This window comes from Emys orbicularis, chromosome 2 (assembly GCF_028017835.1).
Source record: "Emys orbicularis isolate rEmyOrb1 chromosome 2, rEmyOrb1.hap1, whole genome shotgun sequence".
Lineage (NCBI taxonomy): Eukaryota > Metazoa > Chordata > Testudines > Emydidae > Emys > Emys orbicularis.
In genome coordinates, this window is record NC_088684.1 from 130,014,853 (window position 1) to 130,159,031 (window position 144,179).

The 144,179-nt window shown below is 45.4% G+C and overlaps 1 protein-coding gene across 1 annotated transcript; it reads left to right on the forward strand.

The window, feature by feature from the left end:
- The first annotated feature begins 9,615 nt into the window (after positions 1 to 9,615).
- Positions 9,616 to 85,825, forward strand: ZMAT4 (zinc finger matrin-type 4). The gene is made up of 4 exons (XM_065400057.1): positions 9,616 to 9,717; positions 37,728 to 37,817; positions 69,362 to 69,518; positions 85,581 to 85,825. The coding sequence occupies exons 1-4, from the start codon at positions 9,616 to 9,618 to the stop codon at positions 85,823 to 85,825; spliced, it is 594 nt and encodes a 197-aa protein (XP_065256129.1).
- Positions 85,826 to 144,179: the final 58,354 nt, after the last annotated feature.

Genomic DNA, 144,179 nt, shown 5'->3' on the forward strand with positions numbered 1-144,179 from the left:
GAACAGGAAGAGGAGAACTTGAATCTAGTTTTCCTTAAAGATCAAAGTTCTGTTTAATAGCAAAGCTTCAGTATTCCTCTGTGTAGCTTTTGCACCCAGACAAATGATTCAGAATGCGAAGTTGTCAGATGGAGAAGTGTTCTGGGATTCATGGGTGGCCCTCCACAGGGAGCACCCAGCGCTGGCTGATGTGTCGTTCATTCTATTGCTTTTCTTATCACCCTGTGAAATACTAAATCCTGATTAATTTGAGCTGAAATAAATGCCCTGAGTGTGATTATGGGGTCTCACCTGTTTTATATCAATCTATTGACTTAAGTGAAGTTACTCCTGATTTACACAGGTGTAAGTGAAAGGAGAATCAGGCCTTTTATGTAATTTGTGTGTGTGTGTGTGTTTAGGAGAGGATCTGAAAGTGAATCCAGCTTGGAGTAGGAGTGATGACAGATCTTCCTGAGTACACATCCATCTATCATCTAATCCTATGATCTTATATGCATGCCCAGCACAGCACCTGCTAATAGGACCATTCTGGACCCGAGTCCAGTCCCTTATACTCCAAAGTGCAGCATGCACTGGTTACAGGATCTTGCTGGTCTGCTTGGGAAGCACAGGGACCAGTCTGTTATGGGTTTGTAAAGGGGAATATCTAGGACAGGTAGAGTGACGCTTTGATGCCGGATAGAAGCCACATTCTTGCTTGGGGGTGGGTGTGCGGACTGGTTCGGGTGGAAATAGGAGCCATCGTCACACTAGTCTCTCAAGTTAGACTCACCCCAGATGTTTATTGTGGTTCCCCAAAAAGTCAGTTTTTTAATTCTTTGGCTACTGAGCTACTTGTGCCACCCTTGTGTCACCCAGAAACAGAAATATCTGACCTGCCACTGCGGAGACAGCTTGGGAGGTGTTCTCAGCCCATTCAGAATGAGGATGTGGTCCTGTGAAGGAGTTTCTCTTGCATGATTCAGAGCCCATAAAGGGACAGCATTCACCCAGGCTTGGGGAAATCCTTACTGACGTTTCAGGAACAATAGATTATCTTGTCCAGGAGAGAGACATCCTGGATAATCTGATTGATTGTCTTCCCTCTCCCCTCCCTCATATTCTCCCTTCCCTATTCTAACAACCTGTATTTCTAGTACTATCTGCTTGGGTCTGTATGCTGTTGCTGAACAGGTGAGTGGGTGTCTTGTGTATTGTAGTATGCAAAAGAAAGCTCAATCAAAATACTGCCTTAGCACCAAGTGAAGTTTGCATTTATGCCATAGTTTGTTGCTGAGGAGAAATCCAGTTGAAAATGAATGTTTATTTCTGCTGTCATTCGGCAAAGTACAACAGGAATAAAGTGATACTATGTCTGCAGCTGTTGCTCTAGGTACAGTACCTTTTAGCTATTGACCATTTTTTTGCAAGATTTATGTGGGATAGGTAAAGGACTCTGTTTTCTCCTTGTCAGTGCTCGATACTTGAATTTAAATCTGTCCTCAATCTGTCTGGCTTCATAGTGGTGTTTTTGTGAGGATGATTTATATAAATGGGTACAGGTAATGCAGTGTTTTCTATGGAAATCTTCCTTTAATGGAGGTAGCTCACATTCTAATATACAAGATCCCTTTGCTGAGATGACTATTTTTTTCTCAGACGCTTTGTAATAAATTGCACCCTAAACAGTTATTGTTGCCAAAAGCTTCCTAATTTTTTTTAATTGCACAGGCTTTACGTATGATTGAGTCTTCTGCATGCTCTAATACAAAGACTTCAAGAGATGGCATAAGGGAGGCTTTGGTTCCATTTATTCTCCTCTACCCTCTAATCTCTCTGTCCCTCACTCTTCTTCCTCTTTGACATTGTGTCTCTATTAAAAAGCAATAAAGCCCTTTAAAATGCAAAGGCAGTCAGCGAGCCCTCGGGGCAGCATTCTTAGTGTGATTCGGGCACTGGGTTCTCTCTGCTCCCTGTCGTTGTGTAAACTCAGTAACCGGCCTTGGGAGCCTGCACTCGGCTTTGCCTGCCAGTGCACAGAGAAGCTGTGGGCTCCCCTCCCCGGTGGGAGCCTTCGCTGTGGATAGTGTTTTCATGTGACTGCATCTACCGCTTCCCAGCATTAGAGAGACTCGACTGAACCAAGGTGAAATGCTGAGCCCTGAATTGCGCCTGGGGAGAGGGACAATGGCAGGCCCCATCCATGCTACTGAAAGAGGTCTGTGCAATTTGGTGTCCCTCTGCTCTGCTGTTGAAAGCTGAGAGTGGGTAAGTCCTTAGAAGCTACCTGCTGGGAGGCTGGAAGCATGGAGGCTTGGGCAAAGTGCACTGTGATTCCTTCAGGAGGGGAAGCCAGGACAAGAATTATCTGGATTAAATGTTCCCCAGGAGTGTGGGGGGAGGCTGGTCCTGTGAGCAATTGGAGCAGGAAAATGTACCGAATGCAACTGTGCTTCCAAGGGGCTTGCTGTGCAAGGGAGTAGGGCGACCACGTGTCCTGATTTTATAGGGACAGTCCTGATATTTGGGGCTTCATCTTATATAGATGCCCATCACCCCCCACCCCGTCCTGCTTTTCACACTGGCTATCTGGTCACCCTCCGTGAGAGAAGTGGCATCAGTAAGCGACAGGTGTTCAGTTTTTCAGTAATGAATTGTGGCTAATCAGTAAAAGAGATATGAAGCCTCTTATAATACTCCCCACAGATTTAACGTCTTCAGCTCAGCCACATCCAGCTGGCAGGCAGGAGCTCTCCCACGCAGAGTGAGGCTGGGCTGAGTCAGTGTGTGCAGGGGAGCGCTCTAGGGAAAATCCAGGGTCTTGCAGGTGTGCTGCGTGCTGCAGTGGGTGGCACTCGTGCCCCTGAGTCAGTGCTGAGTCAGCGCCCAGGCGGGAGAGCTCAGCAAAGCTGTGTTGCTCAAGGTCCTGGCCTTTGCACACCCAAGGTCAATAAGGATCCCATGGCACGCCTGACCAGAGCAGGGGTGTTAACTCGGGTGGTCTAACGTAGGGAGGCAAAATATAATGACTTAAATCCCTGTGGCATTTTAATTGGAGAAGTTATTGTTTGTTTTGGGACCAGTGGTCCTTGGGGTGTCACAGGACTGGGCCTTTCCTGCCCTGACCTGTTAACATAGCATTCCTGTGTGATGTTAAACAATTGCCATATTTCACTCCAGAAGAGGCTGCACCTCCGTGGCTGATGAAGTGGTTCCTGTATAGAAAATGCACCTTTTCGGTTAGTTTGCATGGCATTTCGGGATCCGCTGGTACCAAAGGTGTTACAAAAACACACAACATAGACTCATAGACTTAAGGTCAGAAGGGACCATTATGATCATCTAGTCTGACCTCCTGCACAACGCAGGCCACAGAATCTCACCCACCCACTCCTGTAACAAAACCCCTAACCTATGTCTGAGTTATTGAGGTCCTCAAATCGTGGTTTAAAGACCTCAAGGTGCAGAGAATCCTCCAGCAAGTGACCCATGCCCCATGCTGCAGAGGAAGGCGAAAAACCTCCAGGGCCTCTGCCAATCTGCCCTGGAGGAAAATTCCTTCCCGACCCCAAATATGGCGGTCAGTTAAACCCTGAGCATGTGGGCAAGACTCACCAGCCAGCACCCAGGAAAGAATTCTCTGTAGCAACTCAGATCCCACCCCATCTAACATCCCATCACAGGCCATTGGGCCTAATTACCTGCTAATAATCAAAGATCAATTAATTGCCAATTGTTGGGAATGCTTTGGTTGTGCATGGTCTGTAACTACGTCCCTGATGTATTTTAGCACACGTTATGAGAAGTGGCCCTATTAGTTAGTTTGAACAGGACCACACATGAATTTTTCCATAATGCTTGTAATATGTAACATTCTGCTTACATATTGCCAGCATAATAACTGGACCCACCACTGAGATGTATTAGATCAATGTGCAATAACAGTAGCACATGAAATGTAGCTAACGGATGATATTGACCTGTAACAATCTTACTCTCAGCTCTTCACGTCTCAGGCCTGCAGAGTCAATACACAGAGAGCCACTGCATATATGGAAAACATTAGGTTCTCGTCCTTTAATGGGAATCATACAGGTTTATCCATAAAGGACTGAGGTTGTGCACATACAACAGAGGGAAAATAGGCTTAGGATCTGTTTTTCATAATGTAAAGGGCTGAGCTAATGCTGTGGCTCCACCTCATGTGCCCTACAGTGGTTAGCTGTTGCAGGGTTCCTATGATGTTAGAGTACGTACCACTTGCAAGCAAAGTAGAATTAACACCCTTAGGCACTTGATTTCTGGCTTGAGATCCTTAAATTTGATGCAAAACTAATCTGTTAGATTTAAGTGAGACTGTTTTCCTGCATTTTCAGTCTGTGCTTGACAGGATTTCACAATGAAATTTTTGGGTACCTGAAATACCTGCTGGAATATTGGGAATAGTTTCCCAATACATCATTTTCCAGAGAATACAAATGGAGGTTAAACCTAGAGCAGGTAGCAAAAGTGAGTGAGCATACCGTCAAACCCAGTAATTAGCTATCAGAAACAGAGCTTTCTGCACATGGTAATTTTTCTGCCTACACTGTTCTGTAGCCTTTTATTTTCCACATTATTTATTTTCCATCACAATCAATTGACTCAGATCAGTGCTAAAGAAGCTGTATTGTTTACCACCTTAGACTGCACATGGGGTTGTTGTGACTGATGTACAAATAGAAAATGGGTCTTGATCAGGACACAGATTTGTATATGCTGCTTCTAAAGCTATTTCTGCTGCTCAGTTGCTTTCCTACCAGCCTTGCTCTTCCTGACTTGTACCTTGGATATCTTTTCATAACGTTTGATTTCTGCAGTCACTTGCATAATGAGGAAGGAGTGTGCAGTGGATTTAGAGATTCCTATTAGCCAGGTCACTCATTTAATCTATTTTTGTGAATTTCCTTATAGTAAATTGCAGGGAATACAAAAATATTTAAATAGCTCTCTGAGAACAGCAAAACCTAGTAAATCACCAGGGCTGTTTCCCTTGGGGTCTGGAATACTGCTGCAAAACACTATCATGTCAAACTGCATGTCCATCACATTTTATAATAAAATTACATGTTTAGATAATCATTAACTGTTTATAAACTAACAGGTGTTATAAGCATGTTTCAGGTATGAGTAATACATATTATAAATGGTTATGCACAGCAGTATTTATATATTTGGAGGATAATTAAGATGGAAAACAGTTTGCAATCTTAATTCATACACTTAAAATAGTAAAACAGCTGTGAGGAGGTAGTCTGCTACTGAGGGCAATAGTGCCTAATGGGCAGCCCGCCCCGGTGCCTGGCTTAGACTTTTAAGGGTTTGGAAGGTCCCATAAATACATACGGAGACCTAAGGGTCCGGGGAAGGAATGGTGATTGGGGAAGGAATCTGAGACTGGAAGCAGAGAAGGCAGGGCAAGACTTCTCTGTCACACAACCAATTGGGAAAATGTTAGGAGAAAGGGAGCAGCATAGAAGCTGGTGCTGCCTCCTCCCTCCCAGCAGACAGATACTGACCGGAGAAGGCTGGGCTGCTGACCCCTTCAGATTGGAAGGCTAATTGGGGAGGGTGCTCAGCTGAAGAGAGCTGGCTAAAGCCTTGCAACTGAGTAAGCTAAGGCAAAGTGGCAGGGAATGAATACAAACCCGGTCCCAGAGAGAGGGCTGAGGGGGAGCACCTGTTTAAAGGAGAGAGATACTGACTTGCAGTACAAGGGGCAGAGAGCTGCTGGCAGTACAATCCAGCTGCTACAGGGAAGAGCTGAGACTGGCTTTTAGGAAATGCTTGTGTAGCTGGTCCCAGAAGAAGCTGAGGAACCACCAATTCAAGGCAGGGGCTGCAGATCGTGTGAAGATGCTGATGACTGAGGTACAGGTAGGAGCAGCCCAGAGAACATTGGGGAAGGATGGAAGGAATGGTCCTTAGCTGCCTAACCAGGGTCCCTGGGCTGGAACCCAGGGGATAGAGGGCTGGGCGTGGGTCCCTCTACCTCTTCCCCCAGGAAGAGCTGGTGCTAGGCATAAGCGTACTTAGGGCTTGTCTACACTGGCACTTTATAGCGCTGCAACTTTCTCACTCAAGGGTGTGAAAAAACATCCCTCTGAGTGCTGCAAGTTTCAGCTCCGTAAAGCACCAGTATAGACAGTGCACCAGCGTTGGGAGCTATGCCCCTCATGGAGGTGGGTTTCCTAGCGCTGTGCTGCGACTACACAAGCCATGTTAAAGCACTTTAGCATTGCTAGTGAAGACATGCCCTAAGCAATTGCTTAGGGCCCCAAGCAGCTCAAGGGGGTCCCCTATTAATTATTAGTATGTGGTGTGTGTGTGTGTGTGTGTGTGGGGGGGGGGGTGACTGGTTCCCCACAGGGTGCCACCTGGAACTGGGGTACCACTGAGCTCTCTCACCCACCAGCCCAGGCTCCCTCTCACACTGTGCTGCTCACAAGCTGCATTTCCGCTCCTGGTCCTATACTTCCCCCTGCATTCACACAGGTAGGGGCACACCCAGCTGCAGTTACATGCAGGCTCTCTGACCATCCACTGCATGAACCAACCATAGAAAGGCTGCAGCCAAGGTAACTCTCAGCTCCCCAGGCACGCATTCCCTCTGGATCATAAACCCAAAATTATACCGTCTTGCACTGCACAGGGATTTGTACAGTGTTAGCTCATAGAGTTTACCCCGCTACGATTTCCCATGCATGTCACTGGTTTAGATAAAGCAAAAATAAGTTTATTAACTACAAAAGATCCCTTTTAAGTTATTATAAGGGATAGCAAACAGATCAAAGCAGATTGCCTAGCAAATAAACAAAAATGCAAACTAAGCTTAAGACACTAGTTAGATTGCCTATGAATTAGCAGTTCTTCGAGTGCTTGCTCACGTCCAGTCCATATTTGGTGTGCGTGCTCGCCACATGCACTGGTGCCGGAAGTTTTTCCCTCAGCAGTATCTGTAGGCGACTGGCTCTGGTGCCCTCTGGAGTGGAGTGCACGTGCCACAGTATATGGGGCACTGCCAGCTCCCCCCACCCTCAGTTCCTTCTTGCCACCAGTGACGGTGCTGGAACATCGGCTGCTTCGGCTAGCGTTGGTTTTGTTCTCCGTTCTTGCGAACATTATAAAACCTGTAATACAGTTGTATATATTTAGTAGTCGACTTAGTTACCCTTAGTAGTAGTTCTTAAAGTCTTCATTCGTCCTGAACGGGACTCAGCTGGGGGATGGGGCATGCCCCAGTCCCCAGGATTTAAGCCTTGCAATCATTGCAAACAGCCTGTGCCCATCAGAGATCCACATAGTAGCTGCCTGAGGTGCTTGGGCGAAGGGTACATAAGCAACAAGTGTCGTATTTGTAAGTCCTTCAAACCCAGGCTGAAAAAGGAGCGTGACAACTGCCTGAAAGCGCCCCGATGGAGTTGGCGCGCACTCCAGCACTGGAGCAATGGTCTGACTCCGCACTGAGCACCACGGCGTCGGTGCACAGTGTTCCACCAGCGCCATCCACGAGCCGGTACCAATCCCCCTCCACGGCTCCAGCCAAGATGCCGAAGAAGACAGTGAGGGGAAGATCTCCTACTTCCTGCAAGGGAAAGGAGAAGGCGAGTCAAGACCGGTATCGGGCAGCTCAGTGCCCCCTTCGGGAAGTCGGGCCCCAGCTTAGGTCGAGCCGTGCGGTGCAGCCCATCCCATACCTTGCCTGTGACTCCGGATAGCGGTGCAGGCCTCTGTCAGCTTCAGGTGCCGTCGATGCCCGAAGCCCTACAGGCAGCTCAGGCAATCCTGACCCTTTGTCCCAAACCCTCAGTTGTGGCAAAACACTGACCTCCCAAGATGGAGTTCAGAGTCAGGTGGTCTGGTCACAGGCCCTTGCATACCTTGCTGAGTCATAGCAGCCATTACTTACAAGTGTCTGGAGTGTTCTCAGGAAGGCTCACCAGGTGCGGGATAATCTTCTCCTAAGGCCTATTGTTCCCCCTAATGGCCCATTACCCCGAATAGGCCCTTCCCCACCCACAACCTAGACTGAAAGCATCTTGCCTAGTGAGCATCACCCAGGTGCAATTACATGTGAAATACAGATGTATAGCCAATATTCATAACTTCAGACTCAAAAATGATACATGCACACAAACAAGCTAACTGTATTCAGCAAATCATAACTTTTCCAATGACATCTTACATGACCCACCTTGCATAAAATCCATCATAATTATTCCATAATCATATCACATATAATAATATCACTGAAGAATATGGGGTGCAGTGTCATGGGGGGGGAATATTCCAGCGTAGGGCTCCCAATGGGGTAGCGTCGGCCCTGCCCCAGGCCAAGAAGAGAGAGACTGGGGTCAAGAAGAAAAGACGTGAAGAACAGAAAGGGCCAGATAGAGGCTGGGAGATGGGCTTGATAGGAGGGATGGGCTGAATGGGAGCTGGCCGGAGGGAGAGGCCGCCCACATCAGGAGACTTTTGTGGTACTAGGATAATTGCAGGTGGTGCTGTGCTGAGAAAATCCCTGTAATGTTGTACCTGGCCACTAGGAGGCACTCTGGAGGCGAGAGGCATGATGACACATGGTAAAAATCCATATATCTAAAATGGGAGGTGCAGTGGGTCAATACCCTGTCTTGTCCTGACTTTGGAGACAAATGTTCAGGTCCTGCTCACACCCCAAGTCAGAGGGACTTTGGATCACTTAAATGATCCATCAGTCCTAAGTAGTGATCCGTAGGTCTTGAACACATGCCTCCTGTGTTGTTGTGTCTCTAAGTGTTTCTTAGAAATGTTTTCACAGCACTTCTGGTCATCAGATTGAAACATGTCACCATACACTGCAGCAAGCAGAGCAAGGTGTGTGTGGTTGGGGGGTGGGTCTTTTGTAATTAATTCCATGTCTGGCTTTTCATTGTGGAAATCCGGAAATAATACCAGCAATAATGAATTATGTTTATTAAAAAGGTAAATGTTTTTAGGTCTGGATTTTCTTTTACAGGCTGAGAACATTTTATTTGCTTTCTGCTGTTTCCTTTGAGTCCTTTATTATTATTATTTTATTTATTACATTGTAATGGAAACCAGAAGGCCAAGCCCATAATGGGACCCTATTGTATTACAGGGTATCATGGTTCTTGTCCTAAAGTTTATTTATGATCCAATTTAAGAAAGACACAGCAAGTAAATGTAACAGACAGTAAGGCGGAGAAAGGAGGGTATCAGCAATAAGAACGTGTATTTACATAGGCTAGTTGTGTGCATAACTTGATGGTTCCAAATCATTCAAGAATAGAATTAAATACATTATCCGCAGTCCCTACTGGATGCACAACTCCCCATTTATTTGAGAATTGCATACAATGGTATCTAGCTGGGGTTGCCTACTTTCTCCATACTTACAGAATTTAAGATGCTACAGCTTCGTTCGCTTGTAATGACATTTTGGAGAACATCCAACTTCCTCGGAATGTTGGCTTGCTCCACTCTTCATAGATCATTGTGAAATTTAACTGTTCTATATTGTCCGTGGTATGTGCTAGTACTGAAAATAATCATTCGTTCTGTTCTATTGTCTGTTTGTATCACTGTAAGCAGATGAAGTCGTCTGATATTGACCAGGAATTATTCACTGAAAGCTATTGCAAAGTGTGCAGTGCTCAGCTAATATCAGAATCTCAGCGGGTGGCACATTATGAGGTAAGATCTTCTTTGTTACTCAGAGCCTAAATTTGTTAGAATGAAGTTTTGCAATGGCTATAATATATTGCTGAAAACTGCAGAATTCATGTGCTATGGTGGAATCACTTTTTGGGCTATCATTGAATATTGATACAGAAATGTAGAGACTATTCTTTAAAATTTCCATGCTTAGAGAACAGTAAAGTCCCTGCGCTACATCCACTCAATATATGGCCTCGACTTGATTTTCTAAGTTTTTTCTTTGGCACTTAGGAATGTCTGGTAATGCTACCCCAATGTATGGAACATTTGTTGTTCTGCTTGGTCTCATTACATTAATACCTTGTGGATAAAACTTATCTTTTATAAGATTATTGAACCAATCCATTATAGAAAGGAAATGCATGAAAAGAAGAAACCTTTGCAGCTGATTTTGTAACTGGTCAAGTAGTATTTAAAATGGGACAATGCAATCAAAAATGTAAATGCAGAACAACGCTGTTTAAATTAAAAGTAATTTTATTGCTGGTTATATTGTTCTCTAATTGTGTATCCAATGTTTAAATAAAGCCATTGTAACATTGCCTGCTGCATCTCTTCTTGTTGCTGTCTAAACTTGCAAAGTTAGTTCTGCAATTTGAAGACTATATTGAAAACCTAGGTTTCAAAAAGAATGTAGTTAGTGAGCTCAATTAAGAGTTCAGCAATTTGAACTCAAGTTTTCATATTAAATGTGCTGTGCTATCCATTGCTGAGAATAAATTTCTAATTTTGCAGCGAATAGATTAGTATTTGAATGTATTTAAGCACTTAAGAGGTAGGCAAGCTATAAACAATTAGGAAGGATATATTATTAGAGATGTTAGAACAGCAATTAACAGCACTGCACATCATCAAAACAAAATTAAATAAATTCCCATTAAACAGGGAGGGAATCGCAGAAGGATATCTCATTGTATAATGCTAGTAAGAGGAAAATAATACAGTACATACCCCGCCTTGACATCAGAGACCAGAGTATACACTCTTTGGGCTGTAGGGAATATGCTGCATGGAATTCCGGAGGAAAGAGGTGTAAATGATTGTAAATGTGAGGCTGGCTTGGTGTCAGTCAGATATATGGGAGTCAGAAATGAATACTGTACGCAGATTGCTGGTTTGGCTACTGTGTGGGGCTGTGCTGGGATAAATGGAAGGTGAACGCATTAGCACTAGAGGACAGGCTGTGGAGTATTAATCACAAATGGACTTCAGTCATACTCTCTCATATCCACCCCGGCTGTGCTGTTAGTAATCAGTGACAGGAGTGAGTCTGAAATGGGACCCGTCTTTCCCAAACTAGAACACTGGAAAGCTCTAGGGGGAAGGGAATTTTTACAGGCAGCTTGAGGGTGGGGGCTCTTTTGTGCAAGGGTTTTAATGACTTAGTGAACATGAAACTCAACGCAAAACTCAGCTGATGCCATCAAGGTTTGCATTGTTTTCAACAAAATGACAATTCTGTCAGTCCTCAGGACGCATCGGAACAGATTGGTTTGCCCAAACCTCAGCTCTGGTTTACATGAATGTTTTGCCATGGGTGTAAATTTGGCAGAGAATTTGTCCCACTGTTGGCAGTGGAAACGGACAAGAGCCTTGATTGGTGCATGGTAGACGAGGAAATGTCGTTAATAAATAAGGACAATAATAACAGCACTTATTTATTTATAAGGAACTTTCAAAACAGCCTAGCCCTGTATATACTACCCTGGCTTCCCTAGAGATTGAAATGGACATTCCCAGCAGCTACTGCCAACTCTAAGGCAGCTACCTTCCAGCTCTTGATAATGCTGAAAGAGGAAGCCAAATTTCAGTCCACAGGAGACGGAGGCACTAGTGCAGAAAATAGGAACTGCTACCTGTGAGCAATGGGGTATGCTAGCAGCCTCGTTTCATCTGTCCGTGTAATTGCTGGTGTAAGCTGAGTTGTTAATTCACAGCAGATGTTTTGGAAATGGGGAAAACAACCTGGTTTTATGTCATATATTTCTGGAGCGATGTGTCAGGCTAGTTTGTCATACCTGAGCAATCCCAGCAGACACTGCTGACATCAGGTGCAGCAGCTCTAGTATGTAACCATGCCTACCAGGCTCTGTGACGCAATGCGTGCAGTGAGCTGGAAATCTGAGGGGACAAGCCAAACATGCCCGTCCACCTCAAGAAATTGGAGTGGCAAAGACCCAAACCGGAGCTTCCTTCTGATACAGCAAAGATGTTGAGCTGCTTGCGAGAAGCAGGTGCTGTGCTAATGGCACCAATAGCTGGGGGAGCAAGCTGAAGATCTCTCCTAGCGTATTGGAGCCAGCAGACTCCCCTCCATCCATCTCAGTATTTGTTCCTCTTCCAGCAGACGCAGCAGTGTCTGTTCTCCTGGCAGCCCAGACCCCTTCTGTCTTTGTTTCTTTGCGCTCCAGAGTGGAATGTTCCCTTCTGACACAGCCCGTATAAAACACAATGCCTCCCAGGTATTTGGGGGCTTTTGAATATGGGAGAGACCATGACTGCTCCATAGACTGTTCTATTCCCTGGATTAACCTACCGCTGAATGCAGGAGGGAGGACATAAGCCCTATAGTGTAGCTCTTGGTGATACCTCCAGTAAGATTGAGACACAATCTTTTAGAACAAGCAATGGCTTCTTGGGAATGTTGCTACGGGGAATGGAAGCGGCAGGGGGAAGAGGCATAGCTGTGCAATTGATTTCGTTTTATTTGATTTTTACCTTCTGGTTGTATCTTGCATTTGTCTTTGATTTTTTAAGTGTTTTATTTTTTTTAAATAAATCTCTTGGATTTTGTATGCTGTGAAGTGTGGCACACCTACCCTTTGGCCACGTTGTATCTGCTGTGGTCTCCGCTGCCATTGCAGGAGATGGATTCTTTGATGCAAAATTTCGGAAGGAATTTTCTGGGACAGATTTTAGTTTTTCTCCTACATTTGTAGCTATTGAACTAACACCATTTATGTCCCAATTTAGAAGAAACTCCCAAAACAGCCTTTGCTCCAAGAGCATACTCCCAGCAGAGCTGGTATTTTTAAAGAAAAACCCTCTTTTCCTGTGGAAATAGCTGGCTGTTTGTCACTAAAGTCTCATGTTTCAGCCCCATAAGAAAAGATTAATTGTGCAAAAATGGGTTATGACCTTCCCAGGGCTCATCCCTGTTCCCTTTAAGACACCATATGTGGCGCCAGTGAGCCAGATTTTCATAAGTTCTCAACACCCAGCAGCCAGGGGCGGCTCCAGGCACCAGAGCAGCAAGTGCGTACCTGGGGCAGGAAGCCGCGGGGGGCGGCCTGCCGGTCCCTGTGAGGACGGCAGTCGGGCTGCCTTCGGCGGCATGCCTGCGGGAGGTCTGCCGGTCCCGCAGATTCGCCGGCAATTCGGCGGCGGGTACGCCAAAGCTGCGGGACCGGCGGACTTCCCGCAGAAACACGGCCGAATTGGTATGACCAGCGGACCACCCGCAGGCGCACCGCTGAAAGCCGCTTGACTGCCGTGCTTGGGGCAGCAAAACACATAGAGCCGCCCCTGCCAGCAGCTCCCACAATGGGAGCTGAGCCCATTTGGAAATCAAGCCCCAACTCTGGAGGCTGGGCACGTCTGACAATCTGGCGACGAGTCTTGTACTGCAGCGTGTCCAGGATAAAACTTGCGCGTGTTCTTGGGCTTTGGAGATTGGATAGTTTGCTAACTCTCTCGCTGAGTATTTTTCTCTCTGTATTGTAGACTCGTCTTGTAACTCTTAGACTGACTCATAGGCGAGTTCATCATTGATCTTTGCAGCGTTAACTTGCTTTCTGTGGAGTGTGATTCTTTGGAAAACAGATGCAATGGAGAACTGCTTCTATCCCAGACGTCAATAGGAAATCTTCATACATCTGTCTCCTTCTCTTTCCCAATATACAATGGATGTGGTTTAATGAAACCTGAGCAAATAATTTGTAGTGAATAATTTATTGGATGAACTTAGCTTCTTTTTTCTGTTCTGAGATGGAGCGAGCAGTGTGTGACTTACCCAGAGAGATCAGTCATTCAGAATGATTGAACACCTCATTTCTGTGAATAATTCTGAGAGTTGAGCTGGGATGGTTTGTTTTAATTGGACGCTGGAGTCACAAGGTGTTTGTTCCCTGGCTGGATGAACAAATCAGGTTTCCAGTGAGAATATTTGCCTTTTACAAGTTCAAAATTCGCTTTCCACGAATATTCTCTAGTATGTTCATTCAGCAGCTAGCACAATGGAGCCCTATCCTGACTGAACCCTAGATGCTGCTGTAAAATAAATGATAAATAATGACATTTAAAGTTCGCGGTCTCCTACAACCAATAAATGTATGGTCAAATACATGCCAATAAATATAGGATCAAATATTGTTTGGTCAGAACTGAAACTTTTCACAGAAAAATGTCAATTCAGACCAAAAAAAATTCCTGCAGGAAATGTTGAAACTAAAATTTTTGTTTCATTTCAACTTCAAATGATGCTTTGTTTTTGATTTTTAAGAAGCTGAAACAAAATGACATTTTGATACGACATCTTTCTAAAGCATTATTCAAAATGAAATGGAAATGACCGTTTTACTTTGAATTGTCCATTTGAAATAACTGTTCATTTCAAATTGGTCTGAAACTTCCTACAGGAAAACTGAGATTTTTCAACTGATTTCAATTTCTATGATTCTCTCCCTTCCATCCCCCCCCAAAAAAACTTCTCCCAGGGGAAAAAAAAATCTATTTTTCTAACCAGTTCTAGTAATAAATTTGTTCACTAAAATGTCCAGAGAAAACACACATGGGGGTTTCTTAGATTATAATCAATTTAGGTGGGGGATCAAATCTTCCCCTAGCATAGTGGGGCCCTGATTCTGATTGGGCTCTTTTGGATCTGACTGCAGCACAAATAAACAGAAACAGCTGGGGTCTGAACACAGCCATCGCACACTCTAATGGTCAATGGAGTGAATATTTGCAGGGTTTTCTGAGGCGTGCACCAAGCTCAGGTTTTCAGTGGAAATACCCAGAAAGGGCCTTAAATGGACACAACAATGAATTTTCTGTGCCCAAACTACATTTCATTGGTCTGTCTGTGTGTCAGGACTTATAGGAACAGGGTCCCTGCACAACCATGAGACAAGGCTGTTTATAACCATATGCACTTCTCTGCATGGGATAATAATGTCTAGGCATGGATGCCAATATGCAGAAAAGAGATTTGGACCAAAGCTACATCTGGTTCCCTGGAGAGCTATGCAGGGTTAGCGGCAGCCTGCAGTCTCCTCTAGCTCTGTAATAGGATTAGGACCCTGATGGGCCTTGGGCTGTCCTGAAGCACTGGCACATAGAATGGTCTTGTGCTGCTCTGTCCTTCATTTTTTTTTTTTTTTTTTGAGGCTCCCAGTGTGTGGGTCAGCTGCTGTTGCAATGCAGTGTGGGTGTGGCTGCAGTGGCCAAAGGCGGTGGTTTGTTTTGGAAGATGGGGTGATTGCAGGGGAAGGTAGAACAGACTGGGGCAGGCTGCATTTTACAGCTGGCTCCCATTGCTGTTCTGTAACGTTCAAATAAAAATAATCCAATTGTTCATTTCACAAGCTGTCTGTGCCTTAATAATCACAACCCCACACCCACCACTTGGAAGCATGGCAGGATGACTTCACAGCTCCTGATATTTGGGGGCTTGATCCTTCTCCAGCCATTGTCTTCAATAGTGCAAGCTCAGGTTCTGGGCATATAATTCTGCATATACCACACCCCCAAGATAGATCCATGCATCTGATGGCTTGGTTTATAGCCACTAACACGTTACAATTTATTTTGAGTAGCCTCTTCCATGCAAAGATCTAGATTATATGTAGAGAGAGAGAGACGGAGAAACCTTGAAACTACCACCGTATGATCTATCCTTGAGCGCTGACGTTAGTGCAGTGGGAATAGTCTGCACCTCTAGGCCATGGAGTGAAATCTCAGCTGCACTCTGCATATAAAATTAGACATTTCTCTGTGAGAAAATGGGGGAGGGAGGGGAAGGCATATGAAATGAGGAGGTTTTAATCTTGTCAAACAGGAATAGTCAGTTTCACTTAGTTTCTCTTCTCCATCACTGAGACATCAGGAATAACTCCTTTATTTCTTGCTTTCTTTGGCACTATTTTGCCAGGGAATAACCCCCCCCCCCCCCCAACAATTTGTTGACAATTCTGCAGATACTGAGCGATATTATTTCCAAGGGCAAGAGTAGTAGGGAAAATGACAAAAGAATCTGAATGTTTGCAGCATATCTTCACTTGCAACTAGACATGCAACAAAAAACTGCGCTCATTTTGTCCATTACAACTCTCTCTCCTCTGCTGCTCTGTGTCTCCCATATACAGCTACTGCACCTCCGCTCTCCTCTGCATTAAAATCCACAAATACCATCCCCTTTCTCTAACACTGCTTTTAATCCAGGATGCGGCTCACGAGCGCACTGAAGTGTGTAGCTGGAGTTGGGATATTTGCTTGCAATGAAGCTGCATTTATCCAAATGCAGAAAATAGGCTAGCAAGGTCCATTCGCATTGTGGTGTTGAGCGGCACAGGATGTTGCTTTAGAGATGTCAATTAGTTTACAAATGGAGATAAGTAGGTGATGAGTAGGGTGACCAGATGTCCCGATTTTATATGGACAGTCCTGATATTCAGGGCTTGGACTTATATAGGTGCCTATTACCCCTGACCCCCGTCCCGATTTTTCACACTTGCTATCTGTGATGAGTGATCTGAATACCACTTACCAAAACTGAGGAAGACCAAGCATTTGAATTACAACTAGAACTGTAACCCCAAGATGATAGTTTTAGGGACACTTGTGTGAACTCTTTCCATTACAATACGTTATCAGAGAAATCTGGTCTCTTCCATTTTCTGTCATTGTTACTGTTTGTGCCACTGCAATGAATTATCCAAATCTGGATGCCTGATAAATTCACTGCTAGGTAACAGCATGCTGCACTGCTTTGATCTGACAAGCATTCTGCATTGTGGTTGGCTCACCTGTTTTTCTCTCTGTGGGAGAATCAAGGAAGAAACAGAATGACTGGATGAGCAGATGAAAAAACACTAAATAGGACAAAGTAGTACAGTGCACGCCAGGTGTTTTCAGGCTGTCTGCAGCATGTAGTGACAAAGAAGCCCATGCACATTGGAAAATAGAAAGCAAAGTTCCTGGAGAAAGGGGGTGGGAGTAAAAGGATACAAACCTCACATTCACTAAAATCATTATGCATATGGGGTGTAATCTGGGTTGGTTTTGGATAAAACCAGTCTGGCTTACATACATGATAGCATTTGACCTGCATGGGGTTCAGCCCCTTCTCCTCCTAACTACTTCTAGGTATTAGGAGTTTCTTGCACCTTCCTCTGAAGCATCGGGTGCTGGACAATATTGGAGACAGGGCACTGGGCCTAGACGGGCCATGAATCTGCTCCTGTGTAACTCTGATGTGAAGTACGAGTGCTGAGCACCCACCCAGTGCAGAGCTCCTACTCTGCATGGCATTTAGGTAATGGAATGTCAGAGAGACTTGGAAAGTCTTTTAACACGCAGTGGGTTTTCAATGGCGTGTTCTAAGGGCCCCTTTCTTCACTGGGCTTGTTTCTCGGCTGGACGTAAAGCCAAGCGACTTCTAAAGGCAGGTGACCTTTTCATCCAGCTCTGACTGCACTGAATACTCAGTGTCCTTCAAGCACAATTTGAAATGGTGGGATTGATTTATATATATAAAATCTGTGGGTGGGGAAAAATGCAGAAGTAGATGGCCTGAGTAGGTAACCCTGAGCACTGTGCCCTTTGCAAGGCCTGGCTCTGCCCCGTGGAGAGCCTGGGGATTCAGATCAGAAGAACTGTGCTACATGAACAATGTGCTAATCGTGTTCCCAAGGCTTTTGTCAACAAAGCTTCACTATTAAAATGTATTTCTCCCTTCAAAGGTGCAATTGCTTTTCCGTCTGTGCCAGAAACCACTTTGCAGGGAAATCCTTGTGAAACTCTTTTGTAAACGAAGCCCATTGCAGCTATGGGGTCACTTGATATCTAGTGAGGGGTGAATACAAAACACACACCACGCTGGAAGGGAGGCTGAGGGGAGGGGAGCGGAGGCAGGAAGAGAGGTTTTTACCCCTAGCTTGGAGAATGACGCTGGAAGGATGTGGGGATAGCGGTTGGAGATGGTTGTCTTGTAGCTGAGCTCCCTGAACAAATGTGGCACTGGGGTCCGGGTGAAACCTCTACATGCAGAGTAGTCATGGCCCACCCATGGAGAGATACTGTGGGGATGACGGCCACGTAAGTACCTAGATTTATGCATTGTTCAGCTGAACATGGCTATTGGGGCTTGGAGGAAGCAAGAAGTAATCAAAGCTGATGCAAGGGTCAGAAAAGCTTGTTTTTTATTTTTCTTTTGTGTGCTTCTGCTGCTCAGCTGTGCTACTTACACGACAAGCTTGACAAGCAGCATCCCTGTTGTATGTCTGTACAGCACATGCCATCACAGGGCTCTGGGCGCTACAGCAAGACAAATAGTAATAATAATCCTGGGTGAAATCTCCTTGTGCGCTCCTGAGTCAGACCCATCTTGAAGCCAGAGGAACTGGAAATCTCAGAGAAACTCTCCTCATGTGATTTCCAGACCAAAGAGTTTGGGATAAATGCAGATGAACGCTGGTTTACCTGAATGAATCTCTTGGAGTTTTCTCCTCCAATGTCATTTACATCCATATTTAGAGCAGGTGCTCGATCTCTGGTTCTATGTCTCACCTTCCCTCTGAGTAACGAGCCCATTTGCTCTTAGATAGCTGCTAGCTGTCACAGCTCACATCTGTAATGCCGCTCCTCCTTCCAGCTGTCTCCATGCAGAGAGCTGCAGCAGTTCCTTTGGGGGATTTACACTGTAAATTAAATATCGGCTTTCTCGGGAAGTCCTGGTGAGTTTTCAGCTCCATACAGAAGCACTTGCAGCCGTTTGAAAGACATTCACATTTATTTGCAAGTTTCTCCTTGAAAATCCCGCAGTAAAATTACTGAATATGCAGTCGCCTTCAGATTTCGCCTTGAGCTGCATATTCATTACCGCATTTGCTCTTGAAGCAGCCATAACACTTTCCTTCAGTGTAAACTTTATGGCTTCAGGTGCTTGAACAATATTTTATTTTTTGATTTAAAATAAAGAAATATGTTGGGTTTTTAAGAGAAGCCCAGGAAGGTGCAGTTGGAATGTGGTGTTATTGGCTCCCCTCATAAACAAGGCAATGAATAACCAAATGTTTGCTATGGAGACCGAAATGTGGGGAATAGCAGAGACAAGCTGATTAAAATCCTGATGTTGAGAAAACTAAGGGAAAGAAAGAACCATGTCCTTTGGCTTGGTCTCTAGGAACTGAGGGCTCTTTGGAATCTCTTGTCTTGTCATAGGCAAGTGATTCTCATGAATGGTATTGACAGCCTCATCAATATTCTTTTTCCTTGAATAGATTGAATGCTCCTGATGTTAATCTGCTGCCGCTCAGGCTGTCCAGATGTAGGGAATTTTGTGCCAAATGTCTCCTGTCTGAAGGAATAATAGGCATTGTTTACTATCAGTACAGTAAAAGACCACAATGTGTTTGCCCAGAAAAGCAATCCTGTATCTGAAATATTAATGTGGAGGAAGAGCACACATGCCATTCAGTAAATGCTAGGACCAAAGGTGCTAGGATAGGCTTTGAGCATCTGAAGAGAGCTCCTATATGTGATGCTACAGGCTAGAACGTATACCTGCAAAATCATTTTTCTCCCTCCTACTGCCTGTTCCTCGACTTCCAATCCATAGCAGGGAAGGCATCCATTAAATGCCCTGTGCTTCTGATTTTCTCCGTGGGCTTATTTTCCTTTGACATATCGTCGAGCGTCTCTATCTCAAAAGCAGTTTTTCACTGACGGATTAAGTTTTTGCTACGGTTACTGCGCTAGGCATGCTTATTGCTAACGGCTCCAAGTGGGTCTTTAGCTTCCATTCCTAAGGAGCGAATATATGGCAACACAGCAGAGATTTGGAAAATTTATGGCAATAAAACAGTCATCTTGAAAGATTGTGCAACATGAGGGACAAATTACTGATCAAGCTGTGGAGCAGAATGGGCACAGTTGAGCAGGAAATATTGACTGCAGAATAATCTGAAATGACTGTGTCATACAGATCCAGATACTGTATATTCACAGACCTCCTCATCATCTCAAGAGGCTGAAGGCCCCTGAGTAGTTGTGCTGTACTGACTACAAGTCATTTTCAGTGGCAGAACCATACCTCATGCATTGACCTTACTACCCCAATGTCCCACAGGTGCAGACCCCTGCAGCCAGGACTTAGCGTGGGAGGCAAAATTCAACACTTCTGAATATTTTGAATATTTTTGTGTTAATGTTACAAGGAGCAGTAAAGAAAAATAAACTGATGTGCATGAGAATGTGTGCATGGTCCTGCATTAGCCTTTGTGTACACATGTGTGTATCATGCTCAGATACCACAACAAAACAGCCAATTTCTAAAGTACAGTTTAATAGCAGAAGTGAACATTGGTCTAGGTAAATATAGCCTTGTATGTTGTACTAAAGAAACACATTGACAGATATTTTATGATGAGATGGTTACTACCTACCTTTTCCCCATTTTCTGCATACAGTAAGTAGAGTCACCAGGATAGCATTAACCACTAGATCACATTGCTCTCTATAAAACCAATTTAGATTAAACTGGTTCTTTACAAGGCTACTTATTAGCACGTTGTTGTCAACATTAATGGCCAAACATAATTTCTAATGCACTCCTAGTGCCAAAATCTATTGTTGAGGAGAAGTAGCAGCAACAGCAGAATAGATAGAGCCTGATATAATTTGACTTCATTCCAGGGCTCCTTTCAAACAACATCACATTTCTGGATGAAAATAGTTTAAGCTATAGAGGCTTCTTTCAGAAAACCAGAGAAATACACCAAGGGTGAGACCCTGAAGTTCATGTTCCGCTGACGTTAACAGTGATTGAAAGTCAGTAGGGATGCCGGCATTGTTACCAGCAATACATGTATATTGCTCTTGAAATAATAGTGAGCATAATTAAGATAATAAATCAGTTAGTCAGGACAGATCCAGTGAGGCGTGAGGGGACATTCGTTTCTTTCAAAGTCTTCAATGTTGCTTTTCACTAAGGTTTTTAAGCTTGCAACTTTCACTTTTGATTTAGATTTCAGGTATTCGTGAGATGAAGGATTAGCTGTCTCCATGCATTCTGACAAAATCCACCCACACTTTGTGCACTGGGGCCCTACTGAAACTGTCACACTGACATACTTTTACAACAATTTGGTTCAAATACATGATACTAAAATAAAACCAACACAGCAAAATAATGTGTGTGTGTGTGTGTGTGTGTGTGTGTGTGTATATATATATATAAAATATATGATTCTATATAAAAACAGAATCATAGAATAGGGTTGGAAGGGACCTCAGGAGGTCATCTAGTCCAACCCCCTCCTCAAAGCAGGACCAATCCCCAACTAAATCATCCTAGCCAGGGCTTTGTCAAGCCTGACCTTGAAAACCTCTAAGGAAGGAGATTCCACCACCTCCCTAGGTAACCCATTCCAGTGCTTTTCCAATTTGGTATTGCAATTCCAGTATCAGTAGTTAAGTTAATACACACCTTGAAAGTCTACAGTCATCCTGTTAACTGACTCTGGGCTCAGACGCACCAGCTGTATCTGCTCAAAATACTTGTTTGTGATATCTCAGTGGGCTTTTCTTTTAAAAGGAACAGGTAGGAAGATCTGTAGGTTACACAAATCCAAAGTTGAAGCAAAACTTCCATCAAGGTGGCAATTAGCAATGTGAAGTGTGTGCTGATGCAGGTTTGCCTGCACTATCTCTTCATGCTCCCTGGGTTGGCCTGCCATTGCACACAGGGCTAGTGATGTAGCATTGTGCCTGACAAGGAACAAATAGCATATGTTTACTAATACACTTTCCCTCTGTCACACCTTGCTGAAATTTGCAGCCAAGGTAGAATGGCCCACAGGGAGGAGCTCTCCTTTCCCTCCTAGGAGCATTCCCTGCCTGCTCTGGATGAGGCATGTTGTCAGCAGGTGGCATAGGGAAGCTTGTGCAATGCTGACCTGTTCTGTGGCTAGACAGAAGACTTCAGTATGTAGGGCGGGTCTGTCAATGGGGCACCTTTGATGAGCACTACAGAGGGGAGAGATCAAATGAGTAGAATTGTTAAAGAAAGCCACATTGGCTTTTTAAGGGAAGAAATATTTAAAAGGGCAGGGTACACAGAATGTGATATGCATGGAAGCAGTGCAGGATTGCTCCTCTCTTGGGTGACGACAGCAGCAGCTGCCGTGAGGCTAAAACTTGTAATTCAAAAAAAAAAAAAAAAAATAGAACTACTGTAGGTCTGCAGGCTTAAAGAATTTAAAATGCCACTGAGACGTTGATAAAGGGCTTGGGTGCAATCAAAAAGTTTGTGGCTGACAAACAACAAATATAAAAGTTGCAGTGAGAAACAGATATTCCACAGAGACTCTTCCCCTGCTCTAAGTGATTTTCTCCCTGTGCTTGGAGCTGCACGGAAAATCGTCCTGAAATACAGATTGAAGAGCAAACTCTCCATTTTTAATATCAACCCATGTGCAAGATTTGCCTGGAGCAAAAGACCAAAGAAGGTCTGAAGGGGAAAGAGGGCTTTAAATGTACTCAGTCTCATAGCCAAAAAGTCCTCTGGTCTGCTCTGCTAGCATATAGCACCAGTCACAGCGCTCAGTCTCTCTGGTAATACAACTGTGTTCAAGCATCATGGAGTGTAGAGTGAAACATTTCCCTCCTTGCAGGATATGTTCAGTTTGTGGTGTTAGATAGGAGATACTTTGACTGCAGGTATCACTAAGGTTAAAGATTTCATCTTAGAATGTGTGACTCCTAAAACAGAAAGTTCATACCTTGGGGTTCCAAATTTTCTAACCTGTAAATCAATACACAGAGCATGATGGGCCAAAGCTGCTCCCTTTTAACTCCAATGGGCGTTTTGCCATTGGCTTCAGTGGGACCAGGATTTGGACCATAGGGTATGTCTACACTACGAAATTAGGTCGAATTTATAGAAGCCGGTTTTATACAGTCGATTGTGTGCGTCCCCAATAAAATGCTCTAAGTGCATTAAGTCGGCGGACCGCGTCCACAGTACCGAGGCTAGCGTCGACTTCTGGAGCGTTGGACTGTGGGTAGCTATCCCACAGTTCCCGCAGTCTCCGCCGCCCATTGGAATTCTGGGTTGAGATCCCAATGCCTGATGAGGCAAAAACAGTGTCACGGGGGGGTTCTGGGTACATGTCGTCAGGCCCCTCCCCCTCCGTCAGAGCAACGGCAGACAATCGATTCGCGCCTTTTTACCTGGGTTACCTGTGCAGATAACATACCACGGCAAGCATGGAGCCCGCTCAGCTCAGGTCAGCTCACCGTCACCATATGTCATCTGGGTGCCAGCAGACGTGATACTGCATTGCTACACAGCAGCAGCTAATTGCCTTTTGGCAGTAGATGGTGCAGTATGACTGGTAGCCGTCATCGGCTATCTGGGTGCTGGCAGACGTGGGGCTGCATTGCTATACAGCAGCAGCTCCTTGCCTTTTGGCAGTAGATGGTGTATTACGACTGGTATCCATCGTCGTCGTATTCCTCAGGGAGTTCGGTCAGAAGCACCTGGGCAGACATGTTTTGTCTCCTGGAGACTCAGTCCTGCCGGCAGTCCTATTGAACCGTCTTGACGATGATGGCTAGCAGTCGTAGTACAGCATCTTCTGCCAAGCACCCAGAAGATGCCAATGGCTATCAGTCATGCTGCACCGTCTGCTGCCAGTTTAAGATGTAAAAAATAGATGGACCAGATTTGTTCTGTATTCATTTGCTTCCCTCTCCCTCCGTGAAATCAACGGCCTGCTAAACCCAGGGTTTTGAGTTCAATCTTTGGGGGGGCCATTCTGTGTGACAGTTTGTGTTTCTCCCTGATGCACAGCCACCTTGGTTAATTTTAATTCCCCGTACCTGTAAGCCATGTCGTCACTCGCCCCTTCCTTCCTCCCTCCCTCCGTCAGACAATAGTTTCGCGCCTTTTTTCAGCCCAGACGCCATAGCACTGGGATCATGGAGCCCGCTCAGATCACCGCGGCAATTATGAGCACTATGAACACCACGCGCATTGTCCTGGAGTATATGCAGAGCCAGAACCTGCCAAAGCAAAACCAGGCGAGGAGGCGATTGCAGCGTGGCGACGAGAGTGATGAGGAAATTGACATGGACATAGACCTCTCACAAAGTACAGGCCCCAGCAATGTGCAAATCATGGTGTTACTGGGGCAGGTTCATGCCGTGGAACGCCGATTCTGGGCCCGGGAAACAAGCACAGACTGGTGGGACCGCATCGTGTTGCAGGTGTGGGACGATTCCCAGTGGCTGCGAAACTTTCGCATGCGTAAGGGCACTTTCATGGAACTTTGTGACTTGCTTTCCCCTGCCCTGAAGCGCCAGAATACCAGGATGAGAGCAGCCCTCACAGTTGAGAAGCGAGTGGCGATAGCCCTGTGGAAGCTTGCAACGCCAGACAGCTACCGGTCAGTCGGGAATCAATTTGGAGTGGGCAAATCTACTGTGGGGGCTGCTGTGATCCAAGTAGCCAACGCAATCAAAGACTGGCTGATATCAAGGGTAGTGACTCTGGGGAAACGTGCAGGTCATAGTGGATGGCTTTGCTGCAGTGGGATTCCCAAACTGTGGTGGGGCGATAGACGGAACCCATATCCCTATCTTGTCACCGGAGCACCAAGCCACCGAGTACATAAACCGCAAGGGGTACTTTTCAATGCTGCTGCAAGCCCTGGTGGATCACAAGGGACGTTTCACTAACATCAACGTGGGATGGCCGGGAAAGGTACATGATGCTCACGTCTTCGGGAACTCTGGTCTGTTTCAAAAGTTGGAGGAAGGGACTTTCTTCCCGGACCAGAAAATAACCGTTGGGGATGTTGAAATGCCTATCATTATCCTTGGGGACCCAGCCTACCCCTTAATGCCATGGCTCATGAAGCCGTACACAGGCAGCCTGGACAGTAGTCAGGACCTGTTCAACTATAGGCTGAGCAAGTGCTGAATGGTGGTGGAATGTGCATTTGGACGTTTAAAAGCGCGCTGGCGCAGTTTACTGACTAGGATAGACCTTAGCGAAGCCAATATCCCCATTGTTATTGCTGCTTGCTGTGCGCTCCACAATATCTGTGAGAGTAAGGGGGAGACATTTATGGCGGGGTGGGAGGTTGAGGCAAATCGCCTGGCCGCTGATTACGCGCAGCCAGACACCAGGGCGGTTAGAAGAGTACAGCAGGGCGCGGTGCGCATCAGAGAAGCTTTGAAAACGAGTTTTGTGACTGGCCAGGCTACGGTGTGAAACTTCTGTTTGTTTCTCCTTGATGAACCCTCCGCCCCCCCCCCGGTTCACTCTACTTCCCTGTAAACTAACCACCCTCCTCTCCCCCCTTCGAGCACTGCTTGCAGAGGCAATAAAGTCATTGTTACTTCACATTCATGCATTCTTTATTAATTCATCACACAACTAGGGGGATAACTGCCAAGGTAGCCCGGGATGGGTGGGGGAGGAGGGAAGGAAAAGGACACACTGCAGTTTAAAACTTTAAAACTTTAACACTTATTGAAGGCCAGCCTTCTGATGCTCGGGCAATCATCTGGGGTGGAGTGACTGGGTGGCCGGAGGCCCCCCCACCGCGTTCTTGGACAGCTGGGTGAGGAGGCTGCGGAACTTGGGGAGGAGGGCTGTTGGTTACACAGGGGCTGTAGTGGCGGTCTCTGCTCCTGCTGCCTTTCCTGCAGCTCAACCATACGCTGGAGCATATCAGTTTGATGCTCCAGCAGCCGGAGCATCGACTCTTGCCTTCTGTCAGCAAGCTGACGCCACCTATCCTCTTCAGCCCGCCACTTGCTCTCTTCAGCCCGTGATTCAGCCCGCCACCTCTCCTCTCATTCATATTGTGCTTTTTTGCACTCTGACAGTGACTGCCTCCACGCATTCTGCTGTGCTCTGTCAGCGTGGGAGGACATCTGGAGCTCCGAGAACATATCATCCCCGAGTCCACCATTTTCTCCTTCTAATCTTCACTAGCCTCTGTGAAGGAGAAACATTTGCAGCTGGTGGAGGAGAAGGGAGAGGTGGTTAAAAAAGACACATTTTAGAGAACAATGGGTACACTCTTTCACGTTACATTTTGCTGTTCACATTACACAGCACATGTGCTTTCGTTACAAGGTCGCATTTTTCCTCTTATATTGAGGGCCTGCCGGTTTGGTGTGAGAGATCACTCACGCAGTGCCAGGCAACAGATTTCGGCTTGCAGGCAGCCATGGTAAGCCACAGTCTTTTGGCTTTTTTAACCTTCTTAACATGTGGGAAAGGTTTCAAACAGTAGCGCCCTCATTTCCCATACCAAGCACCCGTTGGGTTGGCCATTTAAAATGGGTTTGCAATGTAAAAGGAGGGGCTGTGGTTTCCGGGTTAACATGCAGCACAAACCCAACTACCCCACACACCCAATTCTCTGGGATGATCACTTCACCCCTCCCCCCCACCACGTGGCTAACAGCGGGGAACATTTCTGTTCAGCTGAGCAGGAACGGGCACCTCTGAATGTCCCCTTAATAAAATCACCCCATTTCAACCAGGTGACCGTGAATGATATCACTCTCCTGAGGATAACAAAGAGAGATAAGGAATGGATGTTGTCTGCATGCCAGCAAACACCGGGACCATTCGCTGCCATGCTTTGTTATGCAATGATTCCAGACTACGTGCTACTGGCCTGGCGTGGTAAAGTGTCCTACCATGGCGGATGGGATAAGGCAGCCCTCCCCAGAAACCTTTTGCCAAGGCTTTGGGAGTACATGAAGAAGAGCTTTCTGGAGATGTCCCTGGAGGATTTCCGCTCCATCCCCATACACGTTAACAGACTTTTCCAGTAGCTGTACTGGCCGCGATTGCCAGGGCAAATTAATCATTAATCATTAAACACGCTTGCTTTTAAACCATGTGTAATATTTACAAAGGTACACTCACCAGAGGTCCCTTGTGCGCCCTCAGGGTCTGGGAGCATGCCTTGGGTGAGTTCAGGGGTTACTGGTTCCAGGTCCAGGGTGGTAAACATATCCTGGCTGTTGGGGAAACCGGTTTCTCCGCTTCCTTGCTGTGAGCTATCTTCATTGTCTTCATCATCATCTTCCTCGTACCCTGAACCCGCTTCCCTGTTGCGTGATTCTCCATTGATGGAGTCAAAGCACACGGTTGGGGTAGTGGTGGCTGCACCCCTAGCATGGCATGCAGCTCCGCGTAGAAGCGGCATGTTTGCGGCTCTGCCCCGGACCTTCCGTTTGCCTCTCTGGCTTTGTGGTAGGCTTGCCTTAGCTCCTTAATTTTCACACAGCACTGCTGTGCGTCCCTGTTATGGCCTCTGTCCTTCATGGCCTTTGAGACTTTTTCTAATATTTTGCCATTTCATTTACTGCTACGGAGTTCAGCTAGCACTGATTCGTCTCCCCATATGGCGAGCAGATCCCGTACCTCCCGTTCTGTCCATGCTGGAGCTCTTTTGCGATCCTGGGACTCCATCATGGTTACCTGTGCTGATGAGCTCTGCGTGGTCACCTGTGCTCTCCACGCTGGGCAAACAGGAAATGAAATTCAAAAGTTCGCGGGGCTTTTCCTGTCTACCTGGTCAGTGCATCTGAGTTGAGAGTGCTGTCCAGAGCGGTCACAATGAAGCACTGTGGGATAGCTCCCGGAGGCCAATAACGTTGAATTCCGTCCACACTACCCCAAATCCGACCCGCAAAGGCCGATTTTAGCGCTAATCCCCTCGTCGGAGGTGGAGTAAAGAAACCGGTTTAAAGGGCCCTTTAAGTCGAAAAAAAAGGGCTTCGTCGTGTGGACGTGTCCAGGCTTAATTTGATTTAACGCTGCTAAATTCGACCTAAACTCATAGTGTAGACCAGGCCATAGTGTGGATATTCTAAATATGGAAGAAATCCTATAGAGAAACAAGAACAGCATGGATTCCCGAGAGCCTCATTCCCCTCTCCCACCACTGGACACACTGGTGTAATTCCATTGCCTTCATTGGCCCTAATCCTGATTTACACTAGTGAAGTGAAGAAAGGAAAAGAAAAGCTGGTAGGGTTTGCAAAACTTTCCCAGCCAGAACCACGTAACCAGACAGCTCCTGCAAAGGTTAGGAGATCTGGTCTTGCCTGAACTTGTGCGTAACTCTCATTGGCATGAGGAGAAGTTGTGTGTGTATCCTGAGAGAAGTCTCTCTTCTTGCATACATAGCTACTCGCCAGGCAGAGGGATGTCAAAAGGGCATAGTGGGGTCTGAAAACAAGAACGCTGATACTAGAATTGATGTACAGTAGTCAGAGTACTATAAAGACATCAATCCGTGAATCCTCACCCACCGGTACAAATTATTATCCACATTGTACCGATAGGGAAACTGAAGCACAAAGTGGTTAGGTGACTTGACCAAGTTGACACAGTTGGGAGCAGAACTCCCTTATTCCTGGATTGCATGTGGAGTCCACCAGATGACAGTTCTTAGCTGGAGCCACAGCATGAACTCTGCAAGGGTAGGAAGTATGTCAGTGCTTTAAACAAGATGCAAGTCCCTCTGCAGTGTGATCCTTATATATGGTGTGTGTGTGTGTGTGGGGGGGGAAGCTGCTATGTCCTGGGGGACTTCATTCTGAGTGACATGCTGAAGGTCTCATGCTGCCAGAATTAAAACGTCCTTGACATTTCTAAAAAGTATAGATGATCATTTCCTAACTCCAAAAGTGTTGCATCCACCACAGGGAAGTCTGTATTGGACCCTGTCTTGACAGATAAGGAGGGATTGATTGTAGAACTAAAAATTAGTGATTGTGTACGTGCAAGTGTTCATGACTTAACCATTCTGTTTGCACATAACAAATGTAAAGTCCAAACCAATAAATATATACTTGGTGCTTTCAAAGCACCATTTCACAATGCTGAAAACAATTATAAGCAAAATGAGCTGGGAGAAGGAATTGAAACTGAAAAAGTGAAGAACATTTCCCTAGCTGCTCAAAAAGCCACAATTGAGAAAGAAGGCTATGGTGGTTAAAATAGCAACCTGGCTTAGCAAGGAAATAAAAGCAGCTATAACATTTATAGATATACAAGTAAAATATGGGGGGGAAAGAAGTTGATAGCAGTGAATATAAATTAGAAGCTGGGAACTGATGCCAAAAGGACACCAGGAGAAATCTATAGCTCGTATTGTTAAGGACAATAAGAAGCAATTTCCATTTACCAAGGATCGTGGTGGATTCTCCATCACTGATACAGTTTAAATTAAAATTGAATGTTTTTCTAAAAGATATATGCTCTAGGAATTATTTTGGGGAAGTTCTATGTCCTGTTTTGTACAGACTAGATCGGGGTAGGCAACCTATGGCATGCGTGCCGAAGGCGGCACGCGAGCTGATTTTCAGTGGCACTCACACTGCCCGGGTCCTGGCCACCCGGCCGGGGGGCTCTGCATTTTAATTTAATTTTAAATGAAGCTTCTTAAACATTTTAAAAACCTTATTTACTTTACATACAACAATAGTTTAGTTATATATTAAAGACATAGAGACCTTCTAAAAACGTTAAAATGTATGACTGGCACATGAAACCATAAATTAGAGTGAATAAATGAAGACTCGGCACACCACTTCTGAAAGGTTGCCGACCCCTGGACTAGATGGTCACAATGGTCCCTTCTGTCTTTGGAATCCATGAATGTCTAAATCTATTAATTCTTTAAGTGTATTAGGAATAAAAGGAACCAAAACAAACCGTTCCTGGATGGGAATGGTAGAATTGTCAATAACAATGCTGAAAAGGCAGGAGTGTTCAACACATATTTCTGTTCTGCATTTGGGAAAAAGCCAGATGATGTATTCGTCATATGCTGCTGATGAAATACTTTCCATTCCAACAGTAACGCAGTATGATATTACACAGCATCTTCTCAAGTCTGACATTTTTAAATAATCAGGTCTGGATAACTTGCATCCAACAATTTTAAAGGAGCTGACTCAGGTGCCATGTGGATTATTAATGTTGATGTTCAATAAAAGTCTTGAAACACCGGGGAAGTTCCAGAGGTCTTGGAGAAACTAATGTTGTGCCAATATTTAATACGGCTAAACTGGACAACCCAAGAATTATAAGCATACCAGTGTGACACAGATCCCAGGTAACGTAATGGAATGGCTGATATGGGACTCGATTTAGTAAAGAATTGAAGGAGGGTAATATAATTTATGCCAGTCAACATGGGTTTATGGAAAATAGATCTGGTCAAACTAACTTAATATCTTTGATGCTGTTGCAAAAAGGGGTGATGTGATCCTTGGATGTAGGAACAGGGGAGTCTCGAGTAGGAGTAAGGACATTATTTTACCTGGGTATTTGGCACTGATGTGGCTGTGCCCCATTCGGGTGTTCAAGAAATCCCTTGCAGGATTGGGAGATATTTCACACTGTCACGTCAGTTTAAATTGGCGGAGTAAAGTAGCAATGGATCACATTCCTGTTCCTGGCTTGTGGCATGCTGATTGGCTGGAAGAAAGCTTGTTGTGTGCTGCAGCCAATTAGACCATGGAACTAAGGGTTTGAGTATTTTTTTTAAAAATGTACAGAACATCACTCCCATCACCCCTCCACCCAGTATAAACAAAACAAACCATTACCCCAAACAGAGGTGTGACATGCCAGAGACTCCATGAAATCTAGTAGGGACGTGGCTGTTGCTATTGATTTTGCACCGAAGGTGCCCAGATACTATGGTGATAGGCGGCAGGATAAAACTCTAAGACCGACCGATCGATAGAACTTTCGCCAATAAAAAGCAAAATAGCTCCTGTCCCAGGTCCCTCACAGCGTCTGAGACAAAATGTTTCCTATCTGAACAAGCAGAGCTACTGTGCCTGAAACGACCATTGTCTTTAATTTTCTGGGACCTGCTTGCTGCTATTATCCAGCAGAGAATGTAATTGTGTAATCTCACCTATGGTGCTGCAAAATAAAAGCCTGTTGCAGAACTGTGATTTATAACGCCAGCCTCAAGAGGATGAGTTTGGCTCCTGTTTGTCCTACATTAAATAATCGCTGCTGTTTTGCTTCTGTATCATCTTTGCTGTATTAAAGAAATTCAAACTAGGTAGATAATTATCTATCTGGACAGGTATTTATTTGATCTATTGCCATAGTACCCGAACTCTGACCTAGCAGATCTCTGCAGTTGCAGAAGGAAAACAGCCCCTTTCCTAGCTCATTTCATTGGAGAAAGTTGTCTTTAAACTGCATTGCATTAAGCGGAGTTTTTCCCATTTGAAGATGGTTCCTTTAGTACAGAGACTAGAAATAAAAATGTCTAGTGCATAGCACTTGATTAAACCACTAAAGAAGTACTCAGACACAGAGAAACACAGCGCATTCCGAGGACAACTTTTGGGGCTACAGGAGATGAATCAGTAGATTTCTTCTGGATGAGGATTCTTGTTCCAGAGCTGATAGTCTGATAGATGTGCCTGTTTTTATTTTTTAGAGTGAATAAATGAATCAGGGGTCCAGGCCTAGGTCCCATTTTATCCAAATACCTCCAAATTCAGGTAAATGGTTCTGGTTTAGGCTCTTTTCCCCTGACATCTACAAGAACTTGGTTGCAAACTGTCAGAAGAGGCAGAGTTATATCAACCTACCATGGTTCTCATTTAGTTTGGAGTGATCTCCCACAGCATCTTTGTACACAGAACTGACTCAAAGCATGTAACGAGGAGGAAATGGGGCACTTTGTATGTATTTATTAGCATCGACAGTACTCACTGCTGTAGTAGCTGAATGTCTTCATGCCCCTTTGTTCTCTGAAACGTGGTGAAGGGCTAGAAACTGTTCAACTGGGCCCCCAAGTTCGATTCAAAACACTTTTCTCCTGAAGAAATTTGTTCTGCTCAGAGGCATTTTAAGTTCTTTGCAGAGCACAGTGCAGTAGAGAAGCTGCCAGCCAGTGTCATGTCACCACCTCTCTTAACACTTACCCTTTCCAACACCTCCAAGCTGCAGATTTCAAGTCTGCAGCTTGGAGGGACCAGCAGGACTGTTTGCAAGCAGGATGTTGTAAATAATCACTTTGCTCTTGACAGGTTAAGGTGATAAATACACATGTAAATGCAGGAAGTACCACAGATAAAGTGGGTTGACAAATCTGCCCCATTATCTCCTACCCCTTACAGTAAATGAGAGGCTTACTAAATACTTGCAAAGGTTTGGGATAAGTCCTGAGTTCTAGGCTAGCAGCAAAGCTCTGCTGGATAATATTAGCTGCAGTTCATTTATGTGAGGGATCTTTATTGATCTAGATTTTGAAGTTATGCCTAGAGCATATAATCTCCCCTTTTCAGCACGTATAAATCTAAAGATATAATAAAGGTGTTTTACATAGAGATGGAGCTTTGGTTGCCTTTTAATGATGATGTTTTGAGATCACTTATTGCACAGCACTTTGTCTCATCCAGAAAAGAACACTTAAAATGATTTACTAAAATCTTGTCTTTTAATCTTTAAAAATAATCTTTCTGAACTGCATATAAACTCAGCCAGACAGCAGAGTATAGCTACATACAGCTAGACTGCACAAAGCGTAGAACTAAACAGACCAAAATAGAAAAGCCACATTGTCCTAGTAAGAATGCTTTGCACTCACAGCTCTTTCCATGTGATGATGACAAAGTGTTCTAAATAAATTTTACAATGGATATAACAGTCTGTATTAGGGGTTAGGCTGAAACCTCCATGGGGGCAGATTTTCCCACATCTACTACTGCCGGGTTCTTAAACCTTCCTCTCAAGCCTCTGGTGCTGAGCATCGTCAGAGAGAGGGTGCTGAATTACACCTCTACCCGGATATCACGCGACCCGATATAACATGAATTCGGATATAACGCTGTAAAGCAGTGCTCTGGGGGACCGGGGCGGCGCACTCTGGTGGATCAAAGCAAGTTCGATATAACGCGGTAAGATTTTTTGGCTCCCAAGGACAGCGTTATATCGGGGTAGAGGTGTAGCTGGATTTGGGGTCTGATCCAGGCTGGCAGGGTCTGTGTTCCTAACACGGGATCAAACCTCGCCACTCCCAAGTGAGGCTGGTGAGAATCAATATCCCTGTTTAGAACAGGGGAGCTGAGGCGTTCCCAGGGTCACCCAGGGAGTGTGTGGTACAGCTGTGACAGAACACAGAATTCTGAGTGTGCAGTCCCAGGTTTTAACCACAGGAACTACCTGGCTGCATCACATCTGTGCAGTGTGACGCTGGCCAAGCCCCTTGGGGTCGGACCCCATGAGGAGCAGAGTCCTCTCTGTACCCGGTGACTTCAGGCCATTAACTGCTAGGTGCATCCCTGCCCTAGCTGTGAAATGGGGATATTCTCCTCCTGACAGGGGGGATGTGAGGGTTCATCGATTAATTACTTAACAGCTTCAGAGCATCATAACAACACTGGGCCTGATTTTCTTTTGTTCGTACCACTCTCAGTGCAAAGAGGTCTGACAGTGGCTGTGCGTTACACTGACGCTCACTGGTAGTCCTCTTTTACACTGCCAGTGCAGTGCAAAGCACCTGTGCCCCACAGTGCAGCTGAGAACAAGGCCCATTCAGTGCTATGTACTGCGTCCAAATGCGAAGTATCAGTGTCACTCTCAATACTTCCTGCCCAGTTCGGGCCCAATCCAAAGCCCACTGAAATCATTGAGAGCCTTTGCACTGACTTTACTGAGCGCTGGAGCAGGCCCCAGGTTTCCAGTTGTGCAGATCTCTAGTGAGTGAAACAAAGAAAAGTTCATATGCTATTGCTACAAGTTCAAGGAAGAAACTCGGTGGGACCAGTGACATATGGGACTGACTTGCTCAGCTCAATCCTTTAAAATTCAAATGGATTAACTCTGTCATTTTTAAATTGCTTAATCACGTGTCTTGACTTTTAATCTTTGATAGTACAGGCATTTGGATTTTCCTCTATTTAGCTCTAACCACACTGGTTTTAGACAAATTTGAGGTCTGTCAGGGAAAATCCATTTTCTGAAGCCTTATAAGAAGAGGAGGTGGGGAAAGATACGTGACACTATTTATCTGCACTGATTTGTTCCATCTTTTTATTTGTTTGTTTTAATTCATTGCATGATCCTGCTTAAAATGCACAGTCACATTTACGCATACAAATTTAGCTCCACGTTCGCCATGGAAAAACTGTTCCGCCACTCTTTAATGGTAATTTAATTTTTTAAAATTGCAAATCTGTGATCTGAAATTATAATCCAGTGGTGCAGTTGTTCTGCAGGGCACTCAAAAATGGAGATTCAGAGCAAACTTGTTTGCATAATAATAGCTGCTGTGCATGTCTGGATTTTGTCTGTGTGTCTGTTAGCTGCAGATTTCTCCCCTTAGATCTACAGGAAGACAAGGACTCTGATTCTGATTAAGCGATGCCCTAAAAACTTGTTTGCAGCAATTTAGGGCTCTTGCTGTGGAAGCTTTAATCCTTCTTTATATATTAAAAATCACAGGGTTTTTACTAATGTGAGGAGTACATTTCATTTTCCCTTTTCAGCTGTCCAGAGCACAGTGTGGAACTAGCATTTACCAGCTCCCTCCTATGAGCTTGGAAAAAGAATTATCCCACCTAGGCACCTCCAAATGCTTCTGTCCCTTCTGCACAAAAACAAGCTCTTTGAAAACTTTGCTGCAGCATGAATAATTTGGGAATGCTAGGTGCCTGCTCAGCAGATCCTGCTGGGGTGGACCGACGTTCCTTGCTCTGGGTTAACACAGGATTTCAAGGAGACGCATATTTGATGTATGACTTTGCCAGAAGAACTTGATAATGTAGGAGATTTATTAAAGCATTACACAAAGTATGTTCTCTGTCACAAATTAGACGACTCTTCTGCATCCCTGCTGTAGAGTCTTTCTCTTTGAAGGCCTTGGGGTTCTGTCAGACATAAAAATAAATGTGGGAAGGAGTCTTGTCTCTAGCAGAATTGGGAGCACTAAGGGGCAAGCGGCTTAATTAACCAAGAGGGAGGTTGGTACTGGCCACTCCTAGAAGCATGAAACAAATGCGGTTTGAATCACAGTAATGACTTTGCTTAAAATGCAAAATTATTAATGCAAGAAATAGCATGAAATTGACCCTCAATGCAATTTCAAGTAATTGTTATTTCCAGTTTTCTTTTTGTCTCAATGGCACTTTTCTTGTAACTGAAACTGAAATAACCAGGTCTGGAGTTTAACTGCTCTCAGCCTATTTCTAAGTGTTGTTTATTTTCAGCCATTAAAAACTGGAATATTTATAGTGCTAAGTACTTGCCATCAGAGGATGTTATTTATTTATTTTGTATATATGAGACAATGTTGATGTTGCTCTCTCTGTTCCTGAGCTATCCTAAGACAGTTGGCAGAGATACTGTCGCTTACAGACAGCCCCCCAACCTGAAGCAAATACTCACCAGCAACCATACACCACACAACAAAAACACTAACCCAGGAACCTATCCTTGCAACAAAGCCCGTTGCCAACTCTGTCCACATATTTATTCAGGGGATACCATCATAGGAGCTAATCACATCAGCCACACTATCAGGCTCGTTCACCTGCACATCTACCAATATGGTATATGCCATCATGTGCCAGCAATGCCCCTCTGCCATGTACATTGGCCAAACCAGACAGTCTCTACGCAAAAGAATAAAATGGACACAAATCAGACGTCAAGAATTATAACATTCAAAAACCAGTCGGAGAACACTTCAATCTCCCTGGTCACTCGATTACAGACCTAAAAGTTGCAAAAAAACTTCAAAAACAGACTCCAACAAGAAACTGCAGAACTGAAATTAATTTGCAAATTGGACACCATTAAATTAGGCTTGAATAAAGAATGGGAGTGAGTGGGTCATTACACAAAGTAAAAACTATTTCCCCATGCTAATTTTCCCCCCAATTGTTACTCACATCTTCTTGACAACTGTTGGAAATGGGCCATCCTGATTATCACTACAAAAGTTTTTTTCTCCTGCTGATAATAGCCCACCTTAATGGATTACTCTCGTTATAGTTGGTATGACAACACCCATTTTTTCATGTTCTTTGTGTATATAGATCTTCCTACTGTATTTTCCACTACATGCATCTGATGAAGTGGGTTTTAGCCCACAAAAGCTTATGCTCAAATAAATTTGTTAGTCTCTAAGGTGCCACAAGTACTCCTGTTCTTTTTGCTGATATAGACTAACACGGCTGCTACTCTGAAACTGTCACAGTGACTAATCGTTATTCTCTCTCTCTCTCTAACCATCTGACCTTTGTAATGGGCCCATTATCATAGTATTTAGGCACCCTGTCACCTCCAGTCTGTGTCTTAGCTGGTCAGCATGCTGGTTTCCTGGTGCCACTGGCACGTGTACTGTATTGTTCACTTGCATTTGACTGACTTGAGGACCAAGCAGGTCCTTCACCCTTCAACACTCGTCCTGATTTCTCATTCTGTTTCCTGCCCGAGAGCATGAAGCCAGGGCCGGCTCCAGGCACCAGCGCAGCAAGCAGGTGCTTGGGGGCGGCCAAGGGGAAGGGGCGGCACGTCAGGCTCTTCGGCGGCGGTTGCTGCTGTGTTTATGCACATATTGATTGATTGCTGGCTAGACTCTTTGGGAAAGTTACTGAGCAAGCAAAGCAACTGTCCTAAATATTCTTGGGGGAGGGAAAACAGCCCCCAAGTTGCTAACCTGGGAAGAGTTCATTCCTTGGAAGTGTATTTTATTGTGGAGCAATTAGTGCCCCACATGGAACTTGGGCCTGTGGGCGATGGGGGTCTCTCTTCTTTAAGTCCACAAATCTTTTATTCCCACCTCCTGAGAGGTTGATGGCTGTTATCAAACAAAACAGAGTATTAGCAGTTGGGATCAGAATGTTTGTTTGGGGCGGGGGGTGGGAGGGTAGTTTTTTAACAACTATGAAACTAACTTGGGCCTTTTCCCTGCCAGTGGAGCTTAGTTCCAGGAACAATCAACCTCCCAGATTTTCAGAGTATTGGGCAAGGTTTATCTGAGACTACCACTAAAAAAAGGAGAGAAGGAGAATCAGGATTTCTACGCTAGCTCAGACCAAGGTCCATCTAGTCCAGTATGCTGTTTCTGGCAGTGGACACCACTAGATGCTTCAGAGGAAGGCATAAAAGCTCTATAATGCACAATTATCTGATAATTTGCACATAGGGGAAGTTTTGCCCTAACCCTATGCAGTTATTGAGTTACTTATTTCCTGGAGCATTAGGTTTTATATCCCTTATACATTTTTATCCTGTCTTAAGTACAGCAATTGTGGAAGTTCCAGTTGTTCATATAAATGTCTAATCCTTTGTTATTAAATCTTACCTGGGATGGAAATCTTTCTTTGCCTCTAATAATTTGTGTTGCCATTCCCTGAACCTTTTCCATTTCTGCTCGATCTTCATGGAGCTGGGCAACCAGGACTGAATGCAGCATTCAAGATGAAGTTGTACCATTTATCTCTATATCTGATGGCTTTACAATATCTCCAGGATTAAACTCTGTTCCGCAGTCATGGTGAAAGCTCTGTGAAATGTTCTCTGAATGTAAGAGTTACTCACTAAAGGTTTCCCCCTCTCGCATCCCAGGACTGATATTTATCAAGGGGGCTGATAAATCTCATTCAAGTTTTGGTTCTCTCTGCTGTCCAGTAAGAATGTTTTGATTGTTGCCTCACCAGTTTTCGCTCTTCCTTCACAGAGTCGGAAACATGCGAGCAAAGTGAGACTTTACTACATGCTACATCCCATAGACGGAGGCTGCCCGGCCAAGAAGCTCCGATCAGAAAACGTGAGTATGTTTCAGAGCCCTATTCTGCGCTGCTTTGTGAATCTGTGACCCTGTGCAAAGGCATGTACCACTTGTGACAGCATCAGATAATCACATACCCAGAAGTACCAGTTGGGGTAGCTGAAATGCTAAGTATCAGAGGGGTAGCCATGTTAGTCTGGATCTGTAAAAAGCAACAGAGAGTCCTGTGGCACCTTTAAGACTAACAGATGTATTGAAGCATAAGCTTTTGTGGGTGAATGCCCACTTCGTCGGATGCATGCACGAAAGCTTATGCTCCAATACATCTGTTAGTCTTAAAGGTGCCACAGGACTCTCTGTTGCTGAAATGCTAAGTTACTGAAAACAATTTTCCATAAATGATACAGAAAATATGACACGCATCAGCAGCAGTAATTGAATTTTTAGTTTTTACTTGTCTTTGTTGTAGAAAAGACAGAAAAAAAAGGTAGCCTCACGACACAAATCTAGTATGCATTCAGTCCATTCAGAGCCAGACCAAACTGTCTGAAAGACATTTAGTTTGTTCCTATTGGAATCCAGGACCCGCCCACTGCTAAAGGACCTCCCCCCAGCCTAAGGGGAGGATCCACAGGACCTGGAAACCAAATGATTCCGGGGGACAACTAATGAGATAACAGGGACAGGAGTGAGATCAAAGAGTCCAACGAAGGGAACATTTAGTCTGTTGGCTGGTGAACTGCAGTGGAAATGACTGAAAGGCTAATGACTACGTGGATGATTGCACTTTCAGTCTAGTTCCCTTTGAATTTGGGGTAGTAAAAACTGCTCTTTAATTGTGATGGTTAAAGTTCTGTAACTGTTCCACTGGAAGTCTGGATTGAAGTCATTTCAGGTTCCATACATTCAGATGCTATTTGTGCACAACTTTCTTACCCCATGGTAGAAAACATCAGGGAGAGAACCAGTGACAGCAGAGGGAAGCCCTGTGTTAGAGAGGCAGCTAGAGAGCGATTCATGGGGGAGAGTAACTAGTCAAAGGAAAATGAGGAAGGAAGAAATACATGTCAGTGAGCAATTTCCATTCTAGTGTGTCCCGTAACCCTGATTCTACTCTTCCTTACGGCCTTTGAATGTATCAACTTCAATTTCTTGGCAATTCTCTGCGTACTTGGCTGTGACAGCTGCTCTCTTTGCCCATCTCAAGATCCTTTCACTTAGGTCCATTTTGTATTGCCCTCATTGATATCTCTCTCTTCCTAGTTTAGATCACTTGGCACGAACAGTTCAGTGTGGGAGATTTAATATTCATGGGAGCTGGGCAGCAAAAGCCATGGACATCACACTAAAAATATTTCTTACTGTGAAACAATCCGCTCTTCAGATCTGGGTCTTGTTCAAAGCTCCTTCCTGGGGTCTCTCACTCCATCCCTTGGTGCCTCCAACCTGCTTTCTAATTCCATCCAACCCTTCCCTGCACATTGCTCAGCATCCAGACGCTCACCCTTTTTGCTTTTGGAGCCCATTTGACTTCCTGTTTTCTCCTGCTAATAAGAAACCAGCCTGAGTTTGCTCTGACAGCTCTGTGCCTGCCCTTCGCCTACACACCCAGTGAGTCTATATGCTCTGTGACTATGTAATACATCATATCCCCCATCTGTCGATTAGGTGATCGCCATGTGACAATTTTGCTTCCCTTATGTATCCTTTGGCTTTTCCAAGCTCAGAGTGTTGTTCCAGCACAACAGAATCTGTTTCAGTAGGTTATGATTGTCCTCTCCCAGGCCTTCCAAGGAGGAATATGCTTTGCTTGTCCCTGCTCAGATATTATCCAGTCCTTTGTATTCATGTGTAGCCAACAGAGTTGAGATATTTAGACCGTCTCTTGAAGGCAGCATGATAACATCATTACTGCTCATTTCAGCTTGATGGTAGTGTTATTGAAGCCACGGCATAGTGACTTTAATGAATATTAAAAATGTAGTTACTTGAGTATGATGTTACTGGAGCCCAGTTATGTTTCTCTGTAAAAACATATGTTATCAAAAAGGGTACCTTGGCCTCCTTGCAGAGAAAATGGTATATTTATGTGACTCTAGAGTGTATCCTACCTCTTGTAAACTTTTAACTATGAACGTAAATGCTTGATCTTCCAAAGGTTTCAAGGAAGCAATGCCTGTTTCAGCTGTACATTTCTGATGACACGGGCCTTTCCAACTGTACATGATCAACATCATTTTCCAGCTGACCTTTAAATAACATGGAGGATAATATTTGCCATTATCTGATGCTTATGAAAATATGCTCCATTCCTTAAGCGGCCATTAAGCCTTCGTCCTAAAAAGCACTGAATTTACACAACCCAATTATTAGGCAGCCTTTTGTTATTTTATTTTTTTTGTAAAACAAACCTGGTGTCTTTGGCATACTGACTGGTTGTTGACCTTTTCTTTTAAATGTGTGCTTAACATTTCAGCCGAAAGTAATTTGAGAAGGTCACAGGCTGGGACCAGGTCACAATTTGAGAAGGTCACAGGCTCTGAAATTTGAAGTCAATCATGACTTGACTTGACAAATTTAGTTTTCATCAGGATTTTCCCATCACCTGTAAATAGGGAATGGGCCCTGTTTAAGACTGACCGAGACTATGGAATCTTTTTGTACGCTTTGGGGCAGAGGTTGGGATGGGGAGAAATCCATTCGTACTTTCTTCCTGGTCCCGTTTGTACTATTAGGTACTGTTAAGAAGTATGGCAGCCCTAGTCGGCGACCACACTTATTGAAGGGGAGGAGAGATGCTATTAAGGCAAGAATTGCCTGAGGGAGCATAAGAAATGATATCAAAACATATATTGCAAAGAGTACCATATGCCTTGTAAGGAATGCTACAGACAGTTAAACAAAGGAGCTGATACTGTTGGTATCTGTGAAAGAAGCATAAAGGATATAGGCTTCTTTGTTTTGAAGCTCATATTCTGAATCAGCAGATAAGTTATCAGTACATCATTTTTGTACTATAAATATTTTTTTTAGTTCCTGGTGAAAGCTTTAATATATGCTTTAATTCACATGTGGAATAATTACACAGAAATTAAAGAAAAATGCTCTGTTTTAAAGCCTAATTACTTCTAATAATGTGCATATCTTGTACCTGAGCAGTGCTTTTAACTGAAATTTCCAACTAGCTATAAACTGCTTGGCGTAAAGGAATTGGTGTTGGGTGACTACAATTTCTTCTTTAGCCGCAATAGAGCAAAGAAATGCAGAGATGTTGCCATCCTGTGTTACCACACTCTACTTCTACAGCATTTCTAAAGCAAGGTCCCTGTGTGCATCCCCCTCCATTCCTGTCTGAGTGGAATCCTCCTGTTAGTTCATCACATGGCACAAAGTCGTCATGCATGCGGCACCCCTCATCGGGGTTGTCATTTTTGAGGTTAGTCTACTGCAGTTCTGAGCTGTGGGGCTGCTACAAAGTCCCTGAAACCTAAGTCAGACTACTGCAAGGTCTGCATGTCTGCAGCCTGCAATTGTGCCTTCGGTGGACATGGCTAAGGGCATGATCCTATCATACTCTTGTATATACACCCCTGTGTTGTTAAATGATAAAATGCCCAAATGAACTAGTGCCTGGGTAGTGTACTGGCTGTGATGATTAGATGCATCTCATGGTTATTGCTAAGCGGTCCAGGGTTCTTTCTCATGGTTCGACTCCTTAATAATCACACACGTGATGTAAACTTTCTGGATGGGGTTTTCAAAAGTACTTAAGTGACATATTAGCATGAAGCTTATGCTTAGGCACTGCCTTTTTGTTCTGTCTTTGTACAGTGCCTAGCACTATGGGGTCTTGGGCCATGACTGGGACTCCTAGACACTACAATAATATAAATAATAATAATAAGTTGTATTGACTTTCAGTTGGACTTGTGTCCTTACGTTACTTAGGCATTCTTGGAAAAAACAAAAAAAACCAGAGAGTCAGTCTCTTTCTCCCTTTTCTGCCTCTCTCTTTCTCTCTACTTACACATGAGGGAGGATGGGGTGGGATTGCATGTTACAAAACCAGCTTTCCTTCTAGAATTCTTTTCTTAAATGATGATGAAAATATTACTTGGGTGACAACCAACCATTCTCAGCTGACTTACAAAACTACTGGTATGTCTGTGGGAAAATGACTTAATAAAACATAGAGGGGAAAATAAGCTTCTATTTTAACAGTAGGTAGGTGCAGGAAGAGTTCAGAGGTCAGGTTGGAAGGCTGGGTTGGAACCCAGGTCCAGTTGTCAGAGGAAGTTTCTGTCTCTCTCCTGGTGGTGGGAGCAAGCATGGATGGCATCAGATGAGCAGACAAAGACTAACCCAGGACTGGGAACATTATTAAACCCAAGAATATTGACCTGAGAGTCAACAGGCTTTACACCCATGAGACTCACAACTTGCGGGGCGGGGAGAGAACCCAATTAAAGGCAGTGACCAAGGCCCCCTTCCTCATCACTCTGGGTTTTATACTTTCTCAGCCCACGGAAAACTACCCAGACTGTCTATAGCAGCCCTTTCTATTTTAGCCTGAACAATATCAGCTTGTAAATAAAGCTGCTATGGACACAGCCTCAGAAGATGCTCCAGTGTCCTGTTTTGATAATGGATGCTGCATTTGACACCACGTTTCTCTGTGACATGAGGGATCTATTATCGACCACCTGAGCAGGACAGTGATAGTGACTATGAAATGCTAAGGGAGATTAGAGAGGCTATCAAAATAAAGAACTCAATAATAGTGGGGGATTTCAATTATCCCCGTATTGACTGGGTATGTGTCACCTGAGGACGAAATGCAGAGACAAAATTTCTCGATACTTTAAATGACTGCTTCTTGGAGCAGCTGGTACAGGAACCCACAAGGGGAGAGGCAATTCTTGATTTAGTCCTGAGTGGAGCACAGGATCTGGTCCAAGAAGTAACTGTAACAGGACTGCTTGGAAATAGTGACCATAATATAATAACATTTAACATTCCTGTGGTGGGAAGAACACCTCAACAGCCCAACACTGTGGCATTTAATTTCAGAAAGGGGAACTATGCAAAAATGAGATGACTAGTTAAACAGAAATTAAAAGATACAGTGACTAGAGTGAAATCCCTGCAAGCCGCATTGACACTTTTCAAAGACACCATAATAGAGGCCCACCTTAAATATATATCCCAAATTAAAATACACAGTAAAAGAACTAAAAAAGAGCCACCCTGGCTTAACAACCATGTAAAAGAAGCAGTGAGAGATAAAAAGGCATCTTTTAAAAAGTGGAAGTCAAATCCTAGTGGAGTAAATAGAAAGGAGCATAAACACTGCCAAATTAAGTGTAAAAATGTAATAAGAAAAGCCAAAAAGGAGTTTGAAGAACAGCTAGCCAACAACTCAAAAGGTAATAATTTGTTTTTTAAGTACATCAGAAGCAGGAAGCCTGCTAAACAACTGGTGGGGGCCCTGGACGATGGAGATACAAAAGGAGCACTTAAAGATGATAAAGTCATTGCAGAGAAACTAAATGAATTCTTTGCTTCAGTCTTCATGGCTGAGGATGTTAGGGAGATTCCCAAACCTGAGCCATCCTTTATAGGTAACAAATCTGAGGAATTGTCACAGATTGAAGTGTCATTAGAGGAGGTTTTGGAATTAATTGATAAACTTAACAGTAACAAGTCACCAGGACCAGATGGCATTCACCCAAGAGTTCTGAAAGAACTCAAATGTGAAATTGCGGAACTATTAACTACGGTTTGTAACCTGTCCTTTAAATCGGCTTCTGTACCCAACGACTGGAAGATAGCTAATGGAACGCCAATATTTAAAAAGGGCTCTAGAGGTGATCCCGGCAATTACAGACCGGTAAGTCTAACGTCAGTACCGGGCAAATTAGTCGAAACAATAGTAAAGAATAAAATTGTCAGATACATAGAAGAACATAAATTGTTGGGCAAAAGTCAACATGGTTTCTGTAAAGGGAAATCATGTCTTACTTATCTATTAGAGTCTCTGAAGGGGTCAACAAACATGTGGACAAGGGGGATCCAGTGGACCTAGTGTACTTAAATTTCCAGAAAGCCTTTGACAAGGTCCCTCACCAAAGGCTTTTGCGTAAAATAAGTTGTCATGGGATAAGAGGGAAGGTCCTTTCATGAATTGAGAACTGGTTAAAAGACAGGGAACAAAGGGTAGGAATAAATGGTAAATTTTCAGAATGGAGAGGGGTAACTAGTTGTGTTCCCCAAGGACCAATCCTATTCAACTTATTCATAAATGATCTGGAGAAAGGGGTAAACAGTGAGGTGGAAAAGTTTGCAGACGATACTAAACTGCTCAAGATAGTTAAGACCAAAGCAGACTGTGAAGAACTTCAAAAAGATCTCACAAAACTTAGTAATTGGGCAACAAAATGGCAAATTAAATTTAGTGTGGATAAATGTAAAGTAATGCACATTGGAAAAAATAACCCCAACTATACATACAATATGATAGGGGCTAATTTAGCTACAGCTAATCAAGAAAGAGATCTTGGAATCATCGTGGATAGTTCTCTGAAGATGTCCACGCAGTGTGCAGCAGCAGTCAAAAAAGCAAACAGGATGTTAGGAATCATTAAAAAAAGGGATAGAGAATAAGACGGAGAATATCTTATTGCCCTTATATAAATCCATGGTACGTCCACATCTTGAATACTGCGTACAGATGTGGTCTCCTCATCTCAAAAAAGATATACTGGCACTAGAAAAGGTTCAGAGAAGGGCAACTAAAATGATTAGGGGTTTGGAACGGGTCCCATATGAGGAGAGATTAAAGAGGCTAGGACTTTTCAGCTTGGAAAAGAGGAGACTAAGGGGGGATATGATAGAGGTATATAAAATCATGAGTGGTGTGGAGAAAGTGAATAAGGAAAAGTTATTTACTTGTTCCCATAATATAAGAACTAGGGGCCACCAAATGAAATTAATTGGCAGCAGGTTTAAAACAAATAAAAGGAAGTTCTTCACACAATGCACAGTCAACCTTGCCTGAGGAGGTTGGGAAGGCTAGGACTATAACAGGGTTTAAAAGAGAACTAGATAAATTCATGGAGGTTTAGTCCATTAATGGCTATTAGCCAAGATGGGTAAGGAATGGTGTCCCTAGTCTCTGTTTGTCAGAGGGTGGAGATGGATGGCAGGAGAGAGATCACTTGATCATTACCTGTTAGGTTCACTCCTTCTGGGGCACCTGACATTGGCCACTATCGGCAGACAGGATGCTGGGCTGGATGGACCCTTGGTCTGACCCAGTATGGCCGTTCTTATGACACTGCTTTGGGTAAGGGAGACAGGCGCTCTCAGAATTCTAGGTCCCAGTTCATTAGTCCATAAGGCCTAAGCTTCTCTATCTCTAGTCCACAGGTAGGACAGGTCTGTTGGTTCCTGGCATAGGGTGATTTGCCCATTTAACAGGGAGCAGGGTCCAGTGTACGTATGGCTCATCAGCTGCCTTCCAGTCCCAAATTGGTTTAAGAGAAGGCACCTGGACGGTATGAAAAGGAGACAGATAATGTCAGGGGAGAGCTGCCTGAGGAGGAGAGAATCAGAAACAGGAAAACAGCAGGGGAGAGCGGCTGGAGACAGAGAAGGGCGGGGGTGGGGGTGGGGGGCTGCCTGACCAGGAGAGGAGAGAGGCAGGAGCAGCACAGGAGAGCTGGACCAGAGAGCTGCTGGGGAGAACAAAAGGTGAAGACTGTTGTTGGTGAGGACTGGCCCCGGCTGGGGAAACCCACTGAGTCATAGGAGAGCTCATGCAGGGGCTCCTGGGGACATGGAGAAGAGCCAGCCTAGCTAAGGGAAGCTGAGCATCAACAAGAGGGTTGATGCTGGAGGGTGGAGCAGGGGTTGGATTCACAGCCAGCGATGCCTGGGTGCGTAGAACACTGTGGGAAGGCCCCTTGCAGCAGGCCTGAGTGGAGGGCTGTGGGAAACGGAGCCCAAGGAGAAGGGGTTGGTCCTGGAGGGAGGTTCCCTGAGCAGGAGCAGGACTCTTAGGTGAGGAGGCCTGTGGGGTGAATCAGTGCAGGGAGCCCGCGTTCAGGGGACCTGACCTGGGGCCATGGGAGAAGAGGAGCGATGGGAAAGAAGTGGATTTGGGAATGCTCTCGTGGATGGCCTAGAGAGTGAGGCCCTGGAACAGGGTCCAAGAGTGGCACCAGGCTGGAGACAGATTCTTGGGAGGGTGAGCTGGAAATGATGTCCCTGCCAGGGGTAGGGATAACTGTTGCGAGTCTGTTGTCCTTTAGGGTTTGGGGAAGACTGGTTTTATCATGAGGGTTCTGCAGATTATTTCTTGTGTACCTGAATAAATTATGTCCAAGGGTGGGGTTTCAAATGGACACAGACTGTGTTCCTTTATATGAGTGAATGAAGGGGAAACTGAGGCAGGCATACTGGTGGTGCCATGGCCTGCCACAGGGGTCCATTCAAGGTGAGGCTGCCCTGCTACAGTTCCATTGTTACAGTAGTGCTAACTACATCTGAGTTTACTCTCATTTGGTAACTGGTCCTTTTTCACAAGGGGCGGGTCCTCTGTGTGAGATTCTTGCCACTGTGCATTCCCTTTCTTCTAGAGCAGTGGTTCCCAAACCCCTGGAGTTTCACAAAATGTTATAGGAGGTTCTTGGGGAAAAAAATTCCCTAATGGCGGACAGAGCTGTCACTAGGGACTTCTTATAAGAAATGGAAAGGGGGGGGGATATTTTTTGCTGTTTTTAAAATTAAACAGGCAGCTAGTATTGTTTTTAAATTTATTATGAAGAACAAGTTTAAGTTTTCTTGTAACGTGCATTGTTTGCCTGGACTGCTCAAGACCTGAATGCTTGTGTAGGAGGAACTCTTTGAGTTGGCTTCTTAAATACCTTCATGCTGTTTCACATCTGATACTCCTTGATGAAACATAGGAGCCTTGTCTTCTAACAGGCTTATTCAAAGTGGTACAAGCTACGAAAGTGAGATCTTGGAAGAGTGTTGCCGTTTTCATAATGTAATAAAAATACTGTAATGATAAATAATAATTTAATAATAGTGTGTAATAAGCATGTCATAAAAACAAATTTTATATTTCCAAGATCACTGCTTTTATAATTTATACTCAGGTAAAGGAGAAAATCCCTGGAAATACTCATTTTTAGGAGGGGGTTTGCGAGACTTGACATTTTAGTGAAAGGGGTTCACAGGTTGTTAAAGTTTGAATATATCCTAGAGAATATGGTGACTGTTCTGACCTGTGGCTTGGAAGTTGGACATAGCGATTCAGCTATAGCAAAGTCATGGGTCCAAGGCTCTCTCACACAGATATTCTAGGATCGGCAAATGCCGAGTTCAGTCTCCCTGCATTGTGTGTTGGCCCTTCGAGCAGGTGGTACAATAAACTTGGAGAAGGTTCTGAGCTGTTTCAGTTGTGAGACTTGATCCTGGAGACAGGGCGGGGACTGAAAGTGGAAAAAACTGGCAGCCCGGAATGAAGCGAGAGAAGCCTGTGAATGAGCCAAAAGCTGGACACCAATTTGAAAACAGTGGTTTCCCGGCTTTGCCTTTCCTAGCTGGGGGATCAAGGACTAATCCCCACAAGCTCCATCATCTCTGTTCCCCTTTCAAGCCATGAAACAAAGAAACACAGACATTGAAAAGACTCGTTCCTTTCACTATATTCTTCAGTGCTTTGTCATGCTAGTTTTGGGAAGCCTGGTAGCTACGTCTTTGACTGAAGCCAAAAGCAGGGATCCAAGCTCTAAACCTAAGGGCAAATCTGTTATTTCCCTCCTGAATTAGGAGCGAGCTATGCCATTGTCAGAGCTGCAGAACTTGGATTATTTTATTTTGTGGACTATGGCCCTTAGTCTAACATTGTTCATTCAAAGTAATGTGCTGGATGTAAGATATTCTGAGGTGCAACAAATCTTTCAGCAACAGATACAAATCACCATAAATCAGCACTTGCATTTTGCTTAGATGATAATAAAAGCACAGGCTGAAATGAAGGCGATCCAAACCTTACACTTAGCATTATTGAAAATAGCTTTTTAACAGCAGCACTTTCTTGATGCACAGAAATGAACTCCTATTTAAGACGCTTCTCATTGCTTTTGGAGCTATGTTTTGTATTGTTATATTTCAGGGGGTCATATTATCTTTTATTCTTAGTGAAACCCAGAAACGAAGACAGGAGGTTCACATTGATTGAATAAATTTTTTTGTTTTTCCCTAACATTGCTTAAGGGACATCCAGCAAAGGACTGCAGCTGCATAGTCTCTTGTAAGGATTGTGCCATTTAGCAACTTGTTAACAGGCATCTGAATAACTAAAGTTAATTCTGTTGGATGTACAAGATTCATTTTGAAGTTTATAATGTTATTAAAAGAAGCCCTATGAATTAGCAGCATGGCTAGGCATGAATACAAAATCACAGGAAGATGAATGGTCTTGTCATTGGCGAAAGTGTAACAGAATGAAATCTCAAGTAATCTTTCCGGGGTTAGAAATAAAATACATTCTGCTCTCAATTTATGCAAGGGTGATAAGGCTCACGCATGAAGACAAAGCGCTTTGTGATGAGTTCCTTTCTGGTGGGATTATTTCATCTTTGGGCTGACAAAACCAATTTGGATTTCGTGAAACAGCAAAGTGTGGCTCCCTCTGGAAAGGGGGATATTTTCAGGGTCAGTAGCTGACGGTCACATGTTAAACTCTGCTCATCATGTCAGAGCTTTGCTGGTCTTACCCTTCAGGACTTGGGTGGAGCCACAGTTGGAGGGAGGGTACACCTTGAGATTTTTTCAAATTAAAGGGTGAAAATATTCTTTTTAAGATGGCTCAAAGATCCGTGTTGCAATATGCATGTAACAATTAGGCTCCTAGCCTGGGCACTTGCTCAGTCCCATTTGCATTGCTGGCTTTTTGCTTTGCATTTTTATTTCAGTGGGGCTCCGGAAGACAGCCCTGAGCACTGATGGTGTTTCAGACAGGGCCAGTGGAAATATAAGTAAAGGCACTCACTGGTGGGTTGATGACAGGGCTGGAGGCTTGAACTCTCAGCTTCGAATGAGAAGCTACAGAATCTACCTCCATTGGGCCCCACCCAGAGCTGCAAACTCTCATGTTTTTATCACCAATCTTACAATATACAAGGTTTTTCTTGAAGCCCCAGCTCCTGGAAATGTAGTGACATGAGAATCTCAGATTCAGATAAACTAAGCTTCTAGTCTTCATGGTTGTGGAGAAAAGCTGGAAAATGTGACCCTGAGTGCACCCCAAAGGTTCAAAACCCAGAAAGCAAGAACAAATGAACCCCAAAGGTTTCTAAATCTCACGATCTTTAAGCCAGTTTCAAGATTTTGGGGCCTAACTTGAGACTTTTGAACAGTAGGGGTTGGCTATAGTACAACACAACGCCTTCCAGAGAGGAACCAATGACTGTACCCTCACAGGAATCCATGTTCTTAAAAACACTTTACAAAGAAGTATGGCAGCCTAGAAACTCAAGAGGTTGTCAAGGAGACAAGATGGCTGCCTAGAGGGAAGACGCTTCCTGCCACCAAGGCTGGCATGACAGAGCTTCCAACAGAGACCAAGGCCTTTCAGAACTGGTGTTGGCTCTAAGCTGCTGCCCATAATGGGAGATGTGGTTGACTTTGAGGAAAGGGCTATGCAGCAGAAACTGGAGTAGAGAGCATGCTGGTGTAATGTTGAATCTGCAGGCCAGACTCAAGCAGCTGGAGTGATGAGATCTGTAAAACCAGTGATGTGGAGAATGGTGAAATAAGAAGGAAGAAGGGGAGAATTAAATGGAGTCCTTGAGAACCTGGAGGAAGGAAGTTGTCTCTGTTAGTCTCCTTAGTGATACTCTGTGCTTTCACCTGAGAGCAGCAGATGAAGGGGTAAACGGCAGGGCCCAAAGAGCTTTCTTTCTCCCCTCCCACTCCTGCAGCATGTGGAATTGCTGCAGGGACAAAATTCTAAAATTACAAAATCCAGCAACCTCCTGTTAGGAAAAGCTAGGGATCAAATAGTGAAATGTGAAATCCACCTATTCCAGGATTTATCAACTGAGGCTGTGAAAAGAAATGGGAGGAGCACATGAAGAAGTGAGAAAAAATAATATAAGACTGTGACGTTATTGATATAATCTGGAACCATATAGAACATGGTTGCAACCAAAGTCCTGTAGTGGCACCAAATCTTGTATAAAGGGGGGGTCAAATGAGGTGTCTAAGACAAGGTTATGGTTTTCTGGTTATGATTAGGCTGCCTAGATATGTGTATCATTTTTGTAGTTGAAGTTATAAATATTGGCTCTGTATTGTCTGTATTTCAAACTTATGCTGTGCTTCTGGGAAACCTCCCAGACAGGTGGGTGTTAGCTCTGTCTAGCCTGCTTGATGGCCCATTAAGGACCATCAGCTATACAGTTGACTCATGGAGAGACGCCTTGTAACTCAGCAAAGTATGCAGGAACTTGCCCATGTGACTCCAGACTCCATTTTGCTGTAATTTTCCACAGTAAGAACAAAGAGGTGTTCTTACACCTGGAAAATCTATAAAAAGGCTGATGCCTCATCTCCATTTTGTCTTCAATCCTGCTTCTTACCTCTGGAGGGACTTTGCTACAAACTGAAGCTCTGAACAAAGGACTGAGGACCTATCCCAGCTGGGGATGTATTCCAGAGACTTGATTTGAACCTGCAGTTTATTCTATCGCTGATGCAAGCCTGAATCAAGAACGTTGCCATTACTGTATGTAATTGATTCCATTTAACCAATTCTAACTCTCATCTCTATCTTTTTCCTTTTATGAATAAACCTTTAGATTTTAGATTCTAAAGGATTGGCAACAGCGTGATTTGTGGGAAAGATCTGAGTTGTATATTGACCTGGGTCTGGGGCTTGGTCCTTTGGGATCGAGAGAACCTTTTTTTTAATGTATATTGGGATATTGGTTTTCATAACCATTTGTCCCCATAATGAGTGACACTGGTGGTGATACTGGGAAACTGGAGTGTCTAAGGGAATTGTTTGTGTGACTTGTGGTTAGCCAGTGGGGTGAAACCAGAGTCCTCTTTGGCTGGCTGGTTTGGTTTGCCTTAGAGGTGGAGAAACCCCAGTCTTGGGCTGTAACTGCCCTGTTTTAGCAATTTGTCCTGAATTGGCTTTCTCAGTTGGGTCCCGCCAGAACTGCATCGTCACAAAGACCTTATTTGCACAAAACGTGTACCAGTTAAATAAACTGATTTTAGTTAAGCTGGTTCCACCCCTTGTGTGGACATTATTTGGGTTTAAAAATGGTTTACTGCAGTTTAGTTTAACTTTGTTCCCAGTTGACTTAAGCTCAACTGAAATCAGTGTGTCCACACAAAGGTTTGTTCCTATTTAGCAGAATTGGTTTAAATTCACACCTTAGTTTAAAGCACTGCAACTCTCTGTGTAGACAAGACTATAGATGGGTGTTTCCATGAGACTTACCCAAATTGTAATGCTGGTATATGCTGTGCCTTCATTTGCAGAAGAAGACTATCTCCTGAACAATGGCAGTGCCATACTGTGAGCAGACCAGCAGGTGTGGGGTGTGCACGTGTGTGTGGGTATGTGTGTGTTTCACCCTTGCTGATGTGAGGCGTACATCCTGGAAGGGGCAGATTGCCTTTCCCTAAGCAGGATGTCACCTCTGCAGAGCATCAAAACTCCCCTGGCCTGCATTCCTTCCTAAACCCAGCCTCTGGCAAGGCAGTCCATTGGAACGTTGCCAAAACCCCAGACTGGCTTATTAATAGCATTTGTCCAGGTCATCTTGATATACAAGGAATGTTATTTTACCAGTTGGTTACACAATGCTATCATCTTCATGTCACTCAACCAATGACGAAAGGAACCTAGATCAGGTCCCTATAGTCCATCTGTTAGTCCAAAGTGACAAAAGGAATAATTACCCCTCAGGGTTAGAGCAAGGCTCTGAGCATCTGGACACTTTTGTGCAGGGAATTTACCCTTAGGGAAGAAATAAGGAAGGCAATGCTACTGACAAAATGCTGCAGACTTGTATATTTAATTAATAATGCTTTAGCCAAAACGTTTCCCCTACTGCTGGTGCTTATTAGCATTGTAAACATAAGAAAAAATGGATAGAGGGAATTAACAGGGAAGGTGTGTTTGCATTATGCATGGATGTTGAGACTTTCAAAGCCAACTAGGGATTTAGCTACGCAACTCCCATTTGAAATTAATGGGAGCTGTGTGACTGAATTCCCCAGTAGGCTTTGAAACTCTCAACCAGAAACTTTAGTGGCCAGTAGAAAAAAGAGGAATAGTTTGAGTGATCTGAGAATCAGTGAAAAAGAAAGAGCTGACGTTGTGAATACAGTATAAGTAAGATGCATAAGTCTGAGGCTTTTTTTTTAAACTGCGCACCATTCATAAAAGCAGGTTGACATGAAACAATGTCACTGAAGCACAGAGGCAAGGTAGGTGAGGTACTGTCTTTTATTGGACACCATATCACCCATGGGCAAACACTTTTCACAAAATGTTCACTCCATATCTTGTCTCTCAGTCCTCATCCTCAAAGCAAAACTGCACAACGCCATCAAAAGATGAGCCTGGAAACTTAAATTCATAACTTTGCTAGACGCTAAAAATCGTGGTCTTAATAAAGACACTGGAATTATGGTTTATTACAACAATCTGGAACCCACTAAGCCCCCTTTTTTTGTCCTGTGACTGCAGAGGTGTTAATGGACCACTTTTGGTCCTTCAGAATATGTGTTAACTACTTGTGCTAAACTATCTTTTTCACCTCAGCTGTGACACTTTAATACTTTCTCCAGGCCTGAAGCTCTGTGTGGCTCAAAAGCTTCTCTTTCACCAACAGAAGTTAGTCCAATAAAAGATATTACCTCACCCACCTTGTGTCTCTAATATGCTGGGACCAACATGGCTACAACAACACTGCAAACAAATTAAAGCATAGGGCAAACACACATGCACACAGACCCAGGTTCATAAACACCTCAGTATATAAAGTTGTCAGACAAGAGCTCAGGTGGTGGTTCTTTATGTATTGCAGCCACTGATGATCAATTAATTCTGAGCATTTTTCACTGTGCGCTTGACTTTCAAGTAATTCCTCTTTGAAGACATGTAAAATATCTTGAATCCCATTTCACAGAAGTGTGAGTTGCACTCAGAGTACAAAATATACTTCTGTGGGGTTTCCCCCAGCGGCTACAACTGATTTAGATTAATTAAGGAAAAAATCAGCAAAGGAAATGAAAATTAGGCTATGTCCACACGAGCACTTTTGTTGGCAAAAAACTTTTGTCCATCAGGGGTGTGAAAAAAACACCCCCCCCCCCCCCCGACTGACATCAGTTTCACTGACAAAAGCTCTGGTGTGGACAGCGCTATGTTGGAGGGAGATGCTCTCCCTCCGATATAGCTACCGCCACTCATTGGGGGTGACAGGAGAGCTCTCTCCCATTGGCATAGAGCGGCTGCATAGGAGACCTTACAACAGCGGAGCTGCAGTGGTACAGCTGTGCTGTAGTATGGTCTGTAGTCTAGACACAGTCCTTTTTCCAATGGCTCTTTGTGATGAAAAGGAACATGATAGATGGACTAGGTGTGAGCTGCACAAACACTTTGCTGTTCCCTGCTGCTAGGGTGACCAGATGTCCCGATTTTATAGGGACAGTCCTGATATTTGGGGCTTTTTCTTATATAGTCGCCAATTACCCCCCACTGCCTGTCCCGATTTTTCACACTTGCTATCTGGTCACCCTACCTGCTGCTGTCGTTCCTCTGACCTAATCCACAAGTGTTTGGATGGACGGTGAACATTTATAGTGTTGAAAACTGACCTGCTTTTTTGCTGTTGTAGCGGGTTGTGACAAAATGCACATGCTGCTGTCTTACTGACTGTAGATGGAAACATAGTCATTTACAGTAGGTTTCCAGCATCCCAAGTTTCCCTACAGCACAAACTTAAATATTCTAGCAAAACCACCAGCACTGCATGGCAAACATATTGCAAGGAGGAATTAATCATCTGAATTTAATCAGAGCATAATGCCAGTAGGTCTGGCTAGAACTGCATGGCTCTTGAAAATGGCTGATTTATATTTTGGTAACGCTTTGCTTGACAAGAGGTGAGCTAGAAGTTAGGCTAGCAAGATGTGTTGTGTGGAGGGGCATGCTGCGGGGGACAGAAATGGAGAGGTCTCATATTAAACCCTTTTCGAAAAGCCCTTGGATCCCTATTTAGGTTAATGAATAAACCCTGCACACTCTCATGCCTTTAACAATACTATTAATGGGTCATTGTGGTGTACTGGCAGAAGTAAATATTTCTGCCAGGCAAGAGAACTACACCCAGTGGTAACATCACAACTTAAAAATAACTCTGTTATTGAATGTTTCAATCAGACTCTTTCTTCTGTTAATGCTGTTCGAGTACTGTGCTATGCACCTTGGAGCAGCACAAGATCATCTAGATTGAAGATGGAAAAATCTTATTTGGCTACAGTTGCTGTAAAGTATCCTCCTGCAGGATTGTCCCCGATAGTATTAAATATCAAAAACAATTGGACTTCCGCCACTTTCTTTGGAAGACTAATCTGCAGCCCCCATAGAAATGTTTCCAGATATTCAGCCTGCATTTTTCTTTTCCTTAATTTCACCCTCCATTAAAATTATTTAATGCGGTGGCTTGATGCAGTTAACAAATGCGGGCTTTGTATTCCTTAGACAGTATATAAGGAAGAGATTTTTCAGTCACAAAAGGGAATTAGGCACACAACTCCCACTGATTTTCAGTTGGCTTCTAACTGCCCCTTGTGCCTTTGAAAAACTCTCCTCTCTCCCTGCTTCTCACCCTCCCAAGAGTAGCGACACTTGCAGCCACAAATGGCTTTTTCTGTGTTTAAAGGAGCAATCTCGGTAAAAATCACTCCTATGCAGATGATCAGCACAAGGCTAATACACCAGTTAAATCTCATTCAACCCAGAGAGTGAAGTGGAACTAGAATGGTGTATAGGTCTTGCTCTGGCCCTTTGCACCAGTGTGAATGTCACACTAGACATTTAAAAATTGGGGATAATAATAAAACACTTCCATGTAGTTCTATCACGATTATGCTCCACAGCATAAAGGAAGCAGAGAGTTTAGTTGTGGGGACTGGCTGTCCCCTGTTTTGGCATACAGGAAGAGTGGTGGTGCATCCAAATAAAATGCTATTGTTGGGCTTTTCTTTGGCAATGTTAGAGTGGGATTGAAGTAGGGCAGGCAGTGGGACCTTGGTCACCACCTTGACGGTGCTGCTATATTAGGAGTTCTGTAATAAAAGAAGATAAGGACAGAGGTTGAAACCTTCCTCCTTTTTTAATGAACCCATCCAACACACTCCACAGGACAGAAATTGCTAAAATCCAGACCGTTTCACAGCAGCTCATAAGTGAGACTCTTGTCAATGATGAGTATGTACCATCCGCTGTAGGAACAGTAGGGTAAAGAAGTGAACAATGCTGTCTCCAGATGGCTCATTGCTAGAGGGATTTTTACTGTGGGTTGGGGGCCAAACCTGACCAGCTTGCAGAGTGAATGAGCCTAGATAATAAATGCACATACACTGCTAATCTGAGAAAACACACACATTTGGAAAACAGCATATTCAAGGGGGCAATTGGTCAAGTTGCCTCCAGGAGCAGGCTAAAGCTGTAAGTCTTTCGAGTTCTAATCAGACAGTCTTCATTTTAAATAAATGAAAAGATTGCATTATAGTCCATGCAGATCACAGTCAAGCAATGTTGTTTTCTTTAGGAATACTAATAAGTGGCTTTAGTATATTTCATGCCTCGTTCAGATCTTTTATTGTCAAACAGCCTTATTTATCGGTCTCTCTCGCGCTCCATGTGTTTGAACTGTTCTTGTCTTGATCACTGAAATGTCCCAACATTTCAGTGATCTAGATAGCAACCATTAGTTTTTGTCAAAGTATCTGTTCATGTTCAGTTTCTGTATAATCACAGGGAATGAAAATACCACTTAATGCAAGAGAGAGACCGAAGCCCATGAGGTGTCTGGAGAACTTGGCACACGTCCCTTAACATATTACTGCATTGGCAGCATTGCCTAATGATTCATGGGGTGAAAGAATACACGTTTGCATATGGTTTGATTCTGGGCACCCTGTTTTGTTATGACTTCACTGTGAACAGCTGTGCATGCATACTCGCAGGAACACAGGGTAGCTGGAAGAGACGTGTGGTTTAAACAATGGCTTTCTACTGATTTCAGGTGGGATAAACAAAAGTAAGAGGCAGATTCCCTGGCTGTTGGAAAGCTCTTGCTCCAAATAGGGCCAGAAAAGCGTTCTGATCCTATTTAGGCACTTCAATAAGCAGCCAACCCAGTATGCTGAGCTCTTCTGAAAATCTGTCCAACCGTGCACAGCTCTAAATGCACTCATCACGTTTCCTTGTGGTGCTGACTCAAATATCCGTTATGACTAATACTCACGACAAATGCAGCCCTTTCGCCCTGTTTGTAAATTGTTGACAACAAGCCCAATAGCTATGAAAGTGTTTGTTGTTTAGCCTTTGGGTTTTTTGGGAACTTTTTTCTCCACCCATTCACCAGTACTGATGGACAATTATTCCCTACCCTCAACTCACATGATACTGGCTCTGCTCCCTGCTGTTAAACCTACCATCTCCTTTAAATACACTGAAGAGAAATTGTGTGTGTGTGAAATATCAATTGAGAGACCGAAAAATCAGAGTAGGTGAGTACTGCACTTGAAAAGTGATGCAGCAATAATGCCAGTCGGGACACGCTCTCTGTGGGAGCTTCAGGTGCAGCCTGCTAAGAACCATAGGACCAAAAAATAATAATTTAAAAAAAAGGTATTCAGAGATATCCTGGTGATCAGAAACGAGATGGATAGAGATGGATGTTTGGGAACTGTTAAATGCTTAATTCTCACAGTTTATAAGCAGAAGATTCTCCGGCACAGATGTCTAGCAAAGTTATGAATTTAAGTTTCCAGGTTCGTCTTTTATAATGGTAAACATTCAGAGCGCCCTAAAGCCTATATGGCAGTTGAGGAATGCTAGTATTCCTCAACTGCCATGCAATCTGACTGGCCCTCAGCACTAGCTGGTGCCCCACATGGCCAGATGTGTGAAACTGGTGACTGGAGGGATCACCACGTGGAAGGTAAAGGGACTGGCTTAACCTGGGAAGCTAGCCAATATATGTAAAGAAATGGGGAAAAGCTGGACATCACAATAATGGGACTAAGTGAGATGTTCTGGAGAGGTCAAGATGACTTTTTGTCATAAGCATTACGAGTGGCAAAGAATACAGAGTTATTAGTGCAGGTGGATGGCAAAGTAGGAAAGGAATGGTAATTATAGTAGCTGGAAGGATCGAATAAGTGAATCTATCTGAACAGTAATGATAATTGTGATAAAAGCACATCCAAAAGATATTATTGAACTGCAGATTCTGATGATGTCCAACAGTTCTGTGAAAACATTGAAGAAGCAATGGAAATGAGTGATGGGGAAAAAAAGACAGAGTGGTAATTCTTATGGGAGACTGGAACACAAAAGTAGGAAGGGGTAGGATATCTGTGACAGTTGGCACATTAGGCCTTAATGGAACAAATGATAGAGGAGAAAGATTTATGGAATTTTGTGAGAAAGATGACCTCATTATCTGCAATACTCATGTTGAAGAGAACCTATTGCAATCAACCATAGTTATAGAAATGGTATTAGGAAGGTTAAGGTTATGCCAAGTGCAAATTGTGGATCAGATTATAGATTGGTATTGATGAGACTGAATATCAAACTGAAAAAATGTACGGAAAGCCAAACACTATCTAGGTTGGAACTCTGAGGAATCAGGAGATACAAAGTCATTACCAAGAAGAAGTGTTGCATATCATTCGTGAAAACAAAGATCCAGTGACTTGAGAACATCTGAAAGATGATATCAGAGAAGCTGCAGATAAATGTATGGGAAGAAGTTACTAGCTAAGAAAAACCCCTTGATACCAGATGAAATTATTGTTCTGATGGACAAAAGAAGGAAAGTAAAAGCACAAAGATCAATAACAGAAAGAGAGGAATATTGAAGACTAAATAGAATGATAAAGAATAAATGCAGATTAGCAAAGTCCGAATGGTTGAATGAGAAATGTAAAGACATTGAACAATTGGATAAAGAGAAGGAAAAAGCGAGGTATCAAAAGGTAAGAAACTTTAATTACAGAAAAAAGGTGATCGATACGACACTTAGGGTATGTCTACACTACAGGATTAATCCGAATTTATATAATTCGAATTTAGGAAACCGATTTTATAAATTCGAATGTATTCGGCCACACTAGGCACCATTAATTCGGTGGTGTGCGTCCAAGCTACCGTAGTAGCATCGATTTCCAGAGCGTTGCATTGTGGGTAGCTTTTCCATAGCTATCCCATAGTTCCCGCAGTCTCCACCCCCCTTGGAATTCTGGGTTGAGACCCCAGTGCATGATGGGGCCAAAAACATTGTCGCAGGTAGTTCTGGGTACAGCCTCCCCCTCCCTCCCTGAAAGCAACAGCAGACAACCATTTCGCGCCTTTTTTTCCTGAGTGAACTCTGCAGACTCCATTCCGCAGCAAGCATGGATCCCGTTGTGCTCCAGAACGCAGTCTTGAACATTATAAACACCTCGCGCGTTCTCGTGGAGTTTATGCTTACCCAGGACCAGAAAAAAGAGGCGAGGAGGAGGAGGCGGCGATTGCAGCGCAGCGACCAGCATGATGAGGACATGGACACGGACACAGAATTCTCTGAGACCGCGGGCCCCGGTGCTTTGGAGATTATGATGTTAATGGGCCAGGTTATAGGCTTGGAACGCCGATTCTGGGCCCGGGAAACAACCACAGACTGGTGGGACCGCATAGTGTTGCAGGTGTGGGACGATTCCCAGTGGCTGAGAAACTTTCGCATGCGTAAGGGCACTTTCATGGAACTTTGTGACTTGCTTTCCCCTGCCCTGAAGCGCCAGAATACCAAGATGAGAGCAGCCCTCACAGTTGAGAAGCGAGTGGCGATAGCCCTGTGGAAGCTTGCAACGCCAGACAGCTACCGGTCAGTCGGGAATCAATTTGGAGTGGGCAAATCTACTGTGGGGGCTGCTGTGATGCAAGTAGCCAAAGCAATCACGGAGGTGCTGCTACGAAAGGTAGTGACTCTGGGAAATGTGCAGGTCATAGTGGATGGCTTTGCTGCAATGGGATTCCCTAACTGTGGTGGGGCGATAGATGGAACCCATATTCCTATCTTGGCACCGGAGCACCAGGGTACCCAGTACATAAACCGCAAGGGGTACTTCTCAATGGTGCTGCAAGCACTTGTGGATCACAAGGGACGTTTCACCAACATCCATGTGGGCTGGCCGGGAAGGGTTCATGACGCTCGCGTCTTCAGGAACACCAATCTGTTTAAACGGCTGCAGCAAGGGACTTACTTTCCGGACCAGAAAATAACCGTGGGGGATGTTGAAATGCCAATTGTTATTCTTGGGGACCCAGCCTACCCCTTAATGCCATGGCTCATGAAGCCATACACAGGCAGCCTGGACAGGAGTCAGGAGTTGTTCAACTACAGGCTGAGCAAGTGCAGAATGGTGGTAGAATGTGCATTTGGCCGTTTAAAAGGTCGCTGGCGATCCTTACTGACGCGCTCAGACCTCAGCCAAACCAATATCCCCATTGTTATTACTGCTTGCTGTGTGCTTCACAATCTCTGTGAGAGCAAGGGGGAGACCTTTATGGCAGGGTGGGAGGCTGAGGCAAATCGCCTGGCTGCTGATTACTCGCAGCCAGACACCAGGGCGATTAGAAGAGCACACGATGAAGCGCTGCGCATTAGGGAAGCTTTGAAAACCAGTTTCATGACTGGCCAGGCTACAGTGTGAAATTTATGTTTGTTTATCCTTCCTGAAAACCCGCCCCCTTTATTGACTCATTCTCTGTAAGGAACCCACCCTCCCCCTTCCCCCAGCTTGCTTTCAAAGGAAATAAAGTCACCATTGTTTAAAAATCATTTATTCTTTATTAATTGATTATAAAAAGAGGGAGAGAACCTGAGTGGGGTTTGGGAGGAGGATCTGCGGGAAGGAAAAGCCCAGTAAAAAAAGGTTTAAAAAATGGCAGCCTTTTGCTTGGGCTGTCCACTGTGGTGGAATGGGAGGGTGTACGGAGCCTCCCCCCCCCCCCCCGTGTTCTTAAACGTCTGGGTGAGGAGGCTATGGAACATGGTGAGGAGGTAGGGGGGTTATACAGGGGCTGTAGCGGCACAGAACCTGAGTGGGGTTTGGGAGGAGGATCTGCGGGAAGGAAAAGCCCAGTAAAAAAAGGTTAAAAAAATGGCAGCCTTTTGCTTGGGCTGTCCACTGGGGTGGAATGGGAGGGTGTACGGAGCCTCCCCCCCCGTGTTCTTAAACGTCTGGGTGAGGAGGCTATGGAACATGGTGAGGAGGTAGGGGGGTTATACAGGGGCTGTAGCGGCACTCTGTTCTCCAGCAGCCGTTCCTGAAGCTCCACCAGACGCCGGAGCATGTCTGTTTGCTCACGCAGCAGCCCCAGCGTTGCTTCCCGACTCCTCTGATCTTCCTGCCGCCACCTCTCATCTCGAGCGTCTCTCCTCTCCTCACGTTGGTCCCTTCTGTCCTCACGTTGGTCCCTCATGTCCTCACGTTGGTCCCTCCTGTCCTCACGGTCACTGGCTTCTTTCCTATACTTGCAAACCGTCTCCTTCCACTCATTCAGATGAGCTCTTTCACTCCTGGTGGATTGCATGATTTCGGCAAACATCTCTTCTCTCGTCTTTTTTTTACGACGCCTTATCTGGGATAGCCTTCGGGAAGGAGTAGGGAGGCTTGAAACATTTGCACCTGCTGGAGGGAGTGAAAAAAGGAGAGAATTTTTTTAAAAGATACATTTTTCAGAACAATGCTTATACTCTTTCACGGTGTATACTATTCACATTACATAGCACATGTGATTTCTGTGCAAGGTCGCATTTTGCCTCTTAATATTGAGTGCCTGTGGCTTTGCTGTTAGAGATCACAGACGCAGGTCCGGGCAACAGAATTCACCTTGCATGCTGCCATGGTAAGCCACTGTCTTTAGGCTTCTGCGCCCTGCTTTCCCACATACCAAGCAAAGCCCGTTGTGCTGCAGTTTTCCTGTTAGCTTGTTTTCTGCTGCTGAAGGTTAAACACCCCCCCCCCCATCCAATTCTCTGGGATGAGTGCTTTCTCCCTCCCCCCACCGCCTGGCTGGTATCAGGGAAGATCCCTGCAGGAACCAAACTAACACCCCCCCCCACCCGCCATGAATTCTCTGGGATGAGTGCTTTCTCCCTCCCCCCACCGCGTGGCTGGTATCAGGGAAGATCCCTGCAGGAACCAAACTAACACCCCCCCCCCCCCACCCGCCATGAATTCTCTGGGATGAGTGCTTTCTCCCTCCCCCCACCGCCTGGCTGGTATCAGGGAAGATCCCTGCAGGAACCAAACTAACACCCCCCCCCCCCCGCCATGAATTCTCTGGGATGAGTGCTTTCTCCCTCCCCCCACCGCGTGGCTGGTATCAGGGAAGATCCCTGCAGGAACCAAACTAACACCCCCCCCCCCCACCCGCCATGAATTCTCTGGGATGAGTGCTTTCTCCCTCCCCCCACTGCGTGGCTGGTATCAGGGAAGATCCCTGCTAGCAAAACGCGAAAAGCTCTGGGCCAATCCTCGCCCCCCCCCCTTTGCACTTGGCTAAATGCAGGGAAGGATTTCTTTTCAGCCACAGGCAAACAGCCCAGTAGGAACGGCCACCTCTGTCCCCTTAATTAAATTCCCTTATTTCAACCAGGTTACCCTAAGCGATATCACTCTCCTGAGGATTACACAGCAAGATAAAGAACGGATGTTGCTTGAATGCCAGCAAACACCGGGACCATACGCTGCCAGGCTCTGTCAGGCAATGATACCAGATTACTTGCTACTAGCATGGCGTGGTCAAGTGTCCTACCATGGAGGACGGAATAAGGCTGCACTGCCCAGAAACCTTGTGGCAAGGCTTTTGGAGTACCTCCAGGAGAGCTTCATGGAGATGTCCCTGGAGGATTTCCGCTCCATCCCCAGACATGTTAACAGACTTTTCCAGTAGCTGTACTGGCTGCGAATGCATCCCAAGTGCTCAGGGCAAATTAATCATTAAAAATGCTTGCTTTTAAACCATGTTTTATATTTTAAAAGGTAAACTCACCTGAGGTCCCTTCCATGGGGTCATGGTCTTGGGTGCTGGCTTGGGAGGCTTGGGAGGGTACTTCAGTCAGGGTGAGAAACAGATCCTGGCTGTTGGGGAGAACGGAGAGCTGGGTGCTCTCTGCCAGCTCGTCCTCCTCCTCCTCCTCTTCCCCTTCCACGGAATCATCAGGTGTACCTGATGAGATTATCCCCATCTCGGAATCCACAGTCAGAGGTGGGGTAGTGGTGGCGGCCCCCCCTAGAAATGCATTTAGCTCAGCGTAGAAGCGGCATGTCCGCGGCTCTGACCCGGAGCGACCGTTTGCCTCCTTTGCTTTTTGATAGGCTTGTCTGAGCTCCTTGACTTTCACGCGGCACTGATCTGTGTCCCTATTGTGGCCTCTCTCCATCATGCCCTTGGAAATTTTTTCATAAGTTTTGGCATTTCGTCTTTTGGAACGCAGTTCTGCTAGCACTGAATCCTCTCCCCATATAGAGATCAAATCCAGTGCCTCCTGTACGGTCCATGCTGGTGCTCTTTTTCGATTATCAGCCTGCATGGTTACCTGTGCTGAGGAGCTCTCTGTGGTCACCAGTGCTCTCCACGCTGAGCAAACAGGAAATGAAATTCAAATGTTCCCGGGGCTTTTCCTGTCCACCTGGCCAGTGCATGCGAGTTCAGATTGCTGGCCAGAGCGGTCACAATGGTGCACTGTGGGATAGCTCCTGGAGGCCAATAACATCGAATTGCGGCCACACTAACCTTAATTCGGATTAACAATACCGATTTTGACGCTACTCCTCTCGTCGAGGAGGAGTACAGAAATCGAATTAAAGGGCCCTCTAATTCGAATTAAATGGCTTCGTTGTGTGGACGGGTCAAGCGTTAATTCGAATTAAGGCAGCTAAATCCGAATTAAAGTCGTAGTGTAGACCAGGCCTTAAGGACAAAAATGGGCAATATTTGATGGATCCTAAAGACAAGAATGAGAGATAGGGAGAATATATCAAGGAACTATGTGGTGGTAGGCCTGAAAAATCTCAATTTAGAGATCAGTCAAGTAAACCTGCCAATAATGGATGAAGAAATCAAGGCAGCAGTGACTTCTGAATGGAAAAGTGCTAGATTGCGCTTGCATACTGGCTGAATTGTTAAAAAGCATAGAGGATGAAGGCTTGAAAGCCCTGTCAGAGGTAATGAAGAATATGTTTGAGACAGGAGAATTGCCAGGAGATTTCAACCCCACTCTATCCAAGTCCCCCCAAAAAGAACACTTCTGCAGTCTTTACTATTCATAATCAGCCTGGTATCACATGACTCTCTGATATTTTTGCAAGTTGTTCAAGACTGAATACCCGGAAAGATTGATAAGAAAATAAGCGAAAAACAATATAGCTTCAAACATAGAAAAGGCAGGATAAATACCATTATGAACTTGAAGCTCATATTAGAAAGATCAGTTGAAATGAGGAAAACAATATATTTGTGTTCATTGACTTCCAAAAAGCATTTGCCAGAATTCACAATTCCAAATTGCTTCATATATTACGATCTGTAGGGATTGATGGATACAAACTCCAAGTAATAAAACAATTATTCTGGAATCAGAAGGTGATTATAATGGGAGATGAAAATGAAAATCTAATAGAGATCAAGAGAGGAGTGAGATAAGGTTGTATAATGTCACTAATTCAACAATTATAGTGAGTGATTAATCGAAAAAACAGAAGACGGTATTAAGATGAATAGAAAATAGGTGAATAACATTCACTATGCAGATGACACTGTTGTCGTCTGATTCAGAAGATGGTCTGATGAAGTTAGTGGAGATTATATATCCTCTAGTGTTGAATGTGGACAAGACAAAACTATGGTGGTATGCAAGGATCTTGGGAAAACATGCAAGATTCCAATGAACAACATAGCTGTACAGCAAGTGAGAAATTATTGCTACTTAAGAAGCATCATTACAGAAGATGGAAGATTGGGTGCTGAAATCAGAACCAGAACAGGGAGAGTGAAAGAGACATTTTGGAAGTATAAATATCTGATTAGAAGAGACACAAAACTGAAGACTAAATTCTGACGCTTAAATTTACATTTGATCTATGTTAAATTATGGCTGTGAAAGATGGACATTCAAACAAAGAAACCACAATCCTGCAAAGTACAGTGTTATAGAAGAATTCTGAAAGTATCACGGAGAGACCGTGTAATCAGCACAAAAGTATTGGAGATGACTGGAACTCAGCAAACACAAATCAGCCCTCGAAGAGCAAGCCTCCCTGTTACACTGCCCCCACCAAAAAAATCCTTAGTCACCCCAGGGCAAGTTCTAGCTGAGGGAGTACTATTTTTTTCTCCCCTTCCCCAGAGCTGGCCATCTCCATGTACCTTGAGAAGGAGATGGAGCTACCCACGCTGTCCTTGTTTGCCCAATGCTCATCGTCTGGGTGCCCACCTCCCGGCAGGCATCATCTGGGTTCCCACTTCATGTCCCTTTAGAACCTTTATTTCTTCCATCGCCCCTTTCCAGTCTGCTTTTCTGATGGCCTCTCTGGCTCTCCATTCCTCAGGCTGCTGTCCAAGAGAAACTGCTGTCTCTCTCTCTCCCGAGCTCCCTTCCTCTCTGTCACCCAGAACTAAAGCCTGTCCCTCTCATCCACCAGCATATCAGTTTGCCACTCCAAGCCCTGCTTCCCATGGCTGGCTCATCCCTCTCTTGTAGGGCCAGCTGCTTGCTGTCCTTCAGAGCAGCCGTTTGCCTCTGGTACTTTCCCTCTCCAATCAGCTTTGTGTTCATTGACTTGTCAGATGTAGGAGGTGCTGCCGTAATGGCGGCATCAATGTTTGTACTCCTCCCTTCATGCAGGGTTTCCCAACTCCTGGTCACCTATTTCCTTTCCGGCACAGTGTCCTTTTTTGACATCCCTAGCTTGGTCTGCTCCCCAGTCCTAAGAGTGACTCTGTGCATCACCACACTGCTTATTCCTCTCACCTCAGGCACTCGGGGATGAGAAACCTTGGAAAGCATAAAAGGAGCAACCCCCCCCCCCCCCCCGCAACAGGAACGAAAGCAATTTTTTTCAATGTTTGCTTTGGACCTGGCGTAGTCCCCCATTAGGCTATTATGCTGTAGTGATGCTTCCATAATCAAGGCAAGGGGAACTGGCTGTAGCAGTAATGGGCAGATTGCTGGGGCAGGGGGAAACGCTTGGGGGATGAGGGATATAAGGAAAGAGGAGCGCTGAATGCAGCGAATGGATGGAGATCTCCACAAGGTTAGATTGTCTCTCGGTCCTGCAGGAATTTCAGCAGTTTGTATTTACAATGTGTTTTTATAATCTCACAAATCTTCTTGATGTGGCTTCCTAATTATTCATTAGGCCTTCTGGATGCACTTGTCCTACAGATCTTTACCGGCTCAGAGCAGTAGGGGCCCAGCACATGTGTGCATTTCACTGTGATGTGTGTGTGTGTGTGTGGGGGGGTGTATTTATTTATTTTAAAGAGCACACTGAAAAAAAATCACATTACTGGGAGAAATTATCACTTATATTCTAAAAGGTGGCTAGAAGCACATTTTTGTTTTAATGGGCTCCATTCAGCAAAAATTAAATTTGCATGGCTGCTGGCCATGGAAACACAGCTTGCATCTGTAGGTTGAGAGAGACAGAGTGAGCTGAATCAGAACTGATTATAGATCATTAGCAGTAACTTATGGAGCATTCACCCTTGTGGAGCAGTATTAGCGCTCATATTGTTTGTAGGTGAGCCCATTGGAGGGAGATGCAGTTATACACATTTTTTCCAGCTGTGGCATTCCATCCAATAGGCAGCATGGCTTCTGTACATTGTGTGACACTGGCCAGTTACACCAGTATAGAGCATTACTTCAGAGATGATCTGTACTCCAGATAATCAGCAGCCAGGATCCACCACACTTCCATCGTGCTCATATTTCACGCAGCTCTTAGGACCTGAGGGCTGCAGTAGTCCTCTGGATGCGTAGCAGAATAGCTCTCTGTCCATTAGAAAATATATCACCCAACATGATGGAGTCTTCTGCTTATCTGAAACACCCATTTACCTGAAATGTTATGGTGTACCCCAGAATCTGTTTTTCCTCAATTTTAGGGGACACCCAAGTTCATGAAAATACAGAGGTTACCAACTCTGGAAAAAATAATGGAAATGCTATGCATGCATGGGGACCTCCTATGCAAGAGCAAGTGACTTGTAGTCTGGGTGTCAGAATCACGTGGTCGTTGCCACAGCACTCACAAGGCATCATCCTTGCACCAATATGTTTCATTCCATAGATACCCCGCCCCCGACCCCTCCGGGCAGAGCAGTTGATCACAGTTTGAGAACCCACTGTATTAGAAGAAGAGTCTCTGGCAGCATCAGTTTCCTAGGCATGTTTTTCACTACCACATGCAAAAAGCCCATGTCTTTGTGGGTATCTTTTTTCATATCCGAGTAGTCACCAGGCAGAGTTCAAAAGTTCATCTTCCACAAGGGAAGAAGCAGAAAGTAGCAGATTTTTCCTGGCTGGTGGTTCGGTCTGCTGGGCAAGTTTTATTGCAGTTATTCCAGTCTTTAGTAGGTGCCATTAGGCTGCTCTTGCCTTCAGGTTTATCTTGTTAGCAGCTGGTAGTAGATAATTGCTGCAAGATAGGAGTCTTGTTCTACAGTATGTGTCAACAGATGAAATGCTGGGGATGGTCCGACACTCTTTGCAGGAATTCTCTCTGCAAATGCCAACCAGAATGGGAGCTCAAAATTCCCAGACATGATTAATAGTGGACTATAAATGTTTCTTCATCATGCCACATTATTATTTAATATTTTTCAAGCACGCCACAAGCCAGGAGAATCACTGTCCCTCATAATTGGATCCTTCCTCTCCAATCTTAGACTTTTGAGCAGTGAAATACTTATCAATGTTGGCATTTAAAGTATCATCATTGAGCATCTGAGTTAGCCCCCATTTAGATGAATGGGGCAGTTTGTGACTCAGAGCTGTTTTTTCTGGCTCTCTGCAAACTTGAGCAGGCATCACTCCATTGGTCCCACTCTGATCACATTAGTGTGGGTTTCTTTGCAGCCACAAGACTAGAGAGTTCTTAAAAAAGAAAAAAAACGCTGAGATGCTGTAGGACAAATGAGAGGCCTGTCTGTGAACCCCTGACTAGGCCCTGGCACCTCCCTAAAGCACCTTTTAGAATATAAGTGCTGTATGGGCCTGCTGGGCTTGTTACCCATGGCCCATGCACTGAATAAAGCTCTCCGGGAAGAGTCAGGGGAGTTAGTGATGTGTTGTGCTGGCCAATGGTGCAGTCAGTTAGATTCAGTCAGGATCTAAAGAGGGTGGGAATGATTCTTTGCAGTAGGGCGCACTGGGGTTTTTGGAAGGGAAATGGCCAAGGAGGTGTTGTGTTGTGTTGTTGTTTCTGACTGACCAATAAGCCAAACCCCAGGAAAGGAATGTGTTTGGCCACTAACTCAGGCTCTTCATGGTCTGTTGAGAATGGGGGTGGGAGGACTCACATTGCCAGATCCTAGTTCCTGAATTTCCCCGTCTGTTTAATAACTAAGAGTTTGCCTTTAGTGCACCTGGAAAGAGCAGAGAAATTGTTCTGGTGCATCTCAGATATTATTCCCAGCATCGGGTTAGTTAAGGAAACTGGCCTAGGTCTAACCTGTCCAGTAGGGGGCCCTACAGAAGGCTTCACCTTTAGTCCAGCCTGAATTATCAATTTACTAATCTCTGATTGATAATTGAGACCCTGTCTGATCTCTGGTACTGTACAGACTGTAATGAGAGTAATCAGGGGTTGCTTTGCTGGCAGTGCCAGACCCACTGCTGCAGAAGTGGCTGGCCATCCATCTGATTGTTCAGTACTCATTTTATTTTTAAAGCCATCTTTTCCCCATTCCCTCTCTGACTTGTGCCTGAAATGCCTGGCACCCTGCGCCGCAGCATTAAAACAGGAGATTTAAAATTACAATGAACCTTCCAGTGATTTTCAAACAGATGATCTGAGGGGCTTTGTGCATTGCTGGGGAGGCTGGGCAGAAACCAAGCCTAGCCACTGGCAGGAGAGAGTCCTCATACACACAGACCAAACAAGGAACCATCAGCAAAAGGAGCCTGGGGAGATAGCACTCAGCCTTCCTGCAGGCGTTCTTCTCCTGTCTGCAGTAGGCCTCCCCTTGGATGCCCATGCAAAGAGAAAGGCAAGGCGCACTAAATGTAACCCCGTTAGTTCCCCTGCACCCAGCCACAAGCTCTAGCACACCAAAGAAAGGGGGGCAATAATCTAAACATTTAGGCTGTGATTTCCAGAGATGCCTGCGGGAGTGAAGTGCCCAAATCCCATTGGAATGTGGTGGCATGGCTCTGGTAAAACCCCCCAACCTGGTTGGTTTTTGGGCCCCCATCCTCTAAAGAGGGGCCTGTCCTATTCTAGCTGCTCCTTGGCACATTTTAAAAATTGTTATAAAAGAGACTATCCTTTTGACCAATAAGCAACATCTGTTATAACAACCCAGGTATCTGATTTCCCAATCCCCTATAGCCAGTGAAAGCAAATATGGGGCGAGCAACGAAGGGAACCTCTTGAGGGGTCATATGAAAGTATGCAGGGGAATGAGCCCTGATAACTGGCAGGGAGTGAGTTACACCCCATGAGGCTTACCTCAGCAAAGGAGCAACAGGGAGAGCCCCAAAGCAACTGGCATCAGAGCACATACCTGTTCATAATCATCAGCGTCTCCTTTCTTTGAGGCCACAGTTGGATAGGGCTGAGGTGATGAACAGATTCCATCCATGTCCTTTTTGAGCTACCATTTGAGCCTGCTAAGGGGTTGCCTGAATGGTTTTATATACCATGTAATACCACAGTCTCCTTAGACATCCAAGGCCTCATGCCTACTGGGACTCCGATTAAAGCAGCCTATGTGCTGTTATCCATTCCAGGAACACTCGGGGGCAGGGAGCATCAGCAGTGGAGAGTAATTCATTAAGCAGAATTAATGCTTGGGCCGCAAACAGGGGGTGCATTTCAGATAGCGAAGGGAGGGAAAAGCCCCTTTGGATTTCTGGGGTGGTTGTGGCTTTGCAGTGACATCACAGAACTGGATTTCACTCTTCCCTTTCTCTGTGAAGGTCTGTCCAGTTTTACTTGACATCTCTCTTTCTTTTGTCTCCATCCAGGACAGTGATGCCGACGCAGTGGACAAGAACAAATGCTGCACGCTATGTAACATGTCCTTCACTTCGGCAGTGGTGGCCGAATCACATTACCAAGGCAAAATCCATGCCAAAAGGTTAAAACTGTTGCTAGGTGAACAGCCAGCACTAAAGGCCACAGGTAGGTCCAAAGACAATGAATATGAGGAGACATTAAAAAGCAGAATTTTCTGTCCATTCAGATTTATGACTATTCACTGCACCAAAGCAGGATTGGGGGGCACTGCAGCTCTAATGACTCTGCCGATTCAGAAAGTAAAGGGATAGCTAACTAATAAAGATCAGCAGAAGCAGCTATTTATTTTTCTTGCTGTCATAATAACCTTTACAAAAAAACCTGCTGATGCCATTATTGCCTGTGTGGTTCACACAGATTAGTAGTTTATCAGGCAGCATTGGCTGTTATCTCTGCTTCCATGTTTCTGAAAATCATCTGTACATTGGAAGACAATGTCTCCTCCAGGCATGTATAACCAATGTCAAGACTCACTTTCATTATCAGAAATTACTTGACAACTCAGCTAATATGTTTAATTAACCCTTATAGTTACTGCACAGGGCAGAATATAATCTGCTCTCACTGTAGAGGAAAATCTAGACATTAAAACATTTTGGATCATTGGCCTCTTGATTTTTGCCTACATGGCATTCATGCCATTCTCTGCAGTAGTTCCACTAATGCAGGCCCATTAACTTTTACATTTAAAAAAGACAAATGTTGGAATCAGATAATTTAGCCATCTTGTTGTTTGCCTATCCATAAAATCCTTTCAACTTCTAACATTCTGTGAACCTGAACTTCCACTGCAGTTCAATCTGGACAGAGGATACTTGATACTAAACGGGCATTAAAATTGGGCTGTAATCCTACAGATAGGTGCAATGTATTTCACTGTTACTACCAGTGGCAATTTCTTTAGAAAGGAATTTAAATTTAGCTGTGCATTTTATATCCCCGTCTAATGAGTCGAGTGTAAATCGTAGGTATAATTAAATAAGGTTTTTCTTGCTTTACAGACTGTAGATGGTGAAGTATAAAGTAGCACTTGTCTTTTATCCTCTTCCTTGTTGTGCTTAAGAATTGTCACTCCCTTTACCTGGGGGAATAGCAGGGAATCGCTTTAAACCATGGCTTACTCATCGTTTTAATTAAAGAATATCTTCCTGAAGGGAATCATTACAGGTCATCATCAATTAAATTACAGAAATATAATAGAAACAGTGGGCATTTGGTGACCAACTGGTGCAGCTTTGTCAGAAGACACTATGGATAAAAATTTCAAAAGCACCTAAGTGGCTCCAGAGACTAAGTCCAATTCATTTTCAATAGGACTTAGGCTCCTAAGTAATTTAAGTGCTTTTGAAAATTTTGCCCTAAGTGGTTTGGGACCTGTAGTGGGGCGGTTGCCCCACTCCTGCAGAACAGGGATTAAAAGCAGCCAGGCTAGGCTGATTGGGGAAACAGCCACAGGTGTGGCTGTCTTAATCAGGCCACAGCTGACCTGGATAAAAGGGCTGTGGGGCCAGGAGACAAGGGAGTCTCACTCTAGCTCTGGAGTGGGAAGGGCTAGCTGCCTGGGAGCAAGGTACCTGAGGCAGAGCAGTGCTGGGGAAGGGCAAAGGCCTTGTTTAAGTCCTATGAAGATACTGGGGCTGCAGAGGGGCAGCCTGGTGATAGGCAAAGGCAGTAGGTCCTACCCCCTTGCCGATTATGAGTGGCCATTACAAACTGCAATCTGCCCCAGGGAAAGGGGGCTGGATGACAACTGTCAGTAGCCACTGAGGCAAGGTGGGTTTAGAGGGTTGGGGGTTCCCCGGGAGGGGAGACCCAGAGCGGGGGTTCTGCGGAGGCACATGGGGCCCTGAGGTAAGCGAGACATCGGCCAGCAGAGGGTGCTCCGAGTGCTGGACAAGCTAATTTCCAAGAAGACCAGCAGGAGGCGCTGCGCCGGTGAGTCGTCGCTTCACTACAGGACCCAAATATGGGAACTCAGACTGGGCATGGAAGTTATTTGCAACCTTGTTATGTTTCTGCCCAACCTTTGGGTGCCGCGGTGCCCACAGCTTCTAACCCCTTACCAATGCTAAGAGAACCAATATGAGATGGCATCATGACTCAATTTAAAGTTGCTTTCTTGCATGGAAGGCCAGTATCATGCCTTTGTCCTCAGGACATGCATCGCAGGTGGACTCAGATTATGGGAAACATTAAGAGAGGCCCCCGTGGAAAGAATACCTTGGTTTATATATTTTAGACTGCAAGAATTTCTTTTTAAAGACCAAACTCCTTCATAAGGAAAATGTTTGAACTTTCCAAGCTTCCCCAAGTTTGTTCTCCAGGATGTAGGCCTGAAGGGCTTGATCCAAAGCCCGTTGAGTTCAATGAGCTTTGGATCAAGCCTCAAATGCTTGAGTGAATATCTGTTCTTTGAGCCATGTGGAGTGCTTCACATGTAGGTCAAGTGTTCAAATCCATAAGCTGTTTTCTGGCCAATGTGAAATTAGTTATTTATTATTTGTATTCCAGTAGCACTTAGGAGTCCTTGTCATGGACCAGGTCCCTGTTGTGCTAGGCGCGGTACAAACACAGAACAAAAAGACATCCCTTGCCCCAAAGAACGTCCAACTTATGTACAAGACAAGAAACAACAGCTGGAGACAGATGAGCAGAACAAGGAAACAATGTGACAATATTGGTCAGCATGATAGGCTATGGTCTCAGCTCACCAGCTGCCTAATCATGATGTCTCTTCTGTTCCTAATGAACCATATGTTCGTATAAAAACCTGAAACCCCCACACCCATAAATTAATTGGCCCTAACTAGTCAAGGACTGAATGGACATGGAGACTGACGTTACCTCTCCAGGCTGACGTTGCCTTACCAGAATGGGGTAAGAGGTTGTGTCATGGAAACTTGCAGTGGTATTGTCCATGCTGCACCTCTCCTACGTAAAGAGAAAATATTACCCACAGCGCTGTCTCAAGCAGTACTGTAAAGAGCCCTGATTTCACGTTGTGTTTTCATTTAATTTTGTTAATCTGAATCAAGTGAGCTGAGTCTGTACTACATCTGCACCCCTTGCTGCATATCTCTATGTGTAATGAGCTCTTCAGTTGTAGCAATCACTCGGAAAGAATAACTCAAGTATTCATCGAGTCTTCTAGATACTTGATCTGATGAATCTAAGCAATAGGAATATATTAATCAGCAGTGGCCATCCTTCTCCAGGAGTTCTCAAGCACTCCCCTTTAAATACAGCTTTTATGTGGGCTCCCTGCAGAACCAGCTCCACGTAACAGAGGATCTCTCTTATACTCCAGACTGCTGCTTCAAAGATTCTGCTTTCGAGAGTCCTAGGAGTCACGTATAGACAGCTGTGAGTGTGGCAGTTGCTGTGTGTGAAGTAACATCTCAAGGCCTATTTGCCGAGGATTACTCACATTGCATTAACAAATGTGATTTCAGTGCAGGCTTATACAAAAATCTGCTGGTAACTGTGTGCTCTGTGGGGTGGGTGGCCCCAAGTTCTAGGGCACAAATACATAACTGAGATTTGTCCCCAGAGTTTTCCTAGAACATCTCCAGGAAGAGCCCCCCAGAGACTTTTTTCTCTATTTTTATGGAAGACTTAAATGGTTGCAGGAAGACTTAACCTATGTGCATCTCAACCTTCCTATTGAAACTGCTACCTCTGACTCTGGTGGGGGAACAACTGGCTCCAGAAACCTGTATTCTGCTCCTTTCTCTAGACAGTAGGTCCCTTTTATTCAGTGATACTTTGGAGTGTCCTCCAAGGCTGAGAGACTACTCCAGGCTCCAATGGCTTTTTCCATATATTCTGTCTCAGGATGAATCTTAGTTGAAGTGTTTTGTGAGAGAAAAAAATAAAGCGCAAAATAACATTTAATATTAGGATTATTTTAATCCACTCAGAAGTAAATCATTGGCTGTAACAATTCAAGCATCGATCATTCTTTAAACAAAAGCGCTCAGGCTGCAGATTGAATCAGAGCATATGCCCATTAGACCAGTTGTTTTCAGCCAGGGGTCTACGCAGGGGGTATGCAGAGGCCTTCCAGGGGTACTCAACTCATCTAGATGAGTGTTTCTCAGCTTGCGGGTTGCAGCCCCCAGGTGGGTCACGGGCCAGGTTTAGGGGGAATTGCAAGTGCAGGGCTGTCATTGGGGATGGCAAGCAGGGCAGTCGCCTGGGGCCCCAATACCACAGGAGGCCCCGCAAAGCTAAGTTACATGCTTCAACCCTGCTGCCTGGGGCTTGGGCTTCAGACAAGGCTCACAAGTGAAAAACAGGCTGAGGTATCACACTGAAATGTAAGTACGATATTTATATTCAAATTGATGTATTTGATAATTATTTGGTAAAAATGAGAAAGAAAGAAAGTTTTCAGTAATAGCGTGCTCTGACACTTTTGTATTTTTATGTCTGAATTGAAAGCAAGTAGTTTTTAAGTGAGATGAAACTTGAAATCAGACTCCTGAAAGGGGTACAGTAGCCTGGAAAGGTTGAGAGCCACTGCATTAGACTCTCCGCCAAAGAGAGAAGATGAGAATGAATGAATGAAACCCAAATCCCCCACCCCCACAACTGCACATATCTGCACAGCCCAGTCATTGATTCGTGGGGGGAAACATCAAATAGAAACCCTTTCAAAGTATAATGTTGTTAAGCAGAGATATAAAAGGTACAATTTTAGAGGTGTTAAGAACCTGCAGGCCCCGTTGACTTCAGCTGGCCTTGTAGGGGCCCAGCCTTCACGATGTCAGATTGGCGAGCAGAGCCAGTGCTCTTGCAAGTCTAAAACACCAAGTATTCTCCTTTGGTCACCCGTCTAACTATTATTCAGGCCCAAATCTGCTTAGCCTTAAAAATTCATCAACATTAGCACTCTTCAGACCAGTAAGAGTACTTTGTTTATATGCGTCAGTTGCTTCTCCTTCACTTTCATCCTACTGTGACTCAGACTTTCATCCCGGGATGAATATAAACATGGAAAATCAAAAAAGTGTGCTGAACAGAACTCTCTCAAGTTTAAAAATGGCAAGTTCTTTAGCGGGCATATAAACAGAGGGGTTAAAAGAGACTGCCGCGTTAAACTTCGCCCATGAGACTGATGAAATCTTTTTGTCTGCAAAGTTAGGAACTAAAGGGATGGCAATGCACAGTGCAGGATGTACACATGAAAACATTTGCAGTCACCTGGAGCACACCATAATATCTGCTGCTATAGGGACTGTCTCTTCTAAAAGCAGTACGTTCAAATGTACTATAGGAACAAAATACCAAGGGAGGTGGTGGATTCTCCAACTCTTGATGGCTTCAAATCACGACTGGATGCCTGTCTGGTAGATATGCTGTAGTCAAACAAAGGTTAATGGGTTCGGTACTGGAGTACCTGCATAAAATTCTTTGTCTGTGTTATACAGGAGGTCAGATTGGATGATCACAATGCCTTAACATTTATGAATCTATTCATAATGTTCTAATTCTTTGTTTTAACATGCAGATGTATTGTGTGCACTTGTTCATGCTGGAGTCAGGCGTACTGCGAGACTGAACTTTTAGCATGAAAGTCATTTTTAATTTATAGGACAAAAAAAAAAAAATAGAATTCAAAATCTCCACAAACAGGTTAACTGTTCATAGTCCCCTCATTAAGAAATGCTCCAAAAATTATGAAACTTCCCAAAAAATTTTCATTTGAGCTGAAATTAAGCAATCTTACTTTTTGTTCTACTGATAGGGCCATTGTATGTAAATATCTATAATGAGAATTTAATTAGCACTGTTGATATGCTTGAGAGACAAAAGAATTTATAAACTATATCTGGCTATTCATAAGTCACTTCAGACATGGAGCCACCTCTGGATTGAAGGTAGCAGCTGTTTAAATCATTTAGTAACAACAACAAAGTTTAGAGGCAAAAATGAAGAGTAATGTGTGCAACTGAAACTTCAGGGAAATTTACAGAGATATAATTCTAGAGCTGGTTGAAAACAGCAGAAATTCATCAGTAAAAATAGAATTGAAAAAGTGTGTACTGTTTTACCAAAATCTGAATTTTTTTTCTACCAGCTCTGCTACCAAAGTTCTGTTCCGCATCACTCAATGTGAACATGGGCTGGAACACCAAAGGTAATACCCCTGCTCTTGCAAAAATTATTGTGGGAGCTTTAATGATCAGAAGCTCTGTTTGACTTCTTTTCTGAAAGAGAGCTCCCCCAGAAGCATACCTGACCTTTTGGGTCTGTACTGACTCAGAGGGAAAAGTGCCATCTACTATATTCTAACACGCACTTCTAGTCTTTGTTTTTGTCCCCCTCCCACCTCCCATGGACTTCCCCCATCCAAGTACTTGCCCATCTTGAGCCTGTGAATCTGACATACCTATGAGTCTGAGTACTTTTCCCTGTAAACGAGGTACTGTTAGCGCCCAGCTTGTTTTCTTCACTGCTGGGTAACACAGCTGAGAGGGGTTTAGTCCTTTTGCATGGATTTTCATGCTAGATCCAGACTTGTTGTTTGAGCTCTTTATTGAATTAGTAAAGATCTTCTGAATCAGTGTGAAGTTACCTAAACCCTCAACTTTGACTAATGTATGCCCTATATAGGTCAAGCACACTTACATGCAGCACACTTACATGTATAATATTCTCTGCCATAGCAGCTTTATGAGCAAAGAAGGATTATCCTGGTACTCCTATCTGGTAATCTAGATGCTTTTCTTGATAGCTTTAAATAACAATTACTCATTACACAGCAGTCTTCCTCTCTGACCAGGGGAATAATGCAGATACATTTCAATGGATTCTGCATCTCTGCACAAACTCATATTGTATCCTGGATTTGAGAGCTAACTGCTACTTGATATTCTGGTTTTCCTGTGTACTCAGTATCACAGAAAATTTGGGTTGGTTTTCAATTTCTTTCAGAAATATTATACTTCTGAATTTTATCATCTCAGAGTTAACAAAATGCTGATCTTTTATCCTTTCCCAATTGGAGCAGTTAGAAGGTTGAGGAGTGATTTGACAATAAGCTTTTTCATTACTGGAAAAAGTGATGTCTCATCACTGTGGTGAAATATTTCTGATCCTTTCCCATTCCTTTTGCTGTGTGATGCTGGCGCCCTCAGAGGCTTCATGTCACCAACACTACTGATGAATTTCTCTAGTCATCTCTAGCATCTTCTGTCAACTTGCATTCAGTCATCAGTGCAAATTATAAAACAGAGAATTGTGGGTAAAATAATAGCTGCTACCCTCATTTATCTAAGTGCTGGGACCTGCCATTTCAGGAAGGTGGAAAATGGTACATCAGCACCAGGAGAGTAGGACAGTTGATGATGAATCATCATTTGAGGAAGTGCCATGTCTCCGGAGCAGTGGTTCCACAGCTGATAGTTAATGTGCAGTATAAGACCCAGCATTGCCATTCTGGGTAAGAAATGATACTACGCAGCAAAATGTCAAAGGTACGCATATTTTTAGAGATGCAATAATCTACACACCGCTCCCATCAGGAAACACCATGAACCGCATTTCTTTGGTATTTCACTCCATTGGTGCCTGATTCAGGTTTTCAGTCTCAGATCTGTTGAAAGTGACAGAATAAAATAACTCTCAGAATTTGGTTGTGACTATAAATCCACTCTACAGTCAGGTCAGGGATGTGAAAAATCCACAACCCTGGGCGACGTAGTTATAACCGACCTAATCCCGCGCTCAGACAGCGCGATATTGATGGGAGAGCTTCTCCCATTGACATAGCTACTGCCTCTCGGGGAGGTGGATTGACTATGCTAATGGGAGAAGCTCTTCCGTCGGCATGGTACAGTAGCGCTGTAGTGCAGGGGCGGGCAAACTTTTTGGACTGAGGGCCGCATCAGGTTTCGTAAATTGTATGGAGAGCCAGTTAGGGGAGGGGATTGTGGCCCGGCCCCCACCTCCTATCTGCCCCCCCCCGGGACTTGTGCCCCATCCAACCCCCCCGTTCCCTGATGCCCCCCCCCCGGGACCCCTGCCCCATCCAACCACCCCTTCTTCCTGTCCCCTGACTTCCCCGGGAACCCCTGTCCCTGACTGCTCCCTGCCGCCCCATCCAACCCCCCCTCCTTCCTTACTGCCCCCCAGGAACCCTTGCCCCCATTCAACCCCCTGTTTCTCCCCGACTCCTATCCACACCCCCGCCCCTGACCACCGCCCCGAACTCCCCTGCCCTCTAGCCAACCCCCCCGCTCCCTGCCCCCTTACCACGCTGCCTGGAGCACCAGTGGCTGGCGGCATTACAGCCGCGCTGCCCAGCTGGAGCCAGGCCACGCTGCCGCCGCCACCACCACCACACAGCACAGAGCACCGGGTCAGGCCGGGCTCTGCAGCTGCGCTGCCCCAGGAGCTCATAGCCCCGCCACCCAGAGCATTGTGATGGAGCGAGTGAGCTGAGGCTGTGGGGGAGGGAGGGAGGACAGCAGGGGAGGGGCTGGGGGCTAGTCTCCTGGGCCAGGAGCTCGGGGGCCAGGCAGGATGGTCCCGCGGGCCGTAGTTTGCCCGCCCCGCTGTAGTGATTAGTGAAGACAAGCTCTCAGTGTCAACCTTATCTGTGGAATTTCTTCTTTTCTGAGGGAAACTATATTTCCACAAATCCCTTTTGTAATGGTGCAGCTGAGTGGTTAATTTCTTAATATTGTTATCCTGAGCTCCTCTTGGATAGGGTGAGGAGTTCGGTGCTTTTGTAAGTAGTCCTATGATTAGCAAGCGTTGTACACAAGAAATAAGTCAAACAGTTGTCCATCACCAGTGTGCTGAAGTGTTTAACTGTAAATGTTGCTTCACGTCCCTCCTATACCAAAAAAGAATGCAAGACAGACTGTTATAAGCAACGTAACATCTTGCACCAGTAGAACCAGAGTCAAAGGAAGGAAGAACAGTTTTTTTTAAAAGTCTGAAGTTTTTGCTAGGGTTAATTATTTTCATGCTGCTGCTCAGGGAATGACATTTTGTTCTGTTTCTGGCTAGAAGGTACCGTGTGTCAAAAAGCTAAATTCCCATTTGGAGTGAAGTCAACTTTCATTTATTTCTGTTCAGGAAGATCCTGAGTTCCAGTAGATACGGGATGTGTTTCATTAATTGTTGGTTAAATATGGCAATAGTTCAGGCCTAGCTGTAGTTGTAAACGAGGTCTAAGGGCTGCAACTGTACAAAAATAGATTTTGCATTACAAATGCATCACTTAGAGGAGGACTAATGCTTCACCACTGTGTACCTGGTGAAATCATGAACACCTATGCAAAGTGAGCACAGACTAGTGTAAAACACTGCCGCTAGTGAGAGAGAGGAGTTCTGGTTTGGTAGCTCAGTATGCTCCCTTCACACAGATACAAAGCGCTATTAAAAGTGCAGTGTAGAGGGAAATCCCTTGGGCTTCACATCTTTTCCTTACACATCTGAAGCCGCCAATGGCTCTTGGAATGAGTAGAACATTCCACACTGGACTCTTACTAGCATGGAGATTATTGGCTTTGGTAGCACAGAATACCTGGTGGCTTGAGGGAGTGTGATTGCTGCTTTATCCCTAACTACTAAGATCACTTAATGCAGTGTTTCCCAAACTTGGGACACCGCTTGTGTAGGGAAAGCCCCTGGCTGGCCAGGCCGGTTTGTGTACCTGCCGTGTCCGCAGGTCCGAGGGACGTACCGGCCGCCGCTTCCTGCAGCCCCCATTGGCCTGGAGCGGCGAACCGCGGCCAGTGGGAGCCGCGATTGGCTGGACCTGCGGACACGGCAGGTACACAAACTGGCTCGGCCTGCCAGGGGCTTTCCCTACACAAGCGGCATCCCAAGTTTGGGAAACACTGACTTAATGGAAAAGACAAAGGCTTAATTTCAAGTCCCACTAATGACCTCTCCCCATTAGTTATGTTTTGACTGGTATGCGCTGCGAATCAGTGAAGGAAGAGTTGATGGGAGACAGGCTCTTACATGCAATCTGGAGTTCACTCTGCCATTTAGCTAACACAGCAGCAAAGGGAATAGTATGCTACAGTCATAATTCTTTAGTGTGTAGCAGACATAAATCCTGAGGACACCACCAGCTATGTGAACTTATGCCACCCCAGTCTCCCTCAAGGCAGCAGCTAACATCTAAACAAGGGCAAACCTGGCCAAAGGAGCCAACATATTTAACTTTATAGCTGGGGCCTAGGCAAGCAGCATGTCCAATATACCACATAACTATAACTCCTGGATCTTGATACGTAATAACTATTTATTTATAAGGTGCCAGATGCCCAAACGCTTCTACAGTTATTGCGGATAATCCCAGCGGTCAAAAATAAAGATAAGAATAGAAAGATTTTGTCTTATAAGACTCTAGAGGATAATTCTTATGGCTGAAGCAATTGCAGGTTTTATTCTTGTATTCCCCTTAAAAAAAAAAAAGTCAGCCACTAACAACTCTCGTGATACAGTGTGTGTATGGGAATAGAGGGGGGAAGGCATGAAACACATCTCCAAAGTTTGGCTGAACTGGAATAATCACCCAGACACCACAATTTACAACCACACAGCCATGGGATCTTTGAGACGTGCACACACCATCTACTACACCGGAGAGCATCGAATATCAAAATGGTGTAAAACTGAATGGGCTTCTGCTTTTGGGTTAGCCTTGTGTGTCATTTAGTCCATTCTCTGTGACTGGGACATAATACGAATAATCAGGGTTTTAGTAGAATATATAGTGTGTGAGTACAGTAAGCAGACAGAGCCATATGTGCAGGAAGGACTTTTTACTTGAACTTTGCACAATGCAGTAAGGAGGAGTTCCAGTGAATGGGGAGCAGCAGATGCTCCAAATTGCACTTGCTTCCCAGCAGGCAGGGCAAGCGTATACTTAGCACTTACTTAAGACTAGACATGGAAGTAATTGTTCTGCTCTACTCCGCGCTGATTAGGCCTCAACTGGAGTATTGTGTCCAATTCTGGGCGCCACATTTCAGGAACGATGTGGACAAATTGGAAAAAGTCCAGAGAAGAGCAACAAAAATGATTAAAGGTCTAGAAAACATAACCTAGGAGGAAATATTGAAAAAATTGGGTTTGTTTAGTCTGGAGAAGAGAAGACTGAGAGGGGACATAACAGTTTTCAAGTACATAAAAGGTTGTTACAAGGAGGAGGGAGAAAAAATGTTGTTCTTAACTTCTGAGGATAGGACAAGAAGCATTAGGCTTAAATTGCAGCAGGGGCGGTTTAGGTTGGACTTTAGGAAAAACTTCCTAACTGTCAGGGTTGTTAAGCACTGGAATAAATTGCCTAGAAAGGTGGTGGAATCTCCATCATTGGGGATTTTTAAGAGCAGGTTAGACAAACACCTGTCAGGGATGGTCTATATTACTTAGTCCTGCCTTGAGTGCTGGGGACTCTCAAGGTCCCTTCCAGTTCTATGATTCTATGTTCAAAGCACTGGACAGTTGTTGACACTGATTATTAAGAGTAGGGGAAGATTGTGAGCTGGTAAACTATTAGTATTGGCAATAATACACAAGGAAAGCTACACTTGATTTAATTACAATTCCACACAAAAATACTGCATTAAAAGAACCTTACGCATATTAGGCAATCCATTTCCTGATTTTTGATTGCTTCACTTTGCAGCCTTAACTCTGCCTTCTTGTGCATATGCATTACAATGCAGTCTTGAATTACATGATCACATACTGTTTTCCTGCCATTTATCTGGATTGTGTTCAGTGCCTATACAGGTTTATTTGTCCTTTTGGAATGCAAGGCACTGAATTTATAGACAGATTGCTTTTATTTGTTGAGAAACAAGTAATTTTATGAGGAAAATGCCATCTGGCCTTTCCTGAGCACTGACTGCTGCATGTGAGTTCTTCTGGAGAAGTCATTTTGTCCTTTAGTTGCATAATAAAAACTGTGTGAGGCTCAAAAGAAAGAGCAGAGCTAGTTACTATATTTCTGTGGGAGAAAGCACCAAAGCGTCTGGGACCTGAGCTGGAAACCTCTCAGCACTGTATATACGGAGTTAGCAAGAAATGTACAGAACAATACAGTGTGTGTAGTATGGCGTGCCTCCAGCAAGGCTTAGGGGGGCATATTGTGCCCAGTCCATGCAAAGCATATGAGGGTGGGTAGGTTGGGAAAGGTACAAGGAAATTGTCATACCCTCAGCTAATTTAGGTGCAAATAAAGGTGGGCATAAATATTGAATATTAAACATCTAACTACATGAATGTTTACAAAGCTGGGAGTTATTAGCATTGCACAGATAATTCTGCCCCCTCCGAATTGGAGACCAAGACGAGGTTCCTGGTGACAAGCAGAAAGCTCTCGCCTAGGAAGAGCCGCCAGAAGGAACTAAAACGTCACTTCTGAGTGAGAGTCATAAAGTGCAGTTACACTTGTGTATGTGACCCCCTCTGTTTGCTGATGGACAGGACACTAACAGTAGTTACTGGACTCAGTGGTCCCTGCTTTGACCCCTGCTGTGAGACAGAGGGTGTGTGATCTTAGTAACCCATATGACAGGGACCAGGAAATGGAGATCAGTCTCAGACAGCTTTCCTGTTTCTCACACCATTATTAGATATACAAATAAAAGAGCAGCATGTGATGGGATGTGGTTGGAGAGGGACACTCGGGCTGTCGTACCCAAAGGCTTTGCTCCATGACTGACACAAAGCCATGCATGAAGCTCTGTGTGTGCCAAGCTCTGTGATTGTAACCCAATGGTGGGTGGGTGAGTGGGTGTCGGTGTGACACTATTTCCTTATGTGGCCTTAGCCAAGCCACTCGAAAGTGAAGGACTTTGAAGCGGTGAGACATGGATACTGGGTGTGTCTCTGCACAGTCCCTCTCTGCTGGCTCCCATCCAAACCAGATGTCTGGGCAGCACAGGAATGGTGAGGGAATCATTGTCTGCTCAGGGGCGTAGTTGAGACAGGAGCTGGCATACTGGCCCATCAGCTCCCTGTGTGGGCTGTGGAGAGGGTATGTCCCTGTCACAGGGTGACTGGCCCCTTTAAGTGGGAGCAGGGTCTAGTGCACCTGTGGCTGATTAAAGCCCATTTGGGAGGCAGCTAGAGAAGGCAGCTGGGCCATATAAAGGAGAGACCGAGTGCTATAAGAAGGAGTGGGTGAGAGTTGTCTGAGAACAGGGCAAGAGAGAAGGAGCAGCAGATTGTTGCTGGAGGGAGAAAAGCTGAAGGCACTCAGTAACCAAACTGCAAGGGATGTTTTCTGTGGAGAGCTGTTGGGAGGACTGGCCGGAGCTGGGGACCCTGCCAAGTTGTGGGAACTGATGAAGGCTTGTGCAGAGGCCCCCAGGAATCCGGGAAAGGACCAGCTTGGTCAGTGTAAGCTGGGCCCAGAAGCAAGAGGAGTTGAGGAGGCAGGAGGATCCTAGGAGCAGAGCTAGGATTCACACCACCTTTCAGCAATGCAGGGCTGTGGTCCTGAACGGACACTTAGTGTGAAGGGTAGGACTCCTATCACTGAAAGGAGACCTGACTGGGGCTACTGGAGAACACTTGTGGGAGAGAAGTGGGTCTTGGCACTGTCAGGGTGGGGCCTGGAGAGGGGCCCTGGAGCCGGCTCAGAAAGAACTGGGACAGAGTGGCTAATGGCGCTCGGGTGGGTGACCTGGAAATGGTGACCTTGGCATGGGAGAGAGGAGCTGCTGTGTTGTAACCTTGTTTTGCTGTGGGAGGAAGTGCATTTACCAGGAGGCATCCGCAGACTGTGGCATATCGTGTGAATAAAAGAGTTTGCGTTTCCTACCGAGAGAGACAATGCTCCTTTTCATGGGTGAGTGGGGGGCAGTGAGGCAGGCGCCCTTGTTGTGGCGCAGCCTGTTCCGGGATGGTGCTTGAGGCAGAGGCTGCCATGCCCCAGGATTTTACCCTGAGGATTTCTCCCTAGAGCACCCAGAGCTCTCCCCAGTGACGTGGGCTCCTGTCCCAGAAGGGAATTGGGGAATTTGCCTGGGGCTGTTGTGCCAAACAAGTGGCCCTGGGCAGCAGAGGGGAGAATGGCTCTGCCAGTAGCTCCCCCTCAGGAGGCTGCTCTGGGCTGCCCGGAGCAGGGCTGGGGTGGATTTACCCCAGCCAGTCCCAAGTTCCTTTCTGAACCCCCAGCACACAGTCCCTCCCACAGTGACAGTGTGAATGGATAAGATAGAATAAAATCAGTGAGCTGTATTAGCTTGAGAGTAAGGGTAGCTAGTGTTCCCATTTATTATTTGTACTGGAGAAGCACCTAAAAGCTGCAGTCAGGATTAGGGCTCCATTGTGCTAGGCAGTCTTCAAGCGCACAGACTTTGCCCCAAAGAGCGTACAGTCTAAGACACACAATGGACGTGGGAACGGGAGACAGTTTTATTTAGCAGAACAACTCTTTATCTTGTTTCTAACTATACCAGTGAAACAATAGCTATACAGTGAATAGACAACACCATCACTTTGTGGAATGAAATAAATCAAACCAGAGTAAGTGGAAAGTTCGTTAGCCAATACAAAGAGGAGAATAAATGTCTCCACAGAAGAGTCAATTATATAATAATTTTGTTAACCCTAATACCCAAAGGAGCTCATTTTGTTAATACTTTGTAGTGTTTTGCTCTTGCCAGCACATATGAGGTATCAGTCTAGGATATTTTTCTCTTCCTAAGTGGTTCCCCGATCAGGGCTTAGGAAGTAGGAGAACTATGTTTCAGAATCAACTGTAATTCAGGAAATGAAAATCCAATACCTTTGCCATTGCCAATAAAAAACAATAGACTCTTCTAAAACCCTGAAAATTGATAAGGTTGTAAGTAACATTAGAGGCAAGATACAATTTCCTTAAGGAAAGCTAATAGAGATCCTTTCACATACTGGTCAGCTGAAGATTTGTAACTTGTATTAACACTCTTGAACCATGGGAGAGATTACAGAAGGTTCAGGTCATAATTATGTGTCTAAATATATCATTATTTTGCTCACTGAGGAACTTCGCAGACTCAAATAATGAAGTTGTTTCATCACTTTGTCAGTCCCTACAGCTGCAATCTCATTAGAGTTGAGCTAGAATAGCAGTGAAACCTTTTGATCAGAAGAAGAGCTCTCAAACTGATTTTTAGAGTGCAAATTTTCCTACTCTCATCCCAAGAAGCATATTTCCTGAGAGCATAGTTTTAAGTAATTATTTTGATATTAGACATTTTCTTTAAAATCTAAAAATGGAAAACCACATTAAAAGAATATGTGAGCTAGGTGTGCCAATTAAGTACTAATAAGTGAGTATTCTGGTATTCCAACAGCATCACAATGTTTACCTTTTTAATATAACTTATTTTTTCTTTTATCAGCTGTACTAAATTCAGCAGAGAGGCCACAGCAAACACATGCTGCTCCTGTACTGCATTATGACTAATGATCCATTTTTCTTTTGAAACCTTTTGAATTAGGATCACTTTTTCAAAAGTAGACTGCTAGAGCCTTCTGGTGACTTTGAAGAGGACTGAGGGGCTAAACCGGAAGGTTGACATGTCAATGGCACCTATTAATAGTGTATTAAGATATTTGAGAGAGGGAATTGACTACTGAATACTGTCTTTATTTGTGGCATTTTAAAATTCTTCGGGTTTTTTTTCTATTATTTTCTAAAACCAAACAAACTGAGAACAAGAATGTTCAGATGATTATAAACCTAACAATTTTCCTACCCTGAGAAATGTTTGGTTTTATACATGGAATGTCCATACATAAGGTTATGCTCTTTGATTACTATTTTTGATTATTCTTCACCAGTATGTTTATATATAAGTAGCAGTTTTACTAAGAACATTTTAACAGGTAAAGTTTTATAATAAACCATGTAACTACAACTAAAAGAAGCTTTACTTTCTGAGCTGGTGTAATGCAAATAATTGAGGAATAGTTTCATGCTGCCTAAGCGCACTAACATTTCTGTTTTAAGGGAGATGGTAGATTTCCAAGCCATACCATTCAAATATGGAGAGCAGCAGTATTTGCAATGGAAGGTGCTAACTGCTGCTAATTCTTCTTTGTGTCAAATGTGGGGACTGTCTATTTAAGGTTCTGGTATGGTACGAATAGCGGTTGGGCTGGGAAAACTCCATGTCTGATTGTTTTCTTTTACAGAAACCACTCTGAGTTCGCTAAAGCAGCCACATGCGGATAGTTCTCCCGTGGTGTCTTCACCTCACCAAAGAAGAGACTCAGACAGGTACTGCCAGCTCTGTGCAGCCTGGTTCAATAACCCCATGATGGCACAACAACATTATGATGGCAAAAAGCACAAAAAGAACGCAGCCAGGGCCGACTTATTAGAACAACTAGGGAAGACATTGGATCTAGGAGAGTTGAGAGGTAAGAGCCTGTCTTGAACATAAAGCATCTATGCGTTGAGAAGGAAGATTCATCCTCTGTAGGTCGTAATGTGTTTCCAGCCTAGTCTCTCTCTGTTCACCTTAGTCATTTCAATTAGCAGTTAGCAGATTCCAGTCTTGTCTGGTTATAGAAGAAAAGGATGCAGTGTTTGGCTCATGCTGCTCATATGCAGCTCTTCATAACGTTCCTTTTTCTAGGATAGTTTATTAATGTAGTGTCTGAGCCTTAGGCCATAGCACACAATACAGTAAATACGTGTTTTAAAATCAGCACAGCTCAGTAAGATGAATACTAATTTTTAAAAATATAAAATTTTAAAACATTAGCTCAGGCCTTCCACCAGGCTCAGTTACATCTTTAAAACCACAACCCCTGAGACAATATTCAAAAACACAGTAACAAGTATATACATTATTTCATTTAGGTTATAAGGAGCCTCCTTTTTTCTTGTTTTTGTGGTAGATAAGGCAAATAGGGCGACAACCTGCACACCTTTCTGTGGGATAACACTCTGCAGTCATAGCAGCATCATTCCGAAGTTGGTCCTTTAGCATATCTTGTGTCTCTCTTTCAAAGGAGGAGGATCTTGGAGATTAGCGCATGTTGCGATTCCCTGGCAAACACAGGATCACTCTTCTAGGTGCCACGTTACAGAGAGAACGATAGTCTAGTACTTAGACTGGGAGTTGGACTCCAGGGGTCTATTCCCATTTCTGCCACTGACTTGCTATGTAGCCTTGGGCAAAGGATGTCCTGTGCCTCCATTGAGGCATTTGTAAAATGAGCAGAACACCTACCTCATTCGATGTGTTGTGAAGTGTAATTAGTGGTTGTGAAATGATGTGACGTTCCTGGGTGGAAGGCACTAAAAAAGTATAAAGTATTTACTGTGACTGTTCTATGGAGGTTTCTTGCCTTCTCACAGAAGGTATGCTAGGCAACTGTACAGCATCAGACCATGTCAGGGCACCAAAGGAGACAAGTCATAACCTGTCTGTTTTATGTCTAATGTTTGCTTAGAAAGGGAAAACTATGGAGCTCCTTTTAAGGCACAAGTTTCATTTTGATGTAATATGGCCCAGTATGTGCATACAGGAATAATTAATTGAAATAGACAAAGGAAGAGGTACTAGTTCAGATTTTCAAAGCAGTGCAAGGATTTGGTTTCGCAGCAGGACATTCCATATCATTTTCAGTTTTGTTCCTTTGAAGGAAATGACTGTCTCCCTTTAATAACTAATAGACATACTGTAGATTATGAATTTCTAGGCTTCAAATAAAACCTCTAATGCTTTCTCAGATTCTTTGTGTGCTACACAGGGAAAGCCAGTGTGGCACACAATACCATAAATATGATTCATAGGCTGACTCACTGCCCCCTGCTGAACATATGCAGTGAAGAATAAACTGGGACGGTAATATGGAAGTGCTTGCTACCTTGAACTGTGCTGACCTCACGTGTGGCTGGGAACATTAGTAGCAGTAAATCAATCAATTGTGGAATGTTTTATTCATTTAGTTATTGTCTAGGAGAGTTAGAAATGGAGGAGTTTAAGGTACCTACTGGTCCGTACTGCGTTTTTGAAAATGTGCTGCTGTTCTGACCTCCATGACATAGTTTGGATTTGCAGATAATCCAGTATCAGTAAATCATGCATTAATGGACAATGCAATTTATAGGAGAGAAGGAAACATAAACATGTGTGTGCACAGATGCACACAGACATCTGTGAGAGAAAAAGAGAGGGCACCTTGCTGCTAGTTTTGGACATTTTGGGGGGTACTTTTCCCTATTTTCAGTGATCAAACTTTTCATTTTGGAGGAGAAAACACCTGAATGTACAGCTAATGGACCCAGTTCTGCAACTTCAGTGGCCCCAGAAGGATTCCCCTGCATAGGAGAAGGCTCCAGAAGTACAGGGCCATTTTAGTAGCTCCTCCACCTGCCCTTTGCTGGCTCCTGGTGCAGGAGAAAAGGGGATATTGTTGGCCCATTCTTCAATCCAGGTGACTCCTCCCACTTCCAGCTGGTGTAAATTAGAGTGGGCTAAAGGCTGCTCCACCTGGATGTTGGGATTGGGCTGGTGTCCATTCTCTCTGAGAGTGAGGAGCAGTGCTTTGCTCATTTCTCTGGACTTGCACTGAGCATAGCATAGCTGGCCAGGAGAATCTCGTCCAATATTGACCTAAACTTCCACATACCATCAAAGTCAATCTGCCCAGTTCATTTAAAAGCTCACCTCTGGCCATCTTCTAGCAATCTACTAATAGAAATGTTATCAGAGATTTCATCTGCAAAATATGTGTGCAGTCAGGACCAAGCTCTTAAGCAAAGCCTATGCACTCATAGGATAAGATCCTGCTCCAAGCCTCCTCCAGTCACATGATCACTTTACTGTTTAATTTCCTTTTTTTGGTTGGGTTAAATTGTGCTGTTATTGCTATTAAACATAGTTTTTGTTGCAGTTCTCTCTCTTGTGAAATTAGTATTTCAAAATCTTCTGAACGGAAAGGAGATGACATTTGTTTAACATTAGTGGCTGCTCACACATGAGGCATGTTATTCACTATTCATTATTCTCTCAGGCATTCAGCAATCATATGTAATTTCAAGTGATTTCACATCATTTTCTACATGTCAGAGGCTTGACATACTACTTGATAAGCATGACATACGATCATAACACCCTAAGGGTCTAACCACAAACAGAAATTCCTCATTTGCTAATCATAACGTTCAGTTCTTGTCTGTGATTTCCATTTATAGACTCAATCCAGTGGGGAACAGGCCTGTTTAGCTGGTATAATAATTGCAGAACATCATTTGAATCCACATCACAATCTGAACCGAGTGGTTGATTTTAGGAGTTATTGGAAACGGATATAGGGCTTGGTTCTGATCTTAAAACTGTATTAACGCCAGTGTAACTTGGCTTCCATGGAATTATTCCTGATTTTGGCTCGTTCAGATAAAATGGGACTCAGGCCCATTCCAGTAAATCTGTGTTCTGATTGGCTAGAGCTGCTCCTGAATCAGAACCTCAGATCTCCTCATGCTTGAGCTTTGGGGAGATTGGGTGTGAATCCAGATCCTAACTTTGTATCCTCCACAGTTAATTTTTGTGTAACAAACAAAATTAATATTATTAATACACCATAATTACCATTATTAATATAATGAATCAGTTTTTCAAAAGCACCTAAGTTACTTAATCACCTAAATCCCCAATTTCAAAAGTGACTTAGCGCCTTAGGATCCCTAGTCCTAGTAACTTTCAGTGAGTCTTGGCCTCCGAAGTCACTTAGGGGCTTTTGAAAATTGTACCTAGTCTGTATTTTGACACCTGAGTTATTGCATTTGTCCTCCCACCTTCACCTTGTTGGGTAGTGATGTGGCTAAGTGCAGTGAGTTTTGTGGTCACATGTCTCTCCTGCAGGAGGAAATGGTGCCCATAATAAATTAAAATTTGGCAGTTGTTTGATGTTTTCCAGGGGCAGGTGTTTTGTCCCAATTTGTCAGTCCCTGCCCAGAACAAGCACAGAGTTTAATTCCTGCATAACTCGCAGGGTGGACTTCAGCAAGAACTCTCGGCCCTGTTTACACTTGCAGCTTCTTATGCTGTGTTCAGTGAAGTGGAATAGCTGCGAAGAGTCCAAGGATTTCAAAGCCACTTTTTGGAAATGCCCATAGCACACACACGAGCTTGAAATAAAAATGAGGCAAAATGTTTTTCTCTTCCAAAGTCCAGGAAGGAAATTTAAAAAATTTAATATTTGCTCCCTTCTAGCACCCCCATTGGGCCTTGCTATCTCCAATATCCACATAGTACTGCAGAGATTAGAGATGGTCGGGAGACTGTTTTCCCATACTACAAGAATTTTCAAATTTTTAAAATTTGTTTCCTGTCCCAATATGGGACAAAAGGTCAAAATCAGATTTTCGCAAACTGAAAATCCAGAAAAACTTTAGATTGGATCAATCCAAACAGTAATTTCAAAACATTTTGTTTTAGATTTTGACCTTTTAAATTTAAGTATAAATTAAAATTAACTTAATTTTTAAACAGTTATTTTGATCTGAAAAAATAGAATTTTTCCTTTTGAAAATGTTGAAATGGGCTGTTTCAACAATTTCAAATTTTTCATTTCAAAAATGTTTCAAAACAGAAAATTCATCAAAACCAACATTTTCCACAAAGGAATCTGCATTTTTAATGAAAAAAATATTTTGACAAAAAATTCCCAACCAGAAATTCTACCAGATATTGTTAGCAATTAAGCCAACAGCAACCATCTAGTAAACTAGATTAATCCTTTGTTGCTGAAAATGTCAGAATCCACTTATAACATGTTTTCTCCACTGGTGTTGCATTAACAAAGTCATCTTTCAAAAGAAGAGAATTGTCTATAAATTCCCTTCTCAGTCCTGACTCTTTAGAACATGAAAAGAAGTGTTGCATGCATGCATGCATGTATATATGTATGCATGGATAGAAAAAAGGCCAATTCTTGAGTATAACCCCACTCTTTCTACAGACACCCCCAGCTCTGTAAAATCACTGGAATGTAGGACTTTCCATAATGGATCAGATCACTGACCTGCCTGCTAAGTCTAGTATTTTGCCTGTGGAAGTGGCAAACATTTCATGCTTCAGAGGGAGATGGAAATCTGTCACTCTCCATAATTCATTGGACCAGCTGAGTGTTGCTGTACTTGGGACAAAGGACTCCTTCCTGACTCCTGCAGTGATCAGTTTATGTCCTGAAACATGAGATTTTACTGCTGAGATCCTACTATGCCTAACTAATAACTATTGAGCTACTGGGCATAAAATCACTCAGTCTTTGCAGGAATTACATTGAATGCATAACAGCTCAGTGAGTACAAAGCAGCACTGCAATGTCATTCTAGGAATAACATGTCAGAGATGCTATAGATAGTGGCAAAGGCAGCAAAACACCTGCGTTTGGATCGATGGCTCAGCAAACACTGCATTGTGCTGCCGTCTGGGCCAGTACTGCCATCAGATTGTGAAGTTGGCAAAGAAATGCTGGTGATGGCCTGAGCCCTTTGGAGACAAATGCACACTGTTGTTGTGGCATTCACTCTGCTCTTGCTCATGAGGATTTCTTAGCTGCTGGTTGTCCACACAGGTGGGTGGCAGTCTCAGTGGTGTTTGTCTGCCAGGACTCTAGCCTTTGTCCCAGGATGAAGTCCCTGTTTGAGAAGTTTGAAGAAACTTTTGGAGGCAAAAGGATAGCTCTTAATCTAGGTTGCAGGTACGTAACCCACCCTGATTCTTCAGCCCTTGCCTGTAGGAAGTGAGAGCCTCATGGACGCACAGTTTCCCTTAGGCAAGGAGAAGTGAAGCCAAATGATCTATTCTATTTAGATACTTGAGGCTGTCAGCCTAGTACAGTATCTGTGACTAAAAGCCATCAGACAAATCCTCTGAAGAGTACTGCCAGCACAGATAAGGAAAAGCACCCTTCCACCCCTGTGTCTGCACTTCTGCATCTAATAAGGAAAAGCTGCATCAGGCTTATGCAACTCTCCAAGGCTCTTTGTGTGCCTTGATTGAAGCCTCCTATTGTTCCGTCTAAACTAAAGAGCTCGTGTCCTACTTCCCAAAAGGAAAGTGCAGAATCTTTCACTGGGTTTTAGGGATATATACATCATTTACTTCGGCTTCTAAATAGTTCCGTGTCTGGCTAATGGGCCGCATTCATTTTATCTGGCTCCTTCTTCAGAGATGCAAATTCAGCATCAGCGTTAATGCCCTGTCCTGATGCACATGGAAGGGATTTAAGACTGTTTGTTCTACAAACTGTGCCACAACTCTCAGAAGAATGGCGTAGCCAGAAAATGGTCTTTTTCACATTTTGTATAAAAGACTGACTGTAATACCTTTTCCTCCGTGTTGTTAGGTGGGAAGCTAACGGTGTCTTCTGTTAGACAAGAAGAGAGATGAAGGCAGACTCCTGGATTGTAACTTGCTTTAATCAGTGCAAAATTGCCCAGCATACTCTGTCTCATATTCTTTTTGCATTTGTCAATAAGCTGTTCAGACTGTACTCTCACATGCTCTCCATTCCCCATAGGTTATATTTTCTCAGTATTCACTGGATGGCAAACTCATTTCCTTTTCAAGTCATCCCAGGTGGCTTGCAACATCATGTTTTAAATATTAATTCTGTTTTGACTACACTGGGAACCTAATGTTTGATGCATTTTATAGTATTGGAGTGAGCAGTGTAGCTTGAAGTACAAAATTCCAGCAATCTTGATTTTCTGATAATGGTTATAATAGAATATGTATTGCTAAATATGAATCTGTATTTGGAAAAATAAATGTGGAGTTATAGCTCTGGACAAATGAGATTTATAGAAAGCGAAAGCATCAACTTTTTTTTTTTTTTTTTTTTGCCAAGTGTTTATTCTGAAACTTTGAAGTCTTATTTTCTTTTCCGAAGTAATAAATAAACACACAAAAAAGCCTCCTTAATGGCATTATTTCTCTATTCTCTGTGTTCAGATCGAATCTGAGGTATGTGGGATCATGACTGCACAGCCCTGGAAATCAGATGCTTTGCCTGAGCAGAGGAAGCTTTTCATGTTATTCAGGAATGGATGTTCGCATGTCTCTCATTAGAATCCAGCCCAGTGTCTGCCTAAAGTGTCCCACACAGCTGTCAGATGTGCCAACTCGATCTCTTCATAAGCTCCAGCTCTGATAGTCAGCAGGTCCAAAAAAGCTAATGCTGTCATCGGACAGCCTTTTCTACCTGGTGATAAGCTTCAAAGCTTTGTAATGTTCTTTCCATGAGCAAGACAAGAACATGGATTTTTGGTTTTCCCCTAATGATTTGCTGCATTTGAGTGATGTTTGCAGCCCTGGTTATGTTTAGCCATATGTGAAATAGCATACCAGTTTTTCTGCGTGTATGAGGACTTTATCTGTCTGAGCAGGTTATCTTTCTGCAAAATTGACAGAAGATTTCTGTCACTCGAATTACCTATACGTTGCAGCGGGTGCCTCCAGAGCTTGGTGTGCAGTCTTAGCACAGCTAGTGATTTATCCTGTCTTCCAGTTATGACCCAGTATAACTAAGGAAAGGAAGTGAGAGGGGATTGGGGGAGAGTGAGGCGGGTCCCATTCCATGCATTGAATAGGAAAACATACCGTGGAAGAGAGAAATTAAAAGCACTTTCCTTCCCCTTAATGAGGTGTTTATTTGGCATGTTGGCATCCTTCCACCTTGCTCGCCATCGAGCTTTGAGTTCTTTGCTGCAAGCAAATAAGGTTTTCTGGATTTGAGTCAGTATGTCATTTAGGGCTTCATGTGGGGAAAAAGGCCTTCCAGTACAAATACGATGGAAAATCTGAAAAAGTCTTGTGTTGTGATGCATTTGAGATGGGTGGATATGCGCCAGTATGGGAAGCTATGGTTGTGGCCCTGGTTTTACTGCGTCAGTAAGGGTCCACATGACGATGTTAAGTTGAGACAAGTGATATGTGCCTAAGCGAGTGAGCAGTATTCTAGAGTAGAGTACACAAGAGCCAGTGAAGAGGTCCATAGAGTTTTGCATCAGCTCCCCATGTCAGGATGGGGAGCTAGGACTTACCTTTGTGGTAGGTAACGACAACCTTCTTGTAATCTTTCCTGTTATGTGCTAAGGCACAATCAATGTCGTCAGATTGGCATGCAGATCGTGCTCAGCGATGTCCCTGATTGAACTGCAGTGGAGATAGTGAGACTTAGTGGAACCATAAAAGGATAAAAGTTTACAAATATAATAACAGGAGTATAAAGTTTGGAATCTTCCTACCCAACGTATGTGACTATTCAACAATAGCGAATGGAAGCTGCTGCATTTAGGTATATTGAGTTCCAGTTTGGCAGTTTTAAACTTTTCCCAAACTTCACCAAGCATAAAGCAAATTGCTTTTTGCTTCATCGGGTCAGGTTTCACCAGTTTTGCTTCTCATTTGGCATTTTTTCTCACTGATCTCTCTTGTTCCTCCTATAAAGTAGGTGGTCACTGCATGGGCAAAGGCCATGCAGAGAAATTGACAGGTCTTTGAAAGGGTTTTTATGGGGAATTTAATTATGGGTTCTGCTTATTGCTAGCAAATATATCAAAATCCTTTCACTTTGAAAGCTGGTCCAGTCTTTGAAAGGTCTATGTTTCACTGAGTGAGTTGTGTGTCTTTTCCTTTGCTATGTCCTATGTATACCTTTGAATGGAGAGGGTGAGCTGATAATTTAATATAAAGACTTTATCTTGTTGGTATTTATAACCTTAACTTCTATGTACTTCTGTACAATGACAAATTGGCTGCTTCTACATCTCACTTGGTATGATACCAGACCTAGATGCTAAAAAAGAAAATGAGATTTCTAGAAAGCATAAAATCAGGCAGAACTGTCTCTCTAGCCCACTGTTACCAATTCCTTATTTATTTCACCTTTGAGGGAATAGGTTGTTTCCCAACGAGAATGCTTAGCACAGTTCTGGGAAATTATTTAACCTTGCCCATAAGGTCTGCAAGAAGAGCCTCCGCTGAGGTCTTGCGAAAGGTACACACAAGTCTCAATCACAATTTAGGAAACTGCTCAATAGGGTCCAGCATCCCAGAAGAACAGCCAAACAGCTCAGGATGGGACTGCTGTGCCAACGTGCTCTAATACCAGTGTACCAAGAGGTCTAGGCTGCTGGGAGTGAGAACTTCCCAATTCAAGTATTTAAAAGTTCAGGCAGAATGCCTAACTACTAACACCACCAGAAGCCATAGTGCAACAGAGCCAGTACAACTCTCCATATGTTTCCTAGGCACCAGTCTGTTCAGTCTTTGGATTTCTCTGACTGCCAAGCAGTAAAAACCCTGATATTTTTTTTTAATAGAAAAATGGGGACATAAATTCAGAGACAGTCTTGAATTTCTTGTGCTGGGAAAATGGAATTCTGTAGCTAGCCCCTTGGAACAGGAGCTTTCTGCCAGAGACCATTCAGCTTCCGCATGGAGGAGGAATGCAAAGGTGCAGGGAGAGGTGATGGGATACTGCCTCAGAAAGGTGAATACAACAGTGGTTCTCTAGAATAAAATATAGTGATCTTTGGTGTCATCTGGTCTCTAGATTTCGGAATGGAGATGGCTATGCAGGAATGTCATCACTGGAAAACTCACCTATATTCCCATAGCAACAAAAACCAATAGTGATTAGATGCAGATATATCTTTAAAAATTCTGGCAGAGTTGGATTTATTGTGTGTCCTCAGGCCATAATTTCTCTATATGCAGTATAAGAACTTTTGGTTCTATGCTGTCACTTTTATTTAGTGAAAAAGAATTTAACAAGTGTTCCTGTGGAATGTGTTTTAATGCACTTTATGCAGAATGACATTAATGACTTTATTTATTAATATTTTATTTGCAGGGTATAGGCACTTATTCAATTTTACATGAATACATGTCAGGTTTCATGGAGGGGAACTCTGATGTGTTATGATAGTGCAAAGGTAAACACAAGTGCAGAAAGAGCATTAATCTTTAAGTTCTTCCTAATCCTAACTCATTACTTCTCACCTGTATAACTGAAAGAAAAACCACTATCAAACTGGGCTCACTTCCCTTTAGAAACCATTTTACCTTCTCCACATCCCATCTATTCCAACTGTCTTGACCAATCCTGTGAAGTTCTATGCCGATGCTCCGACACCTGTGCTCTCTGGCAAAGAGTTAAGGCAGGAAAGGCCAACAGTTTTGAAAACAGGTGGCATGTCTTTTGGCATTTGAGGTTTGTACATCTTGGTAGATTTTAGGTCCAGAGATAAGAGTCCTCCTTTGTCATGTGTCAGTATCAGCAGTGCACTTGTACTTGGTGGGGCTATTGGTGCATTAGAGTGTTGGTTTTTATTGGGATGTCCTGTGTGAAAATGCCCAGATACCCAGGTCAGATAGATAGCCATCCTGCCAAGTATGCTATGCCATGGCCTTAGCAGCTGGCAGCTCACGGCAGATTTAAAGCAAGAGTTTCAAAAGATCTCAGCTTCCATTTAGGCACCAAAATGAGAGCCAGATCTTCAGAAAAGCTCAGTATCCATCATACACCTGATAAGCGCTGAGCTCTTTTGAAATCTAGCCATTAACGTTCTGCATGAGCCTAAGCATAAAAGTCAGCTGGTGTCTGAAGGCAGCTAACACTGTTGTGACACAGTTAATGACACCTTCTATCTTCAAGCAGACATATGTCTGTAATAATTTAAACCTGCACCAAATGTGACCCTTATGTAGAGCTTGCTGAAAAATCCAACTTTTCTTCCATAAAAAAACTTTGAACAAAACAATTTCGTTACAATTTTTGTGTGGGAAAACTTAGATTTTTCAATGAAAAAAATTGATGTGAAATGAAAAATTCTCTTTAGCCTTGGTGTTCGAGCCACCCTTCTTAGATCCAGCTCAGTGCACAGAGTAAAAATCAAAGGATCGAGATCAGCCTTGCCTGGGATTTCCTCGCCACTGCCAGTTTGGGTCACAATCTTAGCATTATTTAAACAGAGCTTTTGGGGACTAGCACAAAAACTCCCAACTTGAGCTGCTCTTACTGATGTGAGCACTTCTCTGTTCTTCTTCGAGTGATTGTTCACGTCCATTACACATTAGGTGTGCGCGCGCCGCGTGCACGAACGTCGGAAACTTTTCCCCTCAGCGGCTCCCGTCGGGCCTGCAGGGTCTCCCCTCCCACCAGAGCGGCGCCCTGCTCTAGCGTATATATATCCCTGCCAGCCCAACCCTCCCTCAGTTCCTTCTTACCGCCCGTGGCGACGTTGGAACAACTCTATCTCTCATCTGAGAGTGTCCTTTAGCATAGTACTCAGTGTTATCTTCAGTTATCAGTTCTTCAGTAGTTAGTGTTAAGCCCCTGGCTATTTAGAAAGACTTAAACTTCTGTTGTGTCGGGTGTTTGACCAACCCCGGCACCGGCCCTGGGCGGCGGGGCATGCTGCACGCCCAAGGCTTTAAGGCTTGTGCCACGTGCCGCAAGCCCATGCCAGTAAGTGACCCACACGACTCGTGTCTCCATTGTCTGGGGGAAGCACATCAAAAGGAGCGCTGCAAGATCTGCAAGGCTTTCAAGCCTAGGACTAAAAAAGAGAAAGACTTTCGCTTGAAGCAGCTGCTCATGGAGATGGCGTTACAGCCCTCCACTTCAACGGCACCGTCAACCTCGGTGCGGAGTGCCCCGGCATCGGTTCGTGATCCGACGCCGGCGGGGCAACCTAAGCCCACGGCACCGAATCAGCGGGAACACCTCCGGCACCGGTCGTCTTCGCCGGCTAAATCGAAGGGCCAACCCAAGGCCCGAGGACGTTCCCCGCACAGGAGGGTAGCGCCTGTGAAGACCACAAGTGCTCCTAAGGCCGTTGCGGCCCCAGCACAGATCCCGGTGCCAGTGGCTCCGGCGCCGAAAGGCCCGTCGAGCCCCGGGATAGGCGCGTCGAGTGAGGAGGAAGGGCTGGAGGAACTTTTGGAACAGCCCTCCACCCCGGACACATTTGAGGCAGCAAAGGACCTCATTGAATTGTCCGCTGAGGGCACCCTCCGCGCTAAGGACATTCCGCCGAGACTGCCATCCAAAGGCAAGCCGGCGATGATGCGCCCATCACGGTCGCCATCTCGGCACCGTTCACGGCGCCGGTCCCGGTCGAGCTCCGCCTCAGTGGACTCCCGGCTTCCCTCCGTGCAGAGGGCCGCACAACCGTCGGGCCCCAACAAGCGCAAGGCACCGGCCCAGCAGCCCTGCTCGAGTAGGCACCGGGACGTATCGGTTGCGCGATCCCCGAGACCGTCCTCCCGCAGTCATTCCCGGTCCCGGGGTCACCGGTACCGATCCAGGTCCAGGTCAGCAAGGCGCTACTCCCGGTCCCGGTCACGAAAGCACCGCTCTCCGACCCCGGATCGGCACCGTTCCACGGCACCGCCGTGGCCCTCTAGATCACCGTCCGTAGTTTCGGAGGTAGACTCGGGCCATTCCACCAGATATGCCCACAGAGCACAGACCAGTAGGGAGCATGAAGCCACTTGGCACCCACAGTGGGGCCACCCAGGACAATGGCCATTCTGGACCCCTTGGGCCTACCACCAACAAGGCCCCCCGTCCAGGACCTCGAGATCTGGCCCCTCGGGACACCGGTCCCGCTCTCCACAGTGGCGCCCACCCTCTCGCAAAGAGGCCACGGTCTCCAGGCTGCCAGAGAGGGTAAGGGCTGACTCGGCACCGAGCCCGGCACCGTCCCAGACCCACGTCAGGGAACGCACTCCGGAGGAGCACCCAGCCGATGAGGAGTTGCAGGAGGAGGAAGACGCGCAAAAGGCCATGACCTCCTCCTCCTCGCCAGACGAAGCCGTGGCGGGCACAACTGTGTCCGGTCCTCCCCCGATTGACCATCGGGCGCACCAGGACCTGCTCCGCCGAGTAGCCCTCAATTTGGGGTTGCAGGCAGAGGAGACTGTTGAGCAAGAGGACCCTATGGTCGACATTCTAAGCCCGGAGGGCCCCTCCAGGATCGCGCTCCCGCTCATAAAAACGGTCCAGTCTAATTATAAGACAGTATGGCAAACACCAGCCTCCAGTGCGCCTACTGCAAAGGGCGTAGAGAGGAAATACTTCGCCCCATCTAAAGGGTTTGATTTCCTATTCTCTCATCCAACACCATGTTCGCTGGTCTTCTCTGCGGTCAACGAACGGGAGCGACATGGCCAGCAAGCCCCGGCCCCCAAGGCCAAGGAGGCTAAACGCTTGGACTTATTTGGGAGAAAGGTCTACTCGTCCGGAGGCCTCCAGTTGAGGATCGCAAACCAACAAGCGATTCTGAACAGACACAACTTCAATTCCTGGGCATCGGTCTCCAAGTTCAAGGAAGCCTTGCCTCAGGGCTCGCAACCCGAATTTGTGGCCATAGTAGACGAAGGGAAGGCAGTAGCCAAGACCTCTCTACAGGCCTCCCTTGACTCCGCGGACGCAGCCGCCAGGACAGTTGCGTCAGGAGTGGTAATGAGGCGCTCGGCGTGGCTACAGGCTTCCGGCCTTCCCCCAGAGGTGCAAAACACCCTACAAGACCTTCCGTTCGAGGGATCAGGCTTGTTCTCGGACCAGACGGACGCCAGACTGCATAGCCTCAAGGACTCTCGAGCTACCCTCAAGTCATTGGGGATGCACACCCCAGTGACGCAGAGGAAGCCCTTTAAGCCCCAACCTCCGCAGAGGCAGTACCACCCTCGTCCTAGACAGGAACCGTACCGCAGGAGGGGCAGGGATAACAGGCGTAGACGCAACAACATGCCTAACCAGGGCCAGAATCATGGCCAAAGCAAGCCGCAGCCGGGAAACAAGCAAGGGTTTTGAAGCTGCGATCGAGGACAGAGTACCAACCTCTATTCCGGATCCCCCTCTGTGTTTCAGGGACCGCCTGTCCCATTTTTACCGTGCTTGGTCACATATAACATCGGACTGCTGGGTCCTGCGCACGGTGGAGGCGGGCTACACCCTTCAGTTCTCCTCGCCCCCTCCCTCCCATCCCCCATCCCCGTCCCTCTTCAGGGACCCCTCTCACGAGCAACTCCTCATGCAGGAAGTACAGACCCTCCTCACAGTAGGAGCGGTGGAAGAGGTTCCTCTGGACCTCAGGGGGAAAGGGTTCTATTCCAGATACTTCCTCATTCCCAAAGCAAAAGGGGGCCTCCGTCCTATTTTGGACCTACGCAAACTGAACAAATACTTCCTCAAAACACGTTTCCGTATGGTCTCCCTTGGTGCTATTATCCCGTCCCTGGATCCGGGAGATTGGTACGCTGCCCTCGATATGAAAGATGCCTACTTTCACATCGCCATCCGCCCGGCCCACCGGCGGTTCCTGCGCTTCACTATCAACCAGCGCCATTTTCAATTTACGGTCTTGCCCTTCGGCCTGGCAACGGCCCCGCGCGTATTCACAAAATGCATGTCCGTGGTGGCAGCTTTTCTTCGAAAAAGACGGATGCGCGTCTATCCATACTTGGACGACTGGCTCCTTGCGGGCCGATCGGAGGCCGAGGTTCGCTCCCATGTGACGTTGGCACTACGGGTGTTCCGCAAGCTCGGTCTACTGGTCAATGTACCCAAGTCATCGCTGGTCCCCACGCAGAGACTGGACTTCATAGGGGCAGTCCTGGACTCAGTGGAGGCACGGGCGAGTCTTCCCGTATCGCGGTTCTTGGCCATTCAGAAGGTCGTGAGCTCCATCCAGCAATTCCCCACGACCACGGCCAGATGCTGCTTGCAGCTTTTGGGGCACATGGCGGCCTGCACTCATGTAGTCGGACACGCCCGCCTAAGACTCAGGCCATTGCAGTTGTGGCTGGCCCAAACATATCTCCCCAACAGAGACCCCTTAGACTTGGTCGTGACGATCCCGGCTCGGGTGTCGAACTCTCTCCGTTGGTGGCTCGATCGGCAGCAAGTTTGCGCAGGGGTCCCTTTCGCCACCCCGCAACCCGTTCTGACATTAGTAACAGACGCGTCGGACCTGGGTTGGGGGGCGCACCTGGGGGACCTGCGGACTCAGGGCTTATGGTCCAGGGAAGAAAAGTTGCTTCATATCAACCTGAAGGAGTTGAGGGCGGTTCGCCTCGCCTGCCAGACCTTTCACGCTACCATAGAAGGCCACAGCGTGTCAGTTCTGATGGACAACACTACCGCCATGTTCTACATAAACAAGCAGGGCGGGTCCCGGTCCTCTCCCCTCTGTCATGAGGCACTCCTCCTCTGGGACTTCTGCATAGCCCATTCAGTCCACCTACTAGCGACATATCTCCCGGGGGCCCAAAACGGGTTAGCGGACCGCCTCAGCCGGTCCTATCACATGCACGAGTGGACGTTGAGACAGGACGTCCTGCATTTAATCTTCCGGAGGTGGGGGTTTCCCCAGGTGGATCTCTTTGCCACCAAGGACAACAGCCAATGCCCTCAATTTTGTTCATTCCAGAACCTCAGTCCGGGCTCATTGGCAGATGCCTTCGCAATTCCGTGGGGCGGGAGCCTGATGTATGCCTTGCCCCCATTCCCGCTCATCCACAGGGTCCTCCTCAAAACCCGCAGGGACAAGACGACAGTCATCCTCATCGCCCCGGCGTGGCCACGCCAACACTGGTTCACGACCCTGTTGGAACTGTCCGTGACCACTCCGATCGCCCTCCCCCTCCATCACGACCTCATCACGCAAGACCGAGGTCGCCTACTCCACCCGAACCTACCGTCGCTACATCTCGCGGCATGGTTTCTCTCTGGCTAAACGATATGGAGCACAGGTGCTCCCATCAGATCCAGCAGGTCCTCCTTGGTAGTAGGAAGCCCTCCACAAGAGCGACCTACCTCGCCAAATGGAAACGGTTCTCCCACTGGTGTGAGCCTCATCACATCCAGCCTCTGCAGGCCTCAGTCCCATCGATTCTGGACTACTTGCTGCACCTCAAGCATCAGGGGCTCGCCCCCGCCTCAATTAAGGTGCATCTGGCTGCCATATCGGCGTTCCACCCTGGGGAGTTGGGGGCTTCGGTGTTCTCTAACCCCACAGTAGCCCGATTCCTCAAGGGGCTGGACAAGGTGTTTCCCTACTCGCGCCCACCGGTCCCTGCGTGGAATCTCAACCTGGTCCTCACTAAGCTCATGGGGCCGCCCTTCGAACCCCTGGCCTCTTGCTCCCTCATGCACCTCTCATGGAAGGTAGCGTTTCTCGTGGCCATCACATCGGCTAGGAGGGTCTCGGAGTTGAGGGCCCTCACTTCGGAACCTCCCTATACAGTTTTCTATAAAGATAAGGTGCAGCTCAGACCGCACCCGAAATTCCTCCCGAAAGTGGTCACGCAGTTTCATACGGGACAGGACGTTTGTTTACCGGTGTTCTTCCCTAAGCCACACTCGGACCCAAGCCAACGCAGCTTGCATACCCTCGATGTCCGTAGGGCATTAGCTTTCTATCTAGAACGGACCAGGCCATTCCGCAAGTCGACTCAACTGTTCGTTGCCATTGCGGAGCGAATGAGAGGCCAACCTATCTCGACGCAACGCTTGTCGGCATGGATTGTGCTTTGCATACGCACGTGCTATGAGCTCGCTAACGTACCAGCCCCGAAGATCAGGGCTCACTCTACTAGGGCCCAAGCGTCCTCGGCGGCGTTCTTGGCGCAGGTTCCACTCCAGGAGATCTGTAAAGCGGCCACCTGGTCGTCGGTGCATACGTTCACAGCTCACTACGCGATCCATCATCAGACCAGAGAGGACGCGGCGGTCGGTAGAGCTGTGCTTCAGTCGATTATTCCTTGACTCCTACCCTCCTCCAATGGTAAGCTTGTGAGTCACCTAATGTGTAATGGACGTGAACAATCACTCGAAGAAGAAAAAACGGTTACTTACCTTCTGTAACTGTTGTTCTTCGAGATGTGTTGTTCACGTCCATTACACTTCCCACCCTCCTTCCCCTCTGTCGGAGTCACCGGCAAGAAGGAACCGAGGGAGGGTCGGGCCGGCAGGGATATATATACGCTAGAGCGGGGCGCCGCTCTGGCGGGAGGGGAGACCCTGCAGGCCCGACGGGAGCCGCTGAGGGAAAAAGTTTCCGACGTTCGTGCACGCGGCGTGCGCACACCTAATGTGTAATGGACGTGAACAACACATCTCGAAGAACAACAGTTACAGAAGGTAAGTAACCGTTTTTTTGAGTGGCAAAAAGGCCTTCCACGCTAATACTGGATTCTATGTGACTTTGTCCAGACCTCAGTTGATTAGAAGACCTGTATCTTACAATGTCACCCTTTTAGGTTGGCAGTGTTTATAAGCATGAGTCAGCCAGGATATCATTAATTTTGATCTTGTGCCCTGCAGTTCCCATGTTAACTGTTGTCCTTTATTCTCTGTTTAAAGCTGGTTCCATTTTGTAGATTATCCAGAGCTAATTTTATTTCTCTTTGTCATAGTCCTATAATTTCACACTTTAATATTTTTAATGTGAAAGTCGGTCTGAAAACATATTTTAGTTAAGAGATTTTGCAGCCTCTTTCCCCTGCAGGAATTGTATCGTTCTCACTTAGCGTCATGGATGCTGTCACAAAAAGGGCTGCTGATGCTGTATGCCAGGAGTGATGCTTTTTACACTGTGTTATATTCTAGTCAAGCAAAGAAAGGGTTAATTATCTCAGTGTGTGTGCAACCACACTTTGGTTCCTTATGAAATATATTCAAAAGACCAAATAATCAGTATCAGTCAGGTTTATTGCTTTAAGCCAATAACAATGTAGTACAGGAAAAAGGTTCTCTCTGGTACCAGTCTCTGGGAGCCTGACTCATGCAGCATTGTTACATTAAACTCACACAGAAGGTGTGCTCCCACCGTTACAACCCTAAAGCCATCTTTTTATACCCTACCTGTTTACTGGTAAAAGGTACAGTGTTGTCATCTGAAACTAGAGTTTAACCAATCCGCTTTCAGCTTTGTTTTGTTGATACCATGGTGTACCCCTTATCTCTTTATTCTGAACGTCTGCTGCACTCCAGGTACCAAGTGTGATGGCACCTTGTAAGCCTTTACTAGGGTAGAACAATCATATGTCTTGTCTTCTTCCTTTGGGACATTCCAGTACTGGCCTGCGAGAGTAACTCCCTGCCTGTTGTTATGATAAAACCTGACAACTTTCCTATCTACTTAAGCCAAAGCTTACTTCATTAAATGCAAGGTGTTATGGGATATTTAGCATAAGAGAACGGGATAAGGCTATGTCTACAGTACGAAATTAGGTTGATTTTATATAAGTTGATTTTTAGAAATCGATTTTATACAGTCGATTGCGTATGTCCCCACTAAGCGCATTAAGTCGGCGGAGTGCATCCTCACTACCGTGGCTAGCATCGAGTTATGGAGCGGGATATGTAGCTATCCCACAGTTCCTGCAGTCTCCGCCGCCCATTGGAATTCTGGGTTAAGCTCCCAATGCCTGATGGGGCAAAAACATTGTCGCGGGTGGTTTTGGGTACATGTTGTCAGTCGCCCCTCCTTCCGTGCAAGCAACGGCAGACAATCGTTTCGCGCCTTTTTTCCTGGGTTACCCGAGCAGATGCCATACCATGGCAAGCATGGAGCGCACTTAGCTCACCGTCACCGGGGCCAGCTTTAGGAAGTGCGGGGCCCAATTCAAACATTTTTGGCGGGGCCCCAGCAGGGATGACTTAAAAAAAAAAAAAAAAAGCCTTTAATTTCTTCCAGGTATTATTTACTTTCCATAACTATATAAATAATAAAATTATATATTATGTACATTGCATCATATATGCTGTTGATTGGTTATTAATGAGCTCCGTTTCACATGTGTGGGTCCCCGCCACTCCCTGGGGGTGTGCTAGGGTGACCAGATGTCCCGATTTTATAGGGACAGTCCCGATTTTTGGGTCTTTTTCTTATATAGGATCCTATTACCCCCCACCCCCGTCCTGATTTTTCACACTTGCTGTCTGGTCACCCTAGCCGGTGTGCACATGTGTGGGTCCCAGCTGCTCCCTGCCCCCCTCATTGAAACAGGTGTGCAGGGTTACTGCCCTGGGAACTGCAGGGTACCAGTGGACATGGGGCTGGCTGGAGGCAGGGCAGGGGCTGACTGGAAGTAGGGTCTGGCTGCAGGCAGGGCAAGGGGTGTGGGGCTGGATGGAGATGGGGATGTGGGGCGGGCTGGCTGGCTTCAGGCAGGGCTGCAGGGGGGTGCGGCAGGGGTTGGCAGGGCTGGAGACAGAGGAGTGTGGGACTGGCTGGCTTCAGGCAGGGGGGGCGGCAGGGGTTGTCTGGAGACAGGGCGGGGGGGCGGGGCTGGCTGCGGGCAGGGGGTGCAGCAGGGGCTTTCTGGAGACAGGGGCTGGCTGCAGGCAGGGCAGGGGGTGCAGGGCTGGTGCGGGCAGGGCTGGTGCGGGCGGGGGGTGGGTGGGGCTGGCTGGCTTCGGGCAGGGCCGCAGGGGGGTGCGGCAGAGGTTGGCTGGAGACAGGGCAGGGGCTGGCTGTGGGCAGGGGGTGCAGGGCTGGCTGCAGGCAGGGCGGGGGGGCGGGGCTGGTGCAGGCAGGACAGGGGGTACAGGGCTGGTGCAGGCAGGGGGTGCAGCAGGGGATGGCTGCGGGCAGGGGGTGCAGGGCTGGCTGGAGACAGGGGCTGGCTGTGGGCAGGGCAGGGATGCGGGGCTGGTGCAGGCAGGGGGTGCAGCAGAGGCAGCTGGAGCCCCGGCCCTTTAAATAGCCCCTGAGCCCCCCACTATCCCAGGGCTCCGGGGGCTATTTAAAGGGCCCGGGGCTCCCCTGCTTCTACCACCCCAGCCCTTTAAATAGCCGCGAGAGCCTTGGGGAAGCGGCGGGGCTCCAGCGGCTATTTAAAGGACGGGGTGGCAGAGGCAGCTGGAGCCCCGGCCCTTTAAATAGCCCCCAGAGCCCCGCAGCCCTACCCCAGTGCTCCAGCAGTGGGGCTCTGGTGGCAATTTAAAGGGCCTGGGGCTCCCCTGCTGGGAGCCCCAGGCCCTTTAAATTGCCCCCTGGAGAAGCCGGGCCACCCCGGTACGACGCACTGGCTCTTGCCGGTATGCAGTGCCGGGGCTTGGGCATGGGGCCCTCTTAGGCGCGGGGCCCGATTCAGGGGAATCGGTAGAATCAGCCTAAAGCCAGCCCTGACCATCACCGCTGCTGTTGTGGGCAAGTCTACTGTGGGGGCTGCTGTGATCCAAGTAGCCAATGCAATCATTGACATTGTGTTATCAAGGGTAGTGACTCTGGGAAATGTGTGGGCCTTTTTAGATTTTAGGTGCATCACATTCCTGTCCTTTGTCGCTGGTGAAGAAGTCTTGCAGCCGTACATTCCAGTCTGGTCGGCGCTGTAATACCCCATAGCACTTCTGTGGTTGTTGACACATATAACAGCTCCAGGTCTTTTGCTCTTTTGTCTTGGCTGAGGTACCTTGCCCCTACCAGGACCTCCAAGCATTCAACACAGAAGCACCTGCAGCAGCTGGCATTCCTACGCAGCAGCAGCTCCTTGCCTTCACAGCAGACAGTGCAGTAGGACTGGTACCCATCCTCATCGGACACGTAGCTTGGCCGGGGGTTGTGGGAACGTCTTCCCTGCCTGGCTCCTAGCAACCTCCAGGGCATGGTGTACGGCTCCACCACTTCCGCTGTAACTCTGCTCTTCTGCTCCCCAGCGACGAGCTCGGGGGATCCGTTCTGGTCCTCCTGGGTGCTGCTGGCAGACGTGGTACTGCTGCTCTGGGAGGACTCCTTGGAATCCTCCTCAGTGAGGTCGATCAGGGGCGCCTGGACAGACATGGCCATCCTCCTCTTAGAGTACCGAATGGGAGCCAGAGACTCCAGGTCATTCTCTTCTTTAAGTTTCGTCGCATGGAGATTCAGTCCTCCCTGGAATATCATGCGAGCTGGAGGCTTCTGCCTCAGGCTGCTCTCCCAGCCGGCAGCACCGTGCGGTCACACTTACCCCAGCCTACCCCTTGCTCCCATGGCTCATGAAACCTGGACAGTAGTAAGGAGCAGTTCAACTATAGGCTGAGCAAGTGCAGAATGGTGGTAGAATGGGCCTTTGGATGTTTAAAAGCTCGCTGGCGCTGTTGGTCAGATCTCCGTGCAACCAACATTCCTATTGTTATTGCTTCTTGCTGTGTGCTCCATAATATCTGTGAGAGTAAGGGGGAGACGTTTATGGCAGGGTAGGAGGTTGAGGCAAATAGCCTGGCGTCCGATTTTGAGCAGCCAGACACCAGGGTGATTAGAAGAGCACAGCAAGGCACGCTGCGCATCAGAGAGGCTTTGAAAACCTGTTTCATGACTGGCCAGGCTTCAGTGTAACAGTTGTGTGTGTTTCTCCTTGATGCAAACCCGCCCCCTTTGTTGATTTTAATTCCCTGTAAGCCAACCACCCTCCCCCCTTCGAAATAAAGTAACTATTGTTTTGAAACCGTGCATTCTTTCTTTATTAATTAAAAAAAATAATGAGATAACGGACAAGGTAGCCTGGGTGGGGTGGGGGAGGAGGGAAGGACAAGGCCACATTGCTTATTGTAGCCACACTAAAAATCAAACTGTTTGAATGACAGCCTTCTGTTGCTTGGTGTGACGAACTGGGACTGTTCTGACTGTGATCTGTAAGTGCTGACAGGGGAGTGTGGCTAGGATGGTCTCCATTGGGGGATGGGAGAATGACTGAAGGGAAATACCTGAGCCTGTAACATGAGAACCCAGGAGGGGGCTGGGGCGAGGTGACACCTTTGCCCGGGAAACTGAACAAAGGCTGTGGGAGGGGTCGCTGAAGGCAGACTCTGGGAAGCTGGCTGGGGAGGTGGCTGGAGGCAGGGAGGGCTCTGACCTCCGGAGGGGGCCTGGGGTGCCCGAGGACCCCAAGATGGACCTAACTGAGGGGTATCCTGTTGTCTGTGCCTGCAAGACCTGTCTCAGACTGTATTCCCGTCGTCTAAATAAACCTTCTGCTTTACTGGCTGGCTGAGAGTCATGGTGAATCGCAGGGAGCCGGGGGTGCAGGGCCCTGAGTTCCCCCATACTCCGTGACAACTGGTGGCAGCGGTGGGATCTACTGCACCCCGTGGACGGCGCTTCCTGCAGTAAGTGACTGGGGAGCAGTAAAACGAAGGGGGATTGACGGGGACCAGGCGTGCTGAGGAGTCAGAGAGAGACGGTTATCACCCCTGGGAGTGTGTGACCAGCGAGAAGGACTCCTGCAGTAACAGGGTCCCCCGGGGGATCGCAGCGAGTGGTCCCAGGGGCGGAGGAGTCTGCAGCTCGACCCTGGCAGAGAGGGGGTGACCTCGAGAAGGGCTGGCACACTAGGGGTCTCCCTGGAGACTGTGGGGAGCGGTGAGCACACAGGCCTGTGAGTGGCCAGCAGGAAGATGTATGCCAAGCGGCTTAAGAGCGACCTGGTGGAGCTGTGCAAGCAGAGGGGGCTGCGCAGTGGGAGGCTCACCAAAGAACAGCTCATTGCCCAGCTGGAGAAGGGAGATCGCGCGAATGAACTGATCCCTGTCTCTGAGGGAAGCAGCCTGGCAGATGCAGCGCAGGCCCCAGTGTCTGTCCCATCTGGGAGTGGTCAGCCGGCTGCTGAGGGCTTCCAGAGACCCCTCCTGCCTATGCCTAGGGGAAGGGTGGGGAGGAGCCCAGCAAATACCGAGGGTGCTGTGACCCCCCCGGCCAGCAGGGGATCCTCCCGGCAACGCTCGCCGGCCAGCAGGGGATCCTCCCGGCCACGCGCAGCATCCGTGGAGCGGAATGGGCTGGAATGGGAGATAGAGCTAAAACTGAGAGAGCTGGAGGATCGTGAACACCAGAGACAGCATGAACGGGAGGAGAAAGAGAAACTGAGGCAGCATGAACGGGAGGAGAATGAGAGACAAAGGCATCATGAACTGGAGCTGGCGAGGCTGAAGGGCCGCGAGCCCCCGGCTGCGGTGAGTGAGGGGGGACCCAGGACTGCACGAAGCTTTGATAAGTGCATCCTGGCCCCACGTAAGGAGGGGGAGGACATGGATGACTTCCTGGATGCCTTTGAGACGGCCTGCGAGCTGCACCAGGTTCCTCCTGCAGACAAACTCCGGGTTCTCACCCCCTTACTGGACCCCAAAGCCTTGGCCTTGTACCGCCAACTAGAAGAGGCGGAGAAAGGGGACTATGAACTATTCAAAAAGGCCCTGCTACGTGAGTTTGGGCTGACTTCTGAGATGTACCGGGAAAGGTTCCGGAGTCAGGACAAAACCCCGGAGATCTCATATCTGCAACTAGCCGTCCGCATGGAAGGATACGCCAGCAAGTGGGCTGCTGGGGCCCAGACAAAGGAGGACCTGGTTAAACTGCTGGTACTAGAGCAACTGTATGAGCGGTGCCCATCCAACCTGAGGCTGTGGTTGGTGGACAAAAAGCCAGAGAACCCGCGACATGCAGGCCGGCTGGCCGATGAGTTTGTAAAGAGCCGGTCAGGGGCTGGCAGGGAGGAGTCCCAAAGGAACAGTCCCACCTCAACGCAGAGCGAGAGTCACCATGGGCCATCCCAGCGGGAAAATGCGGAGAAACCCCACCAAAGGGGAAGATCCAGCGTCAGGTCCATCCAACCCACTCGAGGGGACCCCTGGGACATGGTCTGCTATCACTGTGACCGAAGAGGTCACATACGGGCCCAGTGCCCCAGGCTCAGGGACAGACTGAGCAGACCAAACCCACAGAGGGTTGACTGGGTAGAGACCCAGCCGGGCGAGAGGCAGCACTCCCAGGGAAGGGGGGCTGGCAGAGTACCACCTGCTAAGGAGGGAGGAGAGCTCCAGGCCTGCTCCTCTGCGGGGCGGGATGCTCCAGACTCAGGGTTTTTGGTTTATACGGTGGGCGCGGGGCGGTCCCTCCGGAAAGAGTACCTCGTTCCCCTGGAGGTGGATGGGAGGAAGGTCGATGGATACTGGGATACGGGCGCAGAGGTGACGCTGGCCCGGCCCGAGGTGGTGGCCGCAGATCAGGTGGTGCCCAACACCTACCTGACCCTGACGGGGGTGGGCGGGACACCAGTCAAAGTGCCCGTGGCGAGGGTACACCTGAAGTGGGGGGCCAAGGAGGGCCCCAAGGATGTGGGGGTACACCCGTATTTGCCCACTGAGGTGTTGATGGGGGGGGACCTGGAGGACTGGTCAAGCAACCCACCAAGTGCACTGGTTGTGACCCGCAGTCAGAGCCGGCGAGGGGCACTGCGCCCTGGCCTTGGGGAGGGTGCCTTGCCCGAGGCGCAGGACCCTAACCTGGTGGGGAGGGAACACCCAGGGACACGGCTCAGGGAGGCTGCGGCCTCAGACCCAGCCGGCAAGAGAGAGCAGGTGGCCATCCCTGTCCCAGCTGCTGAGTTCCAGGCTGAGGTGCAGAAAGACCCCTCCTTACGGAAGATAAGGGACCTGGCTGACCTCGGTGCGGTACAGACCATGGGGAGAGGTGGCCGGAAAAGGTTCCTGTGGGAGAAGGGGTTCCTGTACCGAGAATGGGCTCCCCCAGGGAAAATGGAGTCAGGGGGGATCAGGAGGCAGCTGGTGGTACCCCAGAAGTATCGCCGCCAGCTGCTGTACCGGGCCCATGACATTCCCCTCTCAGGGCACCAGGGAACCTGGCATACCCACCAGAGGCTGCTACGGAGCTTTTACTGGCCTGGGGTCTTTGTTACTGTCCGGCAGTACTGCCGATCCTGTGACCCCTGTCAGAGGGGGAGGAAGGCCCGGGACAAGGGGGAAAACGGCTTTAGGACCCTTGCCCAGCCTAGAGGAGCCTTTCCAGAGGGCGGCCAGGGTAAAAAGGGGGGCTCTGAACCAAGAGAGCCCGAAGCACAGACCTCCAGACTGGAGCGCTGGGAGAAGACCGCAGCCCAGTTGGAACCCCAGGGGTATTGGGGTGGGAAAAGGGCACAGGCCGCATAACCCTTCCCCCATGCGAACTGCGAATGCCCTCGAGCACCCCCGACCTAAGGGGGGGAGTGAAACTGGAGGGGCCTGGTGTAATTCTCACCAAGGAATGGGAGGGATGCGGGGGCATCCACGGGAACGGGGGTAGGTTCGAACTTCCCCGGGTCACTGGCTGAAGTGACCCCGCTCAGTTCGGTCTCGAAGGGGGGAGATGTGACGAACTGGGACTGTTCTGACTGTGATCTGTAAGTGCTGACAGGGGAGTGTGGCTAGGATGGTCTCCATTGGGGGATGGGAGAATGACTGAAGGGAAATACCTGAGCCTGTAACATGAGAACCCAGGAGGGGGCTGGGGCGAGGTGACACCTTTGCCCGGGAAACTGAACAAAGGCTGTGGGAGGGGTCGCTGAAGGCAGACTCTGGGAAGCTGGCTGGGGAGGTGGCTGGAGGCAGGGAGGGCTCTGACCTCCGGAGGGGGCCTGGGGTGCCCGAGGACCCCAAGATGGACCTAACTGAGGGGTATCCTGTTGTCTGTGCCTGCAAGACCTGTCTCAGACTGTATTCCCGTCGTCTAAATAAACCTTCTGCTTTACTGGCTGGCTGAGAGTCATGGTGAATCGCAGGGAGCCGGGGGTGCAGGGCCCTGAGTTCCCCCATACTCCGTGACACTTGGGCAATCCTCTGGAGTGGAGTGGCTGGGTGCCCGGAGCCTTGGGCGTCTGGGTGAGGAGGCTATGGAACATGGGGAGGAGGGTAGGCGGTTATACAGTGGATGCAGTGGGGGTCTGTGCTCTTGCTGGCTTTCCTGCAGCTCCAACAGATGCTGCATCATGTCCATTTGCTCCCCCATCAGACACTTCATCATATCCATTTGCTCCCCCATTAGCCTCAGCATCGCGTCCTGCCTCCGCTCTTTGCGCTCACTTAATTCTTTCCTGGCCTCTGCCACTGAATGCCTCCATGCATTAAGCTGTGCCCTATCAGTGCGGGAGGACTGCATGAGCTCGGAAAACATGTCATTGTGAGTGCAGTTTTTTTCGCCTTCTAATCTGCGATAACCTCAGGGATGGAGACGATAGGGGGAGCGTAGAAACATTCTACGCTCTACGATTCTGGGGGGACTGCATGGTCACCTGTGCTGCTGAGTTCGCCACGCTCACCAAACAGGAAATGAAATTCAAAAGTTCCCGGGGCTTTTCCTGTCTACCTGGCTAGTGCATCGGAGTCCAAAGTGCCGTCCAGAGCGGTCACAATGGAGCATTCTCGGATAGCTCCCGGAGGCCAATACCGTCGATTTCCGTCCGCACTACCCCAAATTCGACCCAGCAAGGTCGATTTTAGCACTAATCCCCTCGTCGGGGAGGGGTACAGAAGTCGATTTTAAGAGCCCTTTAGGTCGATGGAATGAGGTTGGTTGTGTGGACGCAGTCATTTTTAAATCGACCTAACGCGGCTAAATTCTACCTAACCCCGTAGTGTAGACCAGGCCTAAGTAAAGATACAGGCCAGCTTTTCTGCTTAATGCATACTAATGTATATATGCTGCAGAGAATACATTTTATTGATAGGATATATGTGTGTGTGTGTGTATGTGTGTGTATGTGTGTGTGTATATATATATATATTATATATATAAAAAAAATATGCTAGCCAGCATATATTGGTCAAGAGGCTAAAATGGAATCCCTATAAGTTGCTGTGTTCTTGCTGGCTAGAGGTGCCTTGGTAACCGACAAAAGATGCAACAGTGCAACTAATATGCTAGCACTGACCCAGATCCTCAGCTGATGTAAAGTGGGGTACCTCCATTGATTTGTCTGTACCAATGTCATTATTGGTACACTATTTCAATTGAGCTAATTTATTCCAGCTAGGGATTTGGCCCACTGTGCCTAGTTGATTGGGAGAAGTGTGTTGTTTCTGAGCTGGTTACATTGATCTTTTTGATCCTTATCATTCCTTGTAAGCCTTTCCCTTGCTTAACAATAGTTTAGCATTTTGTTGAAATCCAGCATGGTGCCTCATGGTAATTTCAGTACATGACTCCTGATTTTAATCTCAAATGCCAGCTAGCAAAGAATACTTTATAGTGCACACAGATGCTGACCTAATATCCATTTTTTGAGCTACACAGCTAGTGCATCTCACCTGGCTAAGAGGAGGATCTGGCCTGGAAGCTCACTCAACATTGATGGGTCTATTGATGATAAACTACTCTTTTGCTAATCAAAGGTTTCCTCATACAAATTTGGCTACAAGCTTTTTATGAGTGGCATGAAATTAAAATTGATGAAAATGAACAAAATCCTCAGCCCGTGTTAAAATCAGGTTCAAGTTTACTGCTTTGAAGAGAGAAAAGTAGAAGTTTCTCCAAGCAATGTATGACTCTAGACTTTATCCACAAGGGCTTTACCATAGGATTCCTTAGTTGCTGGAAAAAAAACAAAGTAAAATTTTAATTTTTGCCTTATTAAGGAATGTGCAAATAACACACTTTCAATATTCGAGTCCGTGCTATCTCTGTAAACAGTTTCCACAGGATTTTATATGCCATATTCTTGCAATATTAATTAAGATAATCTGAGTGAAGAGATTCAGGAATGGCCATGGTGGAATCTGGAACAAGTTATGGATGTACAATTGAATTCACCAGGGCATTAAGGCAACTTAAATGGTGGATAGGTTCTTTGCTGGCCCTCTACGGAGGAGTGAATTTCACCTTTGGGTTCCACCTATTGGTTTAGGAAGTTTTACTTTTGACTTTACATAAGAGTATCTGATCGGAAGTATGCTTGATGTTCTTGAGCACTAGTCCTCCTGCTGTGCAATGGAATCTGGTTTTAGTGACAATCAGTAAGCTGATTGCAACCCTTCCCTTTCCTTCCAAAGAAGCAATATTTCTCCCCAGCTTTACATAAACAGTACTCGCCTGGCATTATTGCTCTGATTTTAAAAGTAGCAGAAAACTGTTGAGAAGCACCTGATAATCACAGGGAATAGCTGGATTTATGTGCACAAACAGCTTGCATATGTAATTCATCAGGTTCACAGGAAGTCTTACTCATTACTTCAAGAACAGAGAAGTAACATATTATAGTCCAGGATGACCTTCCAAAACACTTCGAAGTGTAGAACTTAGACTCAGCATGAGTGAGTCAAACAAATTTGAAAGCATGAGTGAGATTCATCTTTACGGAACTAGACTGCAGAATAAATCAAGCAGTATCCTTTCCAGCATGATTGCCTGTATCATCGACAAGTACTTGGGAGGCTTTTACAGGAGGATGAGTTATGTGACATCACCGACACTGAATTTTTATGTGTAAAAATGGTGGTTGCATTGCACAAAGGTAATTGCAGCTCAAGACAACCGTGCTAAATGAATGTCTTAAATTAAACAGTTACATGCATACAAGTGAACACACTAAATAACAAAGAGTAATGGATCTTGGAATCATTTCGTGCGTACACAGTAGCAGCTAAATGTACAATATTGCTGCAGACTGCGTGTGGCAAAATTCTTGGCTGGATTAAGTTTGAAATTAAGGGGTTTTATTAAAAAAATAGAATTGTTATTGTCATAAACAGATAGTTAAGGGTTAATGCCTCTTTTACCTGTAAAGGGTTAAGAAGTTCACCTAGGTTAGCTGACACCTGACCAGAGGAACCAATGGGGGAACAAGATGGTTCAAGGGGAAGGAGGGAATCAAGTCTCTTTGTTGTTAGAGTCAGTTTCAGTTTTGACCAGAGTGGGAAAGCCCCAGAAATCAGCCTCTTATCAAGTAGTGAGTATTAGTGAAGGGAATAAATAGGTTTATGTTTATTTTCTTTGTAACTTGTCTTGGGCATTAGGGAATAATCAAATTGGCTATTTTTTGTGTAACTAAGTTTTTGCCCAGGGGAACATCCTCTGTTTTGAATCTGTTGCCTGTGAGATCAGCTTGTATGCTATCTCCCAGAGAGTTTTTTTTTTAACCTTTCTTTTCTTTAATTAAAAGTCTTATTTTTAAGAACCTGATTGATTTTTCCTTGTGTTAAGATCCAAGGGGATTGGATCTGGACTCACCAGGAATTGGTGGGGGAAAGGAGGGGGAATGGTTAAATTCTCCTTGTGTTAAGATCCAAGGGTTTGGATTGGTGTTCACCTGGAAATTGGTGAAGAAGTCTCTCAAGGCTACCCAGAGAAGGGAGTTAGTACTTGGGAGTGGTGGCAGCAAAACCAGATCTAAGCTGGTAATTCAGCTTAGGGGTTCACATGCAGGTTCCCATATCTGTACTCTAAAGTCCAGAGTGGGGGTGAAACCTATGACAGTTATATAGTGAATATTTCTGCACAATAAACTTATCATTATGAGAGATTTGCAAATGAGGGATTACCCATGAAATCACACTGCTAGGAATGTAAGCATCTCAAGCCTAAAGCATAGGTGGCGAAGTAGACTTTGCATTCCGGTCCATTGTCTGCTTCTTCAAGAGGAGAGGCAGAATGGAGTAATAGAGGACACACAAGTATTTGTCCAGGACACTATGTCCACTAGCAACGACCCTTAAAGTATCTGGTGAAAATCAAGGCAGGATGAGGCCTCTAAATAATATTTAAGAAAGGAGAATCTTTATATCAGTCTCACTTTGTATTAGACCTTGCCAGTTCTAGTAAATACATTGGCTTGATTTTAAAAAATCATAATGCAGCATTATGGAAAACAAACCCGTTTGCTAGCATTTTAGCCAGCACACTAGGCATTGTTATCTGATCAGCATATTCAGCATGATGCTGCCCATGAGATGAAGAATTGCACTAAAAAGCTGTGCATTTAACATGTCTGACTGTTGCTGGCACAGAGGTGCCCGAGGCAAAGCAACAGGGGTTCGTTGCCCGGCGTGCTTCGCGCCAATAAACACACCGGGGTGGAGAAACAATCAAAGATTTATTTGAGATCTCAAAGTGGTGCAAGGAGACAGGCAAATCTCAAATCGAGCACACAGAACAAAGCAGCTTCTCTCTTCTTATACTTTACAATCAAGCCCCCACCTTTCTCCCCCTGCACCACCCCCCCCTACTCCCTCCCCTTTTTACCGAAGACATGTTTATACATTTAAGCCGTTAAGTCATTCTAGGGCTATAAATCTAGCTTGTTAGTAACATTCCTCTAAACAATCATTGGGTTCTGTGTACCCTAGTTTACTACCCCTCCTCCAGCTAGAAACATGCAAACCTCATCATTATTGCTTAGGACCTGGTTATAAGCAAGGTCGTAATAGGTAACTGACTATTTACACATTCCAATTCCTGTCCTTGGCTTTTGAGGCCGCTTAGAGTTAAACATGGAAGAACAGAGTTTAAACATGGAAGAACTCTGGTTCATATATAGGCCTAATGACGCCATCAGTTCCCTCCTTTGAGAATACTCAACAAACTTTTGGCTGAGTTTTCTCATATTCTGTAGACAAAATATGATTGAGTGCCATGGAGCTGGGGTTCTCAGTGAGAGGGTATGCTGGGATTTCTGGGGAACGGGGGGCACAAAGCTTACGGAGGAGCAATTTTAAACAAGCAATCAGGAGGAGGGTGACCAGGCACAGTATCACACCTGTGAGGAGGAGACGCACAAGGTTATTTCCCAGTCCTCCTAGGTTGGGCAACCAACTCCAAAGGGAATCGAAACCTGTGGGTTCCCTTTCTTGAGCCTTCCACTGCTCAAAAGCCTGTTCGGCTGACAGGACGTGCTTGTTAATGTCCTGTGAGTTTTCTGGGACATAAGTACAACATTCACTCCCAATAAGGGCACACACTCCGCCCTGGGAGGCTAAAACATAATCTAAGGCCTGTCTGTTTTGCAGGGACAGCAACCGGAGCTGGTAAAGCTCTGAGTTAAGGCTTTTCTCTATGGCCAAGGTCTCATTGGCATACTTGGTGAGAAACACAGAGAGCCTACGATAAAACTGAGCCAGTCGTCCCACCCCATAGGATGGGAGAAAGATCATACCCAATCTGTCTCCTTCTGAAATGGGCTCTGGGGTGGCATACAAAGATCTATGCTGCCTAGGGCAGCCAGGGGGCAGTTTAGGGAAGACACGAAGGGGAGGGGCAAGATATCCTAGGTAGCAGCTTCCATACCACCGATGCGGCAGCCACTTATAGGCAGAGGTACCACAAATATAAAAGGAGTGGCCATTCCCTACCAAGCCATTATAACCGCTACTCCACTTATTTGCTTGTCTGGCATTCAACGATCCGAGCCAGGCGGTAGAGTTGGATTTGCCTTTAACATAGACAGGGATGGAAGTGTCACTGTCAGGGGATAAATAATACTGACAGGTGCTATTCCCAGCAAACCAGGTGTGATTGCTGGACTTAAACTGTCGATAGCACACCAAACCAGGGGCCACTGGCCGCAACCTAATAGGGGAAGGGATATACGTTGAGTTGGCCTGCGGCTTCCAGGGGTCGTCCCTTAACGCATACTGGGACTCAATGGTACAATTCTGTGACAAGGGGGTACCTGAGACATTTTTCCCCCTACTGAACCACCCCCAACAGATATCTGACCAATTCTGGGGAATTACCCTCCAGGGTAACCCTGCAGCATGGTGCGGGATTTGGGAGCATACCCAGCAGTTGGAGAGGTTAAACTCTTGGGCAAAGCAAACCTTCAGGGACTCATATGTATTTGTCTCTAAGTTAGTAGGGATTCCTCTCCATCCCGCATGTGCCTGGGGGGGAAACGGGAGTTAACAAGAGGAGTGTCTCTATGGCAAAGAGCACCACTGTGGCAGACCCTAGACCTGAACCCATATTGGGCAGGTGACCCTAGGGCCTAATAATCACAATTCCCCAAATACCCACAAAATAACAATCACCAATAGCAAGCAGATTAAAAACAACAGGGACCAGGCCACCAAATTAGGCCGGCCCTGTGAAAATAAACACAACCAACGCTCAGAGGTCTCGCGGGGAGTGCGCTGTGACTGTCCAAAGAGAGCACAGGGCATTCCCAGCAGACACTATTGTCACCTGAATAACAGCTTAAGTCCCAGATCGTCGCTTGCAGTCTTCTCTGCAGGCTGGACGGTCCACCGTTCAGGAGCAGGCACCGCTTTCAGGCGAGAGTGATGAATCCAGTTCTTGTGTCCCTCAACCTTTGCCGCTGTATGGGAGACCAGCAGGACGGTGTGAGGTCCCTTCCACTTCTCTTGGAGAGGCTCGTCCTTCCAGGTCCGAACGAGTACGGAGTCACCTGGCTGCAAGGAGTGGATCGGGGCATCCAGCGGGAGAGGCTGCAAATCTTTGGTATACCTGTGGAGAGAACAAAGAACAGCAGACAGAGAGCACATGTACTGAGATAAGAAGCCACACCCCATTTCCCACTCCCCTGCCAGAACCGGTGTACCATTCATAGGCCATGCCCTTCCAAACATAATCTCGAAGGGACTGAGCCCTAACCTGCCCTTAGGGAGAGCGCGAATGCGGAGCAAAACAAGGGGCAAAGCATCAGGCCACTTAAGGGAAGCCTCTTGGCAAACCTTTGAGAGGTGCCGCTTAAGAGTCTGATTTGTACGCTCCACTGGCCTGCGGTCGCCATGGCGTGCGGTCGCCATGGCGTGTGAAGCTTCCAGGGGATCTGTAGGGCATCTGATATCTTCTGAACGACTTGGGATGTGAAGTGTGTTCCATTATCAGATTCCATCCACTGGGAGAGCAAACTGAGCCTTACTCTGTGCTACTCGATATCCTCGGAGTCCAACAAAGTTCAGGAGGCTCACAGTGGCTTTAAGGCAAGAGGTTAGACTCACAGCAGCAATTAACAAGTCATCCACATATTGCAGGAGGAGGACTTTGTCCTCGTTGTCCCACTCCTCCAAGGCTCTAGCCAGGGCCTGGCTGAAAAGGGTGGGGGAATTTTTAAATCCCTGGGCCAGCACTGTCCAGCAAAACTGCTTTCTAACCCTCCTTCTGTCCTCCCACTCGAAGGAGAAAATCTCCTGTGACTGGGGGTCAACCGGAATCGTGAAGAAGGCATCCTTTAAATCCAGGACTGAAAAATGGGTGTACTGCCCCCCTATAGAAGCCAACAATGTATACGGATTGGGAACAAGGGGGTGTAGAGTCTTAACCCGCTCATTAACTGCCCTCAGGTCCTGGACCAGCCGATATGTACCATTAGGCTTTTGTACAGGCAAGATAGGAGTGTTCCAAGCTGACTGGCATTCTCGAAGTACCCCGCACTTTAGGAACTGGTCTATAGTTTCCTGCAGTCCCTCTCTGGCTTCCTTTTTGATTGGATACTGCTTGATTCGCACTGGACCTTTTCCTGGCAAAAGCTGAACAGTAATAGGAGTATGATGGGCTGCCTTTCCTGGGATCCCTGATGCCCATACCAGAGGAAAAACCCGCTTCTCCCACTGACTCCACTCTGGGGCTTGCATAGCTGAGGGCTCAATTGCAAGTGTCATTATCCAGGCATTCTCTGGGGGTAAGGTGAGGCTTATTTCATCTTGAGTGAAATGCAGGGTAGCACCTAAGCGACAAAGCAGGTCCCGTCCCAATAGAGGCGTTGGACAATCGGGGAGGTAAACCAGTTTGTGAGATAGAGTTCTGTTTCCCAAAGCACATTCCGCTGGGGCATATACTGGGCACTTAGTTCCTTTCCCTGTTGCTCCCACCACAGTGAGGGAATCTGCCACAGGCAGCTGAAGGGGTTGGTTTACAGCAGTTCGTGCAGCTCCAGAGTCTATTAAAAAGTCTATGTCTGAATCTCCCACCCGCATTTTTACTCGGGGTTCCGGGGGCAGGATAGTCCGTCTCCCCTGACACCCCTATTCTTGATCCTCTGCTGCCATCATAGGGGTACCTTCCCTTTCAGGGCACTCATTTTTCCAATGTCCCTCCTTTCGGCATATGGCACACTGATTGCGACCCAGACGCCTTTCTTGTAAGCCAGGGCGCCCACGCCCACGTCCTCTCATTCCCCGGCCTCTTCCACCTTCCTGAAATCTTCCCCTGCCACCAGCCTGTACTGCTGCAACCACCATTTTCACTTGCCTCTTTTCCTTTTCTCCTTCCCTAAGGCTGTAAGCCCTGTTTGCAGTTTCCAGAATCTGTGCCATTGTCATGCCCATCAAATCCTCCTTTTTCTGCAGTTTCCTTTTAATATCAGGGGCAGCATGGCTGGTAAAGATACCCTTTATAATTGCCTCAGTAGCCTGATCATCGGGGTTTGCATTAGTAGTTTGCCTAATGGTATCCCGAATACGCTGCAGAAAAGCAACCGGACTCTCTTTTGGCTCCTGTACTAGCTCATATGGCTTAGCCCAATTGTTATGTCGGACAGCTGAGTGTCGGAGACCATATAATAGGAGCTCCTTGTATACAGTGAGAAGGGTAAAATCCGCCGGCACATTGGGATTCCATTGGGGGTCTGCTGTAGGGACCTGAGCTGCAGCAACAGGGACGTTTGCTGCATCTGCCTCATGTCTACGCTGTGCCTCCTCCCGTGCCTTAGACACAACCTGATTTCGCTCCACCTCAGACAGCAGGGTCCGCATAAGGACATTACAGTCATCCCAATCAGGTTTATGACTCGCCAGACACCCTTCAAAAACCGAGATAAACTTGCTTGGATTCGTAGAGAATTCCCCTGCCTGTGTCTTAAAAGCTGCCAGATCCACCGGATTAAAAGGCACATGGGTGTAAACCTGCATTGTAGTGGCTCGGCGATTATCTGTTCCATGACGGGCTATCCGAGTCTCAGTAATCAATGGATAGAATCCCACCGAGGGGGCAATCTCTGGGACCTGAGGGACCCTGTCTTTATATGGTGGGGGTGTTGGAGCCGAAGGGGACACCGACTCTGCCATCACAACCGGGGGAGGGTTCTGGGGACTAACAGTAGTTACTACCGAACCTGTCGGAGTCAAATTACACCTTTGCAAAAGATCTGACCTATTTCTTAACAACATAAACAACTGTACATACATATGTTCATTCCATTTACCCGTTCGCTGACAAAACAAAAGCAATTGAAGGATCGTATTATAATTAAGTGATCCCTCCGGTGGCCACCTTTCCTGGTACTCTAGCTGATATTGAGGCCAGTCTACTGTACAGAATCTTTTCAGTTTACTTTTAATCAACGGATCCGATCCAAACACTTTCCAGTTCACCAGAATGCATTCTAAGGGTGTACACCTTGCCCTGCCTGCAGTACTCTGCCCCTGCCCCATATTAGGGAGACTCTGGGCGTCCCCAAGTCAAAACAGGTAGACACTGGGCGTCCCCAGGTCAAGACAGATAAAGTCCCCACTGGACTGTTCCTACCTTATCCACAGGACCGGTTCCCCACCGTCGCCCGCAGCTGCTTCTCCACTACTCAAGCGCGTTGCACCGTTGTGCCCTCCGGGGTCGAGCAAACCACGTCTCCGCCGAGGCCCCCGATGAAGTCACCGGTGAGCTCTGGGCGTCGGTCGTCGCCGTAGTCCGTCGGCCTCCAAGAGGGGTCCGGGCAAGGCTAAATTTCAGCCTCGAGCCCACCCAGGGACGCCAAGACTGTTGCTGGCACAGAGGTGCCCGAGGCAAAGCAACAGGGGTTCGTTGCCCGGCGTGCTTCGCGCCAATAAACACACCGGGGTGGAGAAACAATCAAAGATTTATTTGAGATCTCAAAGTGGTGCAAGGAGACAGGCAAATCTCAAATCGAGCACACAGAACAAAGCAGCTTCTCTCTTCTTATACTTTACAATCAAGCCCCCACCTTTCTCCCCCTGCACCCCCCCCCCCCTACTCCCTCCCCTTTTTACCGAAGACATGTTTATACATTTAAGCCGTTAAGTCATTCTAGGGCTATAAATCTAGCTTGTTAGTAACATTCCTCTAAACAATCATTGGGTTCTGTGTACCCTAGTTTACTACCCCTCCTCCAGCTAGAAACATGCAAACCTCATCATTATTGCTTAGGACCTGGTTATAAGCAAGGTCGTAATAGGTAACTGACTATTTACACATTCCAATTCCTGTCCTTGGCTTTTGAGGCCGCTTAGAGTTAAACATGGAAGAACAGAGTTTAAACATGGAAGAACTCTGGTTCATATATAGGCCTAATGACGCCATCATGACTGTGTCTGTAACATCGTAGCAGGATCCCAATGATGGTGCAACCTTGTTCTCCCTGTCCAATGTCATTGTTTTCTTGGCCAGAATAACCACTTAGGCAATATTTCCAGTTTTAGAAAAGGACCTCAGTGTGTCTATTTGTTGGGCTCTTAATTTTGTCAGAGACTATCTGGTGCTATAATGATCTGTTGATATAATAAAATCCTATGTGGTTCCAATATTTGCCTAATCCACAGCTGTAAATCATGTGCTAGAGAAGATATGATCCCATATGACCCCATATTATCAGGGATACATTTAAAAAGAATAAGCAGCAGGGTGTGTATAATCACACATGTCCCTACAGAGAAATAAATACAGACTAGAAAGGCGCTTGAGCCACAATGAGGTGTATTTGAGAATATCTGTGACAAATACAGTATCTCTGACTCATTGTGATAATGTAGACTGCAAAAAGAGTAAAGTTACAAATAGTACTGCCAAATTAGGTGCCACAAGATGGCTGAAGACTGTGTAGCCACAGGAATTGTCATAGTGGATCAGTCCAGCCATTCATCTAGTTCTCAACTAGTCCCTGTAACCAGTCAACATCTGAGGAAGGGAGGGACTTGGGCTGGTCCAATAAGCAGTGTCTCATTGCTTCTCTTGTTCACTTTTTACTTGAGGGGCCAGAACTACTCTATTCATTTCCCACACAGTACATACAAGCAATTAGCCCGTGTTTAAAGATTGGAGCATTTCTCTCTTCCCATCTTTGCTTGCTTTAAGAGATGGATTTCTGAAAAGATTTTTTGTGGAGAAATTTGATTTGACATCTGTTGGATCTTACCAATTACCTTCAGCACTTAAACTACAGTCTGTCTCAAAGGAGATAATCATAAAATGAGGCACAGGAGAAGATTGAATGGCTTAGATGGCACAATGAGTGTGTTGTGCTCTTTTGAGTGGTCTGCTGCAGTCACATTACCTCAAATGCTGATTGACTTAGTATTCTTTACAGCAACTTTTACTAAATGTTCTGACACTGCTGGAGTCACTGGAAAATAAATCTGGACCTTTGGATACACGTATATGCTTTTATGTCCTTGAAACTGTCATTTCATCCAGTGTCGAGGACAGAGATATACACACTTGCCTCAGACTAATGCAATTATGTAGGCTGGGAAAGCTCTGATTTGTTAACACTGCAAAAGCTAGTGAGTTCCTTTTGTAATTTAAATTACCAATGACCAAGGGCTTCCAGTTCAATGAACAGGGTAAGGGTTTCTTTTTTTGTGCATTTCCATTTTTGAATCAGACTGCAATAGAAGGAAAGCTTGACTCTTCTGTCTCTTAGCATCCAAATAATGATTTCCTATTTCCATATATAGAAGAAGCAATTTAAATAGTCAGATGGAATTCCTTATTATTTTAACCCCTTTAAATATTCTAGAAGGGTCTTATTGCCTTTGAGAAAGATTTGCTTGTTTCAGTGGCCATTCTCTCTGTTTCACCAGTTTTCACACACAGATGGTTCTGGGTGATATCGTCAAAAGGTGGCATGCAGCTTTTTTAATAAATAGTCATTGAGTTGTAGTAATGAGGAAAGAGGTGGATCCAGTTATACTTGGCCAAAAAGTGTTAACGTTGTTATGTTGACAGCAAATTTATAATCTCAGAACTGCTAAAGACTCTGCAGTGATCTTGCTCCCAGTGAAGACAACCATTTACTTCAGTGGGAGACAGCAGCAGGCCTGTGGTTTGTATTGTGTGCACATGCACCATCAGGACGCTGACTCACGGTATGAGTGTGCTGCTTCATGAGTGATGGGGAGAGAAATTTGTAAATTGATCTGACACTCACAGCATGAACAAAAGGAGCACGCTTCATATGAAATTTGCCCAATGACGTTTTTAATGTCATTCCAATTCTTTGTTTTTCACCAAGTGAATTGTTTGTTTGTTTTTATAGCAGTATATCTAAAATGTGTGTGCATATATCTAATGCTGAAATGAATATGTATATTAATATAAATCAATCTACTCTTTCTACAATCAAACGTTCTAGCAGGAGGAAAACAAGACATCCCAGCTGTAAATCTCAGCATAGGATGAGATGACACTAAGTACATTAAGAATGCCTTAGGACTTTGGATACTTCTGCATGCTGGCTGACTGATGTATAGGACAGGATCCTGCTATTAATCATACTCTATAACTTTGACACAGGACTTTTCCTTCTGGGAAAAAAGCTTTCAGTGTCCCCAGTTAAGAGCTATAATTGCTGGCAATGCTTCCACCTACACAAGTAATTACGATTCAATAAGACTGTTAGTGTATGCTGTTCAACTAGCAACGGAGCATTAAAACCTTATTAACTTAATGTAAAGTGTTACCAACTTCCTATCACTGCAGTCCTGATTGCTGACTAAAGGTTTAAAACCTGGCTTCATTGAAAGCCCCAGTTTGCAAAAAGAGGTTCTGAAGAGCATTTGGTGTCAGTAGGGATTATTCAGTCTTGTTGTTCCCCCATCACTGTGACAAGACTATGTTGGTCTCTTTGCCTCCATTTGCAGTGATGTGGAGAAATAGATACTAATAGCTCCGGAGGGAGTGTTGAGCTATAAATGCAGAACATTGCTTGGTCTTTGCTATGGTGCTGGGAGCAAACTTTGAGAAATAGGAGCATCCATCCATATGTTTGCAATTTCTGTTCTGCTCCTGACAGCGTCCGGACTATCCTCTTGCATTTAGAAGAGTTGCTGAATCCTTTTATTTTCTATACTATATAGAAGGGGTTCTCTACATTTTTCTTTCTGAGGCCCCCCCAACATGCTATAAAGACTCCACAACTGTTTTTCTGTTGTGCCACAACTGTTTTTCTGCATATAAAAACCAAGGCTGGCATTAGAGGGTAGCAAGCAGGGCAATTGCTCAGGGCCCCATGCCACAGTGGGCCCCGTCCGTGTAGCTAAGCTGTTCAGGCTTCAGCTTCAGGCCCGAGTGGCAGGGCTCAGGAAGGTGGAGCTTTGGCTTTTTGCCCTGGGCCCCAGTGAGTCCTGCTTGGCGGACCCCTTGAATCTTGCTCACGGCCCACCAGGGGGCCTCGGAGCTCTGGTTGAGAACTGCAGTGGTTATTTGGCAGTGTCAGTGTCGTCTGTGTGTTTTTAAAAATACCATGAACTTCAAATGAAATATCCTTTAAATATTTGTAAAGAAGATCTTAACATGATATGTGATTATTTTTTATATAGACAGAAATAAGAGGAGAAAAGCTACTTGAGAAAAATGGCAAAAAGTTAAGTCTAAATTATTACACATGGCAGAAATTTTTAACTTTTGAAGTTCAGGATAGAAAGTTGAATAAGGAAAATCCTCTACCTTGATGTGTTGTCCACTTGGGAGAAAAATGGCCTTATTTCTCAGCATTCATTCAATCTGATTCTGTGGGGGACTTTTCATTCCCACTCTGTTTTTCATATCCTGATTAAACCCAAAGCCAACCCTGCCAAATTCATACTTCACATGTCATTCCAGTGTTGAAATTAGAGATGATTCAAGTACTTGATATTTCAGTTTGTATTTTATTCCAAATTCAAAAATGGGCCTGTTTTGCCAGATAATAGCCATATTTTGAGACTATTTTTGCACAAAAATTGGCCGATTTCCAAGTGAAAATTGGCCCTTTTTGAGTGAAAAGCAAAATAATAAACTATAAGAGTTTTGTTGGTATGTGATAACAGCCACATCACCAGATTTCCCAAAATCAAAATTAATGGGGCAAGAAGTAGTCCATAATTATATGCCCAATCATGACCACCTTTAGAATCCCATAAGAAATAGCCACTTGTTCAGTAAATTCTATTAACTTTTGGAATATTTAGATTCTCATCCCTGCTACTTCTTGTTTTTTAATCTGAAAAAATACTCTCGGTTGTATGTCTACCAACATCATCCCTAGATACTGCAGTGATTAGAAGTCATATAAATAAAATAAAAAATACTAGAGAAAATCAGAACATCGTTATGAACATGTAATAGACAAAAATGAATTTTTTTTGTTAGAACTGGTGATTTTATAGGGCTCACGGCAGAGTGGGGAAAAAAGCTCTATATAATTATATATTAGCCATAAATAGATCAAATTTAAGGATGCCATATATTACATATTCTGACTGAATTACTGCAACTTTTTTTTTTTTTTAACTTTTTATAGTTTTAAATATTTGAAGTGCATACTTGTATACCTGTGTCTGTGGGGGAAAAAATACTGTGGAAAGTCAAGAGGTGACCATTACATGGTAAATTAAAACAGGGCTTACAAAGTTCAGCAGTCCATAGCTAAAAATTCCACAGCTCTGGCATTTCTAAACAGGGCTCTTCAATTAAGCTTAAAATGTTCTGTTCAGACCTTCACACAAGTGAATCGCTGCAAACCAGAAATCCAACCACCAAGCCTTTCTGAACTTTGCAATTTCATTTTCTTGTTCGAAGAATATAAGTGAAATTACTGTAGCATTAGCAGTTTGCTGAAAGGCCATTGTATAATATCAATGATAATACAGTCTGAGATACCAGGGAAATTATTAGATGGTTAAAATATATTTTTTAAAGGGAGGGGAGAGATTAATCCTAGAAAAAGCCCCTCTTTCACACACAATTCTAAAGGAGGCCACAAAATAGGGAAATTGTAAGCATGAGGATCTGTATTTAAGTATTTCATTTATGTAGAATTTTGCTTACAGGGAAAAAAGCCTTGGGATTACCATCTCCTTTTCAAGGGCATCCACAAGGGATACAAGCATTTAACATAATATTCAGTTCCTCCCTGTCTTTTCAATGAAAACATGTTAAATGACTCACATAAGTGACTTTCCGTAATGCTTTTTTGAAACCTGCCCGCTGCTTTTTCGAAGAGAAGAATAATGGAGTTGAGGTGTGTGTACTTTTTAAAGAGAAAGGAACCTTCCTTCTGGGACCCAAGCATGCTAAGAATTATATTGTGTCTCATTGTCTCCATGCCTAATTTGCTCCTTTCAAACAAACTAAAGGTTTTTTCTTTTCAGCCCTGCAAACAGTGTAGGAGCTGAAAGCAAGTCGAGTCCTTTCCTTCTCATAAATCAGTAATAAGGGCTCTGTAAGCCAAATTATGATCTGAGTGACTGTAAGAGTAACCACTAAGAGTCTGGGGATCTGACCCTTGCCATGTAACAGGGTTGTAAACTTGACCAATGCCAACTGACTGGTACCATGAAGTAAAGAGCACTTTCTTGCCAGTACTCCTGCATGTGATTCCTTTACGGCAACACCCGAGTGCCTAGTTTCCTTCAGCAGCTTTGCACAGGTTGAACCTGCTTATACCGTAGGAAACAATATTGTTGACGTCAATGCACAAGAGGGAGCAGGATCCAGCTCAGTCTCCTACCTGTGTTGACTGGACACCTGAGTCAGACTGGACTCCGTGCACAGGGAGCAGATCTGTTGAGTAAGAAGGTGCCATTATTACCCAGTAACTATTCAGAGCAGTCCCAGGCTTTAAGGGAAAAGCACCTCAGCACTGCAGGCCAAAGAGGGGCGAGAAATTCCTTCCTGCCGCTGGGCAGTGGTCAGCATTACTATAGGAGCATGAATCTCTCCTTACTGGGCTCCTGTCTCCAATCTTCCTTCTGGCTGCAAGAGTGGACAGTACCCACATCCCAGAGATAGTGAAGGAATCTGCCTGCTTCCTTGCCTCTTTATAGTGAGGGAGGGCGGAGGGGGCCAGGCCATAGCCAGTTAGGCTGATGTAAAAGGGCTGCTGCCAATCATCCTGCCCTTTTCCTCACCTGAGCCTCTGCTGCCTGTCCTGAGCAGTGCTCACAGTCCCACTCTGACTTCCACGGGAACAGGATCAAGCCCATGGTTTGCAGCATTCTGTGGCCCTGCAGCAAGGGATCCTGTCTTCTCCCCACTCCCTTGTCTCTAGACCTGGGGCTGTGCCACATTCTTTTGCTAGCTCTGCCCACTGCTGTACCTAAACCATTCCAGCAAGGGCCGCTGTGAAAAACTGCACCTCGACTGCTGGGGCAAAACAGCGGAGCTCTCAGCTTGCAGTCAAGCTTTCTTAAGGATGGGCCCAGGATGCTTTAATTATTATTCAGACATGTAAATGTCTGTGCTTTGTGCGGTTTCGTTCATTACTGTAGCAACTTGAAGCTTTATGTGATATCTCCCTTGTATCCTAAATGGCCTGTCCTCAGTGGCGGCACATTCAGTAAGCCTTTAAACAAAACCTGGATTGCAATTTATCCAAGTCTTTTTGTCCAAGTCAACTTGAATAGTTGCAACTGAATTGCCACTCTTCCAGGCTACTGCCTATTCATATGCATTAGCACTTTCCAAGGTTAACATTGCCTACAAGGGATATTCCTAAAGAGAGAGAATAAAAGGTAGCCCAGTTTCATCCTTGGGGATGTGCCCCCAATGATGATAAGCTGCAAGAGCTTCCTCATTCTGTTACAAGGAGACATTGTTGAGTAGTAGATCACAGAACTGTGAGTTCGGACTCCTGGGTTCTCGTCCTGGTTTTACCAGTGATGTGTTCTGTGACAAGCCACGTAACCACTCTGTGTCTCAGCTTATCCAGGTGTAAAACAGGTGTACTAAGGGGTGTTGTGAGGCATAGATAACTTTTGTTGAAGTGCTTTGAAATCTTCCATTGAAAGGTATTCTATAAGTGCAAAGAGTGATTGTCGTTGCGATTCTTATTCTATAACATAACCTTTTAGTTTCTGCCATGAAAAAAATTAGGAGCCACGCTAACCCCCCATTTCCTGACCCAGATCACTCATTTATGAAAACAGAACAAGACCAAAAATTAATTGAGCTCTACATTGTCAGTAACCTTCTGCAGATCTAAGGAAACTTCTCCAACAATATCGCTTTATTCCATGGTTGTAGAAAATCATTAAAGAATGTTTGGGATGAAAACCTGTCCAATAAGATGAAATGAGAACATTAGTATGTAAATAACTACTTGATCTGTCATGCACTAAGCAGCCTAACATCTTCTCCAGACAAGGGGGGAGCTCTCCAAGACCCCAAGTCTGAATATCTGGGGTTTGGAACACAAAGCACAGTTTTTCCATACTGTTGCAAATAAAAAATAATGTAGGGCACTTTGGAAAGACACTAGGCAGCATGCTGTCCTAGGAAGTGTGTTTTATCACCACCTCTCAGATTACCAGTGCAATTTGTCTCCCAGGGGCCTATTTGTAGATTTTCAGCTTTTCAGAGCAGGGCCAGTCTTTATTTCTGTGTATTGCACAGCATTGAGCACCCTGTCAGCATTAAATAATAATTTTTGGCAACAGAGATTTTTACCAGGCCAAAAAAATAAAATAAATTCACTTTCAGAGCAAAGCTTTGGGTACAGGTTATCTTCTTGGAGATCCCAGGATGACTCTGGTTTTCAAGCTTTATTCCTACTCATTATCTATTTTCCTTAAACAGCTCTGAAAGTTTATATGTTACTCATGAACCATTTGAGCCCATTAACTTTAGAAGACAACTTGGAACAATATTGACTGGAAAGGACAGTATTGGAAGGGAATCTGCAGTACCCCTGCCATTCACAATATCAAGATGCTGTTACAGGATTAAATTTTTATATTAACCTTAGAGCTATTTCAATTTTTCACTGTAAAGTAACCTTTTATGGGGTGCATAGATCAGCCTCCACCTTCTGAACCTGCCTGTTTGTGTTTGTATTGTACATTAGTTGACACGTTATTATCAGACATGTCTTCAGAAATAAGTTGCAGTAAAATGTAACTCTAGAGCACATCCCTGATAGTCTTTCTCCTCTTTGCATTGCACTTTACATCATAATGTTATGAAATTGTGCATACTCACAGCAGCGTGTGCATGTACTCTTTGAATAAATAAATTCATCTTCTCTATGGTGAGCATCTGAGACCTCATTCAGAGGAATTTTATATGCCCAAATTGCAATTTAGCCCAGTTTGAACAGCAAGGCCAGGCCACACGTTGATTTCCTGGATTTTAGTTAGTTCTTTAGCTCAGAGGCTTTCACATGAAGATGCAGAGAAATTCTCCTTGCAATTTTGCTCATAAATCTTTGTGCATCTCCTACTTTTGTAAATGTGTATGCATCTGATTAATTGCCTGTTCCCTGCCCTGCAGTCTAAGCCTGGAGGCAGAAACGTGAATTAGGTAAACAGTGCAGTTTAAACTAAGCACTTGCCCTGTAGAGGAACAACTTTGTTACAGGAGGAAATACAGACCATAATGAGTGCTTGTATTTTAAATAGATGAGAAGTGGCAGCGTGTACACAGTGGCACATTCCCATGCAGTATCTCCTCTTGCCCTTACTTGCTCATTTAACTGATCTGTTGCACGTGCAGAGTATGCCTCCTGTAGTTCACATCATGATAAAATGCTAAATGTTTACTTAAGAAACCCCATTTAACTGTAGCAATTGAATAAACAATACAATAGAAAGCAAAAGGCATCAGTTAGTGTTATTTTTAAAAAAAATACGTTACATGAAAACATTTACACTGGTGAGCCCACTGAGATGTTGTTTCTTGTTCAGTGGTATTCAGTTGACCAGCAGCCAGACGAGCACCTGTATAAATAGCAATTATTGTTTTTTATTGCAGCAAAGAACAGGAAAGCTAAAATGAGCATGTCAGGAATTGCTTTGTGTGGAAGAATAGAACACCATCATCGAGAGCTCTAGACAGATATTGCAACCAACTATAAATGTGTCGGGCATCTTAGCACATAGCTCTGGTTTTGATAGGCCTCCCTGCAACATGGATCCAATATTCAAGTGATCAGCTCACCCAATGTGGGGCAGATTTTCAAAGGGGCTCAGCAGTCAACATGCACCCTGCGGATCTGGTTGGTTACAGGACAGCTAGTCCCTTTGGAAGATCTGTCCCTGATTGTGTGTGTTGAGCTCTTCTGAACATTCTGTCTATCACTATAATAATAATAATGAGTCACGCTGAACTGTGCCAACTACCAAACAAAATGAGAGAGCGAGAGAGAAAGGCAGAACTTCTCATACCCACCAGTTCACGTACAGTCACTTTTGTGGCAAATCATAGGGGAGGGAGATGCCTAGTCTAATAATAATAGTAATAGATAGGAGACTGGTATTTACTCTACTTCATGGGCTGCAGTGATGTTCTCCCTTATTGCTCAGACTCCACTGATGTTTACATTTCAGGATGCTGGATGTTATATAAGGACATAAGTTGGTAGGGAGGGAATTGTTTTGTTGAGAAGAAATTGGAAATGGTAAGAGAGATGTATGGGTTGAGTGTATTCTAATTAATGAGAATTATGCTGGATTTTTTTAAAACAATCCTTCTTATTTTCAACCTTATTCTCTTTGGGGTGAATTTCATACATGCTTATATTATCCAGCTGCCTTTTTGATTCAAAACATGGTAGGCCATAGAGCCAGCAGGAGTTAATCGCACAGTCTGAAAAGAAATGGATTCTTTTCTCCCTCTGTTCCATGTTCTCTCTGGCTTCATCTGCATTAGGAAGCATTTAGCAAATAAAAGATTAGGCCATTTATATAAAGATGATGATCAAGCCATGTATAGAATTGTGATGGCTGTCTAAGACAATATGCACAGAGGACAGACAGACAGAGCGAAAGAAGAATAGCAAATTGCAACTGAAAAAACGGGGGCATAAATCCTTAGTTCAGTTGATCATATATGCATTATTTCTTGGGTATTATCGTTGTGTTTTCCCAAGTGGTTAGTTGTTGGCAGGACAAGAGAGAGCTCTTCCTGTGTTACAACGTACAAAAGAGATTATGCTTAAACGAGCTAGGCCACTTCTACAACAGGTCTCTTCTCGGTCAGCCTTTTTTGCTGTAGCTCCCACGTTAGGAAACAAAAATGCACAGCTTGTTCCTAATAACTGCTGGTTTGTGTTATTAATAACATAGTGCAACTAACCATGTTGGGTTTTGTTCACAGGTCTGAAGCGTAGTTACACTTGTAACATCTGTAATGTCACTCTAAACTCAATAGAACAGTATCACGCTCATCTGAAGGGCTCCAAACATCAGACCAAGTGAGTACTTTTCCTATTAGTACTTATCTGTCTGTCTGGTGTGGGTGATAGTAGATGTAGATATAAGAAAAACACTATGCACTCCCATAATGCCTTTCATCCAAGGATCCCAAAGTGATTTACAAATATAGACACAAAGATATTGGTAGGTACCTGTAGAGAGAGGCAGGGCTGAATATAGATCAGTCTGACTGCGTTCTTTGAACCTGAAATGCAATGTTTGTTCTTTGTTTACCTGTTCCTCTAGAGCTTTGTTGTGGCAAAGCATTCTGGATATCACTCTTTGGCATGGAAGTCTGATGAGAACAGGCTCTCTCACAAGTTTTGAGCATGTTCTGTTTTCAGATAGGTCACAAATACTTTGGGAAGAGGTGGTATATTTGGCACTTATGCTTCTCAGCTCAGCCAAAATCTGTGTGCAGAGATGTGAGAAAATTCAAACAAGGAATGAAATTAGCTGAAAATACAATGAATCTCGTGCTGTGCTGTGCTTTCTACTTCAATCTCTGCTTTCACTAAGATTTTATTAGTGGTGGTTGGCTTTGATCTGACGCACCAGAGGCATGGTAACCTGATGCATCCTCATGGCTCCACCCAGGTGTAAATCTGCTTTCAGCTTATCGTGGTTTCTAGGAAACCAGTTATGCCTGGATGCCGGACACTTGAACTGATTTTGTGCATTTCAGCTCTGGCTCAGAGGAGTGTGATCTTCCTGCCGGGTGAGCTGAGTTTGAGGAATTTGTGTAACGATGGTTGTTTGGAGGTTAGCATATTACAACAATTAAAAGGGATGGAATACTCCCATTGACCTCATCTCCTAAACAACTTCCACTTCTCCCTTCAGTACCCACCTGAAGTCACATCTCTGTAGAAAATCCCCCCCTTCCTTCATTTGTATCCATCAGACCATCCCTCTCCTGAGCTGTTAGCTATGACTTGCTTTATATTTATCTCATCTTTAGGTTGTAAGCTCCTTGGGCAGGGAATGTTTCTTATCTCTGTTCTCTAAAGTGCTGTGTAAATTTACAGCACAGCCTGAACGTTTTATACTCATAACTTGCACTTCTCATAATTTACGCTGGTCTGCGTTTTGCCATGTGCAGTCTGTGCTTTAATTTATAAAGAATATTGGACACAGATTAGTCCACTTTAAGTGACTTTGATGGTATGTAGTATCCTTCTGAATACATACATGTTCCCTCTTTAATAAAATTGTATCTGTGTTTTCAGCTCGGCAGGGAGAAAAGGCCAAAAAATAAAAACAATAAATAATGCAAAGAAAAGTTCCTAATCCCAGGCAGGTTCCTTAATATTCATAGGACACAGAGTACAGATGTGCTGCACAGGGGATGACAGGCTGCAGGACAAAAATATGGAACCTGACAAACAGAGTAGCATCATTTTGCCAGAAAGCAAAAGCAGCTATTGAGTAGGTTTTATGACTTCCTTTAAAAGAAGAAAGGAAATACCCAGTGTGAGAACTGAGAGCCTTCTGTGGGTTCAGGGAGAAGTTTTTCAAAACCAAAACAAAAGCCATTGCATGAGATTAGGGCTGAAGTGCGGGTCTGGACTCAGTCACATAATCCTGTTGAAACGTTCTCTCTCCTTAAACACTGAAATATTCTGTATTCGAGACAAACCAGGGAACAGCTGTGAGGTCAGCTTGCCTGTCTGTCTACTTCTCCAGCCTGAAAGATGCATCCTTTTATGTGAAAAGCAAATGGATAGCAGTGACCCACCAAGCTGACATGCCAACAACTTCCAGTCCTTGTACAGATGCCACAATCAGTCAAGCTTAAAGGCATTGAGTTTGGAGCTTCTCTTGTGCACTCACTACGGGAAGGACATTGAGACTGTAAGGACATTAGATGGTTCCAAGTCAATATGTTTGTTTTGTGATGTAAAAGCAATTACCTATTAGCCAACTTTCTAAGATTTGAGGGGGATCTGCTCTGCCAATTTGTATAAATTATTAAAATAAAATTATAAAGGTACATAGTACCAAAGAGTAGATTAATGAACTAATCTCTCTTAATACACTTTGAGCTTTGGGAATGGTTCCAGGCACAAATATTCAATATTACTCTGACATGAAGGATTTAAAAGGTATCATTAGTTTCTGAGACATTTTAGGTGGTTTAAGAGGACTCAGAAGTTTTCAGGAGGATAAATCAGGGCCATGCCAAACCAGCAGGGAGAAGTAATTTCTGAGCCTTGTTTTTTTTCCTCAAAGAGCAAGCCTAGCCTTTCCCCCTACAATTTCCACAGCTGATGTGAGCCCTTCTAAGGTGCCTAGTGTGAATCACATTTGCTGTGATCTTATTTATTCGTTGTGTGTCTGAATGGCCCCCAAATTAGGGTAATTTTTTTTATATTACATAAATTTAGGCTAAATCCACTGGCCGAACCTAGCATCCATTTCTTGCACATTGTCATTCTCCAGTCATTGTCTTAGATGTGTTTATCTTAGCATATTCACTGCATTGCTGTAGGATTTTCCACCTGAAGAACTTGACATGCCCTAGATTGCTTTGGTTTGCATGAAGTCCATTACATCATGGGCACATCTTCACTAGCAACATTAAAGCGCTGCTGCAGCAGCGCTTTAACATGGCTTGTGTAGTCGTGGCAGAGCGCTGGGAGAGAGCTCTCCCAGTGCTATAAAAAACTCACCTCCACGAGGGGCGTCGCTCCCAGTGCTGGGGCTGGTGCACTGTCTCAGTGCTGTAAAGCGCCAGTGTAAACTTGCAGCGCTCAGGGGGGTGTTTTTTCACACCCCCGGGCGAGAAAGTTGCAGCGCTGTAAAGTGCCAGTGTAGACAAGCCCTATGTTAGCATGAGCCCTGGCCTATGTCCCCAGTCGCTGATAATCCACTGGGAGGGTGAGGTTGTAGGAGCACAAAATAATTGCAACATCTGTGATGCCAAAGGGTAGCTGTAAGAACGTAAAAACAGCTATACTGGGTTAGACCAATGGTACACCTTCCGACAGTGGCCAGTGCCAGATGCTTCAAAGGGAATGAATAGAACAGGGCAATCATCAAGTGATCCATCCCCTGTTGTCCAGTCCCAGCATCTGACAGTCAGAGGCTTAGGGACACCCAGAGCATGAGGTTGCATCCCTGACAATTTTGGCTGATAGTCATTAATGGATCTATCCTCTAGGGACTTATCTGATTCTCTTTTGAATCCAGTTATACTTTTGCCCTTCACAAAGGCAAAGAGTTCCACAGGTTGGCTGTGCATTGTGATAAGAAGTACTTCCTTTTGTTTGTTTTAAACCTGATGCCTATTAATTTCATTGGGTGACCCCTAGTTCTTATATTACGTGAAGAGTAAATAACACTTCCTTATTCACTTTCTCCTCACCATCCATGATTTTATAGACCTCTATCATAGCCTCCTTCAGTCATCTCTTTTCCAAGCTGAAGAGTTCCAGTCTTCTTAATCTCCTCATCTGTATGCTGTTCTATACCCTTAATCATTTTTCAGAGGGGTAGCTGTGTTAGTCTGAATCTGTAAAAAGCAACAGAGGGTCCTGTGACACCTTTAAGACTAAAAGAAGTATTGGAGCATAAGCTTTCGTGGGTGAATGCCCACTTCATCAGACGCGTCTGATGAAGTGGGCATTCACCCACGAAAGCTTATGCTCCAATACTTCTGTTAGTCTTAAAGGTGTCACAGGACCCTCTGTTGCTTTTTAATCATTTTTGTTGCCCTTCTCTGTACCTTTTTCGTTTCTAATAAATCTTTTTTGAGATGGAGCGACCAGAACTGCATGCAATATTCAAGGTGTTGGCATATCAGAGATTTATATAGTGGCATTATGATATTTACTGTCTTATTAACAATCCCTTTCCTAACGGTTCCTAACATTCTGTTCGCTTTTTTGACTGCCACTGCACATTGAGCAGAAGTTTTCAGAGAACTATCCACAATGACTCCAAGTTCTCTTTCTTGACTGGTAATAGCTAATTTAGACCCCATCATTTTTGTATGTATAATTGGGATTATGGTTTCCAATGTGCATTACTTTGCATTTATCAACATTGTATTTCATCTGTCATATTGTTGTCCAGTCACCTAGTTTAGTGAGATCCCTTGGTAGCTCTTCACAGTCAGCTTTGGACTTAACTATCTTGAGTAGTTTTGTATCATCTGCAAACTTAGCCACCTCACTGTTTACCCCTTTTCCAGATCATTTATGAATATGTTGAATAGGACTGGTCCCAGCACAGATCCTTGGAGGACCCAGTTACTTACCTCTCTCCATTCTGAAAATTGAGCATTTATTCCTACCCTTTGTTTCCTGTAGTGACCAATGAATCTCCAAAAATGGGTGGTGTGGAACAGAGGTCACTGCAAGGCAGTGGGTTGATTTAGCATCTCCCCATAGGACCTCCTAATAAGCAGGATGGATGATCTCATGGTTAAAGTGACTGGGATTCAGGAGATCGCAGTTCAATTCCAGGCTCTGCCCCAGAGTCCTTGTGTGACCGTGGGGGAGTCGCATAATGTCTTGTGCCTCAGCTCTCCGTCTGTAAAGCTGGATGATAATATGTCCCTGACCCACAGTGGCATTGTGAGGCTTAGGGTTTGTGTGGCACTCAGCTATTACGTGGACCGGAGCTGTATAAGCAGAGCTCTATCTGCCAGAAAACAGAGCTGCCCGTCTTTACCAGCAGAATCCCAGAAGAACAACAGCTGTAGTCTTGTGCTGGGATTAGCCCCTGCTCTCTGACGCAGAGAGCTGTCATTTACCCTCCCCCTGCCAGTTCCAGCCTTCCTGAGTCTGCTCCTACATGGGAAAAATCTAGAAGAGCTTTAGGACCCCTCCCACCCTGAGGCTATCACCCAGCACTAATTTCAGAGGCAAGGGTTATTTTCAATAGACTTTTTTTATTGTTCAGACAGCAAAGGCTAAAGCAAATCATTTGCATACCAGAATAGCCTCATGGATGTAATTTGAAATAAATTGGATGGTAAATAGAGATCTGCTAAAGAAGCTGTCTCTCATTCTGGCAACATCAGCAAGGTTGCCTTCTGCACAGTTACCTATGTAACCTCACATTTTTGATTTTGTATCCATTCCTCGTACTTTATTCAGCTCTTCAATCACCAATTGCATATTTTTAGTCATCGGCAATTAGCAAGGTGTCATCTTCAAATCTTAGAGATTGGTCGTTGTAGAAAGCTGTTTCCTCTGTATCCCAGTGTTGTTTTTCTGAATTTTTCCTCCCAACCTGCTCTGATGAAAATTTGAGACAGAGAGAATCTCTAGCCTCTTGGACTGTAGAAGAAACCTAAAGCAGAATGTTTCCACTGCAGAGCTTTGGAATTTCCTCAGCTAGTGCTTAAGATCTGGGTAAAGAATTTGCAACATTCAGCTGCAAACTCACTAGCTGGTAACTCTTTCTGATCCTTTTATGTCCTCCACTAGAGGGAACAAAACCGAACAAAAAGATGGAAGGGTTTGAATGGAGCTCAGAATAAAGTTTGGAGAAGTTGGAAGAACCCTACTTTGTGCCAAGATTGTTTGACAAAAGTACTTCTCAGAGTTATTCAAACTCAAGGGCGTCATTTGCTCACAAGAGCAGCATACTGGCAAAACAGAGAACTGGGCCTGTTGCTCCACCTGCTAAAAAGACATCAGGGTGGAGGAAAATATTATACAGAACATCAAAGGGAAGTAAGGTGTGTGAGAGAAAATGGCTGCTACCTGCAATTTCTTCCACATCCCCCAGAGAGAAGGAAGACTTGGAACCTTTAAATCCTCCTATTATTTTGGCTGAGGTAACCCTGTCAGAAGGAGATTACAGTTAGTAGTTTGGGCCTAGAAGGCTTCTAATGGTTCATTACCACATCTGGGCACCAGAGAGGCAAGTAGCTTTGTACCCTTTTAGTGTCAAGACCCAGTGGAATGTTCAAATATTCCCAACGCTTTCTAGAGCTGTGAAAAAAGCATGAATTATTGAGCAGGAGGCCCCTGTCACTTTCATCTTGGCAAAAAGTGAGGACGCCTGCGTTAAGATCACAATATCACTCACAGTATCACTCACGTGGACAGTTTTTTTTTTTTTTAAAAGGACCTTCTGCTGTTTCACAAATTAATATTCTTATTGCTCCTTCTAAATATAGTGTCTTATCACTTACTCATAATTATTTAAATCTGGTAACGTCTCACGAGTTCTTCATGGGCATTTAATAAGAGGGGGAAACCTACTATTAAATTCATAGGAAAGTATGTTACAAATGTAATAATAGAATGCCAATTAGAGATGTTCATCTGACCAATTTCTATGGGAAATTGCTTTGATTATTCTATTTCCTCTATTCATTGTTCATTCTTATACCATTTTCTTTGAGGCTAAGTGACTCAGTAGATGAATATAGAATTCTTCATCTCCTATAGCGAAGTGCAGATGTGTAAGACAGAATAGGGTTGGCAGTTTGGATTTACACAAAATAAAAACTTCATTTTTATAATTGGTCTGGAACAGATTTTACTCGCTCATTTGAAGAAATTCTTGGGGCTGTGTCCTCTTTTAGATGGGGCTGATGGGGGATGATGCGCTAGAAGGGTCTGTTCTAAGATAGACTATACCAGGCCAGCACAGAATTAGTGATAAGATAAAGGGTTCTCAACAATTACCTTTCCCCCCCAATTCCCCCAGTCCAGCACCAAGCTCATCTGGACCAAATCTGTCCCTGGAATACATCTGGCACATTGCTTCATGTAGGAGTCTCTTCTATTTATAGCAAGCAGGCAACTGAACTGAAGCAAGCATTTCTCTGGGGCTTGGATGAGTGTGCAGTATGGGTATTACAGTAATAAGGGCTAAAAGATCTTAGAAAGTTCAAGCATTATGCAGGTCTGCCCTAACACAGATGATGCCCATGGCTATGAAATCAGTGCAGATGGAGATGTTTTACTTAAAAGATCTTTGGCATAGCACTGGCAAATGTTGTTCTAATCATTTCTCAGCCAGTGAACTCCAGTGATTCAAGACACATCCATTCTTTCAGCAATATACACTCCTGTCTATTACAGCATTCTATTCTTGTGATATTTTATAATCTAGGGTTACTCCTGGTTAGCTGCTTATGCTAAGGCTTTTGGGGCGGCTTGATTAGTTTAACTAAGCTATTGTCTTACAGGCCTTGAGGCTTGTAGATTCATTGCATTATTGCCTTAACTTATACCTATGTCTTACCTAGCCAATACCTGTTCCTATATGCTGCACCCCTTTAAACATTCCTGTTATCTTTGGTTAGTGATGATACTTTCCCCTTATCCTTTCAACACAAAGGATTTGCTAGTGAACTGCTGTATCCAAGGCAACAAAAAACAGTTTATGAACCTGGCACACTTTCAAAAATGTTATATAAAGGAAAGACATGCCCTCTTGGGACAGATTGGGCATGGAAAGATGATCACACCCCAAAATTACCCAGCAGATTAGGCTTCTGGAGAGCAGCTGTAAGACAAGAGCCATATAAAACAAGAGTGAACCAAACAATAAATTTATATTACAGCTACTGAAAGCGTTCCAGAGGGTAACACACAGCCAATCCATCCCCAAATTATGCTTTAAATAACTCACTGAATAGCAGCCTTTGAGCTGCTCCTTAGCGGCCCATGTTATTCTGACCTTCCTTCATTTCTCAGCATTAAAGCTGATGGTACCGGGACTCGGTCGGCAAAGCTGGGTCTCAAAAGTCCATCTAACTGACTCTTCACATTTCCCCCCACCCCACCTTTCATTACAGGAGTTTCAAAGTCAGATCTGAATCCTGGATGCCTGTCTGCTGAACTTGGTTGACCAAAGATGGGAAGAAGTGGCAGGGGGAAAGAATTGCTAAAATTGACTAGGTTGATATTTCAGCATTTAATAAGAGATGTAGAGGGATGTAGCTAGCGTTGTCAGCTCTGATTTTCCATTGGCCAGTGAATATGCAAAGCTACAAATAAGAGCCTCTTTCCCCCCCCCCCCCCAAAACATAAATATTTTAAGTTTTATATATATAAAAAAAGAAAATACAGATCCACTTGAGATCCTATAATGAACCTTGGGATTGAAGGGGTTAGAACCAGATACAGAAGAGGGTTTCTTATATAAGCAGCAAAAATCTGCGATGCTGCAGAATATGTTCACCCCAGTGGTTGTGTAGTCCTCCTTGCAGGTTTGGTGAGAGTTACACATTCATGTGCAGGGCTGATGAGTGAGAGCTACTTTTTTAAATTTTACCTTGTGAATCTATAGCTTAGATTCATAGTTCTTGCGTGCATGCATGCCCACAAACACACATGCAAATACACAAACATTCTGAAATGAGGCTGGACTCTGGAACATCTGCAGTGGGGGAGGAGAACTAAACCTTTAATTAGGGATTTGTAAACAGTGCCAAGGTGATTGAGTCATTGTCTGACTTGCTTTCCAAAAATAAATGTGTTCTTTTTACGCCCCTGCAAAATAAACAACAAGCGAACAGAATGGTTCATGAAGCAGGAGGCATGGCATGGTGTGTGATTGTGAGTGTCCTCTTGCACTGGATCACAGTCACCATCAGCAGCCTAGTTTCCATGGGGACCAATGGCAAATGGAAGGCAGGATTTGTGCAGGGCTGCAGTAACGGGGGGCGGGGTCACATTAACTGGGAACCATTTGAAGACAGTCACATAGACTCATAGACTTTAAGGGACCATTATGATCATCTAGTCTGACCTCCTGCACAAGGCAGGCCACAGAATCTCACCCACCCACTCCTGTAACAAACCCCTAACATATGCCTGAGTTATTGAAGTCCTCAAATCGTGGTTTAAAGACCTCAAGGTGCAGAGAATCCTCCAGCAAGTAACCCATGCCCCACGCTGCAGAGGAAGGCGAAAAACCTCCAGGGCCTCTGCCAATCTGCCCTGGAGGAAAATTCCTTCCCGACCCCAAATATGGGGATCAGCTAAACCCTAAGCATGTGGGCAAGACTCATCAGCCAGCACCCAGGAAAGAATTCTCTGTAGTAACTCAGATCCCACCCCATCTAACATCCTATCACAGACCATTTGGCATATTTACCTGCTAATAATAATTGGCCTCACTCTTCATTGTTGATGACAAACAGTAAGTGACAAAACTCTTGGCTCTTTTCTGGTTTGTTTCATATAGTCTGGAAAGAGCCAATAAAAATGTTTCTAAAAATAACCCCCCGTTAGGCGAGTAAGATCATTCAGTACCTACAGATTCTGGACGTGAAGAAATCTTAGCATTCCATATTAATTTGTAAAAATTATTTCTTATTTATTAGCATGCACATACAGTAAACAAGGTAAAATAGATTGCATTCATCACCATGTTCAACTGAAAATATCTCTGCTTGGAAAAATGAACTTATGGGCCCTGTTGCAGCTCCAGATCAGTTCTCAGGGGTTTTGCATATAGAAATAAGGCTTGCAGGGTGGGAGTTTAAAAAATGCCAGTGGACCAGAAATTTAAAGGTATTTAGATGCGTAAAGATGCAGGTAGGCTCCTGGTCTGATTCTCAAAAGCACCTAGTGCCTAACTCCCATTGGCTAAGTGACTTACAAGCACAGTCCCATTCACTTTCATGCCAAGAGGAAGGATTTTTTTGGTTAAGGCACTGCGCTGGGATTCGACTCCTGGCTCTGTCAGTGTCCCTGTGTGACCTGGGGTGAGTTACTCAGGCTGCAGCTCCCTTTGGCTTCAACTGAAGTTCTGGCTGCAAAGCACTTATGAAAAATCTGACCTTTAATCTCCCTGTGCCCCAGTCCCCTCATCTGAGGATGGGGGGGGATTGGGTGTCAGGGCCCTGGATTCTGTTCCTGGCTTAGTTACTGACCTGCCACGTGACCTTGGGCAAGCTACTATCCCTCTCTGTGCCTCAGTTTCTCCTCCACCCTTTGTCTGTCTTGTCTGTTTAGATTATGAGCGCTTTGGGGCAGGGACTGTCTCTAGCTATGTGTGAGTACAGTGCCTAGCACAGGGGAACCCTGATCTCAGTGCAGGCCTCTAGGTGCAACTGTAATACTATTAATACTAATGAGAATCTAGACTTCAGGAAGAAGATTCTGAGATAGAGAAACTGTCCCCTCGTGTGGCTCCAGTTCCATCGTTGCAATGCTGTCTCTCTCATTGGTCTCTGCAGCATTTCCCATCTTGCTTTCACTGCCAGACAGATCACACACCCCCATTTTGCAGTAAAATAGGGCTTTCAAAATCTGTCCCTTGTATTTGTTGTATTCAGATTCCATCTGCTCTGTTGGGCCTCACATCGATCTGATGCAACCAGCAACAACTTGGGTGGAAACTATGTTTCTTTTATTATCTTATTTGTAGCTAATAGACCATTGGGGGCCAGCTCCTCAGCTGTTGTAATTTGGTGTAGCTGCATTGGCTGCTGTGGAGCTGTCCTGATTTATACCTACCTGAGTGTACTGAGAGCTTGAGATGTGTCTTGGCTGTAGGTGATGAGGGGCAGACACATCAGATTCTCCTCAGCCCCTAGTAGTGAGGGGCTGACACATCAGATTCTCCTCAGCCCCTAGTAGTTAGTGTCTTATGATGTAGCTGATAATGACACCAACTTCCATGAACAGGAACTTCATCTTCCCTCTTTTCAGTTTATTTTCTTTTACCAGCAAAACTTCCCTGTTATCTGCTGGAGCTCTCACATGCTCTCTGTATTTTTATAACCAGTCATTTATCCATTCCTAGGTGCCATTTATGCACCCCACATAATTATAATTCCTTTCTCAAAGGGTTCCATTATGTTGCAGCCAGGGGTAAGACTGGCAGTTTGTGTAGACACACCTGCACTAGCTACTCCTGGGGGAATTCTGCACCACTGTGCATGTGCACAATTCATGTCCCCCGCAGATTTCTTTGCTTCCCTGCAGAAAAATGACTTTCTGAAGGGGAATCAAAGGGAAGCCTCAAGAGCGGTCATGTGCCCCTCCCCAGTAATGTGAGCGCATCGTTTTGGGTACCTGGAGCAGCTGGCGGAGAGGTAAATCACTGCAGGGAGAGGGGGGGGATGTGGGGCTGGGGATGCCTCAGCTGGTGGTTCCTACCCTGCTCAGCTATTAGTCCCGGCTGGGCTGGGAAGGACGGGACTTGCTCTTCCCCTGAAAGAGCAGCCTGGGCCAGGTAAGACCCACCCCTAGACCCCTCCCCCCCGCCGGCTACAGAAAGCTCTGCCCCTCCCACCCCCATTGCTCCTCAGCCATGTGGGGAGGGGTCACTGTATGGGGAGCTGCTCCACTGTCCACCCAATCCCTGCACCCAGAACCCCCTCATCAAGCCCCCCACACACCAACCCTCACCCTGCTGAGCCTCACCTCCTACAGTTGGACCCCCTTCCCATCCCACTTCACCCAGACCACCCCCCTGGTGAGCCCCCGGCACTACAACCCCCACCCTGATGAGTCCCCTGCACCCAGACTCCCAACCAGCTGCACCCAGACCCCCCTGCTAAACCCCCCACACCCAGATCCCCTGCTGAGCCCCAACCACCTTCACCTGGGTCCCCTGCAGAGTCCCGTTGCTCCTGCACCTGGAACCCTGCAACAAGCCCCTGTGCATCCAGATCCCCACCCACCCAGACCTCCCACTGAGCCACTCAGACCCAGATTGCCCCACACAGAACTCTCCCCCCACACACTGGGATCCCGCAGGGCTAAGCCTGCCTGCCTGCCTGCCCATGCCTGGTGCGGCTGGCATGGAGGGGCAGGGCCCTGGGGCATTTCTGGGGCAGGTCCAGCCCTTGTGCTATATCAGGGGTGGGTGCAGCCTCACCACCAAGTCCATGTCTCGTGCAGCCAGTGGCCTGTGCTCCCCACTGCCATGCTGGAGCCTCCACATTTATTATTGATAAATAGATTTTTGCAGAATTTTAAAATACTGTGCACAGAATTTTTAATTTTTTGCTGCAGAATTCTCTTAGGAGTAACTAGTTGTGCTCTAGCTAGCTTGTTAAAATTAGCACTGAGGATGTCTTGGTGCAGGCTTCAGTGCTGGTGGCACAAGTGAGTACGTGATCTGGGGAGTCTGGTGGGCTTGCACAGCTACCACTGAAGACCAAGCCATGGCGTCCTCATTTCTACTGTTAACAAGCTAGCTAGAGTACAGCTGGCGCAGGTCGGTCTACATGAACTGCAATTCACACCCCCGGCTGCAGTGTAGACATACCCAAAACCAGGGCTTCAGAGGACGAAATCAAATGAGAGAAGATGGGCCCAATCCTGTAGTTGTTACTAAAGTAAAGTTCCCACTGAGCCAATGGGAGATTGTTCCTGAATGAGGAGCGCAGGATGGTGCCCAAATGAACAACTGGAGATTGGCAGTTGCCATGTCATCCTGGACAAGAGTGTTCTGAAGATCATGAACACATGACAGATTGTTACCCATGGCTGTTCACCTAATCATTGTGCATCTTGCGAAAGCCCAGGGGATTTATAGCCCACTGAGAAGCAAATGACATGCTTGGTGGCTGTGGGTTTTATTTAGACTGTGAATGCAGATGTCTAATTGGAGTTGGGTATTTATTAACATAAGCTGCTTTGCCATTCAGAAATCGGAGCTAATCAAAATATTTAAATATCGTGCCTGGAGAAATGTCACTCTTCACCATGA

What these genes read in the sequence shown, in the direction of transcription:
- ZMAT4 (XM_065400057.1), top strand. Translation starts at nt 9,616, where the DNA reads ATGAAGTCGTCTGATATTGACCAGGAATTATTCACTGAAAGCTATTGC. An exon ending in AGCGGGTGGCACATTATGAG is followed by an intron (nt 9,718 to 37,727) that starts GTAAGATCTTCT and finishes CTTCCTTCACAG; the next exon opens with AGTCGGAAACATGCGAGCAA. An exon ending in AGAAGCTCCGATCAGAAAAC is followed by an intron (nt 37,818 to 69,361) that starts GTGAGTATGTTT and finishes GTCTCCATCCAG; the next exon opens with GACAGTGATGCCGACGCAGT.